The 101,400-nt window shown below is 40.2% G+C and overlaps 1 protein-coding gene across 1 annotated transcript; it reads right to left on the bottom strand.

The window, feature by feature from the left end:
- Window positions 1-35,313: 35,313 nt before the first annotated feature.
- Window positions 35,314-90,955, bottom strand: RSPO3 (R-spondin 3). Its single transcript, XM_075267988.1, has 5 exons — window positions 90,300-90,955; window positions 60,005-60,196; window positions 58,608-58,754; window positions 56,485-56,674; window positions 35,314-35,737 (listed from the first exon to the last, which is right to left on the bottom strand). The coding sequence occupies exons 1-5, from the start codon at window positions 90,394-90,396 to the stop codon at window positions 35,605-35,607; spliced, it is 759 nt and encodes a 252-aa protein (XP_075124089.1). The 5' UTR covers window positions 90,397-90,955; the 3' UTR covers window positions 35,314-35,604.
- Between the last annotated feature and the right edge of the window lie 10,445 nt (window positions 90,956-101,400).

Below are 101,400 nucleotides of genomic sequence, written 5' to 3'. Positions count from 1 at the left end.
AGTTATACAGAAAATATCAGCATTTCTGTAGGTATAATTGAAAGCGCATTATTTCCGCTGCAGATTTTTTTCTGCAATGTGTGGATGGGATTGGCCAGAATCCAATCCACTTTGCAGGCACTGTAAATCGCAGCATAATGTGCTGTGGCATTTCTACTGTGGCTAAAATGCTGTGCAACATGGGGTCCTGGCCTTAACCACTTCCCTTCAGAGGCATTTTACCGATTTCCATTTTTGACTCTCTGCCTTTCAAACCCCATAACTTTTATTTATTTTTTTGTCTGTTTACAAAGCCATATGAGGCCTTAAAGGGGTATTTCCACGTCGCATATTCACCAGTCTTTACTCCTGTAAAATCTTCTTTCTTCCTGGTTTCTTGCATCATTTGGTGGGCGGGGTTTCACGTGCAACCTGCTGTTTAGCTCCGCCCCAAATTCGCATGTAGCCCCACCCACCCATATTGGACTATGAAATACAGGCAGCAGCAACTTCATTCTGTGTTACATACAGAGACTGCCTGTCTCTGCCATAATGAACACAATTGAAGAGCTCAACGGAAAAATGGCCTAAGTCCACATTTTGTCATATTTCAAATTATTACCTAGAAAGCTTCTTTGTACCTCGTTCTATGCATTGGGTTTACAAGGTACCTAGGATTAATGACCTAAGTCCATATATTTCAATGCAGAAGAATTTACATTCAATGGAATAATGGCCTAAGTCCAATACAAACTTACTTACTTCACTCTCGTTGGTCATTTTTTCATTGAAATCGTGACTTCCGGTCTGTTGTTTATATTAGTGTAAAAACTTTGTCTTATTGTTTAAAAGGCTCTAAATCGACTTTTGCACATATTTAGCGCCGAAAAGGGAGGCAGGTAATTATTATTCTTCATCGTTTAATAATAGTAGTAATTAATTAATAATATTAAATAAATAATATTTATACATGAAGCTGCAATTTTTTTAATAAATAATACAATTTATGATTAGGATTAACGGTGTTCATTAGCTGATTACATTGGATAGATATATTCCACAATAATGCCCGTTTGCTTTAGGCTAAAACTTTAAATTTCGTTTTTCTCACAATATTGATTTTTGGACTTAGGCCATTTTTCCGTTGAGCTCTTCAATTGTATTAGCTAGCCTGATAACTGGGAGAACAGAAGACGTTCAGAAATGAAAGCAGCTCCTCTCCCCTATCTGCTAACAGAAAGCTAGGTCACGTGGTGTAGACACAGGAATAGCTAGAAACACAGGCTCGCTCCCTGCACTTAGCCCCTCCTCCCTCCCCCCAGGCAGATACATCACTTGACTCATGAGCAGCTAAGTCAGGGCTGTGGCCACAAAGAATTGAATAAAGTAAGATAGTGGACAAACAAAGCAGTTTTGCTGAAGCAGTGTATTTAGGAAAAGTCTTACATTCACATTAACAAGCATTATAGATAGGATCCTTGTGATGGGACAACCCCTTTAAAGAGGACATTTCAGGTCCTTGGACACATGCAGTTGTATAAAACGTTAGAAAGCCAACAACGCTAGAAAGCGATGAAGCTGAGCAGTGATGAATTCCCCCGCCTCCTGACAGTACTTGTCCATAGACTAGTACTAGAGAGGGGGCATTCCTCACTGCTCAGCTTCATCCCTGGGCGGTAAGAAACGCTCCCGCTGACATTATAGCACTATGGACTCTACTGTCAGGAGGGGTGTTCCTCACAGACTGTCAGAAATGCCTTCTGACACTGAAGAGCTACAGTAACAGCACCAATAGCTCTTCACCAGGGGCACATAACAGGAAAGCCAATACTGCGCTGAGATCAGCACACTGTTAGCTTTCTAGTGTTTTATAAAACCGCAGGTGCCCGAGGACCTGAAAGGTTCTCTTTTTATTGTTTGCAGGACAAATTGTTGTTCATGATGCTACGGTTCATTATTCTGTAAACTGTACTCGGAAGCTGGAAAAAAATTCAGAATGGGGTGGAATTGGAGAAAATTGTATTTGTGTGACTTTCTTACGGACTTTGTTTTACGGCGTTTACTCTGCAGCTGAAATGACATGTCACCTATATTCTATCTTTTGGTGTGATTCTGAGGATACCAAATTTATATAGTTTTATTTACTTTTTAACCCCTTTAAAAAAATCTTAAAGTTTGCAAATGTTTTCTACAGGTCGCCATATTCTGACACCCATAACTTAATTATTAGAGATGAGCGAGTGGTATTCGATCGAATCAGTGGCGTGGGTAGCAGCGGTAGCAGCCGCCACAGGGCCCAGGACATTAGGGGCTTGAAGACAGCTGCTACCGCTGCTACCCACGCCACTGATTCGATCGAATACTACTCACTTTTTTTTTCTTAATAGGCCGTTATCGGCTGGAGATACTCCAACCAGTAACGGGCCCTATTTACTTATCGATCCTGGCAGGGCCGGGATCGGTAAGTGATGCCACAGACCCCACAAACACTATTATTATACTTGGGGGTCTGAAACACAAGTATAATGATCGGAGGCCTGGGAGAGATAAGAGAACATAAAAAACTGTGTTACTTACCTTTCCACGCGCCTGGCAGGCTTCGGGCCTACTACTGTGAGGTCCCTGACGTCACATGACCGGGGCCTGCGTCCCGGGTCATGTGACGTCCGAACGTCAAGGAAGATGGCCAACATCACCGAGGACTACAGTGGAGCTGGGGATAGGTAAGTGACAGTGGTTTTTTATGTTTGTATCCCCCCGCTTGGGTCTTCGATTATTATACTCTGGGGTCTGACAAGACCCCAGAGTATAATAATTGTTCATGGGTGTCCACAGTGGGCATAATACTGTGTGCAGGGGCCACTATGGGGCATAATACTGTGTGCAGGGGCCACTATGGGGCATAATACTGTGTGCAGGGGCCACTATGCGGCATAATACTGTGTGCAGGGGCCACTATGGGGCATAATACTGTGTGCAGGGGCCACTATGGGGCATAATACTATGTACTGGGGCCACTATGGGGCATAATACTATGTACTGGGACCAATATGGTGCATAACACTGTGTGCAGGGACCACTATGGGGCATAATAGAGCACACAGGAATGTGGGGGGGGAGGTCGGTCATTGGGGTCTTCGGTTTTGGTTGGGAGGGACATGTCAAAAGTTTGCCACGGGGCCTCGCCATTCCTAGTTACGCCACTGTGTGTATTCTCACTTCAGTGATGATTGTTAAACCAGATGTTCTATTCTGAATAATATATTGCATGGCGGGATGCAGATATTGGAGGCCAATGAAGGGGTTGTCCCCGATTATTTTTAATGGACGACAGCCAATCCACCATTTTGAGATGTGTCCACACCCTGTACTGTGCAGTGCATGTAGCAGTAAGGTGTTGGCTATTACTGCAGCTCTGCTTCCTCTTACCTCAATCTGCCTCTGACTTCTTTCACTATATAGTACATGGAGCGGATATACCACCAAACAACTGATCCATGTGGGGTCCAACGGTTGGCCATATATTTATAAAGGGAGAGTAAAAAGCCATTGAGATTACAAAAGGACTGATGCTCCCAAAATAATTTTTGGAGAAGCCACTTGTAGACCCAGTCCTGATAAGTGAATTTACAGTGGGGCAAAAAAGTATTTAGTCAGTCACCAATAGTGCAAGTTCCACCACTTAAAAAGATGAGAGGCGTCTGTAATTTATATCATAGGTAGACCTCAACTATGAGAGACAAAATGAGAAAACAAATCCAGAAAATCACATTGTCTGATTTTGTAAGAATTTATTTTCAAATTATGGTGGAAAATAAGTATTTGGTCACCTACAAACAATCAAGATTTCTGGCTCTCACAGACCTGTAACTTCTTCTTTAAGAGTCTCCTCTTTCCTCCACTCATTCCCTGTAGTAATGGCACCTGTTTAAACTTGTTATCAGTATAAAAAGACACCTGTGCACACCCTCAAACAGTCAGACTCCAAACTCCACTATGGTGAAGACCAAAGAGCTGTCAAAGGACACCAGAAACAAAATTGTAGCCCTGCACCTGGCTGGGAAGACTGAATCTGCAATAGGCAAAAAGCTTGGATTGAAGAAATCAACTGTGGGAGCAATAATTAGAAAATGGAAGACATACAAGACCACTGATAATCTCCCTCGATCTGGGGCTCCACACACAATCTCACCCCGTGGGGTCAAAATGATCACAAGAACGGTGAGCAAAAATCCCAGAACCACGCGGGGGGACCTAGTGAATGAACTGCAGAGAGCTGGGACCAATGTAACAAAGCCTACCATCAGTAACACACTACGCCGCCAGGGACTCAGATCCTACAGTGCCAGACGTGTCCCACTGCTTAAGCCAGTACATGTCCGGGCCCATCTGAAGTTTGCTAGAGAGCATTTGGATGATCCAGAAGAGTATTGGGAGAATGTCCTATGGTCTGATGAAACCAAACTGGAACTGTTTGGTAGAAACACAACTTTTCGTGTTTGGAGGAAAAAGAATACTGAGTTGCATCCATCAAACACCATACCTACTGTAAAGCATGGGGGTGGAAACATCATGCTTTGGGGCTGTTTCTCTGCAAAGGGGCCAGGACGACTGATCCGGGTACATGAAAGAATGAATGGGGCCATGTATCGTGAGATTTTGAGTGCAAACCTCCTTCCATCAGCAAGGCCATTGAAGATGAAACGTGGCCGGGTCTTTCAACATGACAATGATCCAAAGCACACCGCCAGGGCAACGAAGGAGTGGCTTTGTAAGAAGCATTTCAAGGTCCTGGAGTGGCCTAGCCAGTCTCCAGATCTCAACCCTATAGAAAACCTTTGGAGGGAGTTGAAAGTCCGTGTTGCCAAGCGACAGCCCCAAAACATCACTGCTCTAGAGGAGATCTGCATGGAGGAATGGGCCAACATACCAACAACAGTGTGTGCCAACCTTGTGAAGACTTACAGAAAACGTTTGACCTCTGTCATTGCCGACAAAGGATATATAACAAAGTATTGAGATGAAATTTTGTTACTGACCAAATACTTATTTTCCACCATAATTTGCAAATAAATTCTTACAAAATCAGACAATGTGATTTTCTGGATTTGTTTTCTCATTTTGTCTCTCATAGTTGAGGTCTACCTATGATGTAAATTACAGACGCCTCTCATCTTTTTAAGTGGTGGAACTTGCACTATTGGTAACTGACTAAATACTTTTTTGCCCCACTGTATATGTCTAGTGCAGAGATATAAATGATAAAATTCCTGGACTACACTTTCATGTATCACTGACTACAGATATAAATATGAGGTTCTTAGCACACAGTTTCATGAATTGTGCGAGCCCATCTGCCACGTCACGGCGACCTCATTCAGATGGGTCCCTACACTAAGACTTTACTCCCCCTATAGACAAGACCCTAGAGGTCAAGTTCTTAGAGACTGTCTTGTAACAGTGAGGATATAAGAAGTTTGTCTCCTGTCCTATATATAAAGTGTTAGTGTAGGGACCCATCAGAATAAGGCCACTAAGTAAGTGGTCGATGGGATGAAAAACATCATATAACGTGTGATATAAGATCACTATGGATCCTAGTTTATACACAGGACCTATGGGAGCACAACACAAGGCTCAGAGAAGATGTTTTTCTGTAAATGTATTATAATATTTTCTTATTTCTTAATGGTTTATTCTATTATGGGAATTCTCTAAATCTCAATAATCTCAATATATCCTCCATATATGCATAATCTTAACTTGGGACTTACATATTAGTACTATATCCTTAGGATAGGTCATCAAGATATGGATGGCAAAGGTCTGACACCTGGAACCCCCACCAATAAGCAGGTTGAAGAGGCTGCAGCGTTCTGGTGAGGCTGCGGCCTCTTCACTCAATGCTAAGTACAGTGTCATATACGGTATATCATAGCTTTGTATTGCAGCTCAGTCCCATTAGTCCCACTTGAAGAGCCTGAGCTATTTCTTTACCATGTGGCCAATGAACGTGACATCATTGACACAGAGAAGAGGCTATGGCGCTTATCAAATAGCTGATTGGTGGGGGTTCTAGGTGTCAGATCCCCACTAAGGAGACGTCATCAATATGTAAGTTCTAGAAAACGGAGGCCTACTAGGAGGGGATGGGGTCACCTGTAGCCTGACAGTTATACTGTAATTTAAAGTAATTTAGAAACTGGTGTGAAATATAGCAGAGATATACATCAGCTCATAGTATACATACATTTCAGTGTGTGGCGCAGTCAGCCAGGTACGTCTTAGTTCTTTTGGCGCAGCTTACTACAATGGCCTCATGTGTATAAAACCCAAGTCCAAACTCCAATAAATTCCCAACTATATTTTATATAAAAGGTTGCACAGTAAAGGTTTTGTCTTATTACTATAACTACTAGCATTACATATAGAGATTAAATATATAACATGCTCTTACTAATGTTAAATAGGTTTATGCACTACAACTACTACTAGTATATTACTCACAGCCCCACCCACTGACCTTTTCCTTTCACCCAACCAGACCCTGTACAGAGAACTGCAACAGCGCCTCCTTCAGGTGAGTAAAGAAGAACCTGCAGCAGCTACATAGTGCTGGGGCAGGAGTGGTGTTGGGCAAGAAGAAAACCTAGAGCTGTGCTTCACTAGTGCTGCAGCTCCTTCATTCACTATAGTGATAAGTGGGGAACAAGAAGTCCCAGCATCACTGACCAGCAAGATATGGCTTGTCCTAGTAATATACTATAATATATTCACAAACACACACACATATAGAGAAAGAGATGCATACACCTACTATAATTAGTGGTACTTGTTAAGACATGTATATTTATTTCATATTCTCTATATACAGAACACAATCATAAAATATAGAGAATATAGAGAAATCTTTTACATAAGTGACACAGTGTACAGACCTGTCTATACACCCATACACACTTATATATAAATAACCTTACGCCTGATGCCTAGTGTATAAAGAGATACTTATATAAGTCACTAGTTTCAGACATGTCTAACTACGTAGCAAGATTTATATACACATATTTAGGTATATATATATATATATATATATATATATATATATATTATACACAATTTACACATATTAGACATAGAAATAGTTAGTACATAAGTTGCACTAATTGCATATATATATATATATATATATATATATATATATATATATATATACACACACACACACAAACACACACACACACGCACACACATACACACACAGACATTACAGACATCTTAAAGGGATTGCCTAAGACCCAAAGATAATGGACATTGATGACATTATCAGTAGTTGGTCAGTGGAAGTCTAACAACTGGACCCCACACCGATCTTCTGCCAGATCAATCCTGTGAATAGTTCATCAGTATCCATTGACCTTGGATCTTAGACAACCCCTTTCATTTTCCACAAAAAAGGGGAGTAACTAGCATATTTTGTGCCCATGTAACAAAAAGGGGAATGACTCCACCTGTAGGAGGTGTTGCCTTACCCAAATAATTTCAGAGATCTTTATAAGTTAGCAAGTATGATATATACACATATACAGTGTATAAACGTTATATATAAACATATATAAATGAACAGTACACATATACTGTATATATTATAAACAATACACACAACTTACATTTATTATATACAAATATACTTTATTACATATGTGACACTATTTTCAGACATGTTACAATAAATAAATGATAGACACATTAAGCATAAGTGATATACAGATATAGTATTTGTTAACATGAATGGCCGATTGTGTTATTGTGTTCCACTTCTAATGTCGCACTCCAGCACATTCATTTGAATTGCCAGGCAGAGCTTCCCTCCTCCTTCCCTCTCACCTTCCTCTCACCCCCTCCCTGCAGCCTAAAAAAAAAATAACAGCAGTGTGAGAAGCTGCATAAAATCATAGTGGAGCCGCCACTACAGCTCTGCTATAATCTATCCCTGTGCTAAGACACTATGATGTACAGGACAGAGATAATGAAATCATTGGCGGCATTGAGAGAAGAAGCTGCATAAAGTTATAGCAGAGTGGCTGCTGCTAGGAGGGTATGGTCCGCCAATTCATGTGAAGTAATAGGCAGCTCCTCCTAAGGCTTTTAATGCTTTAAAAGTCATGTTAGTGAATACTATATCTGTAGATATGGATATTACATAAGTAGCCACTGCTTACAGATATATTAATACACATTTATACATTATAAACGCATATATATATATATATATATATATATATATATATATATACAGTATGTATTTATGAACAGTACATGCATCATGTACTTTATATAAAGGTGCTTGTATTTAACAACAACCTGCAGATATATATATATACCAGAATTACCAAAAAAGATTATTATAAAAATACAAAATTTTTATTTGATAATAATAACATATTTAAATACACAAAAAGACATATAAAGGAGGAGAAATAAACACATCTGAATGAATACACATGTAAGAGATCCTGACAAAACAATAATAAATATCGCAAAATGCCCGGGTATTTACAACTGCACTTCTTAGTAAAGACAACATTGTACTAACCAGAGAAGTGACAATAAGGTAACAAAAATGAGCATAAATGTATAATATAACACCGCCCCTATAAGCATAGAAATATCACCATCAGGATATCCTACCATGTGTTATACATTTCGCCATTTTGGCTTTGTCAGGGGGTGAAAACCAGTGTCTGATATCTGTACAGTGTATGATAGAAGTCATAGTGGCCATACATATATCCTGTATACATAGAGGGGGGCAGTCATAATAATGTCCTCTGGGGGTGCAGAGACCCCAATCTGACCCTGGACTTTACCATATGATAGGCATCAATAAGAAATGTCATAACATAGAATAAAACAATCTTTTCTATCAGGTGCGATGTCTGGAGGTGTCAGGTGTGAATATTGCAGCCCTGGCCCAATAACACTAGACATGGTGGGCTCAGGATTCAGCAGACTTGTATGTTCTGACCCTCCATAGACTCCTGTGAGGAGATAATATCAGGGGGTTCGGGCACTGAAGACCCTTAATGGACATGATTTGTTATATACAAGATGGAGTAGAATAACAGAGAGGACTAATACTGGGCATTTACTAACAGTCGCCCCCTAGCTGTTATCTGTGATATGTCCCGTCAGTAGGATCAGATCCTGGTCTCTTACCAAGGTCCTCGCCGCTATGCTGAGCAGAGCCCATTGTGTAGACATCCATCTCCTGTAATACTGAGGAGCAACTGACAGATGCCAACTGTCTTATTCAAATTACATCCTATTGGTTGTTGGTGGCTGCAGTTACCATGGTGACATATACAGCCCAGGATTTAACCCTTTAACTTCTAGTACTGTTTTAGCATCAAGGCCTTTCATATTTCTCCATAGACATCAATAGTATATAGCAATGGCTAGATCAAGAATGTGGCATATCACTGATCTAGCCATTGCTATATACTATCGATTTACTACCATCATGTAACTTACTATATATTTGAGTGGTTAGCATATGCTAGTAGTGGGTCACTATAGGGCTTATTCTTAACATTATTTACCCTTAGTGCTGTTTTTTGATTGTTTTTCAATTTCATCACATGATATTTATATTGTATTTTTCTACATTTTGGATCAAGTACTTGTGTAAGGATCCCTTTTGTCTGTTGGTTGATATCTTCCCATATTTTTATATGTTTTCAATAATAAAGATATTTGTATTTTAACTTTCCAATTATGCTGAGCATTTCCTTAAGTTTTTTCGTGGTTTAGTTTTGTGCTATGTTCTGAATCAGGAATGCACACTACATTATGTGACTCATACAGAAGGAATTAGGTTGCCTTTATGATTTTGTTATTCCTTTGACGATATGTTTATTATTTGATATTTCTATATGATTCAGCACCTATTCAGGGACCTAGTGTGGAATGGAAAGACGGCACGTATCTGCCTTGAAACTCTGCAAAGAGCCAAGGATAATGGCAGCCTAATGCTCCCAAATCCATGGTTATACCTCTTAGCAGCACAGGCACAGTAGATAATCTGGTGGGGTTGGGAATGTAGTTCACACATCATTCAAAGACTTTTGGTCTATCATGAAGGGCAACCACCTTTTCTACTTGTTGTGGATTGGGGCACAGGGGTGTTCCCTTGACCATGTCCCGACTCATGATGTGGCTCATGATCAGAGTCTGGTCTGTGATTAAATATACTTTTGGTAAGGTTGCTGCAAAATTACACCTAAGAGCCTTACTCAATTGAGGGAGGCAATGTTCTATCCATTTTTAAGGCTGCATTGGAGTCGCAGGCAAAGGTCACTGACCTATGTGTTGTACATAACCATGTTTTGGAAGTGTTGTACTCAGATGGGGATACCATGGGCATGATTTCAGTAGTTTATAGCTACCTGTTGAATGTCTATTATGTGAAATTCCCACTTACTGTACCAAGTAGGGAGCTGATGTAGGCCTGTTTGTGGACGAGCAGTGGATTGCTGTGTTGGAGTGTACACCTAGTCCATCCCAGGGAGAGGCCCAATGATGTTCCCAACTACTCTTGATGCATAGGGTCTATAAGACTCCAGTGTAGCTGCACAGAGAGGTTAGGGAAAAGGTCCCCTGTCCTAAGGAGAGAGGGTGGAGCTCACCTGCTCCACATGATGTGGGACTGCCCCTTGCTGGAGCCTCTCTGGCGGGTTGTGCTTTCACTAATACACAGGATATGTGGTATCTCAATGGTGGCAGAGTCAAGGGGTTGCCTGTTGGGTTTGAATGCTTTACCAACTTAGGAAACTGCAGAATACTAGTTGCAGACCGCCACACATACTGTCTCTGTGTACATTGCCAAATTGTACTATTATTAGGCCTAAAAAGGGGACTTATAAGAGGAAATCAGAGAATTTCTTATGATCTGGGACATGTATTGGGAGAGATCTGACCTACAGTTACAAGTATATGAGAACTCTGTTTCAGTCTGATGAACGGTCTTACCTGTCCTAATTTATGATTATTCGTCTCCTCTATGTATATGGGTGGTGAAAAAGGAAAGACGTGGACCTATGACTGCTAGTGTTTGTAGCAACACACTACATATTACTGTCTGATGCTATTGTCTCCCTGGGGGAGCATGAGGGATTGTTTTCGTTCCCTTTTTTGTCTCTATGAGTGAGTAATTGTGAAAAAAATTTTCAATAAAATGATCTGAGGAAAAAACAGCTGAGTCAACAAATGTGTGAACAGTTAGACTAGACAATCTAAAATATATTAGGGCCCCTTCACACGGTGTTTACGCTCCGTGTATTCTGTACATTTTACACTTGTAAAAATACACGTGTAAAATGTAGTTAGCCATTGAGTTCAATGGCATGTTCGTATAACGCTCGTCTTTTTAGAAAAAGACGCGCATTATACGAAAAAGCCATTGAACTCAATGGCTAACTACATTTTACACGTGTATTTTTACACGTGTAAAATGTACAGAATACACAGCTCGTAGACAGAATACACGGAGTGTAAACTCCGTGTGAAGGGGCCCTTAGATTTATCATCCAGCTTTAGCCATTGTGATAAATTTGATGCAGTTAAGCTGCAGTTATGCTGATTTGTCTAACTTTACACTATGTAACATTAGACAGTATTATTAAATGTGCCCTAGGCTCTTCAGTATATACAGTACTAAGCATAAGAACATCCTTTTTATTTCTGTACTGTATAATAATTTTGCCATTTGTTCCTAATCCATCTAGGTACAGTGTTGGCCAAAAGTATTGGCACCCCTGCAATTCTGTCAGATAATAGTCATTTTCTTCCAGAAAATGATTGCAATCACAAATTCTTTGGTATTATTATCTTCATTTAGTCTTCAATGGAAAACCACAAAAAGAATTGTCAAAAAAACAAATTGTATATGATTCCACAGCAACCATAAAAAAGGGGGTGGACAAAAGTATTGGCACTGTTTGAAAAATCATGTGATGCTTCTCTAATTTGTGTAATTAACAGCACTTGTTACTTACCTGAGGCACCTAACAGGTGGTGGCAATAACTAAGTCACACTTGCAGCCAGGTGAAATGGATTAAAGTTGACTCAACCTCTGTCCTGTGTCCTTGTGTGTACCACATTGAGCATGGAGAAAAGAAAGAAGACCAAAGAACTGTCTGAGGACTGGAGAAGCAAAATTGTGAGGAAGTATGAGCAATCTCAAGGCTACAAGTCCATCTCCAAAGACCTGAATGTTTCTGTGTCTACCGTGCGCCAAGTGTCATCAAGAAGTTTAAAGCCCATGGCACTGTGGCTAACCTCCCTAGATGTGGACGGAAAAGAAAAATTGACTAGAGATTTCAACGCAAGATTGTGCGGATGGTGGATAAAGAACCTCGACTAACATCCAAACAAGTTCAAGCTGCCCTGAAGTCCGAGGGTACAACAGTGTCAACCCGTACTATCCGTCGGCCTCTGAATGAAAAGGGACTGTATGGTAGAATACCCAGGAAGACCCCACTTCTTACCCAGAGACATAAAAAAGCCAGGCTGGAGTTTGCCAAAACTTACCTGAGAAAGCCAAAAACGTTTTGGAAGAATGTTCTCTGGTCAGATGAGACAAAAGTAGAGCTTTTTGGGAAAAGGCTATACACAGAATAGGAGGAAATTTCTGACTGGTCAGGATCCAATTCATGGGACTCCTATGGACAGAAAAATGGAGGTACCTCATACCTCCCTCTGAATTAAGCGGCTGGACACAAATGTGAAGAAAGCCAAGTACAGTGTTAGGTTACGTCTCACAGTCCTTAGAGAATGACTGGCATTGCAGTGTACATGACCAACCTTCCTCTATAGCGATTGGCTATTTCCGTTGCACCAATAGAAAATTTATTTTTTTCTTGCGGTTTCTGTATTTTAAGCTGTTATTTCTGAGTATATAGGAGGTACTGTCTAATTTACATGGCTTTTATTTAAAGATGTCAGAACACAAATACATAAAGAAAAACAATTCTATTGAGTCTTTTTCAGTTTTGTCAGTTACAGCCAAAGTTCTGCAAGTATTTGAGTTGGTAAAGATGTAGACTAAAGTTGAGCCTAAGGACAGCAAGCACTCACTACCATGTAGTTATACAAGTTTAGCATCAGTCCATTTACCAATGTGTTTTACATGTGAATCTGGGAGCTTGATCAATCTCATTCAAGTCTTTCTTGAAATTTTCCACAAGGGTGCAGTGTCGCTCTTTTGTTTCTACACCTTTGCGTGGCATGCACTTTAATTTTTTAACCATAATGCTGGATTCTTTCTTATATGACTGATTTAAAGAAGTATCATAAATGTACTGAAGTTCATAAGACTGTTGCATTAAATCACCTGAAATGTAGTATTGGCAGAAAACCGTATTTCCCACTTCACTGATCAATTTAATGGTAGAGATTTAGATGCCAATGAAGGGTTTTAGGTTTTGTTGGATTTTTTGCAGGAACATTGTACTTCCTATAGGTACCATTTTCCAGTTTGCACATGGTAGCAAGTAATTGTTATCAATCTTTTTTTCAATTTATGTTCTTATAAATGTTATATATGCCATATGCATGCACATGTAATTATTTCATTGACTGTGTGATACAGTATGATAATAAAGTAATATTTAAATATTGCTGTGTACTATGCATCTATATGCATTCTGTTCCTGTCTCCCTGACTTGAATGAAGCAGATTTAACTCTTGCGCATGATTCATACACCCATATCTACCAAATTTCATGTTGGTAAAATAGGGACATTTAAAGAGGACCTTTCACTGATTTGGGCACAGGCAGTTCTATATACTGCTGGAAAGCTGACAGTGCGCTGAATTCAGCTCACTATTTGCTTTCTCGATCTGTGCCCGGTGTAAAGCGTATCAGTCCTGGGACCGTAGCGCTTTACAGTCAGAAGGGCGTTTCTGACACTTAGCCAGGGACGCCCTTCTGCCCAGCAGCGCCTATCGCGCTGTGCTGTTTGAGAGGGGAGGAACTCCCCCCTCCCTCTCCTGATAATACTCGTCTATGGACGAACTGTGTGAGCAGAGGGAGGGGGCGTTCCTCCCCGCTCACACAGTACAGCGCGATAGGCGCTGCTGGGCAGAAGGGTGTCCCTGGCTAAGTGTCAGAAACGCCCTTCTGACACTAAAGCGCTACGGTACTGGGACCGATAGCGCTTTACCCGGGGCACAGATTGGGAAAGCCAACAGTGCGCTGAATTCAGCGCACTGTCAGCTTTCCAGCAGTATATAGAACTGCCTGTGCCCAATCTGATGAAAGGTCCTCTTTAAGTTCTGCCACCCAGGGCCTCCCCTAATCTCAGTGGGCCCACCAACATTTGGGCAGGGTTTTGTATACTACATGCCTTTTTGGAGCTGGGCATGCCTGAATTTCAGGACTGTCCTGGGACTGTTGCCAACTATGTGTATACCCGAACCAAGATTATGACAAACTGATTATGACAGATTTATTTCAGTTAAAAAAGAGTATTTGCAATAACATTTGTTATTGATTTTTAACTTTGTTTTGTCTTTTTATTCTGGATATGTTAGCATATTGTGCCTGTATTCGGGTAAATGCACAAGGATTCTACCAGCATGACCTTTTAAGCAATTACATAAGACTTTCATAGATCCCCAGTTATATATGCCCCCTTCTCTTATACAGTATTGCATCAATGACAGGGTGGACAGCTGGACTACATCAGAGTTTAATCTGTGTAAGGTAGGAGCAGGGTCTGTATAACAGTTGCACTCTTGTTCCTAACCTATTCGTAGTGCCTACAAGCTCATTAAGTTACATATATCCTTCGCAGTGTGGGAAATATCATTGGCTAAATCATTGGAGGTTAAGGGGTTAAAATATTCCTGTCTGATTTCTGTTTAGTGGTAATGTCTAGTGTTTGAAGTGATTTACCGCCTATATTTCTAATGGTATTGCATTTATTGTCCCAAACTCTGGCTTCTGGTATACAAATATAAATCTCTAGACTACTGTCCTTGATGTCCATGACTAGAATAGGCTGTCTAAAGAGATTCATACACTTTTTTTGGGAAAACTACACCTGTACAGCAGTACCTGTTCACTGGTCAAATTTCAATTTATATTTTTCAATAGAGAGATGGCTATATTGTACTAGAGGCTAGAGGCTCATCTTCAGACCAAACGAAGAGCACTCCGCACAGAGAACTAATGATTATGAGGATGACCATGAGGTCTTCCTCTTTCTCTTCTGTTTTTTCCTTAGCTGCCATGGACTCCTAGTATATCTTCTCTTCTCAGCTTATCTGTGTCTACGTCTGTAATATATTACTCTGTATTATCCTGTATCTGTATTACTATGCTGCTGTAACACGCTGAAATTTCCCCAATGTGGGACTATTAAAGGATTATCTTATCTTATCTTATCTTCCATAAGGCGACCTGAGGCAATGGTCTTAGGGCTTCCCTTCACACGGAGTATACGCTGGCAGATTCTGAACGTGTAAACGTTCCAAATCAGCGGCATTTAAAACAGATCCCATTGCTTTCTATGGGAGCTGGCATACGTGCGCTCCCCATAGAATTGAATGGAAAAAAGCAGCCCATTCATTTCTATGGGGAGTGCACGTATGCCAGCTCCCATAGAAAGCAATGGGATCTGTTTTAAACGCTGCTGATTCAGAACCTTTACACGTTCAGAATCAGCCAGCGTATACTCCGTGTGAACGGACCCTAAGGGCTCGTTCACACGGTGTAACGTCCCGCGAGATTTGGCACGTGTACGCCGCGTGACCCTTTGCGTGCCGTACACGCTCCCATTCATTTCAATGGGAGCGGGGATTGTATGCGCCGCGCTAGTTTGCGGCTGTGCATAAATGACAGGGTGGACAGCTGTGGACAGTTGTCCACGCTCCTGTCCTGGCTGTCCTCCATTGCCACTTCTAGGCCATGGTACAGCCTCCTGGCGTTCTACTGTGCACCCTGGAGGCAGAAGGACAGGATTGTGGATAGGTGAGTAAATATTATCAGGCACTACTCTGTGTGGGGGTGGGGGGAAAAAAAGGGTCCTAAACTTAGTGGTGATGATTTGTGTGTAAAATGGGCCATACAATGCATGTGCGCTTTAAAAAAGGGGTCATATGCTGTGTAGGGACCGTAAATAAGGGGATCATATACTGTGTGGGGGGCACAAAAAGGAGTCATAGGTTATGGGGGGCCATAAGAAAGTTGTCATACACTGTGGGGTTGGCATAAAAAAGGGGTTATATATTCTTGGGGGCTATAAAAAATAGGGTTATATACTGTGGGGGCACCATGTGGTAAGCCAGAAAAATGTGGTCATATATATTGTTGAAGGGCCATAAAAAGGAGGTCATATACCATATGGAGAGTTAGAAAAAGGGGATCATGTATCATGTGGTGGGACAAACAAAGGGGTTGTATATTGTGTGAGGGACAAATAACAGGATTTTTTCATCTGCCCATGGGGGGGGGGTCCTAATCAGGGGAGCCCCATCATGCAACCAAAGATAGCCAGGTGGGTATCCTTTTAGACATGTGGTAACATGTTTATTTTTGATCTTGCAACAATAGTCTATTGGTCCATACTGCTCCTCTGAGTTCCTGCAGTTGCCTCCGAAGATTAAGGACTTCCCAGGCTTTGAATAAATTCTGATCTCTACCACACCACTGACTGCCAAAGAAATGAGGAAGATTAGATCGAATCGCTGCAAAAAAAACACTGTGGAAAGACCGTTGCGGAAATGCATTGCAGACTTTCTGCCTCTATTATACCTAGGCGGAAAACATCAGCGTTTCCATAGGTATAACTCACATTCTGCTGCTGATTTTTTTCTGCCAGAATCCCATCCACTTTGCAGGTAATGTAAAATGCAGCGTTTTCTCAAAGTGGTGCTTCAGCCTAATTCTGTAATTTTGTGCCTTTGTTACATCTACTTAACAGTCTTTTCTCTTTCCTCCAGAAAGACAGGTGATATCTTTCTCATGACCTCTCTGGTATGTTAATAATCACTTATCAGCAAATGTATCTGGCTGGCTACATAACTGTTGTATATGACATGATGGTTTCTTATCTAACTCAGTAAGTGCCCCAGATACATTTAAGTTCTTTTAGAAAGTAACATTCTGTATTTTTCTCAGAAATTGGCCTTTCAAATAAATGGTAAAATATAGGATCAAATGAATAAAACTCTTCTTGTGTCTTTAACCCCTTCCCGCCAGTGACAATTTATGATTTTTGTTTTTGACTCCTTACCGTAGCGGAAAAAAAAAAAAATCAAAAGTGCCAAACTAACGTTTTTTCACACTTTTGCCTTTGATAAAAAATTTTAACAAAAAGTTATCAAAGCAATAGTAACAAACTATAAGCAAATGTACACATATATACATATTAAATATTATATTTTACCAAAAAAATACACACTTACATTTGTCTGGAGTGAAGCAAAATTCCATCGCTGCAGACTTCTTCCTGTCCCCACACACTACGATCAGACACTGCTGTGAGGGGGAGGGGGGAGGGGGAAGTCCGGACTGCACGGACAGGATCTAATAAACTGGTAGATGTAACTGCTGCTGTACAGTGTCCGGAACGGTTAAGCAGCTGCACCCCCCCCTCCCTAACGCCGGCCCTGGCTGTCTCCAAGCCATCTCTCTTCTCCCCCACTGAAAACACTAAGCCAGCCCAGGACGAATCGCCTGCATCTTGTTTTTTTTAAAGCGGCCTGTCCTGGACTGGCTTAGGTTACTCAAAATGCCACCCCCCAGCATAATGCCGCCTAAGGCTATTGCCTCACTTCGCCTCATTAGAGGTGTGGCACTGGTGTGGGGAATACTGAGGAGCATATAATACTGTGTGGGGGGCGTACTGAGGAGCATATAATTCTGTGGGGGGGGGGCATATTGAGGAGCATATAATACTGTGGGGGGGGTGTACTGAAGAGCATATAATACTGTATGTGTGTGAGGGGGGCATACTGTGGAGCATATAATACTGTGGTGGGGCGTACTGAGGAGCATATAATACTGTGTGGGGTGTACTGAAGAGCATATAATACTGTGTGTAGGGGGGTGTACTGTGGAAGATATAGTACTGTGAGGGGCTTGCTATGGAGCATATAATACTGTGGGGGGAGCTACTGTGAAGCATATAATCTTAAAAAAATTTTAAACTATATTTCGGCCCTCCAGTGGTCTGAGGGACAGTGAACTGGAATCCTGTTTAAAAAGTTTGAGGACCCCTGGGATAGACTATCAATATTAGTGTCCTGGAACATGCATTTAAAAGAAAGTTTCCGAATAAAATGGTGAAAACTGTAATAAAATTTAAAATATAATATGCACTTCACGTGCACATAATATGTCTGTAATACTGTAGCTGTTTGTTTCTGTGATTACAGTAGTGAGAAGGTATAGTGTGTTGGCCACTAACTCACACATTTGGCACTTCCTTTTTTAGGATTCACAATTCATACAAATGTAAAACTCAACAAAACACAACTGTGTTTGACAAGCCTAAAAATAGGTACAAAGATAAATAATTCATTTCCACAAATGTACACAATGTGACATCATGATTTACCAAGCATGAAGAATGGTAAACAAATACAAACAAATTCTTTCTGCAGTTACTTATTATTTATGTATTGTGTAGTAAATATTTTATATAGTGTTCAAGGTTTATTTAATATGCATATGTTACAAAAATCAGGAAATTATTATTTAGGTGTTGTTTAAAAAGATAAAAAAAACCCTCATATATATATATATATATACAGTGCCTACAAGTAGTATTCAACCCCCTGCAGATTTAGCAGGTTTACACATTCTGAATTAAATTGGCATTGTGACATTTGGACTGTAGATCAGCCTGGAAGTGTGAAATGCACTGCAGCAAAAAAGAATGTTATTTCTTTGTTTAATTTTTTTTTAAATTGTGAAAAGTTTATTCAGAGGGTCATTTATTATTCAACCCCTCAAACCACCAGAATTCTGTTTGGTTCCCCTAAAGTATTAAGAAGTAGTTCAGGCACAAAGAACAATGAGCTTCACATGTTTGGATTAATTATCTCTTTTTCCAGCCTTTTCTGACTATTTAAGACCCTCCCCAAACTTGTGAACAGCACTCATACATGGTCAACATGGGAAAGACGAAGGAGCATTCCAAGGCCATCAGAGACAAGATCGTGGAGGGTCACAAGGCTGGCAAGGGGTACAAAACCCTTTCCAAGGAGTTGGGCCTACCTGTCTCCACTGTTGGGAGCATCATCCGGAAGTGGAAGGCTTATGGAACTACTGTTAGCCTTCCACGACCTGGACAGCCTTTGAAAGTTTCCTCCCGTGCCGAGGCCAGGCTTGTCCAAAGAGTCAAGGCTAACCCAAGGACAACAAGGAAGGAGCTCCGGGAAGATCTCATGGCAGTGGGGACATTGGTTTCAGTCAATACCATAAGTAACGTACTCCACCGCTATGGTCTCCGTTCCAGACGAGTCCGTAAGGTACCTTTACTTTCAAAGCGTCATGTCAAGGCTCGTCTACAGTTTGCTCATTATCACTTGGAGGACTCTGAGACAGACTTCTTCAAGGTTCACTGGTCTGATGAGACCAAGATCGAGATCTTTGGTGCCAACCACACACGTGACGTTTGGAGACTGGATGGCACTGCATACGACCCCAAGAATACCATCCCTACAGTCAAGCATGGTGGTGGCAGCATCATGCTGTGGGGCTGCTTCTCAGCCAAGGGCCTGGCCATCTGGTCCGCATCCATGGGAACATGGATAGCACAGCCTACCTGGAGATTTTGGCCAAGAACCTCCGCTCCTCCATCAAGGATCTTAAGATGGGTCGTCATTTCATCTTCCAACAAGACAACGACCCAAAGCACACAGCCAAGAAAACCAAGGCCTGGTTCAAGAGGGAAAAAAATCAAGGTGTTGCAGTGGCCTAGTCAGTCTCCTGACCTTAACCCAATTGAAAACTTGTGGAAGGAGCTCAAGATTAAAGTCCACATGAGACACCCAAAGAACCTAGATAACTTGGAGAAGATCTGCATGGAGGAGTGGGCCAAGATAACTCCAGAGACCTGTGCCGGCCTGATCAGGTCTTATAAAAGATGATTATTAGCTGTAATTGCAAACAAAGGTTATTCCACAAAATATTAAACCTAGGGGTTGAATAATAATTGACCCACACTTTTATGTTTAAAATTTATTAAAATTTAACTGAGCAACATAACTTTTTGGTTTGTAAGATTTATGCATCTGTTAATAAATCCTGCTTTTGTTTGACGTTTGAAGGCTCTAACTTATTTGCATCTTATCAAACCTGCTAAATCTGCAGGGGGTTGAATACTACTTGTAGGCACTGTATATATATATATATATATATATATATATATATATATATGTCTATATTCCACTCTGCATAATAGGTGCTTGATAGGGGTGAGTATCGTCAGTATAAGGGTCAGGTGCTTGATACTGACAGGACTCCATGACCTTTATAATTTTTTTCCTGTTAGATGAATATCCTGATGCATATGTTCCTGTATATGTTCCATCTTGAACTTTTTTGTGCTAAAGTGAAATAGCCTGCTACAGAAGACAGATTACAGTATAGACAGGATCATTTCAGTCTGAAAGGAGGTATAGTCAAACCAGGAAAGAACTAGTACATTTATATGATATTATCAGAAATCTAAACCCATATAATCCAGGTAACCCTTTATTTAGTGTTGCAAATAGTAATAGTTATAGACCATATGCAAATGTGTGCAAGGTGAACAAAAGAAATCATGGACATCATAGCAAAACTATAATTCCCCCTAATTAACAGATTTTTTTTTAAATTCATTTAATGCTCTGATTTCATTCAGGTAGGTCGGCAGTATAAGCTTTGATTGGTCGTGAAAGAATATGTATAGGGGCCACATGGTGGCTCAGTGGTTATTATAATGGGAATGCCTCCAAATGCATTACAGTAATGCAATAATCCTCAAAACAGAGGGACATCAGATTAGAGATGAGCGAACGGCGTTCGATCGAATTGATATTCGATCGAATATCAGGCCGTTCGAGGTGTTCGATTCCAATCGAACACCAGGTGGCAAACTCACTAAAAATTCGATTCCCCTCCCACCTTCCCTGGCGCGTTTTTTGCACCAATAACAGCGCAGGGGAGGTGGGACAGGAACAACGACAACGTAGGCAGTGAAGAAAAATCGGAAAAAGGAATTGACGGTTGGAAACAGATAACCTCCAATTTAGACGAATGGTGGATTTACCATTTGACTAATTTGGGACTGTGAACTATATGAATGTGAGACAGGGACAGATCTATAGGCAGGGTTAGCTAGGGATTGCCTTTATTTAGGGGGGAATGTCACTCACCTAGCTCTTTGGGGCTCTATCTTGTCGAGATCCCTGTCAGCTTGCGATATGCGCGAGCTGACTTTTTCCCATAGGAATGCTTTGGCCAGTGTTGATTGGCCGAATGCCCGTACACTGGCCAATCAATGCTGGTCAATGCATTTCTATAGTGAGATATAGCAGAGCCCGTGCAGTTGGGGTTGGGGGGGTTTGGGGGGGGGTTGGGGGTTTGTAGTACTAACACGCTCAGCTGGGCTATTACACTAAGGAATAGTCTAGCTGAGCGTGTTAGTAGTACTAAGGAATAGCCAAGCTGAGCGTGTAGGAGATGTAGGAGAGCTGGCAGATATGCAGCAGACTAACACGCTCAGCTGGGCTATTCCTTAGTACTACTAACACGCTCAGATCGGCTATTACACTAAGGAATAGCCGAGCTGAGCGTGTTAGTAGTACTAAGGAATAGCCAAGCTGAGCTAGTCGTGTTAGTACAGGAGGAGTAGCTGGAGGGATGGTTGGGTGTAGTGCAGAGCTCTTTCATCTGTCCCGAGTAGCCAGGCTAACCACACGGCCAGCTCTGCTATATCTCGCTATAGAAATGCATTGACCAGCGTTGATTGGCCAGTCTACGGAATTCGGCCAATCAACGCTGATTCTGCCTGAGGAGGCGGAGTCTAAAATCGGACCAGAATGGAAACTGCTGTGGACCGATTTTAGACTCCGCCTCCTCAGGCAGAACGAGCGTTGATTGGCCGAATCCCATAGACTGGCCAATCAACGCTGGTCAATGCATTCCTATGGGAAAATATCAGCTCTAGCATATTGCAAGCAGACAGGGGATCCCGACATAATAAAGGTACTTGATGAATAGTTGAATAGTCGAATATTGAGCAGCTATTCGAAACGAATATCAAATCTCGAACATTTTACTGTTCGCTCATCTCTACATCAGATGTCTAGCAATATTAGCAATAAATCTTTTCTTCCTCAGAATACGAAACCTCAGACAGTGAAAGAGACAATCTGTTAAAAATCATAGAGGAAGGGGTCATAGAAAGGGCACTAGTAACCTGCAGGAGGATCAAATAAAGAGTAAGGTATCATTAAGATCAGATACCACCCCTAGTACTGATGGAACAGGTTTTTTTAGGCCAAGGCCCCCCATTACCAAATATATGCTGAGGGGACGTACAGAGACGACACAAGAAGGGACAGAATAAATTATTACAAAGGGGCGTTTGGTAATATCACTGAGGTCAGTACACCTAGATGTTTGGATAAGACACAGATTATCAATTTATCTAAGAGATCCTTGACCAAAAATGAATTGGAAGTTTTATCAAAGGGGCTTTCTTTTGTTCCAACAAATGGGTTTAATGAGTTTAATTGGGTTAAGGACATACATCTTTTCTGGCACAAACTTAGATGGGCCAAGAATATGGGAGCAATTGGAAAAAGAAAATGTGACGAATGGAGTATCAGTATTCAGGACCTACCTGGTTTAGAGGTTTTGGTGGATCTGTACAAAGAAGGGCAGGGGGAAGAAGTACCGAGGGCATATACTAACCTTCGTCCTAGAAGTGCTAAACCTCCACCTCTATTTGATACAGGACATATAGATGTCTTTGAGGCAATAGTTACCCAGGAGATTAAAAACTTAGGTCCTAAGAGAGGATACAAAAATCTCTCACCTGCACTCATGAGGGCTCTGAGGGAACTAGAATCAGATGAGGACCTTATTATAAAATCCTCCGACAAAGGGGGTAACATCGTCCTGATGGACAGGGTTACATATGTTGGTATGTGCGAGGAAATCCTTCAACATAAGTCCTACAGGATTCTTGAGCAGGATCCAATAGAGATCTTCATGAGGGAACTGGCAGAGATTTCATCCCAGGCTCTAGAAAGTGGCCTGATTACCAACTAAGCCTCAAGTGGCTACGTTTTACTCGCTGCCAAAAGAGCATAAGGGGGTGGACCCGCTGAAGGGACGTCCAATAGTCTCGGGCATAGGAAGTGTCATGTAAAATATCAGTACATATGTGGACGTAATATTAAGACCATTTGTCCTAGCATTGCCTTCCTATGTCCAGGACACTATGGACGTCCTGAGGCAAATAGAAGAACTGGTCCTACCCCAAAAATCAAGTTTAGATGTGGAAGCCCTATATAGCTCCATACCCCATGAATTGGGGTATGGGGCTATTCAGCATTACCTGGAACAGAGAAGAAACCATTCCACAGCACATAGTGAGTTCACGCTCCGCCTCTTCAAATTTATCCTTGAAAGAAATTATTTTGTTTTTAATGGGCACTTCTTCCACCAGCTCAGGGGTACAGCTACGGCGAGCTCAGCTGCCCCAACATACGCTAATCTGTTCCTGGGCTGTTGGGAGGAGCGCTTAGTGTTTTCAGACACGATGGAGGAATGGACTAGCCAGATAATATTATGGCTTAGGTACATCGATGATGTACTTCTGGGATGGCTCGGTTTCCTCTTTTTGGTCTTTTGTAACAACTCTGAATGATAATAACATCAATCTTAAGTTTACGGCTGAAATACATGCCTCCGAAATTACATTTTTGGATTTGAGGATTAAAATTATGGAGGATGGTACCCTCAGCAGTACTGTATACAGGAAACCAACAACGACTAATAGTCTGCTTATGTTGAGAGCTTTCACCCCCATCGCTGAAAAAAGGAATCCCTAAAGCGCAGTTCCTCCGTATGAGGAACCATGCTCTGAATTGGGAGAATTTAACAACAAGACATTGGATTTATGTCATCTGTTCCAACAAAAAGGATATCCATCTGAAGTGACTGAGGGGGCGTTCAACCACGCTGTATCCTGTAATAGTAAAGATCTATTGGTACCAAAACCCCAAAAAGACAATGAAAAGCTCATTAGACTGATTGGTTCCTTTGATGATAGACACCATGATATTAGAAGAATCTGTGATAACTATTGGAGGGTTTTACGGCTTGATGGGGTCATTTAGGAGTTCCTTACAGAAAAATCATCAATCACATACAGGCGGGAAAGAAATCTGAGGGATCACCTCACACATAGTCATGTGAAACCAGTAGTTTCTCTGGGAACATGGTTGGAAAGGTATACCATCGGGCATGTTCAAATGTGGAGGATGCAAAGCCTGTAGTTATGTCTGCAAAAGTAACAGTTTTCAAAGTGCTACAACAGGGATTACCTATATGATCAAAGACTACATTAATTATAAAAGTAGTGGGGTGATCTACAGTGGGGCAAAAAAGTATTTAGTCAGTCACCAATAGTGCAAGTTCCACCACTTAAAAAGATGAGAGGCGTTTGTAATTTACATCGTAGGTAGACCTCAACTATGAGAGACAAAATGAGAAAACAAATCCAGAAAATCACATTGTCTGATTTTGTAAGAATTTATTTTCAAATTATGGTGGAAAATAAGTATTTGGTCACCTACAAACAATCAAGATTTTTGGCTCTCACAGACCTGTAACTTCTTCTTTAAGAGTCTCCTTTTTCCTCCACTCATTCCCTGTAGTAATGGCACCTGTTTAAACTTGTTATCAGTATAAAAAGACACCTGTGCACACCCTCAAACAGTCAGACTCCAAACTCCACTATGGTGAAGACCAAAGAGCTGTCAAAGGACACCAGAAACAAAATTGTAGCCCTGCACCAGGCTGGGAAGACTGAATCTGCAATAGGCAACCAGCTTGGATTGAAGAAATCAACTGTGGGAGCAATAGTTAGAAAATGGAAGACATACAAGACCACTGATAATCTCCCTTGATCTGGGGCTCCACGCAAAATCTCAACCCCGTGGGGTCAAAATGATCACAAGAACGGTGAGCAAAAATCCCAGAACCACGCGGGGGGACCTAGTGAATGAACTGCAGAGAGCTGGGACCAATGTAACAAAGCCTACCATCAGTAACACACTACGCTGCCAGGGACTCAGATCCTGCAGTGCCAGACGTGTCCCACTGCTTAAGCCAGTACATGTCCGGGCCCGTCTGAAGTTTGCTAGAGAGCATTTGGAGGATCCAGAAGAGTATTGGGAGAATGTCCTATGGTCTGATGAAACCAAACTGGAACTGTTTGGTAGAAACACCACTTTTCGTGTTTGGAGGAAAAAGAATACTGAGTTGCATCCATCAAACACCATACCTACTGTAAAGCATGGGGGTGGAAACATCATGCTTTGGAGCTGTTTCTCTGCAAAGGGGCCAGGACGACTGATCCGGGTACATGAAAGAATGAATGGGGCCATGAATGGGGCCAAAATGTGAGATTTTGAGTGCAAACCTCCTTCCATCAGCAAGGGCATTGAAGATGAAATGTGGCTGGGTCTTTCAACATGACAATGATCCAAAGCACACCACCAGGGCAATGAAGGAGTGGCTTTGTAATAAGCATTTCAAGGTCCTGGAGTGGCCTAGCCAGGTTCCAGATCTCAACCCTATAGAAAACCTTTGGAAGGAGTTGAAAGTCCGTGTTGCCAAGCGACAGCCCCAAAACATCACTGCTCTAGAGGAGATCTGCATGGAGGAATGGGCCAACATACCAACAACAGTGTGTGCCAACCTTGTGAAGACTTACAGAAAATGTTTGACCTCTGTCATTGCCAACAAAGGATATATAACAAAGTATTGAGATGAAATTTTGTTACTGACCAAATACTTATTTTCCACCATAATTTGCAAATAAATTCTTACAAAATCAGACAATGTGATTTTCTGGATTTTTTTTCTAATTTTGTCTCTCATAGTTGAGGTCTACCTATGATGTAAATTACAGACGCCTCTCATCTTTTTAAGTGGTGGAACTTGCACTATTGGTGACTGACTAAATACTTTTTTGCCCCACTGTACATGGCCACCTGTGGATGTAGCCCAAGAACTACATAAGGAAAACCTTTAGAGAGCTCCGAAGGAGAATCTTGGAGCACATTGTTAATATTAATCATAAGGAGGATCAACCTCTAAGCAGGCACATGTGGGAAGTGCACAATGGTGACACCCAATCACTGTCCTTTCAGGTATTGAAAAGATTAAACCGTCGATACGAAGGAGGGGGACATTAAATGGAGATTGTTGCAGAAAGAGGCGAAATGGACATACCGTCTCAGATGTTTTAGACCGGAGGAGTTGAATGAGATAATCTCTTTTGCGGCATTTATTTATTATCTTCTTCAGGTTCACGTTTTGGGTTTCTTCCTATTATATTCTGTGATTAGTCTACATGTGAGGTATGTTTGTCCTTAGTTTTGTCTATCTGATCATATACAAAGAAAAATTGGGAAGGGGCAAAGGAAAAACACAGCCTCCAAAATTTTCTCTAAAAATAGTACAAAATTAGAATCCAAACAAACAACAATATGTGTATCGGTTTTGATTTTGACCCAAATTGTGAAAAACAAGAACACTAACTTTGACGAAAAAGGTTACTGCATGGATCCTGTTAATAGAGATGAGCGAACACTGTTTGATCGAATAGATATTCGATCTGGCCGGGATCCCTGTCAGCTTGCAATATGCGCAAGCTGACTTTTTCCCATAGGAATGCATTGACCAGCGTTGATTGGCTGAATGCCATACAGAGTACAGCATTCGGCCAATCAACGCTGGTTCTGCCGGAGGCTCGTCTGTGAGGAGGCGGAGTCTAAGATCGGACCAGAATGGAGAATGCTGTGGACCGATCTTAGACTCCGCCTCCTCCGACAGAACCAGCGTTGATTGGCTGAATGCTGTACTCTGTATGGCATTCGGCAAATCAACACTGGTCAATGCATTCCTATGCTGAAATGTAGCAGTGCTGGCCGTGCGCTCAGCTCGACTACTCCGGAGATGCAGCCGAGCTGAGCACACGGCCAGCACTGCTACACCTGAGATGAAGCAGAGCTGGCTGTGCGCTCAGCTCAGCTACTCTGGAGATGCAGCTGAGCTGAGCGCATGGTCAGCACTGATACACCGGAGAACCGCTGCTACACTGGAGAACCGCTGAACCCTGCTGCACACTGAGTGTGAGCCTTGTGTGCAGCAGGGTTCAACGCACACTCAGCTCTGCTACATCTCTGATGCAGCAGAGCTGAGTGTGCAGCAGGGACCAGCGCATCTCTGATGCAGCAGAGCTGAGTGTGCAGCAGGGTTCAGCGCACACTCAGCTCTGCTACATCTGTGATGCAACAGAGCTGAGTGTGCAGCAGGGTTCACATCTCCGGTGTAGCAGTGCTGGCCGTGCGCTCAGCATGGCCAGCACTGCTACATCTCGGCATAGGAATGCATTGACCAGCGTTGATTGGCCGAATGCCATACAGAGTACAGCATTCGGCCAATCAATGCTGGTTCTGCTGGAGGAGGTGGAGTCTAAGATCGGTCCACAGCAGTCTCCATTCTGGTCCGATCTTAGACTCCGCCCCCTCACAGACAAGCCTCCAGCAGAACCAGCGTTGATTGGCCGAATACTGTACTCTGTTTGGCCAATCAACGCTGGTCAATGCATTCCTATGGGAAAAAGTCAGCTCCCGCATATCGCACGCTGACAGGGATCCCGACATAATACTGTGACTTGGGCATGTTAGATGCCCCCAGACATGCTTCCCCTGCTGTCCCAGTTGCATTCCAGGGTGTTGGCCTCATTTCCTAGGGTGTCATGGTGGACTTGGTGACTCTCCTTAGTCGAAGAGTGGGATCCCCTGAACTGAGCATTTTTCCCCATAGACTATAATGGGGTTCGATATTCGTTCGAATAGTCAAATATTGAGGGGCTATTCGAAACGAATATCGAATATTTTACTGTTCGCTCATCTCTATCTGTTAACTATTTAGAGGGCTTTCCATTGTCATTCCAATACAAGCATATGCAATTCTTGTAAGAAAAATATTTGTTTGCTTTCTTCATATAAAAGGATATAAATCCAGTCTGATTGAAGGTGATTTTGATTGTATTAAAAGATAGTGATGTGTAAGAAATTAGCATCAAAGATATGTATGTATGTAACATTTAGTTCAATATTGTGGGTTGTATAGTCATTTATCAAAAGACGAAACATGAACTCATGTGGAAGCACTTATGCTGTCATTTTCTAGAAAGGATATGGGTTGAAGGCTCTAACAATCTTCATAGTGCAAAAAATATTCCTGAAAACAATGCTTTTATTGTAACAAGGAAACCGTATGTTCTGTAGCATCACCATTAACACATGAACTTTAAATATTAACCTTTGGTTCCTCAGCTGACTTTGGAGGAAAGTTAACAGCATGACTTCCCAGCCACAAGCTATTAGGATTACACATATGACTAAAATGACATAGCTTTATTTTCTTTTTCCTTTAAAGGGAGTCAGTCAGCATAAATTCAGATATAAACTAATCACAGTACCTTGTAGGACAGTCAGCACAGTTTACAATTATGTATTTCTTATTCAGGACCGCTGCCCCATTCTTGTAAAAATTGTCATTTTATGCGAATGAGCAGAAAAGGACTTTATGGGAGTTGCTTTCCATATTTGGGCTTTAGGGGTATCACTTTCCATGAGTTGTCTGCTTCTGCTTAGCTCTACCCTGTGCATGTCTGATGATGACACACTGCACCTGAAAGTGAAGGAAGCTGTCCTTCTTCACATCCGGGTAGTGTGTCATCATCAGAAATGCAGAATACAGTTAGTACTGTGTGCTAAGGCAGAGGAGAGAGATGTCAGTCAACTAGAGGAGGCGAAGCTGAGCAGCAGTTAGCAGCAGCAGATACTAAAGCCCATTGATGGGAATCAATGCCCCTAAAACCCATTGATGGAAAGCGACAACTCTAAAGACCTTTTTCTGGTCATTTGCATTGAGATAAGAGGACAATTTTTACAAGAATGGAGCAGCAGAATAAGAAACTCATAATACTAAACTGTGTTGACTGCCCTGCAAGGCATTGTGATTAATTTATATCTAAGTTTTCTGTTGACAGGCTCCCTTTAAAGATGTTTTCCGAAATATTGATGACCTATCCTAAGTCACTAATGTCAGATCTGTGGGGAGTCAGACACTCAGCTCCCACATCGATTAGCTGTCCTGAGCAGCTGATAGACAGAGAAAAGAGCAGGAAACAGACAGCTTTGTTCCCTGTATAGTGACAAAACTGAGTCCCTGCAGCTTAGACCATTTTAGTGAGTGGGCACTGATCTTTAGAACCTGATCTAGCCAATACACAGAGAACAGAACTGCCTGCTTCCTGCTCCATTCTCTGTGTATCAATTGCTAAGTATATCTGATTGGTCTGAGTTGCACACCAATCTGCTACTGATGACCTATCCTTACTAGAGATCATTGTTTGTTTTATTACAGAAAACCACTTCAAGTGAACAAACACTTTACTTAAATAGGACCTTTCACTACCTCCACCATTTCTAGTTCTTAGCAACTTTTAATCAGCAATGCTCCACTGATTCCATTGCAGTTAGAATTTTCTCTCTAGCCCCCACTGTTCCTGGGCAACAAACAAGGTTAGTTTTGGTACCTGATGTGTTATTAAAAATGTTACTCCTATGTTATTTCCTTTTTTAAAATGTTTTTGCTATTGTGTTGGGGACTTTATTGTAAACCTTTTGTAACATATTTATTAATTTATCAAACTTTCTTTTAGTAGAAAACAGGCTGTAAGTTACCATTAGCAATGCTTTAACTAAACTTCTCCCATGGAGAGCCTATCCGTATACATGTATTCAATGTTAAAATTTCTTACTGTGTTTTTAACTAGTGATATCTCACATTTCAGCTTTCTTATGATGCCAGAACCATTTTTATAGGTGATATAAACCACCTCCAGGGACATAACTACTGGGGTGTCAGCGGTAGTGGCTACCACAGGACACGGGACATTAGAAGGCCCAGCGGCAGCCGCTACCGCTGTAGATTTTTATTATTTCTTTTAATAGGCCATTACGTGCTGGAGTAACTCCAGCAGGTATTGGGCTTTATTTACTTACTGATCCTGGCTCCTTCTCATGGCCGCCAGCTCTTTCCCTTCTCTGGAGGTGGTTGTGAGCAGGAGCTGAGGTCGATCACGACCCACAAATCCCACGAACACTGTCATTACACTTGGGGGATCTTTTCAGATCCCCCAAGTATAATGATTGGAGGGCTAGGAGAGTTGAGGGAACATAAAAAAAACACTGTAATTCACCTCTCCTGGCTCCGGAAGGCTTCAGAAGTACTTGGTGATGTCACCGTCGTCATGTGGGCTGTCACAACGTCTTTTTCATGATTGAAGATGGCCAGCATCAGCGGGAGTGTGCCGGAGCCCAGGAGAAGTAGGTCTTTGATTATTATACTCAGGGGTCTGAAAAGATGGCGCTATATAAGTAAGCATAATAAATAAATATGCTAAATAGTTGCAAGTCAATTTTTTGTATTAAATAGCCAAGATGATTGTCTATGAATTGATAGTAGTCTCATGATCTGGAGCCTGAAAGTCAAAAGTTCTAAACATTGTTACCTTTTTGGTCTTTAGTGTACCACTGGAGAAGATTAAGGGTACCATAGGTCCTGGGTTGTTGAAAAAGCACAGGGCCCCATAATCCATGCTACAGATCCCTATAACAGAATAACGTCCCATAGCGGCCCTCCACAGAAAATAATATCCCATATTGGAATTCCACAAAATATAATGTCCCAAAGTGGCCCCTACACTAATAAAAAATTTAAAAAAAATCCCAAAACATAGGGATGACAGCCAGTTTCGTATTACAAATTTTCCAACTATTTTAGGGCTAACTGAACCTGATGTTTTTGGTGTTTGCCACCCACAAACTATTATACTCTGGGGTCCCTTCAGACCATCAAAGTATAATTAAAAACAGCATTATTCACCTCTCATGGGAACCGTCGTGGGTCCCCATCATTTTTTTTTTGTACACTGTTTATATGGTTAAGGGCGGGGTTAATGATGGGAGGAGAAGATAAAATTTCTGTCCTTTGTTTTGATCACTTAGATGCTTTCAACTGTCAACTAACATCCAAGGGGTTTAAATGAGATCTGAGTTATCGCTGAGTTGATGCTGTAAATAGCTGTCTGTCAATCACAGTCATCCTTCTGCAGATGATGGTGCAGGCAAGGCTTCTTCGCCTGTGTCATCACTATGTTGTACTTTTCTGGGACATGGGAGGCAGATGGTTGGCAGGGTTATGACTGCCCTTTGGCTGGCAAGGATATTGGACACTGTGTGCCTAGCACTAGAGTGCATAAAACATGGTGGGCTCTATTCCCCTGGAACTTCCTACCATCACTAGGAGGATGGCAAGGCTGCTGCCCATGCTGTTGTTCTTTGAAGGGAGCCTGTCTGCTGTAGTGTGTATAATGGCAGCTAGCCTGGAGAAAAGCCTTGTGAGAGGCCTGTCTGTGGTGCTTTTATATCAGCCAGGGGGAGAAATGAAGGGAGGAAAGAAACTAGGACAGAGAGAAAAGTCAAGATTCAGAAGGAGAAAGAAGGATATATAGGGAATGGAGGCAGGGCAAGGGTCAACTGTAGCAGGTCTTGGGGAAGGAAACTACTATAGACTACCCAGTCCATAACTGCTGCTTCTTGTAGTGAAGTAAACATGATCTTTGTAATTTGAGCCATCCATTCATTGCACTCCTGGTCTTCATGGTCGGGTGTACCAAATCCAAATGAAAGAAAGGATGAAAGTTAGCAGGCAAAGTAGAGCGGACTCCTAGTAGTTTATACAACAAGGCTCGGAACCAATACCAAATGTCAGCATTGAAGTGATTAGTTGATCCATTTCAATAGTAAAACTGCCTCAGAATCCACTTAAAAAAAAAAATAAAAAATAAACGCCCATCTGAACCATAAGGTGGATGTCCACTAAAGAAAATGTGACATGGATTTTTTGCATATTTTTTGAACATAACATATGAAAATTATGTTAATTTGATTTGCAGACAATTGTGAACCCTGAAAATGCTTACCTACAGTTGGAGATGGAACCATGGGCCCAGATTTACTATGGTGGTTATGAGTAGACACTAGCATAAGCGTGGCACATCTTTGGCACAATGTGTCGTATCATTAGCTCATCTAGTTCTAGCTAAAATTGTTCAACTTGCTAAATGTGCTATGTGTGGATTCTCCGGACCGATCGGAGGCATTTACCCCTCCGGCGCTGCTGTCTTCCCGGCGGCGCATGGGCGCCGCCATTTTGGCAGGGATCGCCGGCTCCTGGAGCATGCTCCAGGGCCGACCCCCCGTTGCCATGACAGCCGGGAGCCTTGTTAAGGGCTCCCAGCCAGTCTGCAAATTCTCTCTTTTGCAGGCTGGTGTATACAGCCTGCAAAAGAGATGATGCTTTTTTGCAATGCATTGCAATGCATTAGCATTGTAATGCATTGCATTAGTGATCAGACCCCCTGGGGTTCAACACCCCTAGGGGGTCTAATAAATGCAAAAAAAAAAAAAAAAAGTAAAAAAAAATATAAAAAAATATAAAAAGTATTAAAAGTTCAAATCACCCCCCTTTCCCTAGAACAGATATAAAAGTAGTTAAAAACTGTGAAACATATACATGTTAGGTATCCCCGCGTCCGAAATCGCCCGCTCTACAAATCTATACAAATATTTTTCCTGTTCGGTAAACGCCGTAGCAGGAAAAATAGTCAAAAGTGCCAAACCGCCGTTTTTTCACTGTTTTAATTCTGCTAAAAATTTGAATAAAAAGTGATCAAAGCAATAAACATTTCCCGAAAATGGTAGAACTAAAAAGTACACCCGGCCCCGCAAAAAAAGACGCCCTATGCATCCCCGTACACCTATGTATAAAAAAGTTACGGCCGTCGGAATATGGCGACTTTTAGAAAAAAAAATTTTTAACACCGTTTTGGAATTTTTTTTAGGGGTCAAAATGTAAATAAAACCATATAAATTTGGTATCCCTGGAACCGTACCGAAACACAGAATATAGGGGACATGTCATTTTGGCTGCACAGTGAACGCCGTAAAACCAAAGCCCGTAAGAAAGTCGCAGAAATGCATTTTTTCTTCAAATCCACCCCATTCTGAATTTTTTTCCTGCTTCCCAGTACATTATATAGAATAATTAATGGTGGCATCATGAAGAAAAAATTGTCCCGCAAAAATTAAGACCTCATATGACTCTGGGAGCGGAGAAATAAAAAAGTTATGGGGTTTAGAAGGAGGGGAGTCAAAAACGAAAAACGAAAATCAAAAAATGCCATCGGCGGGAAGGGGTTAAGGGTTGGGATCCCAGTAAATGCACAATCAAGAACTAAGCCAAGGACAGGTTATCAATGTTGATTCATGTAAAAATCCCCTATAAAGATATTACACATTGTGAAAAACAGATTCTATGTCAGCAGTTATACTACTAAAAAATGTGTTTTGTTACATCACAAATGTATAGGGGATGAAATAAGATTTATTTACGAAGTATAAAACAAAAAAAACTCGTTCAAGAAATATATTTATTGTAGTGGAATTTCTTTCAACAGATACACACAACGTTGTTGTGCCCCTTCATCCTCCATGCTGATTGATAAGCAGATTATAAAATAATAATTAGCTTTTCCAGAAGATAACATAACTGGAAAAATGTACAATGCTTCCATGACACATTGCTTCTTTCTGTATCCCTCAATGCTTCTGCCCCTTACAAACTTCTCCGCTGCTGGAAAGGTCCGCAACTTGCTGATCAGCATTTTGAAGACCCTCCTAGCAGCTGAAGAAGTAAAGGTCTTGGTCAGTAGAAGATTATTTTCTTAACATACAGACAGTTGCATGATAGATATAGCAGTAAAATAAAAGCAAAGGATAGAACATGCTGCCCTGCACAAAAAGCAATTATGTCTGGGACATCACGTCCATCTGGAAACCATTGTGATGTTCAATACTTATACAGCATTTCTAGCAAAGCTCAATAATATTCCCCTCAAGAATTTTTACCACGATTGCACAGAAACAACCACTACAGACTCTTATAACTGCCAATGACTCCTCTAAAACGTGTGAGCGTATCGTATTTCTTTTGATTAGTTCGCCGGAGAAGGGGGGTAGGCAAGGCCAAGTGTTATTTTTGGACAATTTTAATGTCCATGTAATAAAAAAATAAAGCCTGTTTTTGTTTGTAGTAAGTCTAAATAACACACCTAAGCAGATTGACCATTGACTTCTACCATCTGGATACCTTACCCACCATAGTTGCATCTTCAATCATTGACACTACATCAATGTATTATGCAGTGTGTAATTCCATCATATTGGTAGGGGGCGCTGCAGGCTGAACCGAGTATTCAGGTATCATAATTGTTCTTTCTGGGTTTAACATCTGACACAAGTTGACCACTGGTTTGCTCCATTGACTGAGGCTTAGCAAACAACAATATACACACAATTACTGGGGATAGGATTATGTCAGCAGTCAATTATGTGAATGCTAATAAATTAATGTCTAACCATTGTATAAAAACAGAGCAGCTTTGCTTTGAGATTAGTGTTAGGTTTTGTTCCTATAGCTAGCCATATAAGTAAAGTTATCCTTCAGCACAATATTGTTGGTTAGTTCATGTAAGGCAGTGTCAACAAATGACACATATAAAACGCAGTTCATACTTTGTACCTAAGCTTACTTGAGGATTTAGAAACTTTCCAATTCTACAGGCGGCAATGGGTGAGGTAACCATTAGCGTACTGGCTATGTTACGCCATGCGTACCGCTGGTAATAGCCATTTTGTATGACTTAACCACATAAATGTGTTAGAAAAAACAATGCTGTAGACTTCAGCATAAAAGTAGCCTATAAATCTGAAAAAATATCAGTGAAAAATACTTTACAAAATAGGGGAAATGTTGCTATTAACAATTATATATATATATATATATATATATATATATATATATATAATAAAGTCTTAATTATCTTTTACAGATGCGCACGAGCATACAATGCTGAAGTGTCCACAGAGCGTTTGCAGCAATCCTGCTGTCTTTCTTTACATTCCATCTTTGTCTGCAGTTCCACAGAAGACACAAGAGACTTGGAATGTTACTTAGGCATTGGCTGCTTGAGAACTATCCAGTCCATCTACAGTCTTTGACACATGGGGATGCATTCGGTATAGCAGCACAAGAAGTCACTCGCAATGGCACAAGGCCTTTCATGTCCTTTAAGATTTGGAGAAAGACTTTGGCTGCATCTTCTGCCCGTTCCATCTTCTAAGCTCTGATTTCTCTTTTCTTTTCTTCTCCTCGCTTAGCCTTCTCCTGCTTTTTCTGCCTTTGTTTCCGAGGCACATCTCCTTCTTTTTTTCTCCGTTTACTGTTTTTTGTTTCATCTTTTCCTTTTACCCTGAAATTACAAATAAAACTCCAGTAAATTCATGTACCCTCATCGATGCATGCCTAAGAGCTACCACAAGGCTCCTGGAGGGAGGGGATCCAAGCCCAGGATGATTGTGTCTCTTATTTTTGTGTGTGGTGAGAAATAGAGTCGCTATCCCCTCTCCACATGTCCTACAACATCACAAGTAAGGCTGTGGGAGTTATCCTAAGTATAGGAATAGGAAATGGAGAGTCAATAAGTGTTCGTGAGTGATTAGGATTGTGATGGTGTTAAACCACAACAGTAGAGGTTTTGAATCCCCTGTACTCATGTTCATAGTTACTAGTAAAGGGATTTCCCAGTATTACAATATTGATAGCTTATTCTTAGTATTATTATTATTATTATTATTATTATTATTATTCATTACCAGATTGGTGATGGTCAAACTCTCACACCCCTACAATCAGCTGATTGTGCCCTCACCCTCACTGCACCCTCTCTCATAGTTTACAAGGGTCTGTCTACCTGTTCAGTGCCTACTACGTAGTGCCTGTACAGAGCTTTATAGCTTTATTCCATTCAAGTGAAATGGCCATATCTGGAGTCTGCAGTGGTCACCCGAGCACTGTAGTCCCATCGAACAGCTGATTGGTAGGAGACCCAAGAGTCAGACCTCCACCATTCAGATATTGTTAGAATAGACCATCAATTCAGTGGTCTCTCGAGTGACATTGGCCTCAAGTTACAAACTTTTCAATGTATTTTGTTATTTTCTGGACCATTGTTTCTTGGAACCAGACTCAACATACAATATCTATCTGGAGGTTTCTACAAATCAGCATGGTCATCTCACTAACTGCTAGTAGCGCCCCTCTATAGGATAATGTAATACTACATGTTCTGCACTTCTCTTTATCTCTTTACCTGTGTTAAGATGAACGGTTCCTTTGGACACTAGGTGAGAGTGCTTCTATGTCCTTTTTTAGGGGGCTTTGTGTATACTTTTCTGGACCCTGAGACACCTCATGTCACCATCATAGATCTAGCCTTTAGTGATTACAGATTACAGCGGCTATTTCTGATTTATGTGTACAAGGAATAACTATTTCTAGATTATTTATTGGACAATTTTCTTTTAATTTTCATTTTAGTGTCTTCAGAACTGATTACTAGTTTTCCAGAATTATTGGCCCAGATTTATTATGCCTTGTACGCCAGTTTTCTGGCTATCACCCCCGTCAGATTTACCATCATTTATATCAGAAATCTGTTTCTCCTCAGGCGCATATCCCATTTATTAGGAGTTGTGCACCTTGTCATATATGTGGTGCACCCTTAGCCAGATATGGGGCTACGAGCAATTAATATTGTAGCTATATTGTGCAATTCAGAAATCCTTCAATAGGGTAAGTATTAGAAGCATCAACTGCTGATGGAAACAATTTTCTGTATTAGTTTAGTGTTAAATTTATATTATATCAAGGAAATATTCCATTTTTATTCAAGACGGATGAAAGTGAACCTTGCTATTAAAATAACGTTTGCACCTATGGCCTATTCTAAAGTCGTGTGACTATAAACAGACCTGTAGAGTACATCACTTGAATGTACAAGGTCTTACACTGTATTGCTCAAGCAAGCAGAAGACATTAAAAAGCTTGATATGTTTTTATTTTCTACATGGAACTCATCCAGATATTGAGTGTTTGACATTATCCCCCACAAACGCTAACCTAACATGTTACAGCTGTTAAGAGCTCTTGCCCAAGGCTGGAAATATTGCAACATATGTAAAGTACATGTATTTCTACTCACTAGTGCAAAACAGTATGTTAGCTGAATAATGACATATATTTCTTACTGAATATAGAAGTATAGAGGACACAGCTTTATCATTTGCATGCAAAATAGTACAGTATATGACATTATCTAGACATTATATGAGTGTATTTCTTCTTAATGTGACTGTAATCCGCAGACATACATAAATGTAGCCTCATAGGTAAAACTGTACTCTTAAGGTCGGGGCCCCATGTTGTGAAAACACTGCATTTTACTGTATCTTCCAGGTGGATGGGATACTGTGTAATCCCATCCACACATTGCAGGAAAAAATCCACAGCAGAAAAGCTGCATTTTCACAAACGTGCATCTATGAAAATCGCAGCATGTCAATTTTATCTATGGAAATGCTGGTGGTTTCTGCATAGGTGTAATAGGGGCAGAAAGTCCTCAGAGGAAAACGCTGCAGATTTTGTTTGAAAAGCATTGTAGAAAAAAAAAAACACGATGTATTTCCTCCAAGGTTTTTTCCGCAGTGTGTTTTAGCTGCGCTTCTCTACATGGGCCTTAGCTTAAAAGTAGCACTCTTATGGGGTTTTTATTCTCCAGCCCATCAGAAAGGTACATGATTTAAGCTGTAGTGAAGGTAATTTTCTTACCAGTAGCTCAATTTTTGAGTTATTTCCTCAGTTGTGGTCCTCAGCTATGTCATGTGACACTGTAATGGCACAGTATGTTATGTATGGACAGGAAGCTAATTTCTTTATCCATTCCTATGAGACTCACAAGCTTTCAGGGGAATGAGTAGAGGTAATTTATGAAGAGGGTCCAGTCTCTTCCTAAATCACCCACATGTCCCAGCGCCAGATTGGAGATCTATGGCAGCTAGGAACTGGTGTAGATTTCCAATATAAGGCTAAGGCCCCATGGGACAATACGCAGCACTAAAGCAAATTTTCCTCTGCAGACTTTCTGTTACAATTATATCTACAGGGAAGCCACTGGCATTTCCATAGAAATCCATGGAAATCGCAGCGTGTCTGCGCTGCGGTTTTAAATGCAAAGTGGGCATGGGATTTGCTACAATCCCTTCCACTTTGTAGTTACTGTAAAACGCTGCGAAAATCTCGGCGTTTCCGGCCCATGGGGCCCCGGCATAACTCACGGCAGAAAATTGGCAAATGAGTGATCCATGATGAAGAAGAAGCAGCACTTGCCCAGCACTGTGTATTTTAAGTGTTTGCCCACACAGTACAGACAGAAAAGACAGAAAAAATAAAACTAGATAGTCAGATTCTTGCTGTAAACCCTTGTGGGGATGTCTACAGTCAGGATTGGTCACCAATAGAAACTGTCAGATAACCCTGAGAAATAAATGTTGAGACTTGAAGTTTAATCTGATAAAAACATAAAAGATTGTGGTGCATCTACAGTATACTCTGGGTAGGCATGCTGTTATATGTTTATTACGGTTCTTGAGCTTGGTTGTTATTTGTCACCTTAAGTCTTATATTTATATATTCTTTTTAGCACGGATTCACTGCACAATTGTTATCACATGTTACTACTCTTCTTATTTAGTTTGTTCAGTGTTTACACTTTTGTGTTTGCTCACAGTTTTACCCTGCTCAAAATACTGCTTGTATGTTATGCTATTTAGCCTCTCAGGTATTGATCTATCTCTGGGCTTTTAGTCCTCTCAATACATAATTAATTTTATTACTTGTTTACATCATGTTTTTATACCTTAATAAAATACTTTATATGATATATTGTGATCCTGTATTTTTGACAATATTTATTATAAAAGATTGTGAGCAGAAAAGCCAACATGGTTTATTTAGTCTGCCTTATATTATTGGCATTGTATCTTAGGATAGACATGTGTTATCTCAGGCATCCATAAATTCACTTATTACAGGTTTGTCACATTTGTTGGAAGTTTGTTCCAAGACTCAACTACTCTTTAAGTGAAATAATATTTCCTGACTTTGCTTCTGATCTTTCCTCAAACTCATTTTAGATGATTCCCCCTTGTTCTTGTGTTTAGTTTTTTATCAAGACTCTTTCCTCCTGAACCCTATTCATATCCTTAATAGAGTTCTCAAGGTTCTATAGTTCTATAAGGTCTCAGTCATGTTTCCCCTTTCCCTTATTTTACTTTAACCATTATGTGTCTATTACTGCATTTGAATTCAATGTGAAATATTCTTAATTGTTATATTATTTTTCTTAGATTCATATAGGTACTATCCAACACTGCAGCTTCAGAGTTTAGCAAGAAGGATAAAATTCTCGGGGAAATATCTGACATTCTGCATATTATGCCTCTTGTTCTTGGCCTGATCTAATTTTAAGAGAAGTATTCATTTACAATGTGCAATTATTACTATAGTTGTACCGTTGGATATTAGGAAACTAGTGTAACAAATAATTGATATATCTAAACTTCAGTTGCAAACTTTGAAAACACCACTGGGTGGCACCCTCACACCATTACAACTTCATTCTTACACTACTACTTTTCACCATTCCAAAAAAACCTATTATACTTCCCTATCTCCACACTTTATAATAATCCAGAAACACTTGTAATAATATTGTTCACTCTCTCCTTAGTCCTAAAGAGTGGCCACAGATCTCAGTGGTGAAGACCTAAGACCTGGCTATGGGTCTTACTATATTGGGTGCAGAGGTTGCAATCACTAATGGGCACTGAAGCCTCAGGGGGCCCAAACACCTGTCTACCACATAAGAAGACACCAGCATTATAAGTAGTAAGCAGTGAGCAGGGTCCCAATTACATATTTTGCATTGGGGCTCAGGATTTTCAAGTTACACCTGTAGATATGGCTGCTAAAAGCCCCACACCAGCAAAATGTATTATGTCTTAGCCCATTAATACAGGGCATACTAAATAAGGGCCCCTTCACACAGAGTAAACGCGCGTGTATTTTGGCAAAATACACGTGTAAAAATAAGACTCCCATTGACTTCAATGGCATTTTACACGTGTATTTTGACGTGTATTTTGATGTGTATTTTTGGGAGTCTGATTTTTACACGTGTATTTTGACATGTGTATACTGCCAAAATACATGCGCGGTTACGTCGTGTGAAGGGGCCCTAAGACAAAGTGAATTGGTGTGCTGATTCGCACACCACTGATGTCTATGGCAGTCTATGAGAGTGTCACATGCAGGTCAGAGTTAGGAAGGGCATGACCAGTCAGGTCAGTGTGTGCAGGCTGAATAAAGTGAACAATTCACCCAATGAGTGAGGTGTGCCCAGTTCTTCAGGCCTAAGACATAATGCATTTTGCTGGAGTGAGGCTTTAAAATTGACAACATCTGGCTTGAAAGTGTCTCCCAATACCCAAGTAGTATGGATTCCCTCTCCTCTTCTATACTTCCTTTTCTTCACTTTTAACCCTTAGTGAATGTCTTGATTAAAGCTTTTATTATTAAACAATTTTTTTGCGTTCTTCTGTCATCACATGCCATGAGCTATAACTTTTACTTTTAAGTCAATATATCTGTATGAGGGCCGATTTTTTAGAAGCCACATAGTGTTTAATGGGCTAGATAGATGTCATTGATTAAGTTTTATTAACTCGTTCTGGGTAGGAATAGAAAAAACACCCAAAATAAAACCTGAGGGAAATTTAGCACAGGCTTTATGTAAAAACTGGTCCATTACTGGACTCATATCTCTACTGAAATGCAAGGCGTGATGCTACTATGACCAAAGATTAGCAGATGATTGTAGGATAAGATTACACCCAAGGCTTGTCTGTCACCTTTAACTATCAAGACTGAAAAAAATGCCAACCTGAATATAAGCCGAGACCCCTAATTTTACCACAAAAAACTGGGAAAACTTATTGACTCGGGTATAAGCCAAGGGGGGGAAATGCAGCAGCTAGTGGAAAATTTCAAAAATTAAAATGGCCGAGTTCTTGGGTGCAGTAGTTGCTGGGAAAGGGGAGGGGGTGTTTTGGTTGTCTGTCTGCCCCTTCCCTGAGCTTGAGGACTGGGGTTCCGGGGTTCCGGGGGTTCCCCCCCCCCGGGGGTTCCCCCCCCCCCCGCACACTTGGAACTCAGCCTGGCTGAATCTAGGGTATCTGCAGTGCTCCTTTTAACCCTTTCCCGATGGTACAGGAGCACTGCAGATCCCCTATATTCAGTAGACTGGGTACTTTCAGATACAGGGATACCTAAAAGTGTCCGCTCGTGAGCGTCTTCTGCTCTCCGCAGCGAAATGTTTTTTGTTTTTTTTTAAATGGACACAAAGTTGGACATGCATGACTTTGTGTCCAGTAAAAAAAAAAAAATGGTTTCACCGTGCTGAGCAGAAGACGCTCACAGGCGCTCACTGGCAGACACTGAATGTCGGTTTCGGTCTTCTGGCAACAGAAAACGGAAACCTGCATAACGGAGATCAGGTGCTGTGAACCCGCCCTTATATGTATTCTAGGGAATGGAATGATTTGGAACTTTTATTTATTTTATTAAAACTTTTTTTTTTCACTATTTTATTAGCCTTACTTATTATTTTATTACTCTTACAGCGGAGATGCTGAAGCTCATGCCTGCAATCTCTTATGGACATATGATAAATGTTTCGTTAGACACCCTTTAATAAATGTCTAAGTGTCAGGAGCTGCACGTTCTAATCCCGTCGGAACAGTGCATAGCAATATTTTTTCTGCTAAATTAAACATTCAGGCATAGGTCACTCTTATATCTTTTGCTTTAGTCCTCATAGGGTCATTGGTCTAAGTCCTAGATATGGCCGCTTGCATGCTCTTCTTTTTCTTTTCTTGGAAAACAGCTATTATATCTGAAGCACTGAATACTTAGAAATTCATACAAATGTCTCAGCACCTGCCAAGAAATGTAAGTGTCACGTTGTTCAATTAAAGGGGCAGCAACCAGCAATTGTTGAACTAGGTAATGTACAACAAAGTACATAGACTGTTGTTGTGTGTTCTAACCAGCAATAAAGAAGCGGGAACAGCAGCAACTGTCAAATATTGCTGGAATTTGATGTGGGACAGATTTGACCTGCCCCTTGTAGTAGCCATGAGTTGCTGAAATCCATCCAGATATGCTAATACATTGATTGGTAATTCCTGGCGCATAGTTTTGTGGCAATTATTAATCAACTATCAACTGTTAAACAGACTGCCAAGTATAAAGACTTTTATGGCCATGATCTCATGTCAGTGTCTTGGCCTCCCAGAAGCCACAATGTAGGCCTATACCACGCCACTTCTTGACAAAATGCATTCTTTTCTATATTTCTTTTATGTATCTCTTTATGTACAAGACTGCTAGGGACAAAGATCATGGCACCTTCAAACAGATGACTTTTCCTGCAGTGGCAAAACAAATGTTCCTATCCAAAATCAGGTGTCAAAATTTGACACAAACTTTACTTTTATGTTACACTTATGAGCAGCGAGTATGGTGAGGATCAATGAGGATTTATAAGCCAAACTTATCTAAATACCATGTACATTGATAAAAAGCTTTGCCATTGCTCATAGAGAAGGATATGCAAATAAGCTATTGGAATGTGGCTCCCAGTAAGTCTGTATTGACTTTCAAGAAGCCTTGTGAAAGGACTTGGGATATTATTTAGAAAATACTGTTTCTTAAAGGGAGTCTATCATTTTTTAACTAAATGTATCTTTACATAGCCTTTAGAAAGTCATTTTTGAATGAAACCAGTTTTCTTCATATGCAAATTAATCTTCAGAGAGCACAGGGGGCATTACCCTTGTGCTCCAAGCACCCATGCGTCATCAGCCACTTCCGTTTCTTACTGTCCCCTTCTTTAAAGATGATCCCTTCTTCTATACCTCTGCTTCCAGAGTAGCTAGTCTCATACAGCGCATGTACGTGAATTCAATCACACTATTCGTGACTAGCTGCTCTGAAAACACTGAAGAAGTGCAGGAGGGATCGTCTGTAAAAAAGGAGTGGTGAGAAACAGAGGAGGCTGATGACACAGGGGTGCTCGGAGCACAGGGTAATGTCCCCTTTGCTCCCTGAAGATTAATTTGCATGTGAAGAAAACCAGTTTCATTCAAAAATGGTTGCGAGGATCAAGGAATGAGAGGTATGCCTAGAATAGCCTTGCTAAAGGCTATGTAAAGATATGCTTAGTTAAGAATCTATATAGGCAATGATAGACTCCCTTTAAAGAAAACCTCAAGTCAGTTTAATTATATTTGTACCTTCTTACTTTAGAGACGACTTTTCACGTCCTCACTGAATTCAGCGCACTATCAGCTTTCCCATTGTGGGCCCCCGGTGAAGAGCTATCGGTGCCGTTACCATAGCTCTTAAGTGTCAGAAGGACGTTTCTGACAGTCAATTAGGAATGCCCTTCCTCACAGCAGCATCTATAGCGCTGTACTGAGAGAGGGGGTGTTGCTTACTGCCCAGCGATGATGCTGAGCGATGAGGAAAGCCCCCCCAGTACTTGTCTATGGACGAGTACTTTCAGGAGTAGGAACACCCCTCCCACAGTACAGTGCAATAGACACTACCGTGAGGAGGGGAGGACGTGAAAGGTCCTCTTTAAACCTGTCAATATTCCTAATATTGCCAACCAATAAAAAACAAATCAGACCCACCTATTTTACTCCCCCTACATGGGAGTACTACATATTGCCAATAGACATACATAATTAAGTAATAATTAGGGTTCATGATGGTTCACTGTCAATGCAGATCACAAAGGATTATGAAAAACTGCTCTTTTTTTCTGTCGAATTCATGGAGGGGTTCCATTTTAATGGAAAGGGCTGGTTTTATAAATTTAACACGGATATGAAGTAGGATTTTAGAGGTTGGTTGACTATGAGAAATAATTCTGCTCATTAATAAAGTTTGTAGTATAGTGTTACATTTAACAACATTTGACCTACGTGCCTTTATAAAGGAGCATGGGTTAGGTGAGGAGTCTACTCAAATATTTAGTTCCAATGACACAGCATATTATCTGGAACAAAATGGGTGTATGAGTAGGAGAAGAATAAAGTCTTGTTTCCACACAAAGCTGGAGTCTTGGGTCTGAAATTGCTTAATCTGTAGGGGCAGAAAGTGATCACTGACTACGAGTTAAAATAAAGCACTATGCTTTTGTTTAGCAATGCCTGGCAGAAAATAGGATATAAACATCTGTCATCTGCCATTCATTAATATTAATTGTAAATGACCACTAAGCAATGAATTCCAAGACTAGCAGCTGTGATCTTTCCGAATCTGACCTCTACTGAAACTGCGCAAGAAGTGTTATGGTCTATTCTTCGAAACTAAAGAGTTCTTCATGAAAATGTAACATTTGACTTCATTTTCAGACTAACAGAATAACAATGAAATGACGCATCTTCCATGGAAGTGAGGTCTGCCATGTTTATAACATACATTGTATAATACAGCGGAGTACATGTATTTGTTTAATATTCATGTGTAGAAATAAATAATATATTATTGGAGGCTGATACATTGTATAATGTGTATAATTATTTACTCCACACGTATGTTTCTTTGGCACACCTCTCGCGTATTACTGTCCATAGGAAGGAAAAACCTGTTGAGTTTTTGCATTTTCATAAAGGTGATCTTGTGTTCTGAATGATGAAAGGGGTTATTCACATCGAGTGTTTTACATAACTTTTCACATCCATATATATTCATCCATTTTGCGATTCCGCCCCTTTTCCATAAAATATGCACAGCGGACACGCTGCGATTTCCAAAACCATCATGGTTTTGGAAGTTGCAGCATTTCAATTATCCTATGGCAAAGCTGGTGGTTTCCCTATAGGTATAATTGAAGCAGAAAGTCCACAGAGGAAACCTCTGACAAATTGCTGTGCAAAGCTCTGCGAAAAACTGCGATGCAATATGTTGCACTGTGGTTTTTCCCATAGCACTTTTTTTCTGCAGGCCTTAGGCTAAGGTCCCATATAGTGAGCTGCAGTGAAAAGGCACTGTGGGAAAAACTGCAGCTGAAACATATTGCGGTTTTCCCTACAGCACTTTTCACAGAAAGTCCACCCTTTCTGCTTTAATTATACCTATATGGAAAATGCCAGTGTTTCCATAGTTATAACTAAAATTTGTGATATACAAAAAAGCAATGGTTTTTTAAATCGCAGCATGTCCACTGCAGATATTTTTCGCTATGTGTGGATTGGACTAGTCAGAATCCTATCCACTTTGCAGGTACTGAATAAACACCGCAGTTTCCGCTAAAATTGCAGTGTTTACGCTACGTTGGGGCCCCCTTGTACAATCCTCTACACTTGTATAGGCAAATCTGTGCTGCAAATACAAACAGAAATAGGAGCTGTTCCATATACAGCCGGGACACCGATTAATAAATCTACAGATGTGTGTATGAGGCCTAAGAAATTAATGAATCCTATACTGAAAACAACTATGGTCGTGTGCGCCAAGCCTAAGGGCTCGTTTACATCTGCGCCCGAGGTCTCCGCTTTCAGGTTTCTGTTTCCTGCCCGAAACTGCACAGGAGACGGAAACCTGCAGGCATTTTCCAAACGCATTCAAATGAATGGGTTTGAAAAGTGTCCGGCCGTGAGCGCCGCTGAGCGTTTCGTGCTCTCTGCGGCAAAACCATTTTATTTTACCGGACACAAAGTCGGACAGGACTTTGTGTCCGGTTTAAAAAAAAACAGTTTCGCTGCGGAGAGCACAAAACGCTCACCGGAGCTCTTGGCTGGACACGGTCTGACAGGTTTCCGTCTTCTGCAGGCAGAAGAGAACGGAGACCGGACGCTGGTGTGAACCCAGCGTAAGGCTGAGGCCACACATAGTGATTCACACCTAAAAATGCGACAGCAGAACAAAATGCAATAGCTGAATTCTTCATTTTTGCTTCCCTTTAAGTAATTCTAAAAGGAAACGCAGTGTTTTCGCAGGAAATAATATGCAGCATTTTTCATATATGCATACATTTTTGGCAATGGTTTTTTCTACAACACGAGGATGAGTCTAAATAAAACCTAATACACTTTCCTGGCATTTTTTTCCACTAGTCCGTTAGATTTTATAATTTTACCACAAAGATTAGCTACACCACACAGGAACTAGTTACGTTGTGGCCATTCTTCATATGAGATATGCAGCTCTGGAGCATCAAAGAGGAAATGAGTGTTATTCATAGGGTGTATGGATTAAAGGATGTGAAATTCATGTCTTGGAGGATCTGCAGTGGTCTATGTAGATAAAACACAGCTGCATTCCACAGATATCAAGTCTAAAACCTTCTTTTTCTAAACAGAAAGTTGATGACTAATGGGTAAAGGGTATATCAGAGGGCAGGCTGGAGGGACAGATAGACTCTAAATAGCAGGGGTTGACCGCTGTAAATCTTGAAGCGTAAGCTACTGTTCTTTGCTACTGCTTGATATTTTGCGAAATTGTGGAAATGCCAGATGGTGGAGGAAAGCCTTGCCTTCTATAAGCATGTTTGCAATATAACCACAGATCTGTTGCTTAACATTGTATCAGCAAACCAAATACAGATGGTAATTCCTTATTGCGCATTTTTGTACAAATGTGCAACTTCAAATAGACAAAAGGAAACGCCTATCTAAAATGAAAGAGGACTCCGTGGTTTATAAATTGGGGATTTTGAGAATATTAAAAAGTTACATCAAAAGTTTTGTCCAATAATTTGCATTTCACCTTGATGTGGGTTGGCAGTAACACATGTACTGTGCCATTTAGGCTTCATTGAATTAATTACTTGCGTTTACTATTATGCAGTGCTGACAGTACGCTGCTCAACAGAATGTCAGACACCAGGCAGATTTGGAATTCATTAATATTACAATGCTCAAACGGACAGAGAAATAGACATGTGGTGGAGAACTGCAGGAAAGACACTGTTCGCAAGCTATTACAGCTACTTATAGCACAATGATGGTGTATATAAGCAAAATAATGGTTTACTCATCAAAGGAGTTATGGCACATGGTCATATGGCTCAGGTTTTGACTCATGGCAAATAGAAAAAGGAATAGTGCTGGTTCACACTGTTATTTCCATTCCTTTTAAAGAGGGACAACTCTTGTTGGCTGTCCCTTTCCCTTGGGCTTTGAAATGCATTTTGCTTTCATGTACACACGCGGACAAAACTGTTGGTACCCATCGTTTATTGAAAGAAAAACCCACAATGGTCACAGAAATAACTTGAATCTGACAAAAGTAATAGTAGCAAAACTACATGTTGACAAGCCACAAAACTTCTGGGAAATTGTCCTATGGACAGATGAGACAGAATTCAAACTTTTTGGCAAGGCTCATCAGCTCTTTGTTCACAGACAGAAAAAATGAAGAATATCTTGAAAAGAACACTGTCCCTACTGTGAAACATGGAGGAGGCTCTGTTATGCTCTGGGGCTGCTTTGCTGCATCTGGCACAGGGTGTCCTGAATCTGTGCAGGGTACAATGAAATCTGAAGATTATCAAGGGATTCTAGAGAGAAATGTGCTGCCCAGTGTCAGAAAGTTTGGTCTCAGTCACAAGTCATGGGTCTTGTAACAGGATAATCACCCAAAACACAGCTAAAACCCCCCAAGAATGGCTAAGAGGAAAACATTGGACTATTCTGAAGTGGACTTCTATGAGCTCTGACCTAAACCCTATTGAGCATCTTTGATAGTAGCTGAAACATGCCGTCTGGAAAAGGCCCTCCTTCAAACCCGAGACAACTGGAGCAGTTTGCTCATGAGAAGTGGGCCAAAATACCTGTTGAGAGGTGTAGAAGTCTCATTGACAGTTGCAGGAATCACTTGATTGCAGTGATTGCCCCAAAAGGTTGTGCAACAAAATATTAAGTTAAGGGAACCATCATTTCTATCCAGGTCTGTTTCATGAGTTTTATTTAAAAAAAAATACTGTTGAAGCAAAAAGCAACGTCTGCCTTTCATTTGTTCATTTTCATAGAATTTTTATGTATTATTACTTCTGTCAGATTCAAGTTATTTCTGTGACCATTGTGGATTTTTCTTCATTAAATTCTGGATACCAATAATTTTGTCCACTTGTGTAAGTGGTATTTTTTTACATTACCCATAGTATATATGTATTGGGATACAGTCCACTCCATGGGTCCTTTGACAGCTTACAGGCCTACTTCCACCAAACATAAGTCAAACTTTCATTAAAATGTCCAGGTTATCTACATGAAATTTGTTAGCATACATTTCAAAATGTTACGTTTTTTATGTCTTTCCATCGTACTCTACTGCAGTAAAGAATCTTCACATGGTAATGCCATATTATATAGGGAAGCTCACATTCCAGCCTGGTAATTCCAGATATTTCTGTGTGCTATATACTTATGTAAATATTAGAAGTTAACTCTCCTATGTCTATAACTCATCTAAAGAGCAACAACTTGTTGGTTGCAACACCACTCTCACTTTCTTAGTAATACTCAACCAAAACTAAGACATATAAAATGTATAACAGAATGTAAAAAAGTTGTAAGATAAGATTATAATGTACAAACTGATTTACTGTATTACAGTTTAGAAATGAGATACTATTGCTATTATTAAAAAGGTTTATTGTGGTAAGGTTGTCTTCACACCTGCGGGTTTCGTCCATGAGATATGGAACTGCAATCTTGTCTTTCAGCATCATAACCATCTATAATACTAGATGACTCAGGCCTACACTGTAGTTGTGTTTTCATCGGTACCGGACAGTAGTCTTGCAGGGAGGTAGGTAGTCCTAGCATTAGAAATGACTATAATCCTGGAAGTCCTTGTCCTGGCTCAGACTTCAATCTGGGAAATCTGGCCGACATCCAGTACATATCACACAGATTGAACCTGCCCATGTGAAGTTAACCTAATATGTAGTAAAATGTTGTGATATTTTTTTTGTGGTTAAAGTTGTTATTTTAAATTTGTAGTGTATATATTGCAGCAGTAGTGTAGATGCGAGTCCGCTGGTGCGCTGATGCTGAGCAATGCCAGGAGACCTGTGCTGCTGACACTCCAACTCTTTGTTGACATGGCCGACCTTGCTCTACTCCAAGTGTAAGCAGCAGGAGAAGAGTAGGGTTGGTTATGTGATTTGGAGCATCAGCAAAGCAGACTGAAATAGAAGACCAGCATCTATGTTAGTCAGCTGACTCCTACTGTAGTGCATGCACTGCAGAAAATTCTATGATAGTCAGATCTATGTTAGTCAACTGACTCGTGCTGTAGTGTATGCACTGCAGGAAACATTTTTGTCCCCACATTAACCTTTAGGCCCCTTTCACACGGGGCACAGAATGGCGGATTTTGGTCCTGATTCTGATGCAGGAATCCACGTCAGAATAGGGCCAAAATGCACCTGCCACGACTGTCGCGGTTTCCCACTCTGGAGTAGGCCCAAATGAATGGACGTAGCCCGGAGGGTGCTGCTGCGAGGCGGACGTCGGAGCTGAATCAGCCACAGAATCCGCCTGAAGAAAGGGCAGCTCGCTTCTTTTTTCCATGAGAAGCAACATGCCGCTCACAGAAAAAAGTAAGCTAGCAGTCTACATAGACCTCTATTGTGAGGGGGCGGATTATGATGTGGATTCAGCGCCAAAATCTGCCCCCTCTTGCCCCGTGTGAATGAGTCTTAAAATCATCCTGAAATCCACTCACCAATCATGTACTTGCATACACCTCTTACTCATATAGAGAAATATATAGAGGAGATTTCTCTTGGATTCATACAGTTTCAGGCACCATATTATGGAAATATTCTCTTGAATCATTGATTCTAGGGAGGAAAGCAATAGGGTGCCATACAATGTCACACAGAGCTCCTAAAGCACTCTGTAAAGACACAATCATAAGGAGCAAAAACCTTTGATATTGTGTATGATAAGAGGACTCTGATGGACCCCTGAGAGAAGCAGATGTTTTCTTAATGTCTCTTACATGTTCATTTTACAACCAATGGGAGTCAATGAAGACAAACACATGTCTGTTTTTTTTAACAGACTGTTTAAATATACTGTTAAAATATAGAACTTGTTGTATTTTACCTGCCTTTACAGACTGATCAATACATGTGAATAGCTACATTTTTAGCGTCTGTCAAAAAGGACTGGAATCTGCTTGATGGTCATTAAAAATGGATTGGGTTGGGTCAAAAAAAGACCTATGAAGTTCATCTGTGTTAAACAAGGTTCACACCTTGATAGAAAACTGACAGTTTAATTTGTTTTTAATGTCTTATTTTCTTGTGCCGTATGCATTTAGCCCAAATTGTACAGTTCTAAGCTGCCCGGGCAGATTTTTTTTTTTTTTTTTTTTTTTTGATGGACAGTACATTTTTATTCAATTCTCACCTAGATTTTGTCTTCAAAACTCCATCAAACAACCAGAACGTGTAAAGCACACCCTAAGGCTAAGGCCCCACACAGCAAACCTCTTCCGAGAATTCTGTGACGGAAACGCGTTGCGTTTTCTTCCACAGTATTTTTTACAGAAAGTGTGCAAAGGCTTCCTCTGTGGACTTACTGCCCCTATTATACCTATACGAAAAACGCCAGCATTTCTGTAGGTAGAATTGACATGCTGTGAAAGACAAAAAAAGCAAGTGTTTTCGAAATTGCAGTATTTCCACTGCAGATTTTTTTTCTACAATGTGCGGATGGGATTTACCAGATGGGATGCGGATGGAATTAGTCAGAAAAAGCCAGGCGTTATTGCAACATGGGGCCCCAGTCTTGTAGTATCCTACTAGGGCTAATAATAGGACAATATGTTATATTGGATGTCTACAAAGAGAACCATTTCAGATTGTAGATATACATAGAAATCTTATCTCGTAATGACTTTTGGAGTCTCACTATAGATAAATAGCACAATATATTGTGACATTTCAGAACATTATGGAATGTCCTAATCACCATTTAAGCAGAATTAAAATAGACGCTCTGGTAATGGGATGTTACATTTCCAATGCTGACCTTGTAGTGTATGTAACATATAAACAGCAGGAAACAGTAATTAGCTCCAAGTTAATTCTGGGGTCTAAGAGGCCTGGGGAACTATCACATAGTAAGGTCATTAACCAGCGTAGTGTCTTTAACACATGAAACACACGGCTCTCAGCTGTGCTGCTACACAAACCAGTGTGACCCCCATTAGGCTTTTGCACACCCCATGGGGTTGCATGTTTATCTTTTCCCCTTGTCTTCTCACACTGACTATGTGCCCAATAAATGACTATTCTAATTTGTTTGTGTATCCTGCTACAATGTCTTTTAGCAGCACTGCCAACAGCATGTAATAGTTACCTTTAAATCCTCCTGCATATGAGTGTTTGACACGATCGCACTTTGTTTACGCTGTCATATTTGATAAAGTAACCGGAAATATACCAGAACTCATTTATTTCCACAATGAATAAACTGTGAGATTAGGGGCTAATTTTCCTGCTGATTTTTTAAACTAAACATTTTTATTTTTAACGTAAAATGATGTTTGGACTTTCTATGTTTTAAGCACAGACATATTAAATTATTCTAATAAGCAGCTTGGTGACGCACATGGAATTTTTTCATACCAACAGATGACAATTGAGTCTTCTGATGAAATGGTGTAATTTGAGGAATAAGTATTAATATCACTAGAAATAAAGCTCCTTTCACAGTAGTGTTAGTGGGGTACATTTTGTCTCCTACGGGTATCCTTCTCTACTATGGGACTTAGCTCAAGAACTTGAGATAAGTGGCGTAAGATGACCTGCTTGGAAAAAACATTTGCATTAGTCCCCTTACAGACGACCGTGGTGTGGGTCAGTGTATTTCACGGATACCCCACTGACCCATTCTTTTCTTCGGGCCCATACATAGCTATTTATCTGCAATGTGTGGATAGGATTAACCAGAATCCCATCTACTATACAGGTACTTTACCACGCTGCGGGTTTTCCTGCAGCAATTCCCCTTGCTAAAGAAATAAAAAGCACATTCATGCTGCATTTTTTTTCTGGACCGGAATGGAAAAATGGACCACAAAAATAGTGGACACAAAAGGAGCCAAACAACCTCATTGACTATAATGGGGTTTGTCAGATATCTGTTATTTTTAATTAAAATCGCTGGATAAAAAGGTCGGGTTTGCAGGACTTCTCATCTGTTGATTTCTGATAGATCTGAACTTGATTCACAACCAATGCAGATGTCAACCCAGCGTAACATATAGTCAATTTTGCTCTGAAATTCTGTAACAACTGACTTTTAGCCAAATTCACACTGTAATATACTGTATCAGCCTTTTATATAGAACATCAAAACAATAGGTTCTCTGTATTGTCCTTCTAACCCCAAGAGCTTGCAGCTACATTGTGTTGTCTCATAACTATATTGCAAAAAATCCAATTTACATAATGTATACAAGTTTAAATATACTCCCATTAAAAATCTCCTTGGTATTCCTAAAATAAGATGTAAAAATCAGTGTAAGGCTAAGGCCCCACGTGACGTCCCGCAGCAAAAAAGCACTGTGGGAAAAACCACGGTGGCAACGCATCGCGGTTCTTCCCAAAGCACTTTAGACAGAAAGTTTGCAGATGTTTCTCCTGTGGACTTTCTGTTTCAAGTATACCTATGGGGAAACCGCCAGCATTTCCATAGATATCATTGACATACTGGGATGTCCAAAACCACGCTGGTGTTGGAAATCGCGGCATGCCCGCACCACGGTTTTTACCGCAAAGTGGGCATGGGACTCGCTGGCATCCCATCCACTTTGCCCTGACTATAAAACTCACCGCTAAAGGGGAAATTGCGTTGTTTACATCCTGGGGTCCCAGCCTCAGAAAGTTAAAGGTAGCCATACGCAATAGAGAGTCAGTCAAACCTGCTGGCTTTATGAAGACAATATGGGAAGGGGGGGCATCCTGATTCTCCCTGATGTAAGAGGACAAGAGAAAGAAGAATTTTGGATTTTAACATGCCCAATCCTTTTCACAGGACTTAAGTTATTGCCAGAGATGTTTGGCAGCAGTTTATTTCACTTTCTCTATTGAGGACACATGCACACTAAACCATGCCAGCATAGATGTGCATAGGGGTCAAGAAGTAAAGCAGCCAGCTGAAGGAGCACAAGGCTTACAGCCTTCTAAATGCAGTCTAATCTGCATGCAATATGTTATAGAGAAGATTCTGAGCAGATTGTTATATAGTTTGTGTCAGTATAGCTTGTGTTTTATTCATTTATATCTTTGCTCTTTGTATGCTTAGAAACAGTCATGTAATAATGGGGGTGCTCCTACATACTGACTGACAACCCTTCATGTATTACTGCACATACAATCACTGATAGGGATGCCGCCATGATTCCATGGTTCTATACAAATATAAAGCAAGGATATACTGTATGTTGATGTGTTCCCTTAACTGTATACTATGACAAGCTGTTGATTGTGCTGCATTTCACAACAATAGGTTTCTTTTTTAAAGTCTAATCTGATTTCTTATTGTATGTTCTGTACATGATTGTGGGGGCTGATATTTTCCCTGAGCTTCTCCTTGCTCTGTAAACTGGTGTAAGCGGCCATTTTCTTGTGGCTGCTTACCTCACCTTACTGTGTAAGCAGCCACAAGAAAGCAGCTCTTCCTGAGGTCCGAGGGGAGAGCCGACTGCGCATGCCTAGAAGTTTGAAGCCAGCTCTGGAAATAGACACAGAGAGAGGCTGCTCCAGACAAAGATAGAGGCGGCGCTGGAGATTTCTCTTGCAGTATTGGGGACACCCCCAGTGTTGTTCGAGCACTGGGGACCTCCCCTAGTGCTGCAAGAGAACTCATTTGCATACAGAAGAAAACTGGATTTCTAGCAAACGGCGGCAGAAGAAGACGTCTAAAGGTAGGAGAAGAATAGCCTTTCTTAAGGCTATTCCTACATGTTAGGGACAAAATATTGCTTTTTAATGATTGAAACCCTTTAAAATAAAGGGGTTTTCTGGGCAATTTTTTTTTTTTTTTTAAAGGTCTGTTAGTGCTATCAATGGGTTAATAAGTGTACCCAAATACCTTTAGTATTTATTTAGTATTTAGTATTTTGATTGATTTTTCTACAATCACTAAACTATTACAAGAGATGGGTTTGTGCATTGAAAGGAAAATATTGCTGAATAAAGTGGATTAGCTTAATATTATCATCAAGCACGTCATTAAATCTGATCACCAGCCACTCGGCTATCTGCATTACATCAGATTGTGTCTGTGATGAATATGAGTGGGTGGATGAGAAGGGAATTTAACACTTAATATTTTAAGCCTCTTGGTATTATGTTACATTATCTCCAGCTAAAGTAACATTTACTCTAATCTTGATGCATGGTTTTGGGAATTTTTCCTCAGCATATTTTTGAACTCCAATCAAAGTATGATAAAACACAGCGAGCGTCCGCCAACTGCATACTTATCAAATCCTCCTGCCTAGAAATCTCCCAAACATTGCATGTATCTGCTGCTCTCCCACCCAGGCCAGCCACACATGTGCTCTAATATAACAATCTGTTTCCCTGACAGGGGAGTATATTAGGGATTAACAACTTGGTTCTGCCATGGGGGATTCCATGTCATTTGCGATTCAGGCATGTCCATCACCTTGATGTGTGCTATTCCTGATAAGATGCAGCAATTATTCATTGCCTTTTTTTTTAGCAATTCTCCTCCTTCTCTCTTATAACTTGTAGATAGGCTAATAAAATAATGCAGAGATTGATAACAACTGCAGTAGTTGCTGTCAGATTCTAGATCTTATTTTTAGGCTAAGGCCCCACGTTGTCGAAACGCAGCTTTTTTGTTGCAGATTTTTTGTGCCAAAAGTTACGGGTTGGTTTGAAAAGGAATGGAAAATATAAAGGAAGTAGAGATTAGCGAACACTATTCGAAACAGCCGTTTCGAATAGCACGCTCCCATAGAAATGAATGGACTTAGTCGGCACGCGGGGGGGGTTAAGCGGCCGGCCGCTTCCATTCATTTCTGTTGGAGCGTGCTAATCGGAACAGCTGTTCCGAATAGTGTTCGCTCATCTCTAAAAGGAAGCTCTTAAATGTCCCCCTTCTATTAAATCTACTCCTGGATTTGGCTCAAAAAACAGCTTTACATTTCCGCAATGTGGGGTTTCAGCCTTAGCCTTACAGGACTTTTTGAAAATTAAAAAAGCCATTGTTTGTTTCTATGAATAAGGCCTTGTTCACATCTGCGTTGGTATTCCGCCCGGGAGAGTCCACATGAGGACCCCCCCCCTCCAGACGGAATACCGAACGCAACTGCAAGCGGTGTGCCAGTGAAAGCACACGGACCTCATAGACTATAATGGGCTCCGTGTGCTTGCCGCCAAATCTCTGCAGGGATCATGCAGATAGGAAAGTACATTCCTGTCCCCATGATTCATGTGGGAAGCGCGTGGCTAGCACATGAACCCCATTATAGTCTATGGGGTCCGTGTACTTTCACTGCACACCGCTTGCAGTTGCGTTCAGGGGGTCCCCATGTGGACTACCCAAACAAAATACCGAACGCCGATGTGAACAAAGGGTAACTCATACATCTTTTCTTTATGCAGTTTAGGTTAATATAACTTCCTATAGGGAAATATTTTGGTCATCACTTACTTTTGGAGATTTTAGTAGCCTGTTTTGTCATGTCATTTAAATATGTCCATAGAGATGCCTGGGACCTTACCAAAAACTATTGGAGGCATATAGAGAGAAAAGTTGTGGCATGCTCCATCCATCATATGCACTGTTTCCAGGGGAGATTATCCCTGACATAGGGCACTATACAGAGCTCCTGCAGCTCCCGCTAAATAAGACACAGCGTCCTACTTATGACGAAACCTCAGTAATACTATGACCACATTGGTAAAGTAAGTACATGCACTTTTGCATCACAAAATACATCAAAGACTGTACAATTTCAAAATCTTACCGTTCTGAGCACTTCTTTTTTTGTACTATGCATTTCCTCATCTCAGATGTCTGCGGGCAAGGTGTACCACGTGCAGATGGGTGTTGCACTATCTCACGAGCTCTGGTTTCATTGCCTCGCTTGAAACCACAGGTCTTCCCCCTCTTTGTACATGGACCCCAAGGACTCCATTCACTGACTGCACAATGAACTAAACGGAGAAAACATGGATCAGAGGACAAATTAAAGGCACCCATGACATGCATGATGAAGGAATTTAGCTAATGTTATTTTTCCAAGTGAAACATGACCAGAAGCTTTTAAGGCTAAGGCCTCACGTAGCGCGCCACAGCTAAAAAGCGCTGTGGAAAAGACTGTGGCAGAAACGCATCATGTTTTTTCCAAAGGTGTGGTCACAAAAAGTCTGCAGGGTTTGCTAGCACGTGGCATTCTGTAGCTTGCTGTATAATGTGTAGTATATACCTGCCAGCTGCAGATGCCAAATGGTTCTAAATTTGTAGTAAAACCCTTTTTCAAAATGTATTTATAGTCAAAAATATATGTGATCAAATAACAAGAAAATTGGAAGGTGTCTATAACCTTTAAGGCTGGATTGACATCTGCGTTGGAGTCTCCGCTGCAGATTCCGCTTAAAATCGGTGAAGAGAAAGGTCCTGCAAGGATGACTTTTCTCTCTGCAGATTTTAAGTGGGATTTGCTGCAGATGAGTCTCCTATGCAGATATGAATTCAGCCCTAAAGGTTTTAGACACCCTCCATGTTTCTTATTTGATCACATTATAGTCTATGGGGTCCATGGGTAACCATTTCTAAGCAGATAGGGTCTACGTCTTTGGGATCCCCATGCGGACGCGAACAACAGAGACCCAAACGCTAGTGTGAATCTGGTGTCAGCCACATCTAATTACAAAGCCAAATTTGTCCTGAAATAACAGGTATACTAGGACAATAATATCATTGACACTTTTTGGTGCAGCAAGTTCATTTGGTAAGGATAACTGATACCAAAATTGAAAACACACCCCATAAGTTTTCTCCCACCATAATGGTAAATTTTCATTTTTTTCAGAGATGATTGTGACAATTGCTTAGACATTAGTGATCAGTAATGTTTGTAATGGCCATTTTATACGTGTACCTATATCCATCATATCAAGTAATCGTAGATGCTATACAATACTATATTCAATATAATTACTCCAAAGCAGGGGCACCCATAAGGGTGCAGAATGTAGTCAAATGGTAGATCATAGCAGACAATAACACTAAATTCTCAAAAGATGTTATGTTGTTAGAAAAGACATACACTGCATAATTTAACCAGTCATGAAATTATTCAGAAAATGAGCCAAAACAGGCAAAGAAAATAAGCTTATGCATAGAATCATCTCAAACCAACCCTAGATTACATGACTAATTTATTTTACACGTGTGTTGAGTCAAAAGAACGTGCAGTGACCTATGTGCAAGCCGAGTATGCATACATTAATCATATCAAATGATTCAGTACAGATAGCAAGTGCTACCTGTAAACTGACATGAAATATGTAGTGTTATTATCGTAACACACCTCATCGCCAAGAAAAGGTAAAAAAGCCTGCAGCTGAAAATACTTCTTCATATATATCAACAATTCCATTACGGTATTTCTCATAGAGCTCATGTACTTGGTTTTATGGTGGATCATGCCATGCTCGATCAGATACCATTCCATGCTATAAAGTTGTACAACATCCATGCACGGGGCCAAATACATCACCCATAACTCCTTTTAGTAGGGTCAGTCATAAAATATCATGGCCACCACTATTTATAGATAGAAAAATTTTCTGATAATTGATAAGCTCCGACTATGGGAATCAATATAGCAGATTTTACACGTTATGAAGCATCTTCCATTTGTTTGTGATCTTCTACCTTGACATCGTTGCCATATGAAGCATTGCCCAGTTAGTTTTAGAGGATTCTAATTTCCAACTATTCGTTCAGGATCTCAGTGTTTTGTGAATTGCCTCCCCTTTATTTTTCCAGCTTGAAAGCCCATAGATGTGCGGTAAACCAGAAGTGCTGACTATACTTTGTTAAAGGCAGATAGTTGTAAATCAAGTGTTAGATACTACTCACCAATAGTATTGCATTCCATACTGTGGTTATTGTTCTCAAACCCATCTGGACATGTGTCAAGACACTTCCCACTGTGCAAATAAAATCCACCTTTACATTTCGTGCAGAAGCTTTTGTGGAAGCATGTTTCACAGTCAGCTTTGCATCCTGAAAGTACAGAAAATACCAGCCAGTCCTTAGTAACATGGAGAAAATATGCTATGTTCAAGATAAGAGCCAATGGACCAAATGTCCTAGGATCATTATTGACTTAAAGGCAGTCCATCGCCTTCTGCGAGCATATTCAACTGCTACCACCACATCACAGAGCACATTATAGTGATAAATATTATATTTTTGTCATGTCACATTTGTAGATTTGGAGAAAAACAACTTATTCTAAGGCCCCATGTGGCACCCCGCAGCAAAAAAAGCGTTGTGGGAAATACCACGGCCGCTACGCATTGCGGTTCTTCCCGCAGCGCCTTGGACAAAAAGTTTGCAGAGCTTTCCACTGCGGACTTTCTGCTTCAGTTATACCTTTAGAGAAACCACCAGCGCTAGGTATAATTGACATGCTGCAATTTCCAAAACCGCAACGTTTACGCCATGTGGGGCCCTAGCTTAAAGACATGCAGGTGGTCCCAAATTTTTTTTTATAAAAACCTACTACATAATTTATTTCTGGTCCAAAATATATGGAATCAAGTAACAAGAATATTGGAAGTCATCTATGGCTTTTAAGCCACGCTTAGTTACAATGCCAAATTAGCACCTAATCCCACAAATTCATTTATTCTGACCCACAAGCCTCAAGAATCTTGAGTCAAGATGATTAACCCATTGTTTCTGCTTCAACTTTTCACTGTGGGATGACCAGGGCCTCAAATTTTTCTTAACTTTCCAAAGTGTGAACTGTATACATATATATATATATATATATATATATATATATATATATATATATATAATTTCAAGAAGTTGTTCAACCACTACTCTGCTTCAAGGCTTGGAGACTGAGGGTGTAGTATAGGATCACCTATAGATGAGCTGTTTAAAGACATTGCAACATTTGGATAAGCTTTGTGGCCTCTTCACAGAATACAAACCACAGCTTCATACTTAATACGAAGTATAATGGCTGTGCTTCGTATTACGTCGCAGCCCAATTCACTTGAATAGGACTGAGGTGCGAACAGGCCATGTGACATATGATAGTGACGTCACTGGCCTGTGAAGCTAAGTTGTTAGGTAGTAGAATGGTTAACAAAATCGAATATCAATAACTCATTCCACATTGCTACATCTGCCCATGGTCAATAGCATCATAAGGTTGTCTGATCATTACGTAGCTAATGCCGGATTGAGATATATTATTCAATATATACACATATTATAGCCTGTTTGCTTTCACTTACTTTTACACTCACTAATTCCTGGAGAACGTATTCCATAGTATCCAACTGGACATGAGGGAAGACAAACACCAACTTGCTTCATACCGTTCCTTACTAAAGCGAAAAACAGTCTTGGCTTACATGTCATACAGCCATTGTAATCGGAGCATGTGGCACATCCACTTTGGCAATTCTGGCTGACGCTGGGATGCACTAAAGAAAACAGAAGATATTAATAAGGTAATATTATATCAGGCATCTATGCGTGTAAATGTATGTAAATATAATTCTTCACAAATAAGAAAAACATAGTTCTAAAATCATGATTATACCATGATAGCCTGTGGTATCGAGGTCTGTAATAAATCACCCATAGAAATCATTGGACCTATTATGTACCTGTTTGTGCCTAAATTCTTATAGTGTGCTTTTTTCCCTAATGGGTCATATGTCATATGTTATATGTTCATGTCTGCTGAGCAGGGTACATTAAATGGAACCATACGCATACAGTTTGGCACTATACAGGTCAATGCACACAGTTAGAAAGCTCATCTTGTGGGAGCCTTACACTGGGTTCACACCAGCGTCTGGACTCCGTTAACAGGTTTCGAAGACGGAAACCTATCATACCGAGTCCAGCCGTGAGCACGGTGAGCGCTTTGAGCTCTCCGCAGCGAAACTGTTTTTTTTAAACCGGACACAGAGTACTGCATGTCTGACTCTGTGTCCAGTTTAAAAAAAAAACGGTTTTCGCCGTGGAGAGCATAAAATGCTCACCGGCGCTCACGGCCAGACACTTTTCAAACCCATTCAAATGAATGGGTTTGGAAAGATGCCTGCAGGTTTCCGTCTCCTGCTCTGTTATGTGCAGGAAACGGAAACCTGCAGAACGGAGACCGGGCGCAGATGTGAACGAGCCCTTAGATGTTGTTCATGTTGTACATTTTATCCATGGACTAACAAGACTAAAAAATATAAATTCTCTAAATTATCTTTATGAAGGAATGAAATCTCAACGAATACGCAAAGAATCCCATTCACACATTACACAAAAAATATGTCCAGCAGACATGCTGCGGTTTTGGAAATCACAGCATGTCAATTATACCTATGGAAATGCCAGCGGTTTCTCTATAGATATAAGGGATGTGTTTCTGCCACGGTTTTTCCCTAGTTCTTTTTTGCTGCGGCCCGCTATGTGGGGCCTTAACCTATCAGTTATTTTAATTCTTTCTTCCACCATTGATTTAAGCTCAATCCCCCTAAGTGAAGGCCCCATTCAGAAGATGGAAAATGAAGAGTAATTTTAGGCAGATATTTGATTTGGATACCTGTACCTTGTACACTGTATACAGATAACAATCTATAGACTGTAGTAGTGGCACCTGGAACTGCAGCTCTGTTCCTATTCACTTAAATAGGAGCAGGGTTACTTCTGGCCATATACCTTATACACAACTTCTGTAGGCTACATCAGGTGATTGGTGCAGGGTCTGGGGGATTAGACCCCTGTTGTTCTGATACCGATGACTTAGCCACAGGATCATCATTATCTTCAGATCCTGATACATTCCCTGATAAGCCTGACAAGATGCGTCCAAAAAAGGTGTAAGGACATATCAGCAATGCGTATCAATAGGATTCGTAGACACTCTCTAAGCAGATAATACATTTTTTCAATCCAGAAGAAGTACAATGAAACAGCATTAAGAAATATGACCATAGCAGACTGATGCAATTTATGGGATCCAGCCCCTAGAATTATCTACTCAATCTTGGTCCAATGGTTCCTATTTATATATGATAACTATTTGAAGTACTGTAAGGGGAGTTTGCTACTTTTTGGATCTGGCCATTGTTTTTACTTAATCTGTATTTGGCACTACTTATAGTATATTTTTGAATATATGTATGCTTTTTGTGTCATTTATATAGTTGTATTTTGGATTATTGGTCTGTCTATCTATCTATCTATCTATCTATCTATCTATCTATCTATCTATCTATCTACCTACCTATTACAGAATTCCAAACCGTTACAGGAATGTCATCTACTAAGGAATGTAAACCACTAACAAGTTCACATTCAGCAGAGAAAGCTTGTGGTTACAAGCAAATTGCGATGGGGTATTTCCAAAAAACTTTGTCTATGCCTCATTAGAGGGAAAAAGAAAACTGTGATAAAATTGTCACTGTGCATCATTCAGATTCTCAACATATTCCATGCAGAAGTGATTGATGACACCAGAAAGATAACAGTTTGTAGAAGGATTGCTGGAGAATTTAGGCTAATCGCATACTGAAATTGAGGGAGAAAGGTGACAGTTTGTATAGTTAACACTAGGTTCACATCTGCATTCGAGACTCCATACAAGACTCTGTCCCACATTCCGTTTCAAATGGACGAAGAGACTACATACAGCACTTTTCTCTTTGCTGTTTTCGGTGGAACCCATTATAGTCTATTTGAAGGGTAAATTGAGATACAATTTTGTGAATATGTGTAGGCAAAGTATCATTGTACAGTTAGGGCCAGAAATATTTGGACAGTGACACAAGTTTTGTTATTTTAGCTGTTTACTAAAACATGTTCAGAAATACAATTATATATATAATATGGGCTGAAAGTGCACACTCCCAGCTGCAATATGAGAGTTTCCACATCCAAATCGGAGAAAGGGTTTAGGAATCATAGCTCTGTAATGCATAGCCTCCTCTTTTTCAAGGGACCAAAAGTAATTGGACAATGGACTCTAAGGGCTGCAATTAACTCTGAAGGCGTCTCCCTCGTAAACCTGTAATCAATGAAGTAGTTAAAAGGTCTGGGGTTGATTCCAGGTGTGTGGTTTTGCATTTGGAAGCTGTTGCTGTGACCAGACAACATGCGGTCAAAGGAACTCTCAATTGAGGTGAAGCAGAACATCCTGAGGCTGAAAAAAAAGAAAAAATCCATCAGAGAGATAGCAGACATGCTTGGAGTAGCAAAATCAACAGTCGGGTACATTCTAAGAAAAAAGGAATTGACTGGTGAGCTTGGGAACTCAAAAAGGCCTGGGCGTCCACGGATGACAACAGTGGTGGATGATCGCCGCATACTTTCTTTGGTCAAGAAGAACCCGTTCACAACATCAACTGAAGTCCAGAACACTCTCAGTGAAGTAGGTGTATCTGTCTCTAAGTCAACAGTAAAGAGAAGACTCCATGAAAGTAAATACAAAGGGTTCACATCTAGATGCAAACCATTCATCAATTCCAAAAATAGACAGGACAGAGTTAAATTTGCTGAAAAACACCTCAAGAAGCCAGCTCAGTTCTGGAAAAGTATTCTATGGACAGATGAGACAAAGATCAACCTGTACCAGAATGATGGGAAGAAAAAAGTTAGGAGAAGAAAGGGAACGGCACATGATCCAAGGCACACCACATCCTCTGTAAAACATGGTGGAGGCAACGTGATGGCATGGGCATGCATGGCTTTCAATGGCACTGGGTCACTTGTGTTTATTGATGACATAACAGCAGACAAGAGTAGCCGGATGAATTCTGAAGTGTACCGGGATATACTTTCAGCCCAGATTCAGCCAAATGCTGCCAAGTTGATCGGACGGCGCTTCATAGTACAGATGGACAATGACCCCAAGCATGCAGCCAAAGCTACCCAGGAGTTCATGAGTGCAAAAAAGTGGAACATTCTGCAATGGCCAAGTCAATCACCAGATCTTAACCCAATTGAGCATGCATTTCACTTGCTCAAATCCAGACTTAAGGCGGAAAGACCCACAAACAAGCAAGACCTGAAGGCTGCGGCTGTAAAGGCCTGGCAAAGCATTAAGAAGGAGGAAACCCAGCGTTTGGTGATGTCCATGGGTTCCAGACTTAAGGCAGTGATTGCCTCCAAAGGATTCGCAACAAAATATTGAAAAAAAAAATATTTTGTTTGGGTTATGTTTATTTGTCCAATTACTTTTGAGCTCCTAAAATGTGGAGTGTTTGTAAAGAAATGTGTACAATTCCTACATTTTCTATCAGATATTTTTGTTCAACCCTTCAAATTAAACGTTACAATCTGCACTTGAATTCTGTTGTAGAGGTTTCATTTCAAAACCAATGTGGTGGCATGCAGAGCCCAACTCGCGAAAATTGTGTCACTGTCCAAATATTTCTGGCCCTAACTGTATTTACTTCTAGTTTTCTGGTATAGAAAAAGTCCAATTTTTGGGTCACACAATATTTTCACCACAAATGTCACCTGTTTATAGTTTTCTGCCGCTGTTACCACTTTCAAAAAAATGTGAACAAAATGTAGGACTCCTAGAAAATAGTTATCTATCTGCTACTAAGAGTTAATAATAAATATTATAAAATATAGGCCTATCACAGGCTTATCCCTTCTTATGGGAAAGCAGGATTTTGGATTAGCCAGTTGTCAAAATTCAGCAAATAAATGTCATTGATTGTATTATGAGAAGTTATACAATTTTCCAATATACTATTTTTGCATCAATTGACTACTTCTGTATCAATTCCTCGCTGTTTTCTAGTTCTCTGCTTGCTGTTGTTCTTTGTATAAATCCGCTGGATAAAAAGCCATCCATGGTCATGTGATGATCACACTCGTTCTAATCACAGCTCAGAAATCAGAGCTCTGTCTTGTAATGAGCTGTGCACTGGTGTGTCCATTACATGACCATGAAACTTGTGAAAAAAAGGAAAAAAGAAGAGACACTGAGCATAGTATTAACTAGAGATGAGCGAGTAGTATTAGATTGAATACCTCGCTCCCATAGGAATTTGTGTAAGCGGCCGAACACCAAGGGGTTAAGCGTAGTGAATATTCACTGCACTTAATCCCTTGGTGTTCAGCCGCTTACACGCATTCCTATGGGAGCGAGGTATTCGATCGAATACTACTTGCTCATCTCTAGTATTAACCAATATGTGGTGGATGAATGTATAGTAATTGGGACTTTCCCAAGGCCTTTATCAAGGTGTTAACTACGGTTAATTGCACTTGATAAAGGGCTTGGGAAAGCTCAAAACGCGTCGCCTTTTTATACCATTGTTTCAATAAAAAGGATTTCGGATAAGAATTTCTGAATCGTGTCGTGCTATATCCCAGTGAGCGCAGATCTCCTGTTTTGATACCCCTGGTTTTTCTCCACCCATTACATAACCATGGACTGATATTGACAGCAAATAAAGATCTAGAAAATCATGAGGAATTAAAAAATAAAGTATATAAACAAATGTTTGTTAGGCTTTTCTAGAAACTTACAGTAATGTCTATTTGTACAGCAATGCTTAGATGGTGTAAAGGGATTGTCCAGTTTCAAGTGTCTTCTTGTTACAAGACAGGGCTCTGATTACTGAGATGTGACTGTAACGTGCTGTGCACCTGTGTGTTCATCACATGACCATAGACTGTATATCACATGACCATGGACTCATTTTTATCCTCGGCAAGTAAACAATAAATGAGAGCCCCTTCAAAGGAAGTCTATCAACAGTAAATGGATTATGAATTTAATCCTAGAACCTTGTTGAGATGATTTTACAGTTTCCAAGTATGCCACTGTTATTCAGCTTCGGCTCCCCATTTTCATGTAAATTGAGCAAGTTGCATAAATTGTCCAAAATCTCTAAGGCTAAGGCCCCACGAGGCAAAGTGCAGCAAAACCCCCCTCAAATAAACACTGTGGAAAAAAATGTGGCAGTAACTCATCATGTTTTTTTTCCGCAGAGTTTTTCTCTACCTTACTGCCCTTAGTAAGCCTATACAGAAATAGCCAGCATTGCCATGGGTATAATTGGCACACTGCGATTTTCAAACATGCATCTTTACCACTGCAGATCCTTTTCTACAATGTGTGGATAGGATTAGCCAGAATCCCATCCACTTTGAAGGTACTGTAACACAGGGCATTTTTTGCTGCAGGGTTTGCATCGTTTCCATGTTGTGTGGCAATAGAAAATCTGGTGCACTTAAAGAATAAATCGAGTGTTCTACGCCAGTTTTTGTAGTGGTCTATTTTGCGACAAAAATTCATATTTGTCTATTAGTTTATGCAGCTTTAACAACACCCCTTGCTCTGACATATTTTACAAACTGGCAAGAGCATCACATTTCTGTATTAATATTGGCCCAAATCTTTAGTTTGTGTGTTGGAGTTTTAATTCTGGTGCAGTTTAGACAGAGTTCTGGCAGATAAGCTTTATTACATTCCCCCCAGTATGCACAATGGTTTGTTAAGCTATAATTAATATATAGCATAAATATCAGATTGTTACTGGATCATTTCTTACTCATTAATAGGCAGCCTCACATGTAAGGGAGCGTTCACTCTTGCGCCTAGTGTCCGCCCTGTGTCACTTGCCGGGTTTCTGTCCTCAGCCCCGAGAAACTGGACAGGGCTTTCTGGCGGTCAGCTTTAAAACACATTCATTTGAATGGGTATTTAAAGATGTCTGCTGGTGTCCGCCTGCGGCCTCTCCGAGTGGAAATCCTTTTTTTCAGCCAGATACAAAATTGGACATTCAGGACTTTGTGTCCTGCAAATGAATGGGTTTTAAAGCAGACCGCTGGGAAGCCGTCCCCTGTCCAGTTTCTCGGGGCTGAGAATGGAAACCCAGCGGAATGGCACAAGGTGGACACCGGGAGCAAGTGTGAGGGCCCTGTAAGACAGCTGTCTCCAAACCTCTATATGGTATCTATTCCTACTGACTCCTCTCAAGACATACCACTAGCATGATTTCCCTACATTAAATGCCTGGATGTAAATGAACTGACTAATAGGTCCTATACTCTTTTGAGAGGTGATAACCAATGCAGGACTTCTCTATTCTCTGTTGTCATTAAATGGCTGATGAGTAATTGTCCCATGCCCTTCTGTCCCTAGTAACACCATAGGGCACTATAATGGATGCCTGTACTATCTTTGTTACTGGATTCCCATTCTTTTAAGTTCACCACTATTGCACATTGTAGGTAAGTCTAGACCTGTAGATTTCCACTGCTGGACTTCAATGCATACCAACATGTCTACCACTTATACAACTAGGTATGAGGTTGTCCATTTGCACATATGTAAGGTGGAGATCCTGGACAGCAGTAGCACAACTTATTGTATGACCGGGAGTACTTCTTTATAAAATGACATTCCTTGCTGTGACCTAAGTTTTTATGAGTCGTTTAATAGAAGAAATTTCTAGAAAAACAAGGGTCATTTTTAAATTTAGTTGAATTCATTTCCGGCTCCTTTAGATCACATAGCAGTAATTCTTGGCGCATCTTACCCAATCATTATACACTATCAGGAAAATACAAACATACATATGTCAGACAGCTGTGATCACTTTCACACATCTGTAAAATATTGGCGATGTGAAATGGAATGTCATGAGGTTGATGATGATGACCAATGAGATGGAAATCCTTTTGTTAAATACATATTTGACTACTGATCTTAATTTTTCCTGCATGTTTTCTCATAGGCCTTGGGCTGCCACACATATCATCTATAATGTGAACAGGAGCAATAGTGCTGACAAGAATACCAGCATAAAACACATGAAATTACCTTCTATTAAACATAGGAATTGGGGAACGAAAAGAACAAAGCACAGGGGTTGCACTGATTTGTTTGTTATTCCCTAATGAATTCATGAATACAAAAATCTGTTCATCCTTGGATTTCTGAGTATGCATGGCAAATAGGGGGGCAGCTAGTAAAAATGTATCTGACTGCAGATCAGTGGTATTTCAAAGACCCCTGGCTAGCTATGTCTTGCTTGATGACAATCAGATTGTATACCACAATATATTAATTCCCTTCCAGCTGTTTCTTCTACCCATTTATTCTACTTTTCCTGAATAACCACTGAGCAAATGCTGTTCCTGTCTTCCATCATCGATCTGGTATTTCATTTCTGGTAATTTGGTACCTATCTGCCTGGCTGCCAACCATAGCCATGACTACATATTACACCTCTACTTGATACCACTAAACTTGCAGTTGATGAAAGTTTGAGCAGCAATCCTATATGGCCTCTGGTTATTCTAAACTTATGGACCTTAGAATCGCCTTGAGGAAATTCAGTAGGTAGGGTCAATAGAGTCTCAGTGACCATAACATTGAAAGAAGGGTAAAAGTACCTGATCTGGAGAAGAATTGGCATATACTGTATTTACATAATTGTTAGATTATTTTGAAATTCTTGGCTGCTTTTCATCATGCTGAATATCTCCCTATACATGGCCATATTCTGGTATTCTGGTGAAGGGTATAGGTCCAGCTGTATACAGAATGTCTGCTGCCCTGTCATGGGGGGTGCATTAGTTTCTGCATATAACAACAGAGTTGTACACTGTCTACCAATAAGTATTTGGACACCCATGCAAATGCAAATGAAGATATCTGTGGTCGTGATGTATGGCACACCTTCCGCCGTGAAATATCGTTTAGGAAACAGCATTGGCATTAGTCGTATGCAAGATGCCACGAAGTGTAGAGTTGTCCGATTTCAAGAAGGGGTAATTGTGGGGTACCATAGAAATGATTGATCCTTAAGTGAACTGAATTACAAAAAATCGACAATGGCCTATGTGATAACGAAGTGGAAGGTGAACGATGATTTTCGGAATGTGCCCCGAGTTGGCAGACCCACAAAACTGGGAGATAGAGACCGACGAGTGCTGGCCAGAGAAACTGCACCCAACCAATTGCTCTCATACACCAGGAGTTTTACCAGGCATCCGGGAGCATTGTGTCGATCAATACCATCCGTAAGGAAGCATCTGCTGGGGTCTACCAACCAGTGGCGTAACTACCGCCATAGCAGCAGAGGCAGCTGCCACAGGGCCCGGGGCATTAGGGGCCCGGTGACAGCTGCTACCGCTGCTATCATTATACTCGGGGGTCTTTTCGGACCCCCAAGTATAATGATTGGCAGACCGGGAGAGGTAAGGGAACATAAAAAACATGTTATTTACCTCTCCACGATCCTGCCAGGCCTCCTTTCTGACGTCCGACGTCATAGCACAAGGATGGCAGCAGAGAAGACCATGTAGGAGCCAGGGGACAGGTAAGTAACAGTGTTTTTTTATGTTTTTATTCCCCCGGGTCTCCGATTATTATACTCTGGGGTCTGAAAAGACCCCATAGTATAATAATTGTTTATGGGTGTCCACTATGGGAGATAATACTGTTGCAGGGGCCACTATGGGGGATAATACTGTGTGCAGGGGCCACTATTGGGGTACAATACTGTGTGCAGGGGCCACTATTGGAGTACAATACTGTATGCAGGGGACACTATTGGGGTACAATACTGTGTGCAGGGGCCACTATTGGGGTACAATACTGTGTGCAGGGGCCCCTATTGGGGTATAATACTGTGTGCAGGGGCCACTATTGGGGTACAATACTGTATGCAGGGGACACTATTGGGGTACAATACTGTGTGCAGGGGCCACTATTGGGGTACAATACTGTGTGCAGGGGACACTTTTGGGGCGTAATACTGTGTGCAGGGGCCACTATAGGGGATAATACTATGTGCAGGGGCCACTATAGGGCATAATAGAATGCGCAGGAATGCGTAGGAGGGGCCGGTCGAGGTCTTCGGTGTCGGTCGGGGGGGCATGTCAAAAGTTCGCCACGGGGCCCCGCCGCTCCTAGTTACACCATTGCTACCAACTATTGAATATGAATAAATGTTGTTTTTCTATTCTACCACAGGGGTCCAAATACTTATTGGTAGACAGAGTAATATTATTGGTAGGTATTATCGACATTTCCTAAATCCGAGAGTTCATAAACTCTGTTCTGTATCTGAAGGATATGTGAAAACCTAGGATGTAAAGTTGTCCATCTTCTATACATCGACAAATAAAAGTCATTTCCAAATTAGCAATTCAAGGAAAAGCACATCCTCAGGCATAGATATCTTTCTACTTATGACAAGGTTTGAGACATAAGCAGACCAAAGCTTTAAGAAGTATGCCTTTTTGGAAACTTCATAAACGTACAATATTGCGCTACTGCCAGATGTGTGCTGGTAAACATCTGGATGTGACTGACAAATGTTAGCAAAGTTTCTTAGGTTCTTCATATGGAAAATATTATTTAAATTCTCAGGTCAGACATGCGTTCCTTTGAAAAGAAAAAAAAAGCCTAACCCTCATAGTAATTTCTAATGGGCATCCTTAGTTTTTGATGTGAATGAATGAACCAGTTCTATTACTTATCTCCTCAGGATAACACATACAAGAGCAGTCAGGAAAGAGGAACATGGATACATCAGTTATAATTTCACTTTGTGTTCTCGAGATGCTTTCGCAAGGAGAACTAACCCCAGTAATGTGACTAACAATGTCTACTTGATAAAAAAAAAAAAAAAAAAAAAAAGATCCTACTGAACCTAGAGTTGCCAAGGATAACTACAGAGGAATATTGAAACGCTATTGATTCCAGTGGACTCATTCTCTCTGCAGAGCTAATGTAATATGGTGTGGCAGTCATTCCGATGAAGTCCAGTCTAGTAGATAACCAGGACTCTCTATCACTTGTATGAAACATGGCACACCTCCTGGTGTACCCGACGCCCAGTGGAAATAATATTGTCCTGGCTTATGGGTTATATCAGGAGGACTCATGGTTTCTTATAAAGGTAGATACCGGAAAAATACAGAATAGATGTGTCAACTGTCAACAACCATGTCTCTGTCTTGAAGGCGTCATGTTAGAGGAGTGGGACTTCTCCTCGGGCGTCTGCAGGTGTACTTGTCAATCATTTCTTCCAATAGTGTAGGTGTTTCTTAGGAGCTTGGAGGCTCTTGTCACTATATATGTATAACTTCCAACATAGCTTTTACATACCTATGTATATAGTATATGTCAGCAGTCTGTATAGTTAACTCATTATGGCCCAGTCACATGAATATTGAAACTCATAATATTTAACACCAGGGCCCAAGGAGGAGAACAGTGCACTGAAAATGATATACATATAATATGCAGACTTTATTGTAGCTCCAGGGTCCAGGTTTCAGACCCAAATGGTGGGTGAAGCCAACAAGAACCTACAATAGTGAGTGTCTATGTAGAGAAGAGCATGCGGCTCTCTATTCTGACTCTCTATTGGACCCCAGGAGGTGATGATCATATCAGTAGAGAACTTGCACTCAGCACTGTGCAAAGAAATTTTATTTCCAAAAGAGGGAATTATTTACCCTTTGCAAATAATGTCAACCTTAGCGTCATGTACTGTTCTTTCTCAGTGAACTTCTTGATAATGAAGATCCTCATAATTCTATGGTCTTCCAAATTACGAGGAGTATTACAATGACAAACATTTGTAATGGGAGTCGTAAGGGATTCAAAGTGCAGAGAGTGTTGTGGAGTAGGGGAGTTAATGGCTGCCATACAAGTGCTTATCCACAACATCCATAAGGCTCAGTTGTTCTACGGGAATTCCAGTCTTAATTTAAATGTTATCCATTAGAAAAAAAACCTATTAAAAGTTGTACAGCTGACAATAACAAAGGTACATGATAAAACAGCTGGAAAAGTTATGGTAGGTTGAACACAGAGACGTAACTAGTAAAGACTGGGCCCCACAGCAAACTTTTTGACTGAGAGTCCCCTCACCCCCACATGACATAGCGTCCCCTTTTTTGGCCCCCACATGGTATATTGTTCCATTTACCCACACCATAATGTCATAAAGTGACCTCCATGCAGTAGAATATCCCATAACGGCCCCTCCACACAGTATAGTGGCCCCTTCATACAGTATAACGTCTCATAGTGCCAACTTCACATAGTATAATGTCTCATGGCGGCCCCTTCACACAGAATAATGTCCCATAGCAGCCCCATCCACACTTATAATATCTCATAGTGGTCTTTTCGCACAGAATAATGTTCCATAACGACCCCTTCACACATTATAATGTCTCATATCAGCCCCTCCACACAATATAATATTGCAGTATAATACTGCAAAATGTTTTGATTCAATTGGACTCAAAATTTGGTTCATTACTCATGAGCCATTATTATACTCTGCGTTTTTTTCAGATTCCAGAGTATAGTGACCAAAGGCCCAGGGGTTGTCAGCAAACATAAAAAACTGTCTTAAATACCTCTCTTGGGCACCAAAATGACTCCCTTCTATCTTCAGCCCTCCTCAATAATGTGGATAATAGACATTAAAGAGGCCTGAAAACAGTAGAGAGTCACACAGGAGTCCAGGAGAGGTGAGTAAGACTTTTTTTATGTTTATCACCTCCCCTGGGCCTCAGATCATTATACTGAGGGGTGCAGAGTGAGTATAATAATATCAGTTTCAATTTGAACACATTCAGTCTGAAAAAAGACAAATCTTGCGGGGGTCACACAACAAATACTTTTGCCGACTTACTGATCCCCTCTCCTGCTCACGGACGCCTCTGCTTTCCCTTCTACCCTCCAGGGGGTCCTATGCGTCCCATATTCCGTTGCTGTCAGCAATGACCTGACACTGTTCAGCATCAGTGGCGTGATATGGAACGCAAGGGCCCCTTGGAGGGCTGAAGTGGAAGCGGAGGTAGCTGTGAGCAGGAATGGAGATAGGTAATTAAGTAGGCCCATTACCCAGCAGGTAGCAGCCTATTTAAAAAAAAAAAAAAAGCAGCAGGGGCCCATTGGGCCCCCTAAGGTCGAGGGCCTTGTAGCAGCTACTACCAGTAGTTACGCCACTAGTTGAACATTTATGTGAATATCACAAGTCACCCTTTTCAGTTAACCAATGGAGGTACCTATGTAGAGATAAATCGACTTAAGAGCATATAGCTCTATAGATAAACGCTCAAACCAGCGTCTTTCATCACATACCAAGCTTCTATTCTAGGCGACAGAGATCTGATGAAGGGGTAGTTGTTGCTTGTATGCAATCAAACCCCGAAACGCGTAATCTATATATAATACAAGCCTGTTAAACCATACTTCAAGGCATGTTGATCAAGACCTATAAGAGGAGCGCATCATACCTGGGCACAGGAGCTATATGCTTTAAACTCCACTTACTCCCGTACGGCCAGTGGTCACACAACTGGCGATCCCAGTTGGATGCAGCCCCAGGCTAAAAGCATCTCACGCAAATAAAGTACATCACCCGGATTGGGTTTTGCAATTTTCCCCAAGATTTGGAGGAGATTCCTGGTTGATTTTGCAGCTCACTATTGAGCAGAAGCAGCGCAAATCTTCTACCTGTTGGCCTATACTACGTCCTATCTAGAGATAAAAGTATGTTTCATAACATACTGCACTGTCAGGTTTTTCATGTTTTTTTTTTAAGATTAATATGTTCAAAAAAATTGTCCCTTTTTGGTGGCAGATGCCTGACAGTTTTTATTCATCCACAGTAGAAGCAATGGTTTTGTAACAAGTGGTCCAAAGATGATCTGTTTTTGGTGGCATATGGCTGCTGGTGTTTATAAACACATGGTATCATGGTATCAGTACCAGGATTTAAATTTCAATAAAAATTTATTTGAAAAAAAAATTGTCAATGACAGAGAATGAAGTAAAACTGCACGGTATAAGTGTGTGATGCAGACAATATGCAAATTTTTGGTACCGCTATTAGATATATGCAAGAAATGAGTGATATCATGTCCTTGACATGCTATGAGCATCAGGATTGGAATTTAAAGAATTAGGTTTTTTGGTTATACACACACTTGTTGACAAAAAAACCTCACACAGACAGAAATGTTGGATTACTGCAAACGTATGCAAATATGCCCCAAGCAGTTATTTAAATGATTACAGATGTGGTCTGATTAGAGCAGGGCCTTGCTACAAGAGGGTGTAAAAGTGCTCCCTTCAATGCTCTATAAAAAAAACTCTCAGAGGCTACATATGGGTAGTGTACTAGTGAGATATCCTTGACTGCTAGACATGCCTCTATGATGCATTAAAATACATTTTGCCCTGTTGTCAGACTTTGAGAGGGGGTATACCATTGGACTGAGAGAAGCAGGATGGTGGTATCAACAAATTTCTCACCATCTATGCTTATCTGTTAGGAGGTGTTGGAATGGTTACATGAGGATACCCACACACCGCAAACAGGATCTCACCAGCCCAGACGGACTAGCACTTGAGAGGTCTTGTTTGATCTGCTGACCAGCACCATCAGCTCCCATAGCTTCACTGTCCATAATTCAGGCACAGGTGGAACATTCATGACACCCCTGTCTTACCAAGACGATTTCAAGGCACTTAGCCATGTCCTATCATAGAAAGCCAGTCACCCAAGTCTTTGTTTGCAGTTATGGACCAGATGTTTGACTGTTATGGACTGGATACTGGATCATTGTTATTAATGATTCCAGGTTCTGTTTGAGATCCAACGAGAGTCAGGTTCAAGTATGGAGGCCTCTTGGTGAGTGTATCAATCCTGCCTGTGCTGTGGAATGACAGTCTGCCCCAACTGTTGGTGTGATGATCTGGGGAGCTATTGTATATGACAGTTGGTTACTCCAAATAGCGATATGAGGGATACTAAACAGTTTAGCAATTTGTGAAGGTCATCCTCTGGCCACATTTTTCAGCATTATAATGCTCACTCTCATACAGCAAAGGTTTCCCAGGAATGTCACCACTAGATTGCAACACTTCCTTGGCCTGCCTGGTTACCAGATTTATCGCCAATTGAGCATTTGTGGGACCATCAAGGCTGCTAGCTCTGTACCCCACTGGGAGTATTGCAAAGTGTAAATAGTTAATTTATATTGTATGCCCGACGCTTACCTCAATTTGTATACAGTTTACATGTAATGTATGTTTTCTTCATTAAATGGGCTACACCACTGTCAGTCTGGAGCAAGAGTTTGGTACAACTCCGGCAGTTCATTCTGGGAAGGAAGTGGAGACCTAGGGTCTTCTCCTAGTTTATGGAAAGTGAGGAACCAGAGAGGGAGCACAAAGCCTGTGTTCAATAACTCACATGTCTGGAAGATATCCAGCAACTCCAAACAGTGCCTCAGACAGATAGGAGGAAGAGATTCACCCCTGTCAGGATGCTAAAAACCAAGATGTGTGTGCCAACCTGTTATTTGAGGAAAAGTCTTACAATGTCTTCAGATACTGGTCACGCCACTGCACAGACTAGGCAACTTGTTAGCCTTCACCCCAAAGAGGGTTCTGGTAAAGACTTTATGAGACTTTCTCTGTTGGAGAGAAGGTGGAACACAGTGATGAAGATTGGGGATTCACAAGTCAATATAAGAACTGTATAGCTGAAACAGCACTCGTTCACAGCAATGGCTGCTTGTACCTATCTAACTAACACACTGACTCCCATCCATCGCTAAAATCTATCGCTGTCAATTTATTGAACATACAATTATCCTCTTCTTTTGACTATGAAACGCCCTCACTGACACTAGTCCACTCTCGATGCCTCATTCTCTATCTGGCTTCCTCGCTTCTACACTGCAGCATTTCTTGGTTGATGGCTATGGTTCAGCATCAATGACTCACACCTATAGTCCCTTATGTTTGGCTGTGCTACAGGGAGAGCTGCCAGCTAGGCAATAATGGGGGGCCTGAGAATCCTTTTTCTGATCTGTAAAATGCTGGGTGACATTTTGAACGATTCTTGAGGAACAAATCCCAAACCTTTTAGACTATCTGAAATCTGAAACTTTTGTTAAATTTGTAACAAATTTAATTTGTGTAGGATCAATTCCCAGTTTTCTATTCCAATGCCATGATTATAGTCAGATATCTTAAAAATTGATGAAACCAATATATTTATATATATATATATATATATATATATATATATATATATATATATATATATATATATATATATATACAGTCCTATGAAAAAGTTTGGGCACCCCTATTAATCTTAATCATTTTTAGTTCTAAATATTTTGGTGTTTGCAACAGCCATTTCAGTTTGATATATCTAATAACTGATGGACACAGTAATATTTCAGGATTGAAATGAGGTTTATTGTACTAACAGAAAATGCGCAATATGCATTAAACCAAAATTTGACCGGTGCAAAAATATGGGCACCTCAACAGAAAAGTGACATTAATATTTAGTACATCCTCCTTTTGCAAAGATAACAGCCTCTAGTCACTTCCTGTAGCTTTTAATCAGTTCCTGGATGAAGGTATTTTGGACCATTTCTTTCTACAAAACAATTCAAGTTCAGTTAAGTTTGATGGTCGCCGAACATGGACAGCCCGCTCTGAAATGATCTGAAAACAAAGATTGTTCAACATAGTTGTTCAGGGGAAGGATACAAAACGTTGTCTCAGAGATTTAACCTGTCAGTTTCCACTGTGAGGAACATAGTAAGGAAATGGAAGACCACAGGGACAGTTCTTGTTAAGCCCAGAAGTGGCAGGCCAAGAAAAATATCAGAAAGGCAGAGAAGAAGAATGGTGAGAACAGTCAAGGACAATCCACAGACCACCTCCAAAGAGCTGCAGCATCATCTTGCTGCAGATGGTGTCACTGTGCATCGGTCAACTATACAGCGCACTTTGCACAAATAGAAGCTGTATGGGAGAGTGATGAGAAAGAAGCCGTTTCTGCACGTATGCCACAAATAGAGTTGCCTGAGGTACGAAAAAGCACATTTGGACAAGGCAGCTTCATTTTGGAAACAAAAATTGAGTTGTTTGGTTATAAAAAAAGGCGTTATGCATGGCGTCCAAAAAGAAACAGCATTCCAAGAAAAACACATGCTACCCACTGTAAAATTTGGTGGAGGTTCCATCATGCTTTGGGGCTGTGTGGCCAATGCCGGCATCGGGAATCTTGTTAAAGTTGAGGGTCGCATGGATTCCACTCAGTATCAGCAGATTCTTGAGAATAATGTTCAAGAATCAGTGACGAAGTTGAAGTTACGCCGGGGATGGATATTTCAGCAAGACAATGATCCAAAACACCGCTCCAAATCCTCAGGCATTCATGCAGAGGAACAATTACAATGTTCTGGAATGGCCATCCCAGTCCCCAGACCTGAATATCATTGAACATCTGTGGGATGATTTGAAGCGGGCTGTCCATGCTCGGCGACCATCTAACTTAACTGAACTTGAATTGTTTGTCCAAAATACCTTTATCCAGGATCCAGGAACTGATTAAAATCTACAGGAAGCGACTAGAGGCTGTTATCTTTGCAAAAGGAGGATCTACTAAATATTAATGTCACTTTTCTGTTGAGGTGCCCATACTTTTGCACCGGTCAAATTTTGGTTTAATGCATATTGCACATTTTCTGTTAGTACAATAAACCTCATTTCAATCCTGAAATATTACTGTGTCCATCAGTTATTAGATATATCAAACTGAAATGGCTGTTGCAAATACCAAAATATTTAGAACTAAAAATGATTAAGATTAATAGGGGTGCCCAAACTTTTTCATAGGACTGTATATATATATATATGTACAGTATCTCACAAAAGTGAGTACACCCCTCACATTTTTGTAATGATTTCATTACATATTTTCATTGAACAACACTGAAGATATGACATTTTGATACAATGTAAAGTAGTCAGTGTACAGATTGTATAACAGTGTAAATTTCTTGTGTCATCAAAAGCACTCAAAACACATCCATTAATGTCTAAACCCCTGACTACAAATGTGAGTACACCCCAAAGTGTAAATGGACAAATTGTGCGCCATGTGTCAATATTTTGTGTGGCCCCCATTATTTTCCAGCACTGCCTTAACCCTCTTGGGCAAAGGTGGCCAAAGGTGGCCACGGGAATCCTCTTCTACTTCTCCATGATGACATCACAGAGGTGGTGGATGTTACAGTCCTTGCACTCCTCCACCTTCTATTTGAGGATGCTGCACAGATGCTCAATAGAGTTTAGGTCTGGAGACATGCCTGGCCAATCCCCAGCACCTTTACTCTTATTTTCTTTATCAAGGTAGTGATTGTCTTGAAGGTGTGTTTGTTCTTGTTATTATGTTGGAATACTGTCCTGTGGCCCAGTTTCCAAGGGGAGGGGATCATGTTCTGCTTCAATAGGTCATAGTACAATTTAGCATTCATGGTTCCCTCAATGAACTGTAGCTCCCTACAGTCAGCGGCACTAATGTAGCCCCAAACCATGATATGACCACCACCATGCTTGACTGTAGGCAAGGCACATTTGTCTTGTTTGCTGCTATACAAGACTGACACCATCTGAATCAAATACGTTCATCTTGGTCTCCTCAGATCACAAGACATGGTTCCAGTAATCCATCTACTTAGTCTGCTTGTCTTCAGCAAACTGTTTGAGGGCTTTCTTGTGCATCAACTTTAGAAGAGACTTCCTTCTGGGACAACAGCCATGCAGCCGAATTTGATGAAGTGTGCAGCATTAAATAGTCTGAACACTGAGAGGCTGACTCCCCCCCCCCCCCACACACACACCCCTTTAACCTCTGCAGTAATGTTGGTAGCACTCATACCTCTATTTTGCAAAGACAATCTCTGGATATGATGATTAGCATGGGCACTCAACTTCTTTGGTTATCCATGGCAAAGCCTATTCAGAGTCTTGTTAAATTGCTGTAAGTTCTTGACCACTGTGCTACAGCTTAGTTTCAGGGTTTTGGCTATCTTCTTATAATGTAGGTTATCTTTATGTAGAGCAACAATTCTTTTTTTTTTTTCAGATCCTCGGAGACCTTTTTGCCATGAGGTGCCATGTTGAACTTCCGGTGACCAGTATGAGAGAGAGTGTGAGAGCGATAACACCTAATTTGAGATATCTGAGTCCTATTCACACCTGAGACCTTTTAACACTAATTGAGAACATTGAGGAAGGAAAAATGGCAAATTGGACACAATTAGTCCATTTTTACTTAAGGCTGTAGTCACTTTTGCTGTAAGGGGTTTAGATATTAATGGTTATGTTCAACAATCAAAGGGAAACACAGCCAACTCACGAGACCTTCACACCGTTGATCTTGGATGACGGATGCACGGACTGGTGAGCCCCATCGGCTTGGAGTGGAATAGACACAATGGAAAAGAGAATTTCCAGCATTTGAAAGTATCCAATAAAACTTAACTTTTACTAAAAAAGACACATTGCAATAAAAAAAAGGGCGCTAAAAGCAAAAATACATATGAAGCGTCTGGTTGGCGTGTTTCAGAGAAACCCATCTCCTTAGTCAGATTAAGTTAGACTACGGATTATTTTTGCTTTTAGCGCCCCTTTTTTTATTGCAATGTGTCTTTTTTAGTAAAAGTTAAATTTTATTGGATACGTCCGACTGCTGGACATACTCTTTTCCATTGTATTAATGGTTATTAGAGAATATTCACTGCGCTTAACCCCTTGGTGTTCGGCCGCTTACACACATTCCTATGGGAGCAAGGTATTCAATCAAATACTACTTGCTTATCTCTAATGGTTATGTGCTGAGTGTACAAGCTGTACACTGACTACTTTACATTGTATCAAAGTGTCATATCTTCAGTGTTGTTCCATGAAAATATATAATGAAATCATTACGAAAATGTAAGGGTTGCGCTCACTTTTGTGAGATACTGTATTAGAAATTGTGTAACTTTTTCATTTACATAAAATACCCCCCTTGATTTAGTTGTTACATATTCTGGCTCTGTTGTTCTCAGATCATGTCCACAGCCCAATGTTATCTCATTTGTGGGGTCCTTACATGCAGTATACAGTTGACAACCATGTTCTTGCATAGAATGGAGTGAATGTGATATCTCCTAGAGCTAATACTCACTACTAATACTCACTACCTTCCCATCTCATACAACATTCCACCAGCTTTTGGTAAATTGTGCATGAGTAGTGAGTGTACTTTTTCTTTTTACTGATGCACGTTAATCATAATAGTGGCCCTTAATGCCTTTTCTGAGATTTCAGTCAAAGCCTATTATTAAAAAAACAAAACGGATTCAAAGGGTGATGTCCACATTCTTTCTGTGTGATTTACCAACACGTTTTTCATGCAGACCGTGAAGCATCACAAGTTAGAATAACAGTCTGCGGCATCTGCAATTATTGTTCCTAATGATAACACAGTGCGGCTCACATTACTGCACACTACACTGTCTTTCTTCAGTACGGATTTTACACTAAGCTTTTTTTCTTTCTCTATGGAGCATTAAGCTATTTTCTCCAGGCATAGCCATTGTACTCACTAAAGTGAACAAGCGTTATCACTTAGGAGATGCTACTTACCCTTTGTTTAATTTCGGCGAAAAGGATTAAGTAGAAATATTTATAACACATCAATTGCACAAATGAACGCTGCAAACTATTCCAAGGAAAGTACTAAGTAAGCCCCCATCCAGTACAAGATGCTGTACATGATTCTTTAAACTAAGGTTTGTGCTATATTCATTTACCGATGTATCAGAGTGCGAGTGTCAAATAGGGCAGATGCGTATAAGATGCCATATAAGAGCCCACCCAGTACAAACGGAGAAAAATTTGAAGCTGAGGCCCCTTGTTACGAAAACGCAGCGGCAAAAAATGCTGCATTTTACATTACCTGCAAAGTGAATGGTATTCTGGCTGATCCCACTCACACACTGCAAAAAAAAATCCACAGCGCAAATGCTGCATTTTCGAAATTGCAACATGTCAATTATATCTATGGAAATGCTAGAATTTTCTGTATAGGTATAATATGGGCAGAAAGTTTGCAGAGGAAAACTATGTACACTTTCTGTAAAGAATGCTGCACTGTATCACTTTATCTGAAAATACTACAGCATATAACAATATTGGCCAAATGCTATGATGACAACTTTAGCTTTGGTACATATCTATATGTTATACACTTTTTATGACATATTATAATTTCTTTAACATGTGATACAAAGGGTTTAATGATAACACAAATAAAAGGACAAATGTCATTGGGATAACTAGAAGAGCTTTTTGACATCTTAAGGGCTTGATCACATGGGGCAAGAAGGGGCAGATTTTGAGGCGGAATCCGCTTCAAAATCCACCCCCTCACAATAGAGGTCTATGTATACCGCTAGCATTCTTTTTTCCGCTAGTCGTTTGTTCCCGCTCGCGGAAAAAATAAGCAAGCTGCGCTTTCTTCAGGCGGTTGCCGCAGCTGATTCAGCCCCGGCATCCACCTCACGACAGCACCCTCCGGACTAGGCCCATTCGTTTGGCCTTGATCCGGAGCAGAAAGCCGTGATGGAATGTGTTCACATGGAACACCGTGTGATCTAGCCCTTATATATGACAATGCCCTTCTCTTAGGCCCCACTTCTGCTCATGGTTGTTTAATGGGGTATTAAATCATTGGATATGCCATAAATGCCTGATACATATGGGTACTACTTCTGGGAACTGGACCTAACTGAAATTTATGGGGTCCACTTAACCCCATCTCACGTTCTGCTTGACTACTTTTCCAAAACTCCCATTGAGGTGAGTAGAGTGAGATTGTTTATTGGCCTTAGAGTATTTTCTACAATTTGGAAGACATTTGATACAAATGAGTTATACTTTGCGTTGTATATTGGGAACTGCTTGTCATGTCCTGTGCATATGCCTTAAGTGATTGAAGAAAATACCACTTTAACAACCGATTATATTTTATTATGTATTCACTTTTATTGCATGTATGGTAGATTTGTATATATGTATATATTTTTTTAATAATAATAATAATAATAATAAATTTACCTTTTTCTTAAATTCTTTATGTTTCACAGATTCACATATTAGTGGAAAAAGTCAGATGAGCAGGACACATCTTGCATTCTGTGTAACTTTTTATGGACAATACTCTTAAGCTTGTGTCCTAAATCCCTGATTTACAAAATTACACTTTCTGGTCCAAAATATAAAGCATAGACACAACTCACTATGCTTAACATGCATTTTCCATATATTATATTCTCAAACTTGTTATGGACTTTCAGAATGTTTACAATTCTTGTAGATGAACTACAAATCTGTTTCAAGTTTCTATTTCATCTTTGGAAATCCAGTCGCATTAAAAGATCTTCAGGCATGGATTATCTGCATTAACATTACAAAATAGAAATCTAAAGAGAGAAGTTTTTGAGCACTTGGTTATATAAAGTATTTATAATCCCAATAATATTGGCATTTACTATACTGTACTTCTTAAGTTAAAAATTTCATCTACTGCTGTGCTATGGGTAGGTTGTAAGTTGTAAGTGTAATATATTTTCAGTATGTCCAGTTACCAAAGCATATAACGGCATACTAAGTAGTGCCAGCTCGGCCTCGAAGATGCCACATCATTACAATTCAAGAAGAATATTCTGGAAACCAAAATTCTGTCTGTAGACATGGAATCATATAATTGTAAAGCTCATTCTAGCCGCACAATGTCTGAAAGACGCCGCAGGACACCAATTTAGGTGCTTTGGAATATACCGAAAAGCTTTAGATGCAATTTAGGCAATACATATTCACCATTCAATGAAACTATGGATTTTGCTTTATGGCCTAGATATTGTTACATCTATGTGTATTAGAAGGCAACATTAAGGAAAGAAAATACCAAGCTTAACATTTTACGCCTTGAAAAATACTTGCCACGCTAGCTATGTTAGTGGAACTGTAGGAAGCCTAGTTCTGAGTCAGTGTCAACCTTTCCAACTCTTCAAATGTCAAAGAGGGTCATTTATGTGTCATGGAGCAAAAAGGCGCGTTTTCTTGTTTGTCTATAACGTAGTCATTCAGTTGAATATTCCAAAAAGGATAAACTACAATACAGTAAATTTACTAAGACATCAAAGAGAGACAGAAGGATTAAGTAAAAGGTGAAAATTGTAGCTCCGAACATGGAATAGTTGGGAAGTATGTGCATAGACTGAAGGAATACAGGTCAGGTTTAATTTCTTATGTCTAACCCTGAAGTAATAGAGTAGATTCTAAACTTTAACAAACTTAAGGAATTGAAAGGTATAATGATACATAGCTAACCTGTTCTAGACCTGTAAAATGTGTTGTTAATGTGGCCATATACCTTAGACTGCTGCCAAATGAATGCTTGTTTGGGTGACAGTTATTACATATGACCCTGCCAATATACATTCATGTTCAGCAGATTCTCTTCTATGAAGGAACAAGGGTTCAGGTGTATTGAAGTCCAATATGATCCACCCTTTGTTTACCCTGACTTCTGCCATTGGGTAACTTTGGCACCCTCCATTATTCACATTGGTTGGTCAGCCAGTTTTACTGGTTAGTTTGTGTATGTGTATAACCTCCAGTGCAATGTAGTAACATATGTTTTGATTTCAACAATGTTGCTAGTACACAATAGTTATGCAGCCTTGTCGCAGCTATCTAGTTTAATGCATGATTTTTACATCATACGTATGAAGTATATACATATAAAATATTTTGAATCCTTTCGGACTAAGGCTCATGCACATGGAGATATGTTAGAGACCCTGTAGGCAGCACACCTAGTCCTTACAGGTCCATATAAGTTGTAGGAACACCACAGCACTGTGAAGCATCATATCCTCCTTTATAAGCAATGTTTCTATCGGAAAATAGTTGGGTATAACAGCATAAGAACATGCCTTTGTATAAACCTGGAGACAAATGGAAGGTTATAGGCTCTGTATAACTGATACACACTGCAAAGGGTCGATCAAAATGGTAGATTTTCAATATCTCCTATGCATGGGAACCATATTAGAGATTCCTGTCAATGTGGCCATTTATGTACAGATGCTTCCAGAGATCTGCAATTATATGGATATGGTTGTAACCAGTCAACTCCAGTGTTTTTTGTCAGCCAAATAAAATCAATGTAGATCAGCGTCACTCTGGGCTTATGCATATTGTCATATTGGAAATTCTTCATATCGGTTATGCGGTCACAGAAGGTGGTCCACTTTGTCAAGACCCTAAAAGTATAATGCTATAAGAGCAATCGTTTCCTATATTTTTTGATTATATGTACCATTTGGAAGTCAACTGTCTGTTTGTAAGGCTTGAGATGTTTAGTATTGGGAGTCTCTTTTCTTCAATAGTTGAGGAAGAACAATAACCACATCCAATATGTAAAGACAGTGAACAGCAATGCTCCGTCCCTCACATTGCTGACATGCTGAACTATATTTCTTAATATATTAGATTTTAATGACAATCTTCTCTTCAACTATTCAAGGCAATTCATGAATTGAAACTATATATAGACCTCCATTGTTCCCATGGCAGATAGTACCTGATCTAAAGCACCCTACTTGTGAAAAAACTGCTCATGGTTTTATGGCTTTGGATTTCTAACACATGTAGAGAAGTGGCTTGTAAGATATGTTTTAGATTTCCATTTAATCATAATGTACCTGATGCTTATTGTCTACAACTAAACAAACATGGTCAGTGACAACCGCCTAAACGTATATATAAGCCAGTACAGGGGATAGGCACACTGAACTCTAAAAAATTTTCTATGCTGTCCATTCTTGACTACCTTTCCAGATGGGTGTGAGTGCCATTGTTCTTACCACTGGTATTCGGCATGGTCTTTGAGACCTTTCTGTATTTTATGGCATTGGGTACGTACTCACTTTGTTCCTATTTGGCACACGAATGGATATGTCTTTATTAGTAACATATATGGCTGCGCGACATCTTTTACAACCTACCATTTTTTTTGCGTACAATATATTAGCAGGGATAATCACTATCACTACTGAGTTAATTTTTACATATTTTCATTTATATGTTTTATGTGATCTATTATGTGATAAATTTTTGCAACTTTGGTCCTTGTATTATCTAAGCAGTAATATTATATTCCCTGCCGTATTCTAGGGTGAAAGGGTTAGGTATCATAGTTGTAGTTTCTTCGTGTTTGTAAGCTCTTCACATATTTATTTGTATCGTTATCTTTTTGTATATGTATTTTTACATTAAGAAATTTGATATTTGCTATAAACAAGGTGTCTCCATATATTGTTTCTTTTGTTCTACTCTTTCTAGATTTGACAAAAAAACAAAAAGTCAAAATATCGACCTTAACCCATTAACTGCCATGATCCCAATTGGGGATCGGGTACTTTAACCCGCCTACGAACGCTATCTGTCATTGAGGAAATAGAAACAGGACATTCACGTGCTTCAGCAGGATGTCGCCCGTGATAGGAAACCTAAACTGCTCATGTGCACGCATTCCCTTGCGCACACAAGGTAATTCTCCCGGTGCAGTTCCCGTATTATTGGGAAAAAAAGCCAGTTAATGGGTTAAACTATATGTGCAATGGAACAACAGCGTCCACGTATGGAGTCCTACAAGACCCCATTAACTATAATGGGATCTTGCGGCTGTCAGTTTTTTTAAACTGAAATCGTCGGACTTATAGGATTTTTTCATCTGCCAATTTTGGACACACTCTTCGACGGAGACTCCAACACAGATGGGAACTTTGCTTTCAGTCCTGTTGATATTTCTTTTTTATGAAGTGTACTATATTCGACTTGTTACAATCTACATTAAAGACCCTTCTATAAATGGTAGCCACTAGAGATGAGTGAGTAGTATTGTATCGAATACCTCGCCGCCATAAGAATGCATGTAAGCGGCTGAACACCAAGGGCTTAATCCCTTGGTGTTCGGCCACTTACACACATTCCTATGGCAGCGAGGTTTTTGATCAAACACTACTCGCTCATCTCTAGTAGCCACCAAAATGTGAATTACAATTTACGCATTGCTCAGTTGAAGAATAAAATATAGTGCAATGATATCTTTATAATATTAAAGACTTGGATCTCTTTACATGGGTTGAAAAGTGAACCAATGATTGGGAACTGCCATCCCCAGGAACCGTCATTCCCAATAATTGGTCCTTGTAAAGTAAAGGAGATCATCTGACAACCAAACATCTTCTATACGGTACTATAATGATCTTTTCTATCCTTTGCAATGTACCAATGATCAGTGGATAAATGTTTCTAGGAATGTCCTTTGACAATCATTGCTCCAACTGTTGGCCCAGGAAAAAGGACACCATATGTACATTTACTATCTGCTGGGATAGTTGACATGTATCATATGCCACAAGTATTTGTTATATGAGATTTATAAAAAAAATGAGTTAACTTTCTTTTCTGTGTATTACTTTCATATTTTATTAAAAGCTGGCCTTCACCGTAAAGTCTGTAACAGACGCCACAACTTTAATACCATGTGTAGTTTATAGTAGTTTGATATTTTCTTACATGGCCCAAATTCTTCTGGACCTCCTTAGACATCAAGGGATGTGACTTCTATCTCTACATCCTCTATAGCACAACCCTTTTATTTGCTAAATGTTTTTGAACAAGTTATACTTTGATAAACACAATTTTTAACGGAAATACATCAAGGCATACATAAATAATAGCAACCGTGAATACAGCAATTGTGATATTTCTATGGCATTACATGTCTATGTTTAGTAGGTATTAAAAAACCCCAAAAACCTATTACTCAAATGCTTAACTTAAAGAAACAACAATCCAGGTAATTACTAGGAGATAAACCTGGAGCCTACAACTGCAATACAGACTCTTATCTGCACTTTGTTGTTTAGCTTATGTAAGCTAACAATGAGTGGTGATAAGTTCAAGGTATGGACTAATTTATGCAAACGAGGGTCAAATGGTCATCCTGTTCTGTCTGAGCTGCACAAATATCAGTCCTGATACCACAAAATCAGCTGTAAATGTTGACAAGAACACCAGTTCTAAAGCCAGCCATACATATTAGATAATATTTGACAGCTATCTAGCTTGTCTCTCCTATACACATGCATTCTCCACCAAATAGTGTATGTTTACTGAGTACGAGAAAGGAGAAACCAGGTGTAATATTTATAGTCCCCAATATAATCTTTATTTTCCCCAAAATTTGCCTTCAGGAAAGAGTCAGTAGGACCTCATACACATTATGTATGCAAATCCTTAGGTTCACCATGAGGTGTATGGACTGAATAAACATTTTAAGTTTAGTTTCTAGTACATTAGAAACTTTAATGTACATTTCTGAATTGTAGGAATGACATGTAACACAGTGAAGGAACTCCATGTAGGGTCTATCAGGAGACCAGGATGCCACAGATGACATAGCTGCAGCTGTCAGTTTATCTAAGTAGTGGATTAATAAAGGTGAATGCCCCTATATGTATCTAGAAAAACTTGATACTGTCTAGATCATACTAATTTTAGCATTTTTCAGGTTTTTCTGTAAAAAGTAAATATAATGTATACATTCATATGTATACAATAACTTACTGAAACATATGACTATGAATATTTAATATAGAATATAAAATCTTACTTTTGAACTTGTTGAAGTGGCTAGTCTACTGGTACAATGATACTGAAACCTTTTTATTCCTACAGAAACCCCACACTTAAGCCACTAGAGGGCAGTAAAAGACATGTAATTGAATGTATTGCATAATTTTTCCTTTCTACTTGGTCACACAATTTAAGGACAGTAGCACTCAACATTTCAGCAATTTATGTTTTAGTTATATGTGAACCCTCAAAATGTGACGTAAAATACATGCAGAAAAGTGTGCAAATAATGCGAAAAAGTTGGATTTTGATAAATAAGTTTGAAAATAATACACAAATTGAAAGTGCATTATTCTTTATAGGTAAATGTTATTGCAGCATTTCAGTGTTGCGGAGCTGATGATATTAATATTTACTATGGGATAGATAGACAGGTAGATGGACTATTAGATTAGTTTTCTATGTGATTGCAGGTAAATCAGCATGGTAAGGACAGGTTTAGATACTGGGTATAGTAGATTGTCATAGTTGGGTTGGAGTTGCTGCAGGGTTAACGCTCTATACAGCTCAATGCAAGCACAAGGTGGAAGAGTAGTTTTGCCGGAACAATCCAAAGTGACTTTATGTCACATTATGTCATTATATGCAATCACAGGGAAACCACTATTTTTCAAAGCTCAGTGTCAAGCTACGGGTATTTGATAATTGAAATATTATATATTAATGTTAGTTCTCCAGATATTTTTTTAAATGACAGTGTATATGTTCATAAATCGTCAGATTTGCACATATTCACATACTGAGCAAAGGCTTCTTGTGCAGCCTATAAAGCCACAAAGTTCCTTGTTTCAAGTTTAATATAGAGAGAGAGAGAGACATACCTTTACTATGAAGTGTCAACTGTAACAAACATGCAATCCTGTAATTAGTGTATATACAGTATACTATGCAATACATAGGAATGAATATAGAAAAGGAATCGGTTAATAGTTAAATAACATCAACTTAGTTCCATCTACTATGTGTATCTGTGAATGGTAGAACCTGTATATATATATATATATATATATATATATATATATATATATATATATATATATAGTCTTAAAGCAAGACTTCTAGTTGTATTCAGACCACAGTCTGGCTTATCTGCTGGATACAGGCAATTCTGTATCATCTGCAACACATTGCAGCTCCAAACCCTTCATAAGGAGAAGTCTGGAGATGTGATCACATTGCTGGTGCCTGCTGGAGGGCAGACACTTTCCACCCTTCATGTACCATCTGTAAGCACTTTCACAGTAACGCACTGAGCTCTCTTGCTGAGGTAGTTTAGTAAGTCAGGAGAACACATGGACCTTCTATAGATGGAGGCAGTCACTTCTATGTGCTGTCATCTCAGGGGAGAAATATGTAGGAAATATTATTCTTAGCAACTTAAAAAGTATATTCAAGCCCCTTTAGTGTTATCACCATCAGATTACAGACAAGTGTGTCCCCATTGATACAGGAATACCCACTGTGGTCAGACATTTGCATTTTACAACCATAGCCAAGCTTATGTACCATTGCACCAGGTACCTTTAGATTAAAAGTTACTGAGAGAGGGGTTAGTTATTGGCAGACTCCTAGAACAATATAAATGTAAGACAGCTGACTGTGTCATATATCTTTATAGTGTTACATTATCATAGGGATTACCTGTAGACCAACACATGGTGATCACATTTATATTGTGCTATAACTTACAAATATAACTATGTATCATTTGTGAAATAAGTCCATATTTGACTCCATACAAGTAGTAGTTTCTTTGGTATTGACTGTCTAGAAGTAAATCAGATTTACAGAAACAAAAGCATGGCGGGGAGAAATGCTAACAATATGTATGGGATCCTAGTTACAGGCTGGGATCTTCTGTAATAGGATTTTCTAGACATTCCAATTACAGGCTAATTATCAATGATGTGCTGAGCAAATAAACTTAACTAGCAGAGTGCCAGCTTGTTGTATGCATACTGCTTGGGGCTGTGTATACAGACAGCCTCATTACAAGACACTGATACTGTTGGAAGAGGATTACATATTAGCATATTTAATCACAGCCTGTGAATTTCTATGGATATTTAGTTCCTAGAAGGAAACCTATTGATACAATTGTTAATAAAGCCTGTAGATTTATTGTAAAAAGCGCACAAGCCACAGATATGTGTTGAGGAGTTTATGGAGGGGAGAACAGAACAGCCCCTTCCCCTAATGCTGCCTGCCTTGTGTGGTCTGGGCTTAATCTCAGACTAAATTGCATAGATCCATCGGTCATAAGGTGAAACTGTATATGTTTCCCGTATTAACCAGCTCAGTCAAAACAAGACAAAGAAAAGCTCCATCTGTATCTGATAAGATGGGTTCACATCTCGACATGAAATGAAGTTCTTTCATGGTCCAGAACTTGGTCAGTCTATAGAATTCCTATATGTTGTAACAAGTTAAAGGAGTATTCCACCTAAAATGTATTGCCTAGAAAATGTCAATCTCTCAGTTTTATCCTAAACTCATATGGGCATTCCTTACACACAACCTGTTAGAAGAAATTGTTCCCTCATTCATCTACTATAAAGAATCACTATTAGAAACAATTTATAGTATCTTCTTAAAGATGTTCATAAATTGTGTCTTAACTTAAGTGTACAAGTGTGAGAATACTCCCTGTAGTTTAGCAGAGGGCATACACCTTCATAGAAGTATACAGCTTCATTAAATATTACTACACAGCAATGCAGAGACCCTCAGAAAGTAATGTTAGTGAATGCAATGAGCAGATCCAAAGACAATAGAATGATAGTCTTTGAGATCTCACTGCTTTGACTAAGAATCCAGTCCAGGTACTTATTAATGGACAGGTGCATCCCCTCCCTCACATCTAGCTGAACTAATACCAGGGGAAGGGGTCAGCACTCCAGAACAGGTGAATATCTGCATGCACCAGCAGTGACACTTACTTCTTCGATGTCGCCTCCCTCTAGGGATGTGTTGACTTTCAATGTATTCCAAGAAGTTCACAATGATCAAACACAAAGAAAGCAGTCGCAATTGCATAGTAACCTTGTAATGGCTTCTTCAGTGTGGAGTGGAGTCTTTCAGGTCTCTTCTTCTTCTTCCCGTGATTCAAAGACAATCCACAAGGATTTCCAGAAGATAAGTGGACAGATTGGTGATAGGGGATGATAAGACGACTATTTGTGCGTTGTAAGATAGGCAGAGTACCTTACAAGAGATGTGGCCAGGTCAGCAGATAGAGTCCCTGGGTGGGATACAGGTAGCATGTTGCCTACAGGCACAGTCTATGCTGGTAGCAGAGGTCCGGGGAAGAAGTCTTCTGGACTAGATAACTCCAGCACACAGGTGGGATCATCTGTCACTTTCCAAAAAAACACTCACCTCCTGTGTGAAGTGCTCCCTACATCCATCTAACATCCAGAGTCCCTGCTTGCCCAATGGAGGAGATACCTTGCCAGAAGCCCTAGCAGGTAGTCATATAGGGGATCCTGTGCTGCTGGAATATATCACATCCAAGCGTTTCCTATCCTCTTGTGATCCAACCAGAAGGAATGATGAAGCATCTGCAAGCAGTGAGCCTATAACCTATAGATATGTATATGTAGCCAGCTATCACTACATATAGACTGTGAGGCCAGAGTGCCTGGTATAGGTTACTGTAAATGAACTGCCTCCCCCTTAGCTCACTGCCTACTCTCACTGGGCTGCTCTCTACAAGACTGACTCCCCTCAGTACACCGATGTCAGTGACTTAACCTCCCCCTATCCCTCTCCACACACCCCCTCCTCTCTTTAAAAGAAAGCTGAAGATTAAGTGTGCAAGTCAATTACAATGGGACGTGGGCAGTGCTTGGGGGAAAGAAAAGTGTAAAGGGAAGCCAGTCCTAGTCTGTGCTCTGGGACGAATTATCCCATAGAGTGAGAGGGGTGAGATTTAGAGCTTCCATAGAGAATACACTACCTACAGTGCACAGTATATCTGCCTATGTGGAGCTGGAGGAGAAGTGCATGATAATAGTGCATGAAGACAGTGCAGTAAGATTCCTCGCCATAAATAACATAGACAACAAATAGAATTATCACCATGAATTGTATCACATGAATCTGAGCTCTGCTACTTATATGTGTGCAGGCAAATGTCTGTGCAGACTGGATGGGAAAGCAAACAGAACACATCTGGCTTCTTACTTCACCATCTTAGGTGTGCTTGGATCAGTCACTGTCCTTCTCAGCTTTCTTGAGGTCTCTCAACACATTTCACACATTATATGGCTCTGCTGACACTTTCCTTAACTAGTTTTATTTATGGGGGAGCTTAAAGTGGTAAAGTAACCATTACCAAGGAAAATAGTTACAAATTAGGATTTACTAAAGCTAGAAATGTATCATTTAAAGGAATATGTTAGAGATTGAAATTCATTAGCTAGAAATATTTATGCAGTCATTCCAACAGTCAAAGGAGTGAAATACTGAGATGTATTAATATTAGCATTTATTAATATATTAATATATTTTTTATTAATGTATTTTATTTAATATATTTTTACAATATATTAGAAGACGTAATAATAATACTGGTCATTTGTATAGAATATAAGGAAACATATTCTATTCTTTTCAGTGTTACTAATACTAATTTTAATATCAATAATACAACATGATTAATTCTTATTACCACCAAATCTCATTACTAATAGTATCAACATCATTTGGTACACTATATTTTATTATATTATACTGGTAGTAGTAATAATATTAGCAATAAGAATAATAGTAACGTCATAGACATAATATGACGGGGCAATTTTGTTCACTTTTTATTTTAAATGTGTATTTTAGTCTGATATATCGGTTGTTGGATAGTTTGTATAAATGATATGACATATGACTGGCTGCAACTTGTGTATGGCCAGATTTAGTATTAAATGTTAAATTCATTACCAGTTGTCAGCCAAAGGCAGTCAAAGTACTGGAGAATTTTTATTCAACATATGTTAATGGAATAAGAAAATATATATAAACGAATTTTAGTGCAGTTTTTGCTTCTGTCTCCTCCATTCACTTCCTTGGTCATTTGTTCTTTGGCCCATTTTTTGTCTATTTGGGAATGTGGGAAAACAATCTCATCTCAGACACTTGGAAATTGTAATTATAGTTATTTGTGCTCTGCATATCCAAATTCCAGTCGCTGTAATGACACTTCTTTAAGAAAAGAACTGTCATGTCCAACCATAATGGAGCGAGATTTGGGAAGATAGATGGAGAGGTAAGAAATTACAGGGATTAACCTCACCTTCCATATGCTAATCCGTACCTTCTTCTTCTACAATGATGCTGCCTTAGGTAATCATGTGAAATACTAAGACGTTTAGATGTTCTTATTCAAACAAAGTATGTGAGATACTTGGCTGGAATGTGTTTTTCCTCCAATTTTTTATTTTGCCTGTCAGAATTTTAAAGTCATAAACATACAATTTTTTTTTTTTTTAGATTTTCATGGCCATTTTGCACTTTTATCAAGTGAATGTAGGCTATGGCCTCATGTACATGAAAAATAGACAAGTGACAAGGCATTTATTTATTGCCCCTCAGACATCTGATCTCTAAGGGTCAATTTTTAATGTTCATTTTTTTTTAAAATGTATTGTTTCACGGCTGTTAAAAATGAATCAGTGGTCTGGGTAAAAATAAGACCAATGAAGTTCCTCGATTTTTTTAATGGAGATTAAAAATGGACGGACAGAAAATGGATGAGAAATGTTACACAAGGATGGAATATGGACATTTAGACTAAAGCCCCACTTTGCGAAACGCAGCAAGAATAAGAAACTTTGCAGGAAAAAAAAAACCCAGCATTTTTTTCAGCATAATTTTTCATTGCATTTTCTCAGAATTTTCCTCTGGAGTTTCTGCCCTTATTATATCTATACAGAAAACACCAGAGGCTCCGCAGGTATAATTGACATGCTGCAATTTTCAAAATGCAGCTTTTATGTTGCAGATTTTTTTCTGCAATGTGTGGATGGGATTTTTACAGTAACTGCAAAGTGGATGTGGATTCTGGCTAATCCCATCCACACATAGAAGAAATTAATGTGCAGAGGAAATGCTGCGTTTTGAAAAACACTTGTGTTGTGGCAAATTGCAACATGTTAATTATACCTCTGGAAACGCTGATGATTTCCCTATAAGTATAATAAAAGAAAAACGATGTGGACTTGCTGTGAAAAGCCCTGCAGGAGAAAAGTGTTTCCACCACAGTTTTTCCCACAGTGCTTATTGGCTGCAGCTCGCTTTGTGTGGCCTTAGCCTAAAGTTGTTTTTCATGTACGTTATATCAATGTTCATGTGCATGAGGCCTAAATATGAACTAAATTCATGATAAACCACATTTAGCCCAGGTTCACTGAAAAATCTACCATGGATTTTTCTTCTGCTGAATCTAGGCCTCATTCTCTATATAAACCAGATCTTTTAGGTTGAAGCCCCACATTGCGGAAAAACTGATTTTTATGTTGCAGATTTTGCTATGTTTTTTTTTCTTTTGAGGCAAAGCCAAGAATGGCTTCAACAGGAATTGGAAATATGTAGAAAGTTCTTATACTTCAACCTCCTGCCCAATCCACTCCTGGCTTTGACTCCAAAAAACTAAGATAAATCTGCAACAAAAAAGCATCTTTTCTGCAAAGTGGGACATGGTCTTGGCTTTAGCAGGTATATGGTGTTTTTACCTATAGTATGTGGACAGACTGTATTGGCTTTTGATGATCATTCGGACTACTGCTTTGCACCCTCAGGCTGTGGTAGAAACTATACACCCTACTGGGTGCGGATTCCATGCAGAGGCTCAATAAGCCTTAGGTTTTGTTCTCATGCAAATTCTGTGTAATTAAAACAGAGTTCTCTGTGAATTCTAAACTTTTTTCTTGTAATTTAATTTAGCACATACAATGTTGTCTGCCTGGGTGTCACCATTACAAGAATGTACGACTTGATGCTTTTTGTGCATCTGTTTTGAACCAAACATTAGAAGGGTAACAATTATTTTGTGGTTAATATGGCTAATACAACACGGATATGACATCACTTGTTACAAATTACATAAATGTGTTGTAAGTAGTGATCAATGATTTCAGTATGTTATACAATATAAAACATGACAACAAAGTAATTGAGTGTACAGCGGTAACACCTAACTGGAGGAGATGTACAGGGAATATTAAGAAACACAGCACTAAAGACTAATAAGTGATAACAATCACATTTCATATTCTCTGTAAGATAATATGAGCATCATAGAGAAGGATTTCTCACTGGGAACCCCACTCTAGAGAAGAGGTGCTGGCAATGAGTGGCTCTTGTTTTTTTTTTGTTTTTTATGGTTGACGCTTTAGGGTCCATTCACACGAATAAAATGGCGCTGAGAAAAAAAAGGCTTCCCATTGACTTCAATGGGTGCTGCTAGCTTTTTTCCCGTTAGTGGAAAAAAAAAGCTAGCAGAATCCATTGAAATCAATGGGAGGCTTTTTTTCAGCGCTGAAAATTCAGCACCAAATAAAGCGCCATTTTCCACTGTGTGAATGAACCCTAAGGATATGGTTACACGTGCATTGGATGACCGTTTGGGGACTCCGTCCCCCTTTCTGCTTAAAATATGTAGACTTCTCTTTCTCGTTTCTCTTTCCGCAATCAGGACTTTTCTCTCCACTGAATTCAGGCAGACCCCATTATAGTCTATAGTTTCCACAAGTAGCCACTTTTTAATTGGATAAGGTTTCTGTTTTCTAGGTCCCCAAGAAGACCCGATGAGTGGAAACCCGAACGCTAATGTAAATCTAGTGTAACACCACATTAGCTCTGTGGGGGACATCGTGGGAAAGATGTATAGCTATCCAAAGATTACTCCAGCAATATCAGTGAGTACTAGTTCTGTAATAGCATTCAATGGTACTTCTCAATGTGGCAGATGACATGTGACCTATGCAGTGCAAGTCCAGAGTTATGACATATACTTTATTAAGTTAAGTTAGCTATATGCATTAGGCAGGTTCGGCTGACTATCTATTGTGTATAGGAGCCTCCCAACGCTACCTTGATTTAAGATGTCTCGGAGCTGGATTTAATCTGCCCAATCCTTTTGTTCTTGGGAGATTAGCCTTTGCTAGAGAAGTCTAGCTGTGACTTTGTCCCCCATTTCAGTACATGCACTGCTTTTCTAAGTCAAATGGACATTTATATTACAGAGTGGAATGAGATACCTTATTCAGCAGGCAGTTATTTAAAGTATATGGCTGGATTAAAGCAAAATGTATACTACATTTGAGGTTATACCTGCTACAGACTACAATTGTACATACATAGCTCAAGATAAGGGGGTGTTCACACAACCGCCGCTGTTCGCCCAGGGGTTTCTATCCTAAACATCGGGGAAACTTGACAGAGGATGGCTTGCCAATGGACAGCTTTAAAACTCATTCATTTGAATGGGTTTTTTAAAGGTGACCACCTGTGTCCATATGTGGCCTCTCTGCTTGGAAACCGTTTTTTTGCACGTGCAAATGTACAACTTTGTGTCTGTGTGAAAAAACAGTTTCTAGGTGGAGAGGCTGCATACGGACACCTTTGGTTACTTTTGAAAACCCACTCAAATGAATGAGTTTTAAAGCTGACTGCTGGCAAGATGCCCCCTGTCCAGTTTCCTTGGGGTTTAGGATGGAAACCCCTGGGTGGACAGCGGCGGAGTTGTGAACACCCCTTAATTTTAAATATAGTAGGAGTTGTATGACCCTGATATATATTGATCAAACATATACTAGAAGCACACCTAGTTCACATGTTTGGTCTTTGAAGTATGTAAGCATGTTTGTGCATACACCACACGTTTGAATTGAGCCAAAAAGTGGCCATATATACTGTATATCAGGTGATTATTGGCCAGACCTGCTTGTTTTTTTGCAAAATGTTGTTGTGGCCTTTCCACGGAGATCAAATATCGAGGAAGAAAGGGTCAGCTATATTGAAATTTCAACATGCCCAATCCTTCTCAGGAGAGCTGCTGCCAGAGGTGTCTGCTAGAGGCTCTTCCAGGCAAATAGTACACATGCTTGAGGAAGGGGCACATCGAGCTTGGAAGCCATACTGCTATATTGTGCAGACTGTAATAACAGCTTGCAGAATATCGACATGATTGAAAGTGAGTCAAATAACATCACGCAGAGTGACAAAGGTTCTAGCACCGCCTGAGATCATGTAGTATGTATTTCTGCAGTTTAAAAGTAAGAATGGATATTGCCCAAATTCTTTAAAATTAGGCAACAGAGATTTGTGTAAAAATTCTAGAAATTTTCAACAGATTTTGGAATAGTGGAACCTATTGGCTGTCATTAGTTTAGCTATATTTATGTGTTATTAGTAGTACAACCTTTTACAAGCGCTTGGTGACTTAATTCCAGACATACCTGTCATCCTGATTTATTAGAACCTTCCACAGCTTTTCGAGCGCCCTACCTCCTTATGAGAATCCTGTGAGCTGTGTAGTTTTATATAAAATAGATAATACCTTGAAGATTTACATAAATTATATAATTTTTGTTTCATAATATAGTTTATACCATCAACCTTAGGACTGGTAGTTGCTAATATTCCTTCATTCAGATAAATGTTAGGATTGTTAAGAATGGGCAATAGTAATGGCATTGCTCAACAGGTATAAGATATATATATATATACATATATATATATATATATATATATATATATATATATATATATATATATTGGGGAAGTTAGCTCAGTAGAAGCAGTGGTGCGGACCCAAACAGTCAAGATGGGGACACATAATATGTAGCAAACTGGTTATTTACAAAAAAAAAAAACTAGGAAAATTAATAAACCTTGACTTCAGGCACAAAATTAGCAAAACAAAGTACAGCCTTAACTTCAGGCAAAACAAAACAAAATCCTGCTCGCCTAAGCGACTAACTAGACAATATTTAAATTAACTATACGTGTGACTTACTTCCTGCCACACTGACAAAGCAGGAGCAATATAGTCTCACCAGACTCAGGGTTACAGGACAGAACCATACACCTCCTCTCACCTCATGGAACTGCCCTGCAATGCAGGAGCTGCAGCCTTTTTTCTGGTCCAGTAACGAGCCAAGGACTCACACCTGGGCTGAGGCCTACTCCAGATCCATCCTGGACTACAACCATCTTGTGCCAGTTAGAATTAGGGATCAAATGCAATTTCTACTTTTGTCCTTCTTATAATTACTAGAGAGGAGCGAACAGCGTTCTATCAAGTACATGTCCGATCGGACATCACGTTGTTCGCCATGTTCGATTTGATACGAACACCGCGTGGCAAACGCACTTAAAATTCGATTCCCCTCCCATCTTCCCTGGCGCTTTTTCTGCACCAATAACAGCGCAGGGGAGGTGGAACAGGAACTACGACAACGGAAGCATTGAAAAGAACTAGGAAAAAGCCATTGGCTGCTGAGGACATGTGACCTCTGATTTATAAAAACAGGCGACGTCATCTCCGATTCATTTGCAGCTTGCACTTAGTTAGAGACAGACATCTGCTGAGGGCTAGATAGGTTTTAGATTCTGCTAGGCAGGAAATCAAAAGAAGAAGAAGAACAACAGCTCTTTTAAGAGCTACGCTGAGGTGGAAGTGACGTGAACGTGCGAGTGAATCAATATGAGGGGTGAAGGAAAGGTCTGCGTCAAACATGACCCCGAGGCAGCGGGCATGCTGCCTAGGAGTTATAGTAAGGCCTGAGACTGCTCGGCTATTCCTTAGTGTAATAGCCCAGCTGAGCGTGTTAGTCTGCTGCATATCTGCCAGCTCTCCTACATCTCCTACACACTCAGCTTGCTATTCCTTAGTACTACTAACACGCTCAGCTCGGCTATTCCTTAGTGAAACAGTCCAGCTGAGCGTGTTAGCAGTACTAAGGAATAGCAAGCTGAGTGTGTACGGGCATTCAGCCAATCAACGCTGGTCAATGCATTCCTATGAGAAAAAGTAAATCCACCATTCGTCTAAATTGGAGGTTATCTGTTTCCGGCCGCCAATTCCTTTTTCCGATTTTTTTCCCTGCCTACGTTGTCGTAGTACCTGTCCCACCTCCCCTGCGCAGTTATTGGTGCAAAAAACGTGCCAGGGAAGGTGGGAGGGGAATCAAATTTTTTGTGAGTTTGCCACCTGGTGTTCGATTGGAATCGAACACCTCGAACGGCCTGATATTCGATCGAATATCAATTCAATCGAATGCCGTTCGCTCATCTCTAGTCATAACCATTGGTAACTGATCAAGATAATAGACTGCCACCACTAAGAAAGTTAGAGAAAATCTTTAAAACTTTGCAGAATTTTTAATTACTTATATTTGCAAAAATGCTTAACTTTTAATGATCTACAAATATAGATATGATTATGTACATGGGAATACCCCTTTAAGATGGAAGAACCTGACAAGTTCTTCATTTTTATGCACCTAAGAGAATAGCTCTGCTCTCCAGACCAAGGGACTTCCAATACTATTGAATCATGCTTAAAGGGATTCTACCACTAAAACACTTTTTTTTCTAGTTACCACGTCGGAATAGCCTTTAAAAAGGCTATTCGTCTCTTACCTGTGGAAGTGCTCTCCGCCGCGCCGTTCGTTCAAAATACCGGTTTGTACCGGTATGCTAATTAGTTCTCTTGCAGCGATGGCAATCTTCGCCGAACAGAGCGTACTGCGCAGGCGTCCGACAGTACGCTGAAGAAGCAAGGGGAGGACACCGAAGACCAGAGAGGCGGCGCTGCGGTCGGTTTTCGAACTGCAATGGGGACGCCCCCATCGCTGCGAGAGAACTAATTAGCATACCGGTACAAACCGGTATTTTGAACGAACGGCGCGGTGGAGAGCACTTCCACAGGTAAGAGACGAATAGCCTTTTTAAAGGCTATTCCGACGTGGTAACTAGAAAAAAAAGTGTTTTAGTGGTAGAATCCCTTTAAAGAGGACATCAGATCGGGCACATGCAGTGTTATATACTGCTGGAAAGCTGACAGTGCGCTGAATTCAGCGCACTATCGGCTTTCCCGATCTGTGCCCGGTGTAAAGCGCTATCGGTCCCGGGACCGTAGCGCTTTATTGTCAGAAGGGTGTTTCTGACAGTTAGCCAGGGACGCCCTTCTGCCCAGCAGCGCCTATCGCGCTGTGCTCTAAGACCGGGGAGGAACGCCCCCTCCCTCTGCTCACACAGCTCGTCCATAGACGAGTATTATCAGGAGCGGGAGGAGGCGTTCCTCCCTGGTCCACAGTACAGCGCGATAGGCGCTGCTGGGCAGAAGGGTGTCCCTGGCTAAGTGTCAGAAACGCCCTTCTGACACTAAAGCGCTACGGTACCGGGACCGATAGTGCTTTACACCGGGCACAGATCGGGAAAGCCAATAGTGCGCTGAATTAAGCGCACTGTCAGCTTTCCAGCAGTATATAAATCTGCATGTGCCCAATCTGATGAAATGTCCTCTTTAAGTTCATTAAACAAAACTTCCATAGGGCTTTCAGTAGTAATTTCGTAACTTCATTTTCCAGCCTTTTCCACTTACTCTATATTCACATGATGCTTAAAATTGGCCATTTTTTTTTTAACATGACACATGACCCATTAATTTCAATATCAGAACAGAATCTGATACAGTAATGGGAACATTTTTTGAAGCACTTGTCTTAACAGTGAACGGGGTGTATTCACATGACTAATATTTTGATGGTCCATTATCATGAACCGTCAAAATATAGGTCATGTTCTATTCTTGTTGATTTTCACTGCAATGTACAAAGGATCTGTGAAAACAGACGACCACCAGGTGCAAAACAACCACAGAAAATTGACTTTTTCATGGCAGTTTCACATTTCTGTCATGTGAATGTACAGTGACGTTTTTGACGGAGCTAATGGACGTTTGTTTTTAACATCCATTTTGTATCTTTCTATTTTTCTGTTTCTGTGTCATCTGTTTTGCACAGTTTTTAAGTGTCAGTGAAAAAAAAAAAATAGATAAATTTCACACACCACTGAAGCTAAGGCCGCATTTTGCGGAAATGCAGCTTTTTTTGTTGCAGATTTTGTTGCAGTTTTTAAAGACAAAGCCAACAATGGCTACAAATAGAATGGAAAATATAGAGGAAGTTGGCTTGGCTCAAAAAACTGCAACAAAATCTTCAACAAAAAAAGCTGCTTTTCCACAAAGAAGGGCTTCTTTAGTGTAAGCATTTTTTTTTTTTTTTTTTACGTTAAAAAAATGGATCCATCGATTTCTATAGGGTCCGTGTGTCTGTGAAAATGGACCAGATTTTGACGTGGAGGCCGCCTCAGAATCCGGTCCAAAAAAACATTTCCCGTGGCTAGCCACGGCTTGCTGCCGGTGCAGTGCACCAGCATCCAGTTGTGGCATTCCCCTCCGGACTAGCCAAAATTGAATGGTTTTGGAGGGAGTGTTGCGCCGCGGACGCTGTGGTGATTTCAGCTGCGGAATCTGCGCAAGATAGAGCAGCTTGTCTCTTTTTTCCACGAGTGGGAAAAAAACTCTAGCGGAAAAAAGAAGTGAATGGCTCCCATTGAAGTCAATGGGAGGTGTTTTTTTGAGCCGGATTCTGAGGTGTATTCCGCGTCAAAATCCAGTTAAAAAAACTCCGTGTGAACTCAGCTTAAGGCTACTTGGTTATGTTTTGCATTTCTTTTTTATGAAGCTAGCTTAAAGATACATTCACATGACATTGAATACTGTCATACAAATATTATTGCAAAACAGCCGTTGGACATCCGTTTTTCACCCTAATGCTATATTCACACAACAATTTATAATGGCGTGTGAATCCTTTTTTTTTTTTTTTTTTTTTGTTTTTTAAACAGACATCACACGGCAGTATTAAATTGATGCAAGTGAATGGGAACTATTCACATGACCATTATTTTGACAGTCTGTTTTCAATTTTCATGGATCCCTCCATAAACCCAAATTTATAGAGAATCCATGAA

Source organism: Leptodactylus fuscus, chromosome 3 (assembly GCF_031893055.1).
Source record: "Leptodactylus fuscus isolate aLepFus1 chromosome 3, aLepFus1.hap2, whole genome shotgun sequence".
Classification (NCBI taxonomy): Eukaryota; Metazoa; Chordata; class Amphibia; order Anura; family Leptodactylidae; genus Leptodactylus; species Leptodactylus fuscus.
Note: the sequence above shows the minus strand (reverse complement) of the source record. Positions and strands in the feature narration are given on the sequence as shown.

Bases quoted from the DNA above. Each gene is read 5' to 3' on its own strand.
- RSPO3 (XM_075267988.1), bottom strand. From the start codon at position 90,396: ATGCAATTGCGACTGCTTTCTTTGTGTTTGATCATTGTGAACTTCTTG. The intron at 60,197-90,299 runs GTAAGTGTCACT...TGTTTTCTTTAG, and splicing joins AGGGAGGCGACATCGAAGAA to TGCATCCCAGCGTCAGCCAG. The intron at 35,738-56,484 runs GTAAGATTTTGA...TTGTAATTTCAG, and splicing joins AAAAAGAAGTGCTCAGAACG to GGTAAAAGGAAAAGATGAAA.